Here is a 142,583-nt window from a genome sequence, read left to right as displayed (position 1 = left end):
TTACATTGTAACTTTCTGTGGCTCATGCAACGGAATGCCTATACCCTGGACTTCTGCAACAGTTCTGTGTTTGAGTAATGTCCAACTCTTTTATTCTGCCTACAAAAGTGACCAAATTCACATTTTTCCACATTATTCTTCATTTGCAAGATATTTTCTTGCTAACTCAATCCTTCAATATATTTCTGCAACCTCCTTATGCCTTTTTTGCAATATAATTTCCTACCTAACCTCTGCCTGAAAATTTAGCTACAATGCCTTTGTTCCCTTTATTTAAGTGACTATTATAAATGATCAAAGTTGAGACCCATACATAGATCTTGGCAGGACTTCACCCTTCACCCCAAGCCAATCAGACAAAGAAACATTTATGCATGCTGTCTGCTTTCTATCATCCAGACAGGCTGCTATGCACCTACCTACACCAGGAGCTTTTATTTTCTACAATATTCTTTAATGCATCATCTTATCAAATGCGTTCCAAAATCTAAATATAGTATGTCTACTGCATTACCTTCATCTGCAGAATAGAGGTTGAGGCAGAAAAACTAATAACATTTAAAAAGTATTCAGATGTGCACATGAAAATGGGCCATGTGTTGAAAATGGAATGGCTTAGAAGGGGTGGACACTGGGAAGTTGTTTCCGTTAGGCAGGGAGACTAGGACCCATGGGCACAGCCTTAAAATTAGAGGGGGTAAATTTAAAACTGAAATGAGATGACATTTCTTCAGCCAGAGAGTGGTGGGCTTGTGGAATTCATTGCCACGGAATGCAGTGGAGGCCGAGACGTTGGATGCCTTCAAGGCAGAGATCGACAAATTCTTGATCTCACAAGGAATCAAGGGCTACGGGGAGAGTGCAGGGAAGTGGAGTTGAAGTGCCCATCAGCCATGATTTAAATGGCAGAGTGGACTTGATGGGCCGAATGGCCTTACTCCTATGTCTTATGGTCTTATGGTCTTATGGAATTAGAATAACTATGAGGTTGTTTTGACCAGCAAGGGTGTGATGGGCCAAAGGGCCTTTTTCATGCCAGAGATTTGCAAGGCTCTATGATTCTATATGCTACTGCTTCAAAGAAGCCTAATATGTTAGTTAACATGATTTTGCTTTCATGAAATACTGACTCTTCCTGATTACCTTGGCTTGTTCTATGTGTGCAACTGTAAATGTCACACCAAGTGCCCTATGGTTTCTATTTTCTGCCTCCCTTCCCTCCAGAATAGAGGGTTACATTTCCTGCTGTCCAATCTGATGGAATAATTCTTGAATCTGATGAATTTTGGAAATCTAGCACCAACACATCTGTTGCCTCATTAGCCAGCTCCTTTCAGACATAAGGATGAAGTCCATCTAGACCTGGGGTGTTGTGAGTCTTCAGTTCCAGATACTTTGCCAAGCACAACTTGTGTCATGATTGCAATTTCATTATGTTCCTCCCCACCATCAACTCTTGATTTACAGCTATTACCAGACCTTTTCCATGTACACATGGAAAAGTTCTTCACACAGGCAGTGAATGGATTTACCTCCTTACCTTCCTTACCTCCTCCATCAAGCCCTGTCATGAACTTAAAAATCTTTATCAGTTCTCTTTTTAGCCTCTTCCTTACCAAGCAGATTAGCATACATAAGGTCTAGGAAACTGAAAACAGATGAAGCTTTGGAAGAATATTGGGAAAGTAGGACCAATCTGAAATGAGGAATTAAGAGGATAAAAGGTGTCATGAAATATCTTTAGCAAACAGGGTTAAGGAAAATCCCAAAGTCTTTTATCCGTACATAAGGAGCAAGAGGGTAACTAGAGAAAGAGTTGGCCCACTCAAGGACAAAGGAGGGAAGTTATGCGACGAGTCAGAGAAAATGAGTGAGATTCTTAATGAGTACTTTGTGTTGGTATTCACCGAGGAGAGGGAAAAACAGATGTTGAGGCTAGGGATAGATGTTTGATTACTCTAGGTCAAGTCAACATAAGGAGGGGGGAAGTGTTGGGTATTCTAAAAGGCATTAGGGTGGACAAGTCCCCAGGTCCAGATGGGATCTAAACAAGGAAGAGAGAGAGGAAATAGCTGGGGCCTTAACAGATGTCTTTGCAGCATTCTTGAGCACGGGTGAGGTTCCAGACGACTGGACAATCGCTAATATTGTCCCTTTGTTTAAGAAGGGTAGCAAGGATAATCCAGGTAATTATAGATCAGTGAGCCTGACGTCAGCGGTGGGGAAGCTGCTGGAGAAGACACTAAAGGATAGAATCTATTTACATTTGGAAGAAAATGGGCTTATTCGTGATAGGCAGTGTGGTTTTGTGCAGGGCAGGTCATGTCTTAACTTGATAGAATTCTTTGAGGAAGTGACAAAGTTGATAGATGAGGAAAGGGCTGTAGATGTCATAGGCATGGAGCTCAGACAGGCATTTGATAAGGTTCCCCTTGATAGGCTGATAGAGAAAGTGAAGTCTCATGGGGTCCAGGGTGTACTAGCTAGATGGATAAAAAACTGGCTGGGCAACAGGAGACAGAGAGTTGTAGCAGAAGGGAGTTTCTCAAAATGGAGAACTGTGACCAGTGGTGTTCCACAGGGATCCGTGTTGGGACCACTGTTGTTTGTGATATACATAAATGATCAGGAGGAAGGTATAGATGGTCTGATTAGCAAGTTTGCAGATGACACTAAGATTGGTGGAGTAGCAGATAGTGAAGGGGACCGCCAGAGATTACAGCAGAATATAGATAGATTGGAGAGTTGGGCGGATAAATGGCAGATGGACTTCAATCCAGGCAAATGCGAGGTGATGCATTTTGGAAGATCCAATTCAAGAGTGAATAATGTGGTAAATGGAAAAGCCCTGGGGAAAATTGATGAACAGAGAAATCTGGGTGTTCGGGTCCATTGTTCTCTGAAGGTGGCATTGCAGGTGGATAGAGTGGTGAAGAAGGCATACGGCATGCTTTCATTCATTGGACAGGGTATTGAGTACAAGAGTTGGCAGGTCATGTTGCAGTTGCATAGGACTTTGGTTCGACCACATTTGGAATATTGCATACAGTCCTGTTCGCTACATTATCAAAAGGTGGATGCTTTGGAGAGGGTGCAGAGGAGCTTCACCAGGATATTGCCTGATATGGAGGGTGCTAGCTATGAAGGGAGGTTGAGTAGATTAGGATTATTTTCATTAGAAAGATAGAGGTTGAAGGGGGACCTGGTTGAGGTCTATAAAATCATGAGATGTATAGACAGGGTGGATAGCAAGAAGCTTTTTCCCAGAGTGGGGTCTCAATTACTAGGGGTCACGATTTCAAGGTGAGGGGGGAAACGTTTAAGGGAGATATGCGTGGACAGTTCTTTACGCAGAGGGTGGTGGGTGCCGGGAATGCATTGACGGCGGAGGCGGGCACGATAGCGTCATTCAAAATATATTTAGACCGATACCTGAATGGGCAGGGAGCAGAGGGATACAGATCCTTGGAAAATCGGTGACAGGTTTAGATGGAGGACCTGGATCGGCACAGGCTTGGAGGGCTGAAGAGCCTGTTCCTGTGATGTAATTTTGTTTGTTCTTTGTTCTAGCCCCAAAGTCTACAATCTATCCTTATAATCGTCATTTCTCATTACCAGAAACATCCTCGAAAGGAAAAGTGAGTTCAACGCATGAGGGAGAATAAATAGAAGGAGGTATCGATACAGTTGGAGCAGTCTAAATGGTACATATCTTTACAGAAGCTTGTTTATAATTTTATGTAAGTAATGAAGGGCCAGAAATAGAAATTTCAGGTTATGTAGGGCGGCATGGTGGCTCAGTGGTTAGCACTGCAGCCTCACAGCGCCAAGAACCCGGGTTCAATTCCAGCCTCGGGTGACTGTCTGTGTGGAGTTTGCACATTCTCTCCGTGTCTACGTGGGTTTCCTCCGGGTGCTCCAGTGTCCTCCCACAGTCCAAATATGTGCAGGTTAGGTGGATTGGCCATGTTAAATTGCCCATAGTGTTCAGGGGAGTGTGGGTTATAGGGGAATGGGCCTGGGCAGGATGCTTCAAGGGGCGGTTTGGACTTGTTGGGCTGAAGGGCCTGTTTCCACACTGTAGAAAATCTAATCTAAAATCTAATCTATGTACAGATTGATTGGTAAAATATCAGTTTTGAAAATAGTTCATAATATTCAGGGCAAAGTGAAGAAGGAGACATTGACACATGATACAGGAGATGTAACACTAGGATCCAAAGCTAAAGCTGCTGGAATCTGCTCAGACCAACAGGAGAAACCCAATGGACCAGACAATGGCAGAACGCCTTGGAAACCACACAGTGTCATACATCCCTTACAATGTGGAAGTAGGCCATTTGGCCCATCAAGTCTGTGCTAACCTTCCAAAGCGCATTCACCAAGACCCATGAACATATTTGATCCCTGCAATGCTGCATTTCTCATGGCTAATCCAGCTAACCTGCACACCCCTGGATACTGTGGGCAATTTAGCCTGGCCAATTCACCTAACTTGCATATCTTTGGGTTGTGGGAGGAAACCCATGCAGACATGGAGAGAATGTTTAAACTCCACATAGACAGTCACCCAAGGGTGGAATCAAACCCGTATCCCTGGTGCTGTGAGTGCTAACCACTGATCCACCGTGCCAACAGAATACACAGGACATTAATGGGATGAATGGGAAAAATAGTAGAAAAAGGACAATGATGCTAGAGTTTTAATCATGCACTCTCCAAGACAAATAGGAATAATGATCGGAGCAAGAGTTCAGCAATTTGTCCCTCCGTTTGGTGATAGTTATAGTCTATTTTATTGGGATGCATTTGTACATGGGTAAAGCAGCTTTGAGTTTAGCATTTTCAGTGGAAATTATATAGTACTTTCCATATCGAGTACAGATCGATCATGCTAGTTTCACGCAGACAAGCTGTAAACATATTCCACTGTTTTGGTCAGTCCTCCCATTTAATACCACATTCTTATGATAGAATCCCTACAGTGTAGAAACAGGACCTTTGGCCCAATAAGTCCACACTGACCATCAGAGCATCCCATGCAGACCCATCCCCCACCTAATCTATAAATCCTTCAACGCTACGGGCAATTTAGCATGGCCAATCCACCTAACCCAATCACATCTTTGGAATGTGGGGGGAAGCTGGAATACCCAGAGGAAACCCATGCAGACACGTGGAGAATGTATAAACTCCACACAGACATTAGCCTGAGGGTGGAATTGAACCCGATTTCCTCGTGCTGTGATGCTAACCACTGAGCCACCATGTTGCTCCTTCTTAAGTTTTTCTGTCATCAGTTCAGGCACATAGACTTTTCCCTCAAACCTACTGAAGTTTTGAAGTTCTACCCATTCAAACAGATCATCTCCACCATTGCTGACAAACACTTCTAATTCATGCTGCTGCATCATTCATGTCCTTGTTCATACTGGCTCATTCCCTTCCACGCTCCCAATCAAATAATACTGACCTTCTAAGATAACAAAGCGTGCAGCTGGGTGAACACAGCAGGCCAAGCAGCATCTTAGGAGCACAAAAGCTTTTTTTTAACGTTTCAAGCCTAGACCCTTCATAAGAAAAGGGGGAGGGGGAGAGGGTTCTGAAATAAATAGGGAGAGAGGGGGAGGCGGATCGAGGATGGATAGAGGAGGAGATAGGTGGAGAGGAGAGTATAGGTGGGGAGGTAAGGAGGGGATAGGTCAGTCCGGGGAGGACGGACAGGTCAAGGAGGTGGGATGAGGTTGGTAGGTCAGAAATGAAGGTGCAGCTTGAGGTGGGAGGAGGGAACAGGTTAGGGAGGCAGGGACGAGCTGGGCTGGTTTTGGGATGCAGTGGGGGAAGGGGAGATTTTGAAGCTGGTGAGATCCACATTGATACCATTCGGCTGCAGGGTTCCCATGCGGAATATAAGTTGCTGTTCCTGCAACCTTCGGGTGGCATCATTGTGGCACTGCAGGACGCCCAGGATGGGTACGTCGTCTAAGGAATGCGAGGGGTTGTTCAAATGGTTCACGACTGGTAGGTGCAGTTGTTTATTGCGAAGCGAGCGGAGGCGTTCTGCAAAGCGGTCCCCAAACCTCCGCTTGGTTTCCCCAATGTAGAGGAAGCCACACCAGGTACAATGATACAGTATACTGTTTTTTAACGTTTTGGGCTGCTTTGGCCTGCTGTGTTCATCCAGCTCCACACTTTGTTATCTTGGATTCTTCAGCATCTGCACTACCCATTATCTCTAATACTGACCTTCTACCCTCCTTACTCTGGATCAGATAATTTTGACCCTTTCCCATTCTCATTACATATCTGTTAGTGCAAATCTCAACTCACTGCATTCTCCGTTCAAACTGGCACACTATCCTCCAAATTTTCTGTAAGTTAACAATTAAAGCAATTGTGTCATATATATATTGCTTCACATACACCATGCTGGATTCAATACTATACAAGTCAACACAGCACAGGAACAGGCTCTTCAGCCCAACAAGCCTGTGCTGATTCTAATCCTTATTTAGATTTGTTACTTATTACCCATGTGTGGTTTCTAACCCTTTGTTTGCCTCCCATTCACGTGTCTATCAAGATACGCCTTAAGCATTGCTAACATACCTGTTTCCACCACCTCCTTTGGCTGTACATTTCAGGCACCCACCACTCTGTGAATGAAAAGTTTTCCCTGCAGTTCTCCTCCAAACCTTCCCTCTCACCTTGAAGCTGTGCCCCATGTGGTTGACGTTTCCATCCTGGGGAAAAAGCCTCTGACTATCCATGCTATATGTGCCTCGCATAATTTTTTTTTAGACCTCCATCAGGTCGCCCCCTCAGCCTCTGTCTTTCCAGTGAAATCAATCTGAGTTTATCCAACCCCTCCTCATTACTAAAACCTTCCAGAACAGGTCACACCCTGGTAAACCTTCTCTGCACCTTCTCCAAAACAACCACATTGATCTGGTAGTGTGGCGACCAGAACTGCACGCAATATTCCAAATGTGGCCTAACTAATGGTTTATATATCTGGAAAGTAACTTGCCAACTTTTATATTTCTTGCTCCAGCGAATGAAGGCAAGCACACTGTATGCCCTCTGAGGAAGGGTCGTCAGACCCGAAAAATTAACTCTGTTTTCGCCTTTACAGATGCTGCCAGACCTGCTGAGCTTTTCCGGCAACTTTGTTTTTGTTCTTGATTTACAGCATCTGCAGTTCTTTTGGTTTTTATGTTCTATGCCTTCTTGACCACCTTATCCACCTTGTTGCCACTTTCAGGGAACTGTGGACCTGTTCTTAAAATATTACAGCAGAAGTGAATATTAGGCCTGTCATAGAATAAGTGACAAATATAATTCCTTCTGTTGTGTTGCCTTGCTCATTTCTATTTTCATCCCACCCACTTCCTGACAGTTACAATAACCTGCATTTATTTACCTCCTTTCTTGTATTAAAATGTCTCAAGGTTCCATGCATAGGCATGATAATACAAGCATGGCACCAAACTGCCCTTGGAAAAAAATGACCAAACATTTGTCAAAGGGATAAGTTTAGAAGAGTATTTTAAATGAGGAACATGGGGCAGAGAGCTGGTGAGATTTAGAGATGGAATTCCTGAAATTTTCATCCCACAGGCAACCAAACGCAAAAGGCCAATGCTGGTTTGACAAATATTGGTAAAGAGCAAGGTTTAGAATTGGAGAAATGCTGAAATCTCACAGCCACTTATGGTGTAAAGAAGCACATTGAGAATGTGGACTGAGGCAACAGACATTCTGAAAATGAAAGTAATAATTTTAATTCAGTGTAGCCCAGAAGCCATTGTAGGTCAGCAAGCAACAGGTGGAAATGGGTTGTAGTGAGGATCAATGAATTTCTGAGCTAAAATAATTTCTTAGAAGACTCAAGAGTTCATTTAGAAGAATTCAGGGAAGCAGCAAGTGAACTTGACTTTGCTAATGAGGCAGAGCTTCTGCGGTGAGTCATAAGCAATTGCAAAATGACAATGACTGACATCTACACAGACGAACAAGCTGAGAATAAGAGAGAACTGAAAGTGTTAAAGATAGATCTGAAACCATATTTAGAATGTAAATAAACCACTTTCTCAGAATTGCTAAATTACAACTGGTCTTGGTAGTAACAGGAGTTAAATCTGGTAGTGTGATATACTAATAAGGCACAGTATACACCGTAACAGTGGGCAAAGCAATGTCACTTGATCGTCCTCGCTCTTTCTCTATCTTTGTCTCACTTGCAGCCTGGTGGCAAGATTAAACTAAGATTAATCTTGCTTAACTTAAGTTTAACTTAAATAAAGTTAATGTTTCCTCCTGCTATCTCAGAAGTCACACAACACCAGGTTTTAGCTCACTCAGAGATAGTAAGAACTGCAGATGCTGGAGTCAGAAATAACACAGTGTGGAGCTGGAGGAACATAGCAGGCCAGGCAGGATCAGAGGAGCAGGAAAGTGGACGTTTCAAGTTAGTATCCTTCTTCACTGCTACCAATACTATTCTATGGATAAGTCTCTGCCATTATCAAAAATCTTGACCAGGTTACACATCCCGTTAAAGCAACAGTTATGCCAAGAATTTATAAGAGTTCACATTGCATCTGGCCTCGCTGTGAAGCCAAAGGTGAGTTGCTTACTGTGACATTGCATGCAATATGTGACTTAGTAGATAACATCCTAGTCAGGCAATTGTTAAAAGAAGCAAAGACTATATATGTAGCTAGAAATGTACTTGATGCCAATTTCAACTTGCAAGAAATATACCTTTGCTGAGAAGGATAAATTTATTTTGTGACCATAGGACTTCTTTTTAAACAGTGGCTGATTAATATGTGAGTACGGAAAATGCAGCTTAACAGAAAAGCGGATTAGGAAATTAATTACCTCAGGGCCTTGGATGAAACTTTGTCTAAATACTTAAAGTTGAGGGATGACAACACTAAGAAAGGCAAATCAACTGTGCAGATGAGTTGAGATCAAGAAGCAAAATTGATTGACAATTTAGAGAATTGGGGAGAACCCATATCTCAAAAATGACCAACATTTTTTAAAATCACTGAAGAGATGCGAGTATTGTTGCTTGGCCAGCATTTATGGCCCATCCCCAGTTGGCATTGACAGTGGTAGTGAGTTGCTTTCTGCTGCAGTCCATATACATTAGATAGACCCATGTGCCTGAAGAGAGAATTCCAGAATTTTGACTCAGTGACAATAAAGGATCAACAATATATTTCCAGTTCAGGATGGAGAGTGACTCTGAAGGGGAACTTACTGGTGATGGTGCTCCCATGTATCTGCTGTCCTTGACTTCTATATGAAAGTGGTGTGGGTTTGCAACGTAACAAAATGTGGAGCTGGATGAACACAGCAAGCCAAGCAGCATCTTAGGAGCACAATTTCAGAACCTTCTCCCCATCCCCCTTTTCTGATGAAGGGTCTAGGCCCAAAACGTCAGCTTTTGTGCTCCAAAGATGTTGCTTGGCCTGATGTGTTCATCTAGCTTCACACTTTATTATCTCGGTTTTGACGACCAGCCCTTATTGAACATATGACATTTCTCCCAGACTTCACAAAATAGCTTGGAAGTTTTTATTTCAACAGATTGCCCTCTGCCTCACACCAGCACCGGAAAGATTTCAGAGGACGATGTCAGAATCCTTGAATTGGATGCATTTATCACACGGATCTATTCAGTTCAAACTTGACACTAGAGGGCGAGCTGCACTGCAACTCTGACAGAAAGCAAGACTCAGATTCAACAGCAAATGTGAATTCTCACTGTGGACTGTAAAATCGCATGGACCCGCTGTCAGAGTTGACCAAGAGAAGACATTTGTGACCAAAGAGGTATAGCTTCTCAAAATGTAAATGAGCACAAAAGTTTGGCAAACCAAGGTAGAAAGTATTTGCACAACTTAACTGTATTCAATGAATTACTAAGTCAGCGAAGAAAATGCATGATGTTTGGATGGAGCACAACAGAGTAATTTTTAAGAAAACCCAAGAGGTTTTGATATCATCTGATATTTTTCCTCGTAGTGACCCAGGGCTACCTACCATCATTTCTACAATGTATCTTCTACAGAACTTTGAGTGGGAGTCTTACAGATAGAAATGGATGGAAAGTGAAGATCAGTTTTCTACCAAACCCATTAACTCCCAGAAACCGAACAGAGAAATGCTGCGATCAGGAAAGAAGCATTAGCTACTCTGTGGGCTTGGGAGATGTTTATAGATTATGTTCTTTATCTTCACATCAAGATAAAGACAGGCTGCAAATAGTTAGTGACACATTTAAAATCGAAGAAGTTAGTATTACAGACCAGACCTTCTCAAAAATATTTTAAGAAGGCAGCGTAGACCCGAATTTGATCTTATTCTAGAGACCAATATAAAGTGCTGTGTTCTGGATGCAATTTGACTGGTCAAACTACTTGACGCTAAGAAAAATACAATTTATTTAAAGGCTATACTTAAAATGCAGCAAAAGAAAGAACTTAGAATACTTACCCCCGCAACAGTGGTCGAAAACACCCTCGACCGTGTCTCTCACATTTCCTGCAACTCATTCCTCACACCCCCTCCCCACAACAACAACCAAAACAGAATCCCTCTCATCCTCAAGTATCAGACCACCAACCTCTGGATCCAATGCATCATCCTTCGCCACTTCTGTCATCTGCATTTGACCCCACCACCCAAAACAGTTTTCCATCCCCACTCTTGTCTGCCTTCCAGAGAGACCACTCTCTCTGTGACTCCCTTGTCCGCTCCACACTCCCCTCCAAATCCACCACACCCGGCACCCTCCCCTGCAACCGCAAGAAATGCTACATCTGCCCCTACACCTCCTCCCTCACCCATATCTCAGGCCCCAAGAAGACCTTCAACATCAAGCAGATGTTCATCTGCACATCTGCCCATGTGGTATACTGTATCCACTGTATCCGGTGTGGCCTCCTCTACATCGGGGAAACCAAGCGGAGGCATGGGGACCGCTTTGTGGAACACCTACGCTCGGTTCACGACAAACGACCGCATCTCCCAGGCATGAACCATTTCAACTCCCCCTCCCACTTCTTGGATGACATGTCCATCCTGGGCCTCCTGCAGTGCCACAACGATGCCACCCACAGGTTGCAGGAACAGCAACTCATATTCCGCTTGGGAGCTCTGCAGCCCAATGGTATCAATGTGCACTTCACAAGCTTCAAAATCTCCCCTCCCCCGACCGCAACCCAAAACCAGTCCAGCTTGTACCTGCCTCCCTAACCAGTCTCTCCTTCCTCCCACCTATCCCCTCCTCCTACTTCAAGCCCCACCCCCATCTCCTACCGACCAGCCTCTTCCCGTCTCCTTGACCTGTCCATCCTCTCTGGACTGACCTATCTCCTCCCTACCTCCCCACCTACACTCACCTTTACTGGTTCCATCCCCACCTCTTTGATCTGCCTTCTCTCCACCTATCTTCTCCTTTATCCATCTTCTAGCTGCCTCCCCCTCTCTCCGTATTTATTTCAGAAACCCCTTCCACTTCCCCATTTCTGAAGAAGAGTGCAGATCCAAAACGTTAGCCTTCCTGCTCCTCTGATGCTACTTCGTCTGCTGTGTTCATCCAGCTCTACACCTTGTTATCTCAGATTCTCCAGCATTGGCATTTCCCACTAACTCAGAACTTAGAATACCTTAAAATTTATAGAACAGGAGATACAGTAGCTATTACTAATTAACTGTTGTAAGTAACATTCCATAAATATACCCTTTTGAGAAAAGGCAAATTCAAAAATCAGATCTTCAGACATACAATTCCCGCTGTGGGAACAGAGCCACCAGCTTTTAACTAATAAAGGGCAAAAAATTGCCCTACTTCTTTAAAACTCCAGCAGCTTCTGCTGAATCCAAAAGTGAAAAAAAAACTAGAAATCTTGGCCTGTGAGATCTGGCCACACCCAGCCAGGCTGCTTCATTTGTTTCAACATTTTAAAAAATCCCAAGGCCTCACATGCTGTCTACATTATCATAGACTACTCAGCGCCTTTCATTAAATCTCTCACTTAAAATAAACCAAGACAAAATATACCTCTTAAAGTCACAATATCATCACATTAGTAAAAGTGCATTTAGTTTAATATAAAGTGTACGATATTGTATACATTAATGTAATTTATTTTAAGGTTCCAGTTTTGATTAGTGGCATGTGGCTTTCATTCTGTCTGTGTGAAGGGAATTAATGGTTAACAAAACTGTATCAGTGCTGCCTCATGCTCCCATGAGAAGCTTGAACAGTTCATCTACTTTACTAACACCTTCCACCCCAACCTCAAGTTCACCTGGACTGTCTCTGATACCTCTCTCTCCATCCTGGACCTCTCTGTCTCTATCTCTAGTGAACATCTCAAAACTGACATCTATTTCAAGCCCACAACTCCCACAGCTACCTAAACTACACCCTCTCTCACCCACCCTCCTGCAAGAATGCAAACCCCTACTCTTGATTCCTCTGCCTCCACCATGTCTACTCCCAAGTTGGGGCGTTCCACTCCTGCATATCCCAGATTTCCTCCTATTTCAAGGACTGTAACTTTCTCTTCAGTGACTGAAATTGCCCACAACCACATCTCTTAAATTTCTGGCACTTCTGCCCTCACATTCTGTTTCCCCCAACAAAAATAAAGACAGATTCCCCTTGTCCTCAAATACCATCCCACCAAACTTTGCATCCAATGCATCATTCTCCACCACTTCTGCGAACTACAATCCAATCCCAAAATCAAAGGTATGTTTTCCTCCCCACCTCTATCTGCGTTTCATTGTGACCGCTCTCTCCATGACTCCCTTGTCTGCTCCATACTCCTGACTAGACCCACCATCCCGGAACCTTTTCCTGCAACTTCAGGAAGTGCTACTCCTGCCCCTACACCTTGTCCGTCTCCTCCATTCAAGGCACAAAACAAACCTTTCATGTTCAACAGGAGTTCACCTGCTCATCCGTCAACATGGTCTACTGCATCTGCTGCTCCCAATGTGGCCTCCTCGACATCAGTGAGACCAAGTGTAGACTCAGAGACTTATTCATAGAGCATCTGTGCTCTGTATGCGACAAATGACAACACCTTCTGGTTGTGAACAATTTTATCTCCTCCTCCCACTCCCTGGGTGACATGTCCACCCTGAGCTTCTTCCAGTGTCACAATGACACCACCCAAAAATTAGAGGAGCAACACCCCAAATTCCGCCTCGGGACCCAAAGCTCAATAGCCTAAACATGGAATTAACCAGTTTTAAAATTTCCCCACCCCTGCCTCATCCCATGTCCAACCTTCCCTCGAATCCCCACCTCCCTGACTTGACACAACCTGTCCACCTTCTCTATCACCCATCCGCCCCATCCATCTCACTGAACAATTTCCACCACTGCCTACCTGCACTCACCTAACACCAACTCACCTATCTTTCCCAGCCCTACCCCTCCTCTCTGTTTATTTCCCAGCTCCCTTACCCTCCCGATTTCTGCAGAAGAGTCCCAACCCGAAACATCAGCTTTCCTGCTCCTTTGATGCTGCCTGGCCTGCTGTGTTCATTCAGCTCTACACTTTGTTATCTCTGACTCCATGGTCTTCAGTTCTTGCTGCCCCTGAAACATGATGATCCTATTTTTATGCACTCATAGGATGCTCCAACATTTATTGTCAATCCTGAGTTACCCATGTGAAGGTACTGTTGAGCTGCGTTCTTGAACTGCCACTGTCCAGTTGGTGTGCGTAGACTCACAATGCCAATAGAGGAGGAATTCCAGGATTTTCACCCAGCAATAATGAAGGAACGAGGATATATTTTCCAAGCCAGGATGGTGAATGGCTTGGAGGGGAACTTGCAGGCTGGGAGCTCCCGTATACCTGCTGCAATTGTCTTTCTGGGCAAAAATGGTCATGGGGTTAGAAAGTGCTGTCTAAGAATCTTTGGTGAATTTCTGAAGTGCATCTTGCATGTAGTACATTTGGTGCACTGAGCAGGAGCCCTAGCCTCTGTCTTTCTGTTGTAGACAATTTTGTGTTTATGTGGTGAGTCCAGTTAATTTTCAGCTCAATGGTGGCCCCCAAGATTTTGATAGTGTGGGATGTAGTGATGGTAACGCCATTGAATGCAAAGGGTCAATGGTTAGATTATGACTTAATATAGTTGGTCTTTGTCTGACGTTGGTGTAGTGCGAATGTTACCTGTCATTTGCCAGCCTAAGTTGCCTTTCCTGCCTCTTGCTCCAATAACTGCTGTTGGGCTGAAATTCCCCTCAAGCAATGGGGTGCAACTCTGGAAATGATAAAATGTTGGCTTCATCACAACATTATCCCAAACTGGCCCATTACTAATACAAAAGCATTTCCATGAAGTAAGCAGCTGATTTGCTTTCTATCTCAGTCACTGCTTAGCGTTGGGAGACGACAGTGGGCCAGCTATTGCAACACAGTGAGGCCCGCTTTGTCTTGCAGGTCTCTCCATACCTGCTCCCCAGGCAGTTGACAATACGTTGTCTCCATCTCCCATTGTTTCCAAAACACACCAGCCTGTCACACAATGTTCAGCAATGCATAGCAGCATAGAACTGAGAGAGAACTGCAACACAGAGCACCCTGTCATATTGATGCAGGGCAGGAAATGCCTTATGTGCACAGTTTATATGTTGTTTGTGCTTCAGTTGGTCACCTTCCTCATCTAGTTCATTGCAGTGAGGATTTCCCCATTACAGAAATTACCCCATTCACACTCTGTCAGGAGGGCAGGGTAACAGGTGATCGTCATTCAGCTCGGACGCTCATAACAATAACAAGTGTTTATTTTTACATTTGTTCAATACACATGAGCATCCCTGGCAGAATGGTCAATTATTACCTATCTTTAAGTACCCTTAAATGAGCAACGAGCAACTTTATATTGAACTTTTGTGTGAGTTACACACAGTGCTGTTGGAGAGGGACTTCCACGATTTTGACCTAGTGAAACTGAAAGAATGGCAATCTATTTCCAAGCCAGGGCGATGAATGGCTCAGAGGGGAACTCCAGGCTTGTATCTGCTGCCTTTGTCCTTCATGGCGATAAAGGTTGTGGGCTTGGAAACTGCTGGTGATGGAGCCTGAGTCGCTTCATGCATCTTTTGACCCGTGCACACTGCTGTCACCGTGTACTGGTGGTGGAGAGAGGGAATGTTTAAATTGGCCGGAAACAGAAATTGCTGGCAAAAAAAAGAGAAAGCAGAGCCATCTTCTTCAGTGGCCAAGCAACCTTGACCCTGCACGATATTGAGGTTCTTGAGGACATTGTTGGATCTTCACTCAGAAATTTAGGTCCAGTCATCATCAAATTTTCCAAAGTGTAAAAGAACAAATGGACTTTTCACAAAGCACATGGAAACCTAGGGTCCTTTTTGAACCAGCTCCTACAGCACATTATTCTCACCCTGTCTACTTCATGGGAAGTCCTCTGACTTCCAGTACACTGACGAAGAATTAGAATGCCATAATTCCAGAAGAAATAGGAAAAGGTGTTTTAGAACCAACCCCTCAACCCAGCTCTGCCATTCAATGAGATAAAGGCTGATCCAACATTCATCACGCACAATTTCCTGACCTTTCTCCCTGATCCTTGATTCTTCTACTGATCAGAAATCTCTCAATCTCAGTCTTAGATACATAGAGTTGGTCTTCTTCAAAATTTTGTGACAAATGTAATTCTTTCAGCCCAAAATGTGATGTTGGTGTTGAGAGAAAGTGCACAGGTGGAAATATCCTAGTAAACATTAGGGATTATGTCCTGGCGTTTGCTGGAGCTGGTGTGTTCGCAGTCCAAGGAACAGGAAGCATTTGTCGGAGGAATAGCTGTACTGTCAGTGTGAAGTGGAAAGTGTGACTTGGGGAGTTTGAAGTGTATGCTGACAGCCATGATCTGTTTTTAGTACGGGGGCGACAGTGGTGCAGAGAGTACAGCAATGGGCCTCATAACTGTTCAAAGCTTAGGTGACAATGTCGCCTGCAGGAGGAAAGGCAGCTTAGAAATGTGCAATGACAGCTTTGAAGGGACAATTACACAGTGACACCAAATGACGTACTCCAAAGTCACTTTTGCATTCAGATATGACAGAAAGAACGGGAGGTAGTAACTCACTGTGACTTGCTTGAGGTATGCGTTGGATGATTGTTATTACATTGTAACATACGTGAATAACCAGATAAAGGAGTGGGGACCATAAGATATCAGAGCAGAATTAGACCATGCAGCTAATCAAGACTGCTCCACCGTTTGATCATGGCTGATATGTTTCTCAACCTCATTCCTCTGCTTCTCTCTGTAATCCTTGATACCGTTACTAATCACAAACCTATCTATCTCTGTCCATTTTCCGTATTTAAAGCTGTCACCATTAGCCCCTATAACACCCTCAAGCCTCCCGAATAGTTTTCCAGTCATGTGTGTGAGGATCTCGCTTTCTTCAACATATGTAATGTCACAAATCAGAAACGAGAAGTGTGAAAAAAACAGAAAATTATTCTAATAGACAAACTCGCATTTAAAAAAAGGGTACAATTGTTCATACAAAGCATTCCTGTATAAATCAATACTTTGAATCACCTAACATTGCACAATTAGACTGCAACTTGAGAAAACAATTTTACAACATGATTCCTGAGTTGAAGTATGAAATTAAGACAGATGCACACAGTTCATTTTAGATTTGGACAAATTCAAATCTTTCACGCAAAATTACATTCTCCCTGATGATGAACAATTATCTTTATAACATAGGAGTTCTGAGTTTCTCGCAGTTCTCTCTGCTTGCAAGTTGCAAAGCTTTTTTTAAAGAAAAACACCCAAATTGAAAATGGCAATAAGGATGAAGAGGATTGGCTGGGATTGGTAGCTGCTGAGAAACACTTGAGCTTTAACTGAATGTATTGCTGTAGCAGCAATCTGCTCAGCACATTTGCAAATGTCCTTCACACAAAAGCAGCTGCTGCATCAACGATTTTTTAAAATGTGATAAAAGCTGCAAAAGGGAAATCCAAGTCTACTTCAGTGTGCAAGTGCAGAAATTGCTGATTGTATTATTAGCAGGCTAACATTTAAAAGTTTTCATTTAACATTACCTTATTCCGTATTTTAACAACAGTAGCGCACCAACAAAAGTTAACAGCTCAGTTAAAAATAACAGATGAATGTTTATTTTTGGAAGCCCACTCCTAAAATCAGCAGCAGCTCAGTTATAGATGTAAAAATGTGACATGAGGTAACAGCTCTGATATATTTTAGTTGTTCACGGTTGATTCCATATTTCAGTTGCATTTATTAGCAAGATAAAAATTGAAGATTACAGATAACAAGTCTCAATCGCAAAGCTCCAGTGTAGAATGCCATGAAATGACCTCATACACAGAAATACTTGAGATAATTTCTTGGGGTACCCCTCCTGTGCATTATTTCTATCTTAGTATACTCAAGATTATCTCATTTAGGACCTTTACAATTGAAAGGAAATTTATTTTCAACTAAGGAGGCTAGATTTGGTCAAAGTCATCAAAGATTTGAATGTTTTCTTTGTTGCCAATGATACACAGCATTACCAAGTGAAAAATGAAATAGTTAAATGATCATAAATAAAGTTGCTGGAGAAGCTCAGCAGGTCTGGCAACATCCATGAAGGTAAAAATAAGAGTTTTTTTCAGAACTGAGGAAGGGTCACCAGACCCGAAATGTTAACTCTGTTTCTTGTTCCTGATTTCCAGCATCCGCACTTCTTTCTGTTTTTAATATCTAAAGGATATCTGGCTTAATGGGTTGAATAGTCTCCTTCTATGCTATGTCATTCTACGAATGATGACCAAATTGCAATGTGTAACATATGTGTAATTGAGCATTGACAGGGATTATAACCCATAGGTATGGAAAAATGTAGGTCTTATGTCGGTTCCATCATTCAGTGGGATCATGGATGATCTGTGACCCTACTCCATATACCTGATATCTATCCTTTAATTCAGAGGGTTAACAAAATAATTCTCCATCTCAGATTCTAAATAATCTTTTTCCTTCTTCATTCATGGGTTTTGGGCATTTAGAACCTAGAACATAGAACATAGAACATTACAGCACAGTACAGGCCTTTCGGCCCTCGATGTTGTGCCGACCTGTCATACCAATCTGAAGCCCATCTAACCTACACTATTCCATGTACGTCCATATGCTTGTCCAATGACGACTTAAATGTACTTAAAGTTGGTGAATCTACTACCGTTTTGTCATGTGTTTATCTGCTTTCGACTGAGACGTCAACAAAGAGAACTGGTGAGTGAGCTAGAGATAATGGGTACTGCAGATGCTGGAGAATCCGAGATAACAAGGTGTGAAGCTGGACGAACACAGCAGGCCAAGCAGCATCCCGGGAGCACAAAAGCCGACGTTCTGGGCCTAGATCCTTCATCCCCGAAATGTCAGCTTCTGTGCTCCCGAGACGCTGCCCGGCCCGCCGTGTCCACCCAGCCCCACACCCCGTTATCATCCATTGCCAGAGTCACTCTCAGAACAAACTCACTCCCTGTGTCACATGATAATCTCCTTGCTCTCTTTCTCTCTCTGTTATGCTCCTCCTTTCCTTCTCCCAGCGTTTCGTGCCTCTCTCTCTTGTTCCTTTCACTTGTGACCCCTCCGTCTTGAGCACATGCTGATCCCACCATTGTACACCTTCGTTACCTGTGTGTCTTCCTCTTCTGATCTGACAAACACATTCGTGGATACACATCCCACACTGATGTCAGTTTGAAAGCCTCCGAGGATGAAAAATACAATTCCCCCACACTAGAAATCGCTGTCAAACGTTTACCGGGGAACGGAGGCAGCAGCTGCAACAAGTGAGGTTTTACTCAGATGGGGCCAATGACAAGTTTAAATCTCCACCTGATCTGCTACTCAAATTCACCTCCATTTCACTGGTCAGTTTCACAAGCTTCAGGAAACTCATGTTGCTGCAGAAATATTTGCTCACCATTCCAACTTACCCTTGAACTGAATGGCAAATGGTGCATTTAGAAGATAGTTAAGACCCAACAATGTTGTTGCAAATCTGGAATTACAATTGGATGAGACTCAGTTAAAGTAGCAGATTGCCTTCCCCAATGTGAACAAGATGAGTTTTTACAAACATCACATTAGACTGGTTTTATATTACAGATATGTTAATCTGACTTTAATTAATTCCACCAATATGGTAACTGAATCCATGGGCTGCATTTTCAAGGAGCGGGCATTGCATTCAAATTCATACGCTGCTCGGTTTTTAAATTAAAAACAAGCACCACATTTCTTACAGGAGATTCCATCAACTCAACTAATTCCACTTTCTGACTGATTAAATAGACATTTAATCTTGCATATCTCAAGGACAACCCTAGATGCATAATCTATTCTCATGTGGTATTATCACAGGTTATTAATCGAAGGACCCCAGTAATGTCTGGGGACCTGGGCTTGAATCCCACCATGGCAGATGGCAGAATTTGAATTCAATGAAAATTTTGAATTAAGAGTCTAACAATGACGTTACACTGTTGGCCAGTGTTGGAAAAACTCATCTTGTTCATTAATGCCCTCCAGGGAAGAAAACTGTCGTTCTTACTTAAGATAACAAAGTGTGTAGCTGGAAGAACACAGCAGGCAAAGCAGCATCTCAGGAGCACAAAAGCTGATGTTTCGGGCCTAGACCCTCTCTGATGAAGGGTCTAGGCCCAAAGCATCAGCTTTTGTGCTCCTGAGATGCTGCTTGGCCTGCTGTGTTCATCCAGCTACACACTTCGTTATCTTGGATTCTCCAGCATCTGCAGTTCCCATTATATCTGTCGTTCTTACTTAGTCTGGTCTACATGTGACCCAGAGACCATTAGGAGCAGAATCGATTCTGCTGTATCAGTTGTCCATCCGAATAGCCTAATTCTGCCCACAGCAATGTGATTGTCTCTAAACTGCTCTCTGGACAATTAGGAATGAGCAATACTAATGCAAACCTAACTGGCAACACCCACATCCCTGTAATCCAGGTGTCATTTTGGTAAATATGCCTTAGTCTCCCTCCAAGGTCAATGCATCCTTCCTAATGAGTGGTGCTAGAATGGTACACAGTATTCCAGATGTGGTCCAACCATCAATCTTTAGTATCACTTTTAACTCTGTGTATTCTAACTCAGGTCAGCCTTCTGATTGCCTCTCTGATTATTAATTTCACTTATCTCACAGTCTGGGGCAACACAATGCGCTTTAACTGGGGCATATGCTGTTATTTTTCTGCATGCATAATTATTGATGCCTTGTTTCAGTGGGGGCTAGAATCGGACAGAGAAATGGTAGAAAAGAGCAAGTATGAAAATTATCACTGAAGAAGCAAAGCTAAATTTTGAGAAAGGCACACTCATTACATCAAATAGCTTAACATTAAGATCAGGGTGGGGAGGCAATGTAATTGCTATTGAACTATTTGGAATAAAACAGCAAGTCAGGGAAGTAAGTCAGCAAGTCTGGCAACATTTGTGGAGACAGAAATTGAGTTAATGGGCAGAAGTTTCAAGTAGGCATCAGGCCCACAGAGGAGTTATAGGACCACACGAGCTGAGAGTCAGACCAGCTCAGCAATATTCCCAGAAACAGCTTCTGAGCTTGCTGTCTCATTCAGGATTCAGGTCTAGATTGAACTGACGCTCACCCAACTCATGTAATGATACATCTACAATGTTGGCAGCTTCATTCAGCTAGTCACAGAGATGCTAATGATGATCCGCACACAATATGTAGCAATTGATGAGTTGTAATGTAGGAGAAACCCATCTACTGCATCTATCCCAATTCCATTGACGTTTTCCCTGCACATAGCTCCCTGGAAGAAAAAAGCATGAAGGCCTTTATGCTGAAGGCTCCCAGAACATGGGCAGGGGGACCATTTTTGTTCAGTTTCTAGCCTTTACTCCGGGAAGGGTGCTCTACCACAAATGCTGCCCAGGCTCTTGACTGTCCCTAGTGGCTGCCTTATCCATGTGAATTGATTATCTGCCTCCATTACCCCTCGGTGGGAAACCTCTCCACTGGTGAGGCTCTGCCAAGGTACTAACTCCCCCACTATATTCTTGACCCACCTGATTACTAGTCAGTATTGTGAGAGTTCAGCCTGATAGGCAACAGGGCTAATCCTGAGCTGTGAAGAAATCTTGAATGACAATGATGAGCAGTTCACAATGGACAAGCCATGGAGAAAATAAGGCATTCCAAATATCGATTTGTAAGCTCAGGATCATGGCAGGTGCATGGATGGGCGGCAGCGAAAGCTTCTTAATTCTTCACTTTGGGGATTTTCTTCAATGATAACTGAATGGCATTCATCAACTTCTGAGACTGGTATCTGACAGTTTATCCAATTCTGTGAGAAAGGAAAACTGCATTATTCCAAAAGTTTTTGTTGTTATCGCAATTATCATTGGGGCAAACATCTCAATTTTATGGAAACAGGCCATTCATCCCATTAAAGCCATACCCCTGCCAACTTTTTGCCCAAGCTAATCAATTTCTCAGTCTCTCTTTTTCCACCTCATTCAAATATCTAGCCAATGTGTCTTTGAGCAGAATGGTGAATCCGCATTCACCATCCTTTCAGGCTATTCAATGGAGATGCATACAGCCGGCTATACAGAACATTTCCCTCTCATTGTCTCTTGTACATTGGCCAATTCTCTGTGATTACCAGTGCATCTATATGCTTAGGGGTGGGATATAAATTGGACAGGGGTCAAGAACTTGACAATAACCCACTTTGCCAGAATACCACTTGTGTGGCCAAGACAAACATGTTCCCCATTGACCCTGCATCCTCAATTGTGTTCCTTCTTTTTTTGTGTTGAACTTAGCAGCAATAAATGGTTTGAACCCTGAGGCCTCTGGTATTTGGATTATCAGATAGGCTCCTTGTTATTTTCCAACTGGAAGGCTGCAAGTGACAAAGTGATAGTTTGCAGACCCTTCCATTTTCACTTATGCATATGAGCTACTGATTAAGTCACTGTTGAAAATGTGCACTGCATGCTTGGAAAGGAATTATTTAAGAAATTGAAGATTTTCCACTTAAAGGCAAAACATAAAATGCAACATTAGCCAAAAATATTTGGGAGATTTACATTTGAACGCCATGAAAAAAACAACATTTCATTAGCACCTGCCTACCTGGAAATCACCATTGTATTCTTCGAACAATGCGTTGAACTTCTTTTGAGGACTGGGAATTGGTTTGACTACAATTTCCAATAATCTGTACCTAAAAATGTTCAATACATTAATTCAGTCCACATTCACTTTGTGCTATTTTGCAAATAAATACATAAGAGCATTTGGGGTAAATTGTGACTTTGTCCGATAAAAAATAAGTGATATCAGGTCAAAGTGATAATGGGAACTGCAGATGCTAGAGGATCCAAGATAACAAAGTGTGGAGCTGTATGAACACAGCAGGCCCAGCAGCATCTCAGGAGCACAAAAGCTGACGTTTCGGGCCTAGACCCTTCATCAGAGAGGGGGATGGGGTGAGGGTTCAGTTCTGACCTCACTCCATTATTCTCTCCATTGAAGTCAATGGGAAAGCTGTAAAATAAGCTGCCAATTCACTTACATTCATTAAATGCCATGCCGCAAAGTCAAAATGTACCCTCTCGTTTGCTAACGCAAATTTGAAATACAGATTAAGATGACATGATTTATGCACTATGGAATGAGAAAATACTTTAGATTAGTTTAACCATACTGAATTCTGCAGTACGCTTTTGAAAAAGAAAAAGATTTCTGGACACAAGGCATCAGAGGAGAGATCAGAATTATACTGTTGATTTACAGGATTAGCAACGAGCATATTAAATGGTGGGAGATGTTGATGGGCTAAATGCCCTACTCCTCTTCTTACTTCCTATGTTTCTCTAAGGGCAGCATTTTGTGAGCTGGAGACTTTGATCCAGTGTTCATTTTAGAGATCTCAGTGACCCTGGGCTAGGAAATGGAAAACGACCAGGGTTGTTAAAATTAACTGTCAAATTATGAACCCTTGTGTGAACTGAACTCAAGTCAAGGAGTCTTAGGGATCTACAGCATGGAAGAAGGACCTTTGGCCCATCACATCTGTACTGTTCAAAAACAACCACCTAACTTTTCCAACACAAAGCAGAAATTGTTGGAGGAACTCAGCAGGTCTGGCAGCACCCGGGGGAAGAAAGCAGAGTTAGCCTTTTGAGTCTGGTGATTCTCCATCAGAACTCAAAGTCATCGAACTCAAAACATTAACTTTGCTTTCTTTCCACAGATGCTGCCAGAACTGCTCAGTTTCTCCATAAATTTCTATTTGCATTTCAAATCTCCAGCATCTGAAGTTCTTTCAGAACTTGATCCACAGCTTTGCCTACTTTGGCATGGCAAGTTCACATGTAAGTACTCCTTAAATGATATGATGGTCTCTACGTCTACCATTATAACAGGTATTGTGTTCCAGATTCCCACCACTTTTAGGTAATAAGTTCTTCTTCACGCCCCCATTAAACCTTCTGCTCCTTTCCTTAAATCTATGCCTCCCGGTCATTCATCTCTCCATCAAGGGGAACTGTTTCTTCCTGCTATATCTTAGCCCCTCATAAATGTATACATCTCAACCATGCCCCTTCTCACTCTCCTCTGCTCCAAGGAAAACAACCACAGTCTGTCCAAACCCTCTTCATAACTGGAGCTCTCCTGCCCAGGCAACATCCTGGTAAATCTCCTCTGCACCCTCTCTGGTGAAATCACATCGCTCCTATAATGTGGATTCCAGAACTGCACACAAGTATGATTCCTCACAGTCTAGCAATCGGTGAGAACCCACTTCTGATGCATAGTCACTTAATGGATGTGATGACCTCGTGGTAGTATCTCGAGACTGTTGGTCCAGAGACCTGAAAATGTTTTGGGAACCTAGGTTTGAATCGTACCATGGTAGATGGTGGAATTTGAATTCAATTAGATATCCAGAATTAAGAGTGCAATGATGACCATGAAATCATTGCTGATTGTTGGGGGAGGGATTGCATGATTTAAAAAAAACCATCTGATTCACTAATAAGAGTGTGGAGCTGGATGAACACGGCAGGCCAGGTAGCGTCAGGGGAGCAGGAAAACTGATGTTTTGGTTCAGGATCCTTCTTCAGCAGATTTTTCTAAAGAAGTGTCCTGGCCCAAAACACCAGCTTTCCTGCTCTTCTGATGCTTCCTGGCCTGCTGTGTTCCTTCAGCTCCACACTGTGTTATCTCTGAATCCAGTATTGGCAGTTCTTACTATCTTTGGTTCACTGATGTTCTTTAAAGTAGGAATCTGCTGTCCTTACCTGATCTGGCCTACATGTGACTCCAGACTCACAGCAATGTGGTTGACACTCTGGCCAATTAGGGATAGGTCATAAATACTGGCCTGGCCAGTGATGGCCAGATGCCATGAATTAATAAAAGAGAACAGAGGAAGACTGGCATTAGGACAGAGTGAGTATATTCAGAACAGGAGGGTAGGGGCGATTTTTGCCAAGGACATAAGAACTAGGAGCAGTAGCAGGCCATTTGGCCCCTCGAGCCTGCCTCACCATTTAATAAGATCATGGCTGATCTTTTTGCAACTCAGCTCCACTTACCCGCCCACTCACCATAACCCTTAATTCCTTTACTGTTCAAAAATTTATCTAGCCTTGCCTTAAAAACATTCAGCGAGGTAGCTTCAACTGCTTCGCTGGGCAGGGAATTCCACAGACTCACAACCCTTTGAGTGAAGAAGTTCCTCCTGACCTCAGTCCAACATCTGCTTCCCTTTATTTTGAGGCAATGCCTTCAAGCCCTAGTTTCACCTGCTAGCGGAAACAACCTCCCTGCCTCCACTTTACCTAATCCCTTCATAATCTTATATGTTTCTATAAGATCTCCCATCATTCTTCTGAATTCCAATGTGTATAATCCCAGTCTACTCAGTCTCTCCTCATATTTCAACCCTCTCAACTCTGGAATCAACCGAGTGAATCTGCTCTGCACCCCCTCCAGGGCTAATATATCTCTTCTCAAGTAAGGAGACCAAAACTGCACACAAGGACAATCTACTGGGATCAAATATGTGTATCGGCCATTCATTTGCCTCTTAAGCTTGTTTCGCCACCCAATAATTTCATCATGATGACATGAATTGTCTTAACTGCTAGATATGAGTTTTGTCAGTAAAGATCATTTGGATTACGTGTGAGATCACAGATCACTTAACTTTGAAAAGCAACATGCCAAATTCTAATAACAAGCATTCATTCTTTCAAACAATTAAAAATAAATTGGAAAATTTATATTCATTCAGGTCTGATTATTTCCCACTTCTTCAACCACTGTCAGCACTAATTCCTTCCAAATCAAGCCAAAAAATGCATTTATAATGCAAAATTGCTTCTACATTGGACAAACTTAGACAAGTACCCAATGTTTCACCGAAATGGTTTTCTTTTTCCAATTATACTTTGAAACAAAAGAAGAAACAGATGGATTTCTAGACACTTACTGTGTCAAAGGAGAGTGCAGAATGACAATGTTGTTGACAGAGGATTAGCATTGAACGTATTAAATGGCAAGAGGAATAAGTTTGTGCCAACGAGGGACAAAGAAATGGGCAGTTCTGCTCTGTGGAACTGTTTCAGGAGAACTAGATTGTACCTGATCAATCCCATCTCATTTTACTAGCCTTACAGATGGCAAACCTGAAGAGACTTTCATCCCAGCAGTCACCAACACCTTCTGAAAAAGAGCCATACTGGACTCAAAACCTTAATTCTGTTTCACTCCCCAACAAAGCTGCCAGGCTTGCTGAGTTTCTCCTGCATTCCCTGTGTTTGCTTCTACTCTCAATTTTGACCATCCTTATAAGGAAGTGGAGAGCTGATGGAGAGAGCAAGTTAGCATACAAAAAGGTAACTGAAAGAGAGAGAAAATCAGAATAAGAAAGGCCTGCATTTATAAATTACCATCCATCATCTCATAAACTTCTTCACAACCAATAAGATGTTTCTTAAACTATAGTGATAGGAGGCTACAGGGAATCACAATACAGTAAGCTTTTAGTGACTTTAATGTCCCAGATCCAATGTAGAGGACTGGAGCCCATAAAAAGTGCACTGCAAGCTGAGCTCTTTCATAACTTTGTGTCAGTAGATAACCTACCACCCTTGCATATTCCCTTCCCAATCCCTTTGACTGCAGCAGATTTCAAGCTTTGAAGAATAATGGTTATGAGAATTGACAGAGATCGTCAAATACTTCACAGATAGCAGGGTTACACACTTGCAATGGACGAGACCAATTATTTGTGGATCACAGCTGATTGGAGTTGTCAAGTTGGTTTGGAATCTGGATTGATATTCTCAAATTCTGTTCAGTTACCCATGGGAGAAAGGGAACTACACGCTAAAGTTTTTCTTAATTGCCTTCCTCAAAAAAAATGGGCAAACACAAGATGAAACACATTGTGCATGACCAGCGGCAGGAGAGAGCAGAATGGAACAAATTGTTCTCATCATATCAAATTCAACATTCTTAGCTCACAGCCAAATAAACTGTAAACTGCCTAAAGTTTGTTGAATGAAAACAGTTAGCCTTGAACGCAGAGTAAAGATCTGAAGAAAGTGCACTTGAAGGGATTGATAATGGTGCTGAAAGTAAACAAAAGGAATAGAATGTGGATTGAGAGTTAAGTCTCCAAGGCAATGTGGCGTTCTGATACAAAGAACAAAAAAGGGAAAACACATGGGGTATCACAGGGCTCAGTGGTTAGCACAGCTGCCTCACAACACCTGGGCCCAAGTTTGATTTCACTCTCAGGCAACTGTCTGTGTGGAGTTTGTACATTTTCCCTGTGCCTGTGTGGGTTTCCTCCAGGTGCTCTGCTTTTCCTCCCACAGTCCAAAGATGTGCAGGTTAGGCAGACTGGCCCTTCTAGATTGCCCAAGTCGCCCACTGATGAGCAGGTTAGGTGGATTGACCACAGGAATTGCAGTTACTGGGAAAGGATAGGGTAGAGCGGTGAGTCCGTGTGGAATGCTCTTCAGAGAGTTGGTGTGGACCTTTTGAACTGAATGGCTCATTACTATACTGTAGGGATTCTCAAGCAAGTTTGGCTCATGATGCTCACTGCAAGTTGCCCACTCACTGTGATGCTGGGCAGAGAGAATACAGCAATTCTATTCAAGTTTCTCCAAGTTAATGAGGGGCATCAGCAGATTCCAAGGAAAGCTGAGAAGTTTACCAGGAGATTGATGGCACTGTCTCCCCATCCCAGATGAACAGTTTGTGCGACACGCTAAGATGCGTCTCTTGGGGTTTTTCTGGTCTCACACCAAAGCTCCAGTATAATCCCGGTGATTCTCAGGAACCCTGAGCATTAGTGAGGCACAGGACAGTTGAAGCAGATTTGGAGCTAACCCCTATGCCAGTCAATGCTATCAGGATGAGAACTGGAACAACTAGCTACAACCCAATCGAACATTTGGATGGATAGTTACCTTTTGAAAGCAAACATTAGGATCAATCCTAGCACCGTGACCAATATGGCCAATGTAATCAGCATCCAATAAATGTTCAGCACCTGGACAGGTTCTGTAAATAAACAGGGCAGATTTTATTGATCACAAATAATAGTAATTGATTCAAAAGATTTTTTTTCAAAAAGTTGCATTGCAATGGCGCCTTTCGTAAAAATTGTCAAAGGTGAATACATTCAAATATGGCCTGAGAATGTAATCATGCTCTGCAGCATTGCAGAAGTAAAACAGGTGAAGGCTCCAATATGGCAGGGAGAGAGCACTTAGTAATTCCACACAAGAAATTTCTAATTGGATTTAGTGCTTTGGAAATCTGTGTGCCTGCACATTGCTATGCCTGCCCAAACCTTAATAAAATGTGACTGCGTTGGATTAAAACACAGTACATGCACCTTTGCCCTGAGCGTCAGCAAACTTGAGAGGGAACAGTAGAGGCTGCTGCCTGAATGGGAAGTTTTGAGTTGCGTTACTCCACTTTGTTGGAGTCAGGAGGAGCATGACTGCATCTTATAAATCATTTTTGCATCCTTGGTATGCTCCACCTCTCTTGATGCACTCCAACATCCTGATGAAGGGACTAGGCCCGAAACGTCAGCTTTTGTGCTCCTAAGATGCTGCTTGGCCTGCTGTGTTCATCCAGCTCCACACTTTGTTATTCCAGAGTTCTTGCTCCCTGGTTTCCCTGGAGGTTCTCAACCAGTGTCCAAGCCAATCAATCTTATTGATGCCCACTAGGCTAGCTACGTGGGAATGTTGATGGTAGCATGCCAGCATTACATTAACGTGTCCTACAGGTCAATTTGATGTGTTCTCCTGTAAGCCACATCAAGTGTCGGCAGTGTGCACAACAATAAGATCACAGCCTCACTTCAGACCTCCAGGGCAGACTCGGCCTCTCCAAATATGCAACCCCCAAAATTGTGGCTCCTGACCCCACTGGGGAAGTCTGTGTTGGAGAAGCAAAAGAAAAATAGAAATGAGCCCACAATCTCACGGCATCAGTGATTAAAAAAAAACTTTCATGTTTCAAAACCCTACAATCCATGCTACAAAACAGAATGGGATTACACATGACAATTAACAAAGGTTCATGAGAAATAGGAAGATTGGGGTCTTACCGATAAAATCTTCATTACTCCAGGGGCTCCAGAACTTTGTTTCTTTGCAATGCTTCAGTTTCATTCTTACTTTCACTGAGTAACGTGTTGTGGGCTTGATGTGTACAAGGGCATACTTTGTTTCATGTCGGCAAGTGAAGAGCTGGAACAAAACAGTTAGTGACTTTGTGTTTTATGTGTGTGTGTGTGTTTATGTATGTGTGTGTGTGAGAGAGAGAGAGAGAGTGCACGTATGTGGGTGTGGATTTATGTGCGTGTTTGTGTCTATGTATGCATGTATGTGTGTGTGTGTGTGTGTGTGTGTGTATGTGTGTGTGTGTGTATGCCTGCGTATATGTGTGAGTGTATGTGGCTCTGTGTGTGTGTGTGTGTGTGTGTGTGTGTGTGTGTGTGTGTTTATGCCTGCGTATATGTGTGTGTGTATGTGGCTCTGTGTGTGTATGTGTTTATGTGTGTGTGTGTGTGTGTGTGTGTGTGTGTGTGTGTGTGTGTGTGTGTGTGTGTGTGTGTGTGTGTGTGTGTGTGAAGCTAGAGAAGAAGCAGTTCTTGTTTTCTTTCACTCAAAGAGGCACCATGATCAGGAATGGGCTGTCTTAAAAATATGGAAGTTTCACGATAAGTTCGAACAGTTTTCTGGGTGCATACTTTGCTTTATCTTGTGCTCTGTCAAAGAGCCAGTACTAGCATACTGGGCTGAATGGCTTCTGTCTGTGCTGTCTGATTTTATAGTGGGTTCGATGTCGTGCATGCCTTCCCTCATTCACGAGTGCAGAGAGAGAGCGAGCCATTGGCTCTGAAATCCTGTAGGCATTCAGTCAATCAGTCAGGTTCCTGCCGGCTGAGGGATAGGAGAATTTGTTTGGGAATTAGCAGATATGGAAGGTTTTGCCAGAGTTCTGACTTGGAGAACAGCACAAATATATTTAAGGTGAAGTTAGATAGGAACATGAGGGAAACAGGTAAACGTTAAAATGCTGCTAGAGTGAAATGAAGAATGATAGTTGAAGGTTTGTGTGGAGTTTAAAGATCAATATGGATCTAAAGGGCCTAATGGCTTGACCTTGTGCTATAAAAGATAATGTGATTTGAGTTTAACAGATTCTATGGATCATTGCTCTGTGGCAACACAGATTGGGTGAAATACAGAGACATATGTGCACCTGATCCCCCAAGATCAATGGCCACAATATTGGGAGCAGCACAAAACATTCAGAGGCCTTTGTTCTCTTTAAGATCAATTTCCTGTTAATTGTGGCTTCTATTTTCTCAGGATCTTATTTTACAAATTTATTCACTCATGGGATGTGGGTGTTGCCGGCTGGGCCAGCATTCATTGCTCATCCCGAGCTTCCCTTGAAAAGGTGGTGGTGAGCTGCCTTTTTGAACCACTGCAGTCCATGTGCTGTAGGTTGACCCATAATGCCTTTAGGGAGGCAGTTCCATAATTTTGACCCAGTGACGGTAAAGGAACAATGATCTATTTCCAAGTCAGAATGGTGAGTGGCCTGGAGATGAACTCGCAAATGATGGCGTTCCCATATACCTTCTGCCTTTGCCCTCGATGGAAGTGACCATGTGTTTGGAAGGTGCTGACTAAGGATCTTTGGTGAATTTCTGCAGTGCATCATGTATCAGAAGAGATTTACCATGATGTTGCCAGGTATAGATAGTTCAAGTTATAAAGAAAGGGTGGGTAGGCAGAGACTTTTCCCACTGTAGCATAAGAGTTTGAGAGTTACCCTGTTAGAAGTTTATAAAAAATGAGAGGTATAGACAGAATTAATGCTAGTTTTCTTTTCCCTAGGTTGGGGGATTTCAAGACCAGGAGGCACATTTGTAAGGTGAGAGGAGAGAGATTAAAAAAAACACGAGAGGCAGATTTTTTACACAGAGGGTGATTCACAGGTAGAATGAGCTTCCTGAGGAAGTTGTGGATGTGGGTACAATTACAGTGTTTAAAAGGCATTTGGATAAGTACATGGATAGGAGAGGTTTGGAGATGCATGGACCAACAGCAGGTTGGTGGGGCTAGTTTGGTTTGGGATTATGTTCAGCATGGACTGGTTGGACTAAAGAGACTGTTTTCGTGCTGTATGACTCTATGACTCCATGTAGATTGATACTACTGAGTATCAGTGGTGGAGAGTTTGTGAATGTGGTGCCAATCAAGAGGGCTGTCTTGACCTGGATGGTGTCAAGCTTCTTGAGTTTGTTGGAGCTGTGCCCATTCAGACAAGTAGCGGGGTACCCTACCACAATCCTAGCTTGTGCCTTGTAATTGGTGGACAAGTTTATGTTGTGAAATCAGACTTGTCTTTATACAATCAGGGTATTAGACCTGTAATGGCTACTTAAATCACCTGTAAACAATGATGGATTTAAGAATATTTCAACGGTTAGCAATTCAGAGAGTGACGGAGGCACTTTACCTCAGTTCTACCCTTGTCCAGATCAGTGACGTTCAGTTCAAATGCAAAGCAATCTATATTAATGGCATAGCCGGGAGGTATGTCCCATTTCACTGTCAGGTTTGGCAAAACCTCAAGATTTACTGGTGGGTTGTACACCTCTGAAAGTTAAGGACACAAAACTATTGACAATCAATTGAAACTTTTAATGCAAAGAGCAAAACAGCAATTGACAAATCTTAAAACACTGCGTATAGAAAAATGCTGTTTAGTACCATATACTTGTGGGTCAAATTCTGTATAATATTGTTGAATCATTCGAGAATTACTAGATCCATTGACACATATCAGAACGTTCTCCTCAACATCAACTGTGCCTTGATCAATATGGCATTCCTGCCTTCCACCGACATCCGTATAATGTGTACACTGCAGAGTTGCATCATTCTGTCTTAAGAGAAAACATTTGTAATTAATGTAAATAGCTTAACAATGGAAACTGAAAGAACTGTGGAAGCTGTAAATCAGCGCCAAAAACAGAAGTTGCTGGAAAAGCTCTGGCAGTGTCTGTGAAGAAAAAATCAGAGTTAACATTTCGGGTCCAGAGAACCGTCTCAGAAATTAACTGAGGATTTGGATATGTTTTAACTCACTGTGCACTCACATTTGATGCTTAAATCATAACACCAGAAGGTATATATTTTGGTTAAGTATATGGATGATGATGGGATAGTGTAGGGGGATGGGCTTAAATTAGTTCATAGGTCGGCGCAACATCGAGGGCCGAAGGGCCTGTTCTACGCTATATTGTTCTATGTTCTAGAAGCAGAATTGGGCTACTGGTGCCCATTGAGTCTACTCAGGCATTCAATCATGGCTGATATGTTTTTCAACCCCATTCCATTGCCTTATCCCCATAAACCTTGATGCTCTTAATATCAATCAGTATCTTAAATACATTCAATGGCCTTCACAGCAATCTGCGGTAAAGCATTCCACAGATTCACCACGCTCTGGCGAATGGAATTCCTCCCCAAATTACTTCTAAAGTGTTGTCGTTTTACTCCGAGGCTGTGCCTTAGGGTCCTGGTCTCTCCTACAAATAAATATCTTCTCCATGCCCATTCTGTGCTGGCCTATTTGCATCCCATAAGCTTCAATGAAATTCCCCTTCATCCTTCTAAACTCCATTGAGAACAGACCCAGAGTCCCAGTTTGACCTTTATTCACTCTAATTTAAATAAACAAATCATTGAAACACATAAGGTTCTGAGGGGAAGATGCCAAGATGTTTACACTGGGGGGTGAATTTTGATCCAGAGGATGATAGTAAAATGTAGGGAATGTGGGTAGTTTGATCTTAGAGTAGGATAATAGGTTGGCACAACATCATGGGTTGACGGGCCTGTTACTGTGCTGTACTTTTTTATGTTTTATGTTCAGAGAACATAGTTACAGAAGAAAAGGGATGCTCACTTAAAATTGAGATAAAACCTAACTGAGCTTACCTGTAGTACATTTTATATTGCGTGTCATTTGGTGCTTTCCTGCCACAATACCATGTACAATTCATGGCAGAATGATTATAGAGAACACATGAGAAATTGGAAGCCAATGTTTCTCGATCACCTATATAATACAAACATGATGTTGAACCATTTAAAATATCCAAGGTGCACTAAAAATATTTTTAGCTGACAAATTTTTTAAAGAGATTATTAACAGAAATATTTTCTTGCTGAATTAAATCTAGTACATTTAGCTGCAATTTAGAGTGAAAATGCACTACTGTAAACTTTAAAGTACAAAAACAAAGTTGCTGGAAAAGCTCAGCAGGTCTGGTAGCATCTGTGGAGGAAGAAAAAAGAATTAACATTTTGGGTCTGGTGACCCTTCCTCAGAAGTGATGGTGGCTGGGAAAATGTCAGTTTAAATGCAGAAAATAGGGAGGTGGGTGGGGTAGGGAGTAAACAATAGGGTAGAGCCCAAAGAGAGAGAAATACAGTTGGACAGACAAAGGAGTTGCTAACGATCAGGCTGGGAGGGTGAGTAGTTGTTAATGGGGACTGTTAGTGACTAACAACAGGGGATGTGTAATGGCAGGCTATGTGGTAACAAGGCCTGGTGTGTGGGATGGGGTGCTGGGACATGGGAAGAGTTTAGGCCCTAAAATTATTGAACTCAATATTGAGTCCAGAGGGCTGTAGCGTACCTAAGCGGAAAATGAGGTGTTGTTCCTCCAGCTTACGCTGGGCTTCACTGGAACACTGCAGGAAGCCAAGACAGAGATATTGACCAGGGAGCAAGGTGGTACATTGAAGTGGCAGGCAACAGGTAGTTCAGGTGTATTTTGCAAGCAGAACATAGATGTTCTGCAAAGCGGTCACCAAGTCTATGCTTAATTTCCCCAATGTACTGGAGACCACATTGTGAGCAGTGAATGCAGTAGACTAGATTCTTGGAAGTACAGGTGAAGCGTTGCTTCACCTGGAAGGTATGTTTGGGCCCTTGGATACTGGGGAGGGAGCAGGTAAATGCACAGGTGTTGCACCTTCGCCAGTTACATGGGAAGGTGCCGTAGGGCTGTGGAGTGGTGTTGAGGGTGAAGGAAGTGTGGACCAGGGTGTTCCAGAGGGAACGGTCCCTGCAGAAGGTAGACAATGGAGGAGTGCAGAATATGTGTCTGGCGGTGGCATCTTGCTGGAGGTGCTGGAGATAGCGTCTTTTGGATGTGGTTGCTGGTGGGATGGTAGGTGAGGATAAGGGAACCCTATCATTGTTGCGGGAGGGAAGAGAAGGGATGAGGCAGAAGTGCGGAAGATGGATCGGACCTGGTTGAGGGCCCTGTCGACAATGGAGCTGGGGAATCCTTGGTTGAGGAAAAATGTGGACTTTTCGGATGCTCCCTTGACAAAGTTGGCCTCATCTGAACATCTGCGATGGAGACGGAGGAACTGAGAGAATGGGATGGAGTCTTTACAGGAAGTGAGGTATGAGGATGTATAGTCCAGGTCGCTGTGGGAGTCAAGAATGGAAACAGAAATGTCGATGAGGTGAAGGGAAGAGTCAGATAGACCAGGCGAAAGTGAGGGCGGAGAACACTAAGACCCCCCTGTTGGGGAATGGATGTGTAAAGGGATTGCACATCCATGGTCAAGAGGAGGTGGCTGGAGCTGGTAAACTGGAAGCTTTGAAACTGGTGTAAGGCTTCAGATAAATCATGAATGTATGTGGGTAGGGCTTGGACAAAGGGGAGAAGACTGAGTCAAGGTAGGAAGAGATGAATTCTGCGGGGCATGAGCAGGCTGAAACAATGGGTCTACCTGGACAGTCCTGTTTGTGGATTTTTGGCAGGAGGTAGAAACGAGCTGTGCAGGGGTGGTGGGTCTATTAGCTTGGAAGTGGAATAGGGGAGATCACCAGATGAAATGAGATCCATAACCCTAGTAGATACAATGGCCTGATGTGTCATGGTGGGGTCACGGTTCATGGGAAGGTCGGAGGGGGTATCTGAGAGCTGGCGCTCAGCCTCTGCAAGGTAGAGGTCAGTAAGCTAGAGAACAGCAACACCACCCTTATTGGCAAGCTTGACGACAAAATTAGGGTTAGATCTGAGTGCACAGAGTGCTGTCAGTTCGGAGGGAAATACGTTGGATTTGTTGAGAGGGGCAGTGAAAGGAGGCAACTGATGTCTTAGGGATCTCTGTTTCTTCCTGGAGCAAAGACCAGAACCATCCCCACCACCACCACCACCATCCTCCACTTGGCCAAACTTGTCCTCACCCTCAATAACTTCTCTTTCAACTCCGCTCATTTTCTTCAGGTAAGAGGGGTTGCCATGAGTGCCTGCATGGGCCCTAGTTATGCCTGTCTCCTCATGGGGTACGTGGAACATTCCTTGTTCCAGCCCTATTCCGGCCCCCACCCACAACTCTTTCTCCGATACATCGATGGTATCATCGGTGCTGCTTCCCTCTATCGTGAAGAATTGGAAAACCTCATCAATTTCGCCTTCAGTTTCCACCCTGCCCTTGCCTGGCCTATCTCTGACCCCTCCCTTCCCTTCCTTGACATTTCTGTTTCCATTTCTGGGGGTTGACTGTTCACTAATATCCATTATAAACCCACTGACTTCCACTTCCTACAATGACTCCATCCCATTCTCTCAGTTCCTCCGTCTCCGTCGCATATGTTCAGATGAGGCCAGCTTCGACAAGGAAGCCTCCAAAATGTCCACATTCTTCCTCAACTGAGGATTTCCCAACTCCGTTGTCGACAGGGCCCTCAATCAGGTCGGACCCATTTCCCGCACTTCCGCCCTCACCCCTTCTCTTCCCTCCCACAACAGCGATAGGGTTGCCCTTATCCTCACCTACCATCCCACCAGCATCCACATCCAGAAGATCATCAGATGCAATTTCCGGCACCTCCAGCAAGATGCCACCGCCAGACACATATACCCCTCCCCTCCCTTGTCCACCTTCTGCAGGGACCGTTCCTTCTGGAACACCCTGGTCCACACTTCCTTCACCCCCAACACCGCCCCACAGCCCGACAACACCTTCCCTCATAACTGGCGAAGGTGCAACGCCTGCCCATTTACCTCCTCCCTCCTCAGTATCCAAGGGCCCAAGCATACCTTCCAAGAATCTAGTCTACTGCATTCACTGCTCACAATGTGGTCTCCTCTACATAAGGGAAAAGAAGCTTGGACTTGGTGATCGCTTGGCACAACATCTACATTCTGCTGCAAAAAAGACCCTGAACTACCTGTTGCCTGCCACTTCAATGCACCACCTTGCTCCCTGGCTAACATCTCTGTCTCTGGCTTGCTACAGTGTTCCAGTGAAGCCCAGCGTAAGCTGGAGAACAACGCCTCATTTTCCACCTGGGGACCCTACAGCCCTATGGACTCAATATTGAGTTCAATCATTTTAGGGCCTAAATTCTCCCATGAGCCAGCCCCCCCCATCCCACACAACGGGCCTTGTTATCACATAGCCTGCCACTACACACGCCCTGTTGTTAATCACTAACAGTCCCTATTAACAACTATTCACCCATCCCAGCCTGATTGTTAGCAACCCCTTTGGCTGTCCAACTGGCTTTCTCTCTCTCTTTGGGTTCTATCCTGTCATTTACTCCTTACCCCACCCACCTCCCTATTTTCTGCATATAAACTGATGTTCTGTCAGCCACCATCAGTTCTGAGGATGTGTCACTGGGCTGGAAACATTAACTTTCCCCTCCCCCCCCCCCTCCTCCCCCCCCCCCCCCTCCCCTCCCCGCCCCACTCCCCCCTCCCCCCCCCCCTCCCCCTCCCCCCCCTCCCCTCCCCCACCCCCTCCCCCGCCCCCTCCCCCTCCTCCCCTCCCCCCCCCTCCCCCCCCCCACCCCCTCCCCCCCCCCTCCCCTCCCCCCCCTCCCCCTCCCCCCCCCTCCACCCCTCCCCCCCCTCTCCCCCCCTCCCCCCTCACCCCCCCCCCCCCCCACTCCCCCCCCCCTCCCCCCCCCCCCCCTCCCCCCCCTCCCCCTCCCCCCCCCCCTCCCCCCCCTCTCCCCCCCCCCCCCCACCCTCCCCCCCACCCCCTCCCCCCCCTCCCCCCCCTCCCCACCCTCCCCCTCTCCCCCCCCTCTCCCCCCTCTCCCCCCCCCCTCCCCCCCTCCCCCCCCTCTCCCCTCTCCCCCCTCCCCCCCCTCCCCCCCTCCCCCTCCCTCCCCCCCCTCCCCCCCTCCCTCCCACCCCCCCCTCCCCCCTCCCCCCCTCCCCCCCCTCTCCCCTCCCCCCCTCCCCCCCACCCCCCCCCCTCCCCCCCCTCCCCCCCTCCCCCTCCCTCCCCCCCCTCCCCCCCTCTCCCCTCCACCCCTCCCCCCCCTCTCCCCTCCCTCCCCCCCTCCCTCCCCCCCCATTCCCCCCCCCTTTCCCCCCCCCTTTCCCCCCCCCTTTCCCCCCCCCTTCTCCCCCCCCCCTTCCCCCCCCTTCTCCCCCCCCTTTCTCCCCCCCCCTTTCTCCCCCCCTTTCTCCCCCCTTTCCTCCCCCCCCCTTTCTCCCCCCCTCTTCCCCCCCTCTTCCCCCCCTCTTCCCCCCCCCTCTTTCCCCCCCCTCTTTCCCCCCCCCCCTCTTTCCCCCCCCCCCTCTTCCCCCCCCCCCTCTTTCCCCCCCCCCCTCTTTCCCCCCCCCTCTTTTCCCCCCCCCCCCCCCCTCTTTTCCCCCCCCCCTCTTTTCCCCCCCCCCCCTCTTTTCCCCCCCCCCTCTTTCCCCCCCCCCCTCTTTTCCCCCCCCCCCCCTCTTTCCCCCCCCCCCTCTTTCCCCCCCCCCTCCTTTCCCCCCCCCTCCTCTTCCCCCCCCCCCTCCTTCCCCCCCCCCCCCTCCTTCCCCCCCCCCCCCCCTCCTTTCCCCCCCCCCTCCTTTCCCCCCCCCCTCCTTTCCCCCCCCCCTCCTTTCCCCCCCCCCCCCTCCTTTCCCCCCCCCCCTCCTTTCCCCCCCCCCCTTTCCCCCCCCCCTCCTTTCTCCCCCCCCCCCTCCTTTCCCCCCCCCCTCCTTTCCCCCCCCCCTCCTTTCCCCCCCCCCTCCTTTCCCCCCCCCCCCTCCTTTCCCCCCCCCCCTCCTTTCCCCCCCCCCCCCTCCTTTCCCCCCCCCCTCCTTTCCCCCCCCCCCCCTCCTTTCCCCCCCCCCCCTCCTTTCCCCCCCCTCCTCCTTTTCCCCCCCCTCCTTTTCCCCCCCCCCTCCTTCCCCCACCCCCTCCTTTTCCCCCCCCTTCCTCCTCCCTCCTCCCCCCTCCTTCCTCCCTCCTTCCCCCCCCCCCCCCCCCCGCCGCCGCCACCGCCGCGCTTTTCCAAGCAGCTTTGTTTTTTGTTCCTGATTTACAGCATCTGTAGTTCTTTTGGTTTTTATTTAAACTTTAAAGTAGTTCAGGTTAATTAATGTGAATTTCCCTCCAATCCCTGCTTTTACAAGGTATGTATTTTTTTTAAAAATGGATCTTGGCTTGATGGTTCTACAACCATGGATAACATTTAGTACCTTTGAAAAGGCTGTGATGAGCTTTTGGAATGCAATGGACTTCCAGCAATAGATGGCAATAGTGAGGGAAGGCACTGAGCAAGTCTGCTGACAAAACAAGGCACAGAACTGGATGAAGACAGCAGGCCAAGCAGCATCAGAGGAGCAGGAAGGCTGATGTTTCAGTCCTAGAAGGGTGTAGGCCAGCAATGTCAGCTTTCCTGCTCCTCCGATGCTGCTTGGCCTGCTGTGTTCATCCAGCTCTACACCTCGTTAACTCAGATTCTCCAGCATCTGCAGTTCTGACTGTGTCTGAAGGCTGCTGAGTAGTTCACCAGGACAATTCCAGCAGGTGGCGATGGTGAAGGAGAGGAGCTGAGACAATTAAATGGATTCTCGGGAGGGAATGCAGCATGTGTTGGTGGAAACGTAGCTGACAGACAGGGGAAAGAAGGTAACAGTCAAAGCATTTCCTCAGGCTAATGCATCCCACACGCTCAATCCATGTGAATCATTCTTCATTTAGTCTTAGTTTAATGTTTGTAATGACCAAATGCTCATGGAATAAAGAATCTCTACTACATGATCAAGAGATAGTAGGAACTGCTGATGCTGAAGAATCTGTGACACCAAGGTGTAGAGCTGGATGAACACAGCAGGCCGAGCAGGAAGGCTGACATTTTGGGTCTGGACCCTTCTTCAGAACGTTTCTGAAGGAGGGTCCAGACCTGAAGTGTCAGCTTTCCTGCTCCTCTGATGCTGCTTGGCCTGCTGTGTTCATCCAGCTTTACACCTTGTTATCTCTACTTCATGATCCATGTGTTCCAGTCTCATGTTACATTCCACAGGTACAGTTCCATGTGGTCCACATACTTCAATCTTTGATGGTGGCAGGGTTCATTAAGAGAGTGGTTGGAAAAGCACATAGGATCTTGGGCTTTGTAAATAAAGGTGTTGTGTACAAAAGCAAAGGTAAACACTTAGAAAGCTTAGGTTCAGCCATGGACAATATAAGACATAGGAGTGGAAGTAAGGCCATTCAGCCCATCAAGTCCACTCCACCATTTAATCATGGCTGATGGGCGATTCAACTCCACTTCCCTGCACTCTCCCCGTAGCCCTTGTGAGATCAAGAATTTATCAATCTTCGCTTTGAAGACATTTAATGTCCTGGCCTTCAATGCGCTCCGTGGCAATGAATTCCACAGGCCCACCACTCTCTGGCGGAAGAAATGTCTCCTCATTTCAGTTTTAAATTTACCCCCTCTAATTCTAAGGCTGTGCCCACTGGTGCTAGTCTCTCCGCCTAACGGAAACAACTTCCCAGCATCCACCCTTTCTAAGCCATACATTATCTTGTGAGTTTCTATAAAATCTCCCCTCAACCTTATAAATTCTAATGAATACAATCCCAGGATCTTCAGCTGTTCATCGTACGTTAAACCTACCATTCCAGGGATCATTCGTGTGAATCTCCACTGGACATGCTCCAGTGCCAGTATGTCCTTCCTGAGGTGTGGGGCCCAAAATTGGACACAGTATTCTAAATGGGGCCCAACTGGAGCTTTATATAATCTCAGAAGCACATCACTGCTTTTATATTCCAACCCTCTTGAGATAAACGACAACAATTACATTCGCTTTCTTAATCACAGACTCTACCTGCAAGTTAACCTTTAGAGAATCCTGGACCAACACTCCCAGATCCCTTTGTACTTCTGCTTTATGACTTTTCTCTCTGTTTAGAAAATAGTCCATGCCTGTATTCTTTTTTCCAAAGTGCAAAACCTCGCACTTACTCACATTGAATTTCATCAGCCATTTCCTGGACCACTCTCCTAAACTGTCTAAATCTTTCTGCAGCCTCCCCACCTCCTCAGTACGACCTGCCTGTCCACCTATCTTCATATTATCGGCAAACTTCGCCAAAATACCCCCAGTCCCTTCATCCAGATCATTAATACATAAAGTGAACAGCTACGGCCCCAACACGGAACCCTGCGGGACACCACTCATCACCAGTTGCCATTCCAAAAAAGAGCCTTTTATCCCACCTCTCTGCCTTCTGTCAGACAGCCAATCCTCAATCCAAGCCAGTAGCTCACCTTGAACACCATGGGCCCTCACCTTACTCAGCAGCCTCCCGTGAGGCACCTTATCAAAGGCCTTTTGGAAGTCTAGATAAATAACATCCACTGGGTTTCCTTGGTCTAACCTACTTGTTACCTCTTCAAATAATTCTAACAGGTTTGTCAGGCATGACCTCCCCTTACTAAATCCATGCTGACTTGTTCTAATCTGACCCTGCGCTTCCAAGAATTTAGAAATCTCATCCTTGACAATGCATTCTAGAATTTTACCAACAACCGATGTTAGGCTAATCGGCCTATAAATTTCCACCGTTTGTCTTGATCCTTTCTTAAAAAAGGGGGTTACAACAGCAATTTTCCAATCATCTGGGACTTTCGCTGGTTTAATCTTTCAATGCTCCACTCATAGGTTGGCAACATTACTGGCTGAGGCCACAGATTGGAAGTGCAAAGGGCAGAATTTATTGCTTAAATATTTGAAAGAAATCATAGATATTGTTTGACTGAATTCCCAATATTATGCTTGGCGGCCAAGGCACTGGGAACAGTCAGAAGGCTAGCTTTTGTGCTGTGTCGAAATGTACACGTAGTTCATATTGTTCAACATATCTGAAATCTTTGAACCTCCACCAACACCATTTCTTCTTCATTGTCTAACGTTAGCCCTCATTTGTTTCCACGCTTTCCTACATTTATACCAGCCTCACCTCCAGCTTAGGCTTGCCTTCATGCTTTACCTATCTCAACTGCTTGTCCCCATTGCTTGTCTCATCAGACTGGTTGTCCAACAGCCAGTCTCAGATGAATCACTTCTCTCAGTTGAATACTAGGGAAGATGGAACTCATTGTCCTTGGCCCCCACCACAAAACTCTGTACCAATGCCCCTAATTTCTGTTCTGTACTAAATACCACACGCTAGTCATGTTGTCATTGATACATAGAATCTAGGTGTAGGAGCAGGCTATTTGTCTCTCTGAGCCTGCATCACTATTCAATATAATCGTGGCTGATCATGAAATTTCAGTATCCCATTTCTACTTTCTCTCCATACCCTTGATCCCTTTAGCTGCAAGAGCCATGTCCAGCTCCCTCTTGAATATATCTAATAAGTGGTCCTAATAGTTTTCTGTGGGAGAGAATTCCACAGGTACTTCTCGCATTTAGCCTGTACAGTCTCATCAGGATTGTATATGTTTCTATGAGAGTCCTCCCTCATTCTTCTGAATTCCAGTCAGTACAAGCCCAGTCAATCCAGTCTTTCTGTCTTGGCGGATCTACGTTGTGTCCTGGTCTCCCAGTAAGTCTCAAATTTAGAAATGTATTCATGTTGAAATCCATTGATGGCCTTCCTGATCTTACCACTAATCTCTGCAAACTCTCCTATGACCTTACACATAGGCTCTTTTGGATCCTCTCTTTGCTTTGTCCTTGCTGCCTGTTTTTAGGGCAGGCCTCAACCTCATCTTGAAATTTCCTCAAATCCCTAGACCTCTTTGTTCCTTTCAAGGCCTTCCTTAAACTTCACCTTTTCAATCATGCTTTTGATCTCTATAACTAACATCTCTTTTGGCTCAACAAAATTTTTGATTGAACTTCAGAAGCAGTAAGGGATTTTTTTCTTTATTAAAGATGCACCGTAAACCCACTGTTGCTTTAAACAGGCCTTGGTTTAAACATAGTCTTAACCAGTTCACCACAACTTAGGAGGATCTATAAGAAGGTGTAAAGGAGATTTACCAGAATAATTCCATGGAAGACAGAAAGTCACGTTGAAGAGGTTGGGTTTATTCTCCTTGGAGCAAAGCAGATTGAGAGGAGATTTGAGAGTGGTAGGTAATCTTTTCGCAGTGTCAGGTAAAACATATGAAGTACAGTTGTTCCCATGAACTAATGATAGCAGGATTATGGGATATTATTAAAGTTTTAGAGAAGGGAAAAGTGGTGTGAGAATGTAAGGATGTAATCATCTGGTATGCAATGCTTTCAAAGGTGCTGAAAATGGAGATGATGAATAACTGTAAAATTCTTATTGAAATATTAAATACTAAAATAAGTAAAATTTTTAAACAAGCATTGAAAGGACACAAACTCGGAGGATTATGGGAATGGAGTGAAAAGGGAACAAAAAATCATGAATTGTTGTCCAGAGAGCTGGCACAGATTCAAACGACCTCTGTTTGCTAAGTAATGACTATGACTCTAGTTTTCTGAGAGTTCATAGGGTTCCAGAACTGCAGGCAGGACCCATCGCCAACATTCTAGTGATAATGGGAACTGCAGATGCTGGAGAATCCAAGATAATAAAATGTGAGGCTTGATGAACACAGCAGGCCCAGCAGCATCTCAGGAGCACAAAAGCTGACATTTCGGGCCTAGACCCTTCATCAGAGAGGGGGATGGGGTGAGGGTTCTGGAATAAGTAGGGAGAGAGGGGGAGGCGGACCGAAGATGGAGAGAAAAGAAGATAGGTGGAGAGGAGAGTATAGGTAGGGAGTAGGGAGGGGATAGGTCAGTCCAGGGAAGATGGACAGATCAAGGAGGTGGGATGAGGTTAGTAGGTAGGAGATGGAGGTTCGGCTTGGGGAGGGAGGAAGGGATGGGTGAGAGGAAGAACAGGTTAGGGAAGCGGAGACAGGCTGGGCTAGTTTTGGGATGCAGTGGGGGGAGGGGACGAGCTGGGCTGGTTTTGTGATGCAGTGGGGGGAGGGGAAGAACTGGGCTGGTTTTGGGATGCAGTGTGGGAAGGGGAGATTTTGAAACTTGTGAAGTCCACATTGATACCATTGGGCTGCAGCGTTCCCAAGCGGAATATGAGTTGCTGTTCCTGCAACCTTTGGGTGGCATCATTGTGGCACTGCAGGAGGCCCATGATGGACATGTCATCTAAAGAATGGGAGGGGGAGTGGAAATGGTTTGCGACTGGGAGGTGCAGTTGTTTATTGCGAACCGAGCGGAGGTGTTCTGCAAAGCGACCCTAAGCCTCCGCTTGGTTTCCCCAATGTAGAGGAAGCCGCACCGGGTACAATGGATACAATATACCACATTGGCAGATGTGCAGGTGAACCTTTGCTTGATATGGAAAGTCATCTTGGGGCCTGAGTTAGGGGTGAGCGGGGAGGTGTGGGGGCAAGTGTAGCATTTCCTGCAGTTGCAGGGGAAGGTGCCGGGTGTGGTGGGGTTAGAGGACAGTGTGGAGCGAACAAGGGAGTCACAGAGAGAGTGGTCTCTCCGGAAAGCAGACAGAGGTGGGGATGGAAAAATATCTTGGGTGGTGGGGTCGGTTTGTAGATGGCGGAAGTGACGGAGGATGATGCGTTGTATCCAGAGGTTGGTGGGGTGGTGTGTGAGAACGAGGGGAATCCTATTTGGGCTGTGCGTCTTCCCTGGACTGACCTATTCCCTCCCTCCCTCCCCACCTATACTCTCCTCTCCACCTATCCTCTTTTCTCTCCATCTTCCGTCCGCCTCCCCCCTCTCCCTATTTATTCCAGAACTCTCACCCCATCCCCCTCTCTGATGAAGGGCCTAGGCCCGAAACGTCAGCTTTTGTCCTCCTGAGATACTGCTGGGCCTTCTGTGTTCATCCAGCCTCACATTTTATTATCCAAAATTCTAGGTTGTATTTCTGGTGCAATGTATCTTTCACTGGCACCATTCCAACTGACAGGATAATGAAGCCATGTTAAAAATAAAGGTATCAGACCAGTAGGTAGCACACTATGCATGTGATAAAGATACCTGGAATGCATGACACAGAAAAAGGCCACTCAGCCCAACTAATCCATGTTAATGTTTTTGTTTTAAATGAGCTTCCTCTCAAAGATAGCAGATAGCATCCTATAAATGTCCATATTTTATTTTTCCAGCTCCACATTCTGCGTTTTGGTTTATTTTGTGCTATTTAAGATGGCGCTGGAGAGTGGTGACAGCAAACAACACTTTTCATTGTGTTTGTAATAAACACGTGCGACAATAAATCAATCAATGCACTTACTGAATATACACACGCACACAAACACACATAGAGTTGCCGTACCTGTTGACGATTGAATGCCCATTACAGTCCAGTTACTTTCTTTTACTGTTTTTTGGTGTTTATCTAGAAGCACATTTTTAACTCGAATGTAAACACCCCGGTGTAATTCAAACCTTTTCATATATTCTGGCTCCAGAAGCCTAGAATCCTGTGGTAAAAGTTAAAATAACAATATACTTGCTGTTGTCTGTGATCATCAATTCAGTCACATTTTTATTCTGTGTTTTATGTGACCTTACACTTTGCTAACTAGTTTAAGGCTGTGGGTTGCATTTTGAAGCAGGGACACAGTCCCATCAGGAATGGGGAGCCTGTGTACCTCTATGACTGGCAGTCCTGGCTTTACAGGAATGCAAGTTATGATTTTAACTTAAGCTGGACCTCAGGCATTATATGGCTGGAGGGTAAAATGATTATGGCACTTTGACCAATGTCATGCCAATTCTCTGTGATAGCAACTCCCCCACCCTCATGCCCCATCTTTTTTCAGGATCTTTGTGATTTTCTTTTCTGTTCAGGTAATGATCAAATTCTCCTTTGAAGGCATGAAAAAGCTTCCCACCACTACAGCCTCAGCATTATACACGCTCATTGCACTCACAAAGCTCTCATAGTTTTAAACCAATCACCTTGAAACTCAATTATTGACAACAGTTTGTCCCTCCCCGCCCTGTCCAGGTTTTGCAATGGCAATCACTCATACTGAAGGATGCTCTTTTTTTCCTTTGTTCATTCACAAGATGAGGGTGTTGCTGGCTGGGCCGCATTTATTGTCCATCCCTAATTGCCTGGACGGCAGTTCAGAGTCAACCACATTGCTGTGGGTGTGGAGTCACGTGTAGGCCACACAACATAAGGATGGCAGAGATAATGGGAACTGCAGATGCTGGAGAATCCGAGATAACAAAGTGTGAAGCTGGATGTACACAGCAGGCCAAGCAGCATCTCAGGAGCACAAAAGATGATGTTTTGGGCCTACCGAAACGTCAGCTTTTGTGCTCCTTAGATGCTGCTTGGCCTGCTGTGTTCATCCAACCCCACACTTTGTTAACATAAGGATGGCAGTTCCCTTCCCTAAATGATGTTGTTGCACCAGATGGGTTTCTCCCCCAACAACCAATTCCAGATATTTTATTGAATTCAAATTCCACCACCTTCTGTGGCTAGATTTGAACCTGGGCCCCCAGAATATTATGTGGGTCTGTGGATTAACAGCCCAGCAATAATACCACTAGGCGATTGCCTCCCCAAGGAGAGTAGACCTTGTCACACCCTTTGTGCAGTGTGCTGCCCAGAACTGAACAACATATTCCTCGCTGTGAATGAACCGTTGTTTTACTTTCAAATTACTATTGGCCATTTCTGTGCACAGCAAAATTAGCCACTAAAAAAATCAGAAAATATAAAATCACTGAACAGGAAGCAAAACAAACCTCAGAAACAGGTCTTAATGCGATAAAGAAAACATGTTTAGAAGTTCATAATATGAAATTTATTTATGCAGCCTTTTTCTCACCCTCCTTCTCAAATTCACCTTCATCTCCGATTGCCACCCAGGTTGCTAGTGCTGTTAAAAAAGCTTACGGTGTGTTAGGTTTTATTGGTAGAGGGATTGAGTTCCAGGGCCATGATGTCATGCTGCAACTGTACAAAACGCTAGTGCGGCCTCACTTGGAATATTGCGTGCAGTTCTGGTCGCCCCATTACAGGAAGGATGTGGAAGCATTGGAAAAGGTGCAGAGGAGATTTACCAGGATGTTGCCTGGCCTGGAACCTTATGAAGAAAGGCTGAGGGACTTGGGTCTGTTCTCATTGGAGAGAAGAAGGCTAAGAGAGGATTTAATAGAGACATTCAAGATGATCAGAGGATTAGATAGGGTGGACAGTGAGAGTCTTTTTCCAAGGATGATGACTTCAGCTTGTACAAGGGGGCATAGCTACAAATTGATGGGTGATAGATTTAAGACAGATGTCAGAGGCAGGCTCTTTACTCAGAGAGCGGTAAGGGCGTGGAATGCCCTACCTGCCAATGTAGTGAGCTCATCCACATTAGGGGCATTTAAACAGTCCTTGGATAAGCATGTAGATAATGATGGGATAGTGTAGGGGGATGGGCTTAGATTAGTTCACAGGCTGGCGCAACATCAAGGGCCTGTTCTGCGCCGTATTGTTCTATGTTCTATGTAGTATCCTGATCTTGCTGGTACTTAGAAGCTAGGCCATTCATGTTACTCTTAGCCTTAGTAAACTTCATCTTATCCAGAGTACCAGTACACGAAGGCTTTGTGCCAGAACATAGAACAGAGAACATTACAGCACAGTACAGGCCCCTCGGCCCTCGATGTTGTGCCGACCTGTCACATGGCAGAACATGGCAGTAAACCACTCACAGATGTGATTAAACAGGCCCTGGATAGCTGTACTGTTGCAAATAAAAGCTGCAGACATCTTGAGGTGAAATGTCATAAACAACTGTCTTAAAGTTATTGGGAATGCACTCAACAAACCAGGTACTGTTTTTGTTCTGGATGTACAGAGGTTTATCGAAAGAGAGAAAAGAGAAGTACAGCACAGGAACAGGTCCTTTGGCCCTCCGAGCCTGAGCTGGTTATGATGCCGTAACTAAACTATAAACAAATCAGTTCTGAGAAAGGGTCACCGGACCGGAAACGTTAACTCTGATTTTTTTCTTCCCAGTTGCTGCCAGACCTGCTGAGCTTTTCCAGCAACTTTTGATTTTGTTCCTGATTTACAGCATCTGCAGTTCTTTTGGGTTTCTTTTTTAAGCAAACTTTCTGCCTTTATTCGATCTGTATCGCTCCATTCCTTCCCTATTCATGGAACCATCCAGATGCCTCTTAAATATTTTTAATGTTCCTGATTCCAACACCCCTTCTGGCAGTGTATTCCAGGCTCTTACCACTCTCTGCATGAAAAAAGTATTCCTTGTACATATCCCTTGAACATTCCCCCTTTCACCTTGAACCTGTGCTCCCCTTGTAATTGAAACTTCAACCCTGGATAAAAGCCTCTGACTATCCACCTTATCTATGCCTCTCATAATTTTGTAGATCTCTATCAAGCCTCCTCTCAGCCGCTGTCTTTCCAGTAAAAACAACCTGGGTCTTTTTAACCTTTCTTCATAGCTAATGCCCTCCAGACCAAGAAAACTCCTGGTGAAATTTCTCTGGTTTCTCTCCAAAACTTCCAAGGCGTTCCGAGTTTCCAAGTGTAGTGACCAAAACTGCACATAATACTCCAACTATGGCCAAACAAGGGTTTTATATAGCTGCAATATTGTTTGCCAACTCTTGTACTCCATGCCCTGGCCGATGAAGGCAAGCTTGCTATGTGCCTTCTTAATCAGTTTGGCCACCTGTGTTCAGAGAAAATGGGAACTGCAGATGCTGGAGAATCCAAGATAACAAAGTGTGAAACTGGATGAACACAGCAGGCCAAGCAGCATCTCAGGAACACAAATGCTGACATTTCGAGCAAAGACCTAGGCTCTCTGATGAAGGTTCTTGGCCCGAAACGTCAGCTTTTGTGCTCCTGAGATGCTGCTTGGCCTGCTGTGTTCATCCAGCTCCACACTTTGTTATCTTGGCCACCTGTGTTGCCACTTTTAAGGAACTGTGGACCTGCACACTCAGATCCATCTGTACATTAATGTTCCTAAGGGTTCTGCCATTTACCGTATAATTCACACCTAAATTTGATCCTCTAAAATGCATCACCTCGCATTTGTCTGGATTTAACTCCATCTACCATTTCTGTGCCCAAATCGCTGATCTATCCATATCCTGTTGCATTCTTTCATAATCGTTGGCACTATCAGCAACTCCAACAATCTTCGTGTCACCTGCAAACTTACTAATCAGGCCACCCACATTTTCTTCCAGATCATTTATATATACTACAGACAACACAGGACCTAAGACTGATCCCTGTGGAACACCACTAGTTACCAGTCTCCATTCTGAAAAAAACACCCTCTCACCTCTACCCTCTGTCTACTGTGACCAAGCCAGTTTTGTACCCATCTAGCCAGCCCACCTAGCATCCCACGGGATTTTAGTTTTTGTATCAAATTATAATGTCTTTGTTTTTGCAAACCACAGCTGAAACCCTGTGTTCAAATAGGTTTTATTAACTGCTGTCTCAACATGCCCTGTCATCTTCAAACATTTGATCATGAATAATCCCATGGTCCTCTGTTCATCAGAACTCTATCCATTATCTCACTTCATTTCCCCTCGTCCTTCATTTCATGCATTCTCTGCATTCCATTTCATGCTTTTGTACCTGCTCCTGCAATCTGTTTGCCATAATCAAATGTCCATCTATACCACATCATCAACATTACCCTCATCTGCCCTGGCTGTGACCTCCTCAAATAAATCAAACAGGTTTGTTAAACACGATCTGTCCTTATCCAATTTGCACTTGGTTTTCTTCAGTAATCTGAGTTTGCCAAAATAACATCTAATTTTGTGCCAAATATTAATGTGAAAATGTTTCTCCATCACTGAGGTTAGAGGGACTTGAATTATCCTTGTAACTTTATTTCTGACCAGTGGGATATGTTGTGTAACTATGTAACATGTTACTATGATTGACCCTTTGGTCATAGTGACATTGTGCCTGCATCATTCCTGTGGTGCTAATAGCTGGAGTGTAGATTACCCAGACAGCAGGGAATCTTTCATGCTTCTGAATTTCCAAACTCAATTGTTGTGTTGGGCTGCTAGAAATGGCAAGAAACATTAAAGACTGTGATAATGGGAACTGCAGATGCTGGAGAATCCAAGATAACAAAGTGTGAAACTGGATGAACACAGCAGGCCAAGCAGCATCTCAGGAGCACAAAAGCTGACATTTCGGGCCTAGACCCCTCATCAGAGAGGGGGATGGGGAGAGGGAGCTGGAATAAATAGGGAGAGAGTGGGAGGCGGACCGAAGATGGAGAGAAAAGAAGATAGGTGGAGAGGAGAGTATAGGTGGGGAGGTAGGGAGGGGATATGTCAGTCCAGAGAAGACAGACAGGTCAAGGAGGTGGGATGAGGTTAGTTGGTAGGAAATGGAGGTGCGGCTTGAGGTGGGATGAAGGGATGGGTGAGAGGAAGAACAGGTTAGGGAAGCGGAGACAGGCTGGGCTAGTTTTGGGATGCAGTGGGGGGAGGGGACGAGCTGGGCTGGTTTTGTGATGCAGTGGGGGGAGGGGAAGAACTGGGCTGGTTTAGGGATGCAGTGTGGGAAGGGGAGATTTTGAAACTTGTGAAGTCCACATTGATACCATTGGGCTGCAGAGTTCCCAAGCGGAATATGAGTTGCTGTTCTTGCAACCTTCGGTTGGCATCATTGTGGCACTGCAGGAGGCCCATGATGGACATGTTGTCTGATGAATGGGAGGGGATTTAAAATGGTTCACGACTGGGAGGTGCAGTTGTTTATTGCGAACCGAGCGGAGATGCTCTGCAAAGCGGTCTCCAAGCCTCTGCTTGGTTTCCCCAATGTAGAGGAAGCGACACTGGGTACAATGGATACAGTAAACCACATTGGCAGATGTGCAGGTGAACATCTGCTTAATAAGGAAGGTCATCTTGGGGCCTGGGATGTGGGTGAGGGAGGAGGTGTGGGGGCAAGTGTAACATTTCCTGCAGTTGCAGGGGAAGGTGCCGGGTGTGGTGGGGTTGGAGGGGAGTGTGGAACGGATAAGGGAGTCGTGGAGAGAGTGGTCTCTCCGGAAGGCAGACAAGGGTGGGCATGGAAAAATGTCTTGGGTGGTAGGTTCGGATTGTAGATGCTGGTGGGGTGGTATGTGAGAACAAGGGGGATCCTCTTGGGGCGGTTGTGGTGGGGGCGTGGTGTGAGGGATGTGTTGCGGGAAATGCGGGAGACGCGGTCAAGGGCGTACTCGACCACTGCGGGGGGAAAGTTGCGGTCCTCAAAGAACTTGGACATCTGGGATGTGCGGGAATGGAATGCCTCATCCTGTGAGCAGATGCGGCGGAGGCGGAGGAATTGGGAATAGGGGATGGAATTTTTGCAGGAGAGTGGGTGGGAGGAGGTGTATTCTAGGTAGCTGTGGGAGTCAGTGGGCTTGAAATGGACATCAGTTTCTAGCTGGTTACCTGAGATGGAGTCTGAGAGGTCCAGGAAGGTGAGGGATGTATTGGAGATGGCCCAGGTGAACTTGAGGTTGGGGTGGAAGGTGTTGGTGAAGTGGATGAACTGTTTGAGCTCCTCTGGGGAGCAAGAGGTGTTGCCGATACAGTCATCAATGTAATGGAGGAAGGGGTGGGGTTTGGGGCCTGTGTAGGTGCAGAAAAGGGACTGTTCCACATAACCTACAAAGAGGCAGGCATAGCCTGGTCCCTTGCGGGTACCCATGGCCACCCTCTTTGTCTGTAGGAAGTGGGAAGAATTGAAAGAGAAGTTGATAAGGGTGAGGACGAGTTCGGCTAGGCGGATGAGGGTGTCGGTGGGGTGGGATTGGTCGGGCCTGCGGGACAGGAAGAAGCGGAGGGCCTTGAGGCCATCTGCATGAGGAATACAGGTGTGTAGGGACTGGACGTCCTAAAATGTTTTATCTTTTTTCCATGCCATTTGAGTGTAACATCTATAGAGGCTTCACAATTGTTGACCATTAAACTCTTAGAGGGAAAATGGAGCATTTTTGGGATGTACAGAAAGCTAATTATCCATAATCATATTTGTTCTTTTTTCCTGAATAAAAGTTCATATTAAATTGCAGCAGTTAGAATTAGATTTCAACATAGACAGAAAATAACTGTGTCTTACTTCTTGCCAACTTTGAGAATCAAAGTACTTGTACTCAAAGAGATATCTAACGCGGCTCTGAGCCTTTATGAATTCACTGAGGCCATCATTCCAAGAAAATGTCACTTCCCCAAGCTGTCTATCCACAACTGTGAGGTTGGTCGGTGGATTAAGGTCAGCTGTTTAATGATAAATAAACAAAAATAAACGGTTAGCGGAGAAAGTTATCAACGTGTTCAATTTCATTCACATTCTAATTGCAATTCAACATTAACAGCCACGGATAAAAACACATGCGCTCCTAGCAACTTAGCACAATTCTCAGTTCCAATGTAAGGTAGGCAAGTCCACCTAAACTCCCCTGCAAAACTATTCATCAGATTCTTTAATGGGATTCTACAAATAAGATCTCCTCTTTACTAAGATGGATCCACTTATTGTTTGACCACAATTGCATCTCTTGAAATCACAGAATTGTTACATTGCAAAATGATATCATTCAGACCATTATGCCTGTGCCATGGTGGCTCAGCGGTTAGCACTGCTGCCTCACAGCGTCAGCAACCTTTGTCTGATTCCAGGCGACTGGCTCTGAGGAGTTTGTTAATTCTCCCTGTGTCTGCATGGTTTTCCTTCGGATGCTCCGGTTTCCTCCCACCGTCCAAAGATGTGCAGGTTAGTTGCTTTCACCATGCTAAATTGCCCATAGTGCCCAGGGATGGTCAGGCCAGGTGGGCTAGCCATGGGAAAATGTAGGGTTACAGGGATAGGTTAGGGGTTAGGTCTGGATGGGATGTTCTTCGGAGGGTCATCACGGACTCAATGGGCTGAATGACCTGCTTCCGCACTGTAAGGATTCAATAGATTCTAAGGTTCTCTGAACAAGCATTCTGACTGAGTGCCATTCTCCTACCTTTTCCCCCAATCCTGAATATTTTTTCCATTCAAATAATCAGCTATAACATCCTCTTGAATACCTCAGTTGAATCTGTCAACTACAGCTCCAGGCATTGCATTCCAGTCCCAAACCACGATTCGTAGGAAAATATTTGTCTCATGTACATTTGCTTCTTTTGTAAATGACCTGATATGAATGCCCTCTCATTCACAAGCTGTTTATCAGCAGGAACAATTTCTCCCAATCTGCTCTGCCTCGGCCCCTGTGTTATAATATTCCAGCAGAGGCCTAAATAATGTTTTATAAAGTTTCAACATAACCATCCTGCTCTACACTCTATCCTCTATAAATAAAGCTGACGCTGCACCATACTTTATTAACTGGTCTCTCCGCCCGTCCAGCTACCCTTGGGTGTTATGCATGTATCTTTCAGTTCCTGCACATCCATTCAGGTTGTGACCTTTATTTTGTTCTGCCTCTCCACTTCCTTTCTCCCAAAGTGTATCACCTCACATTTTTCTGCTTTGAACATGAAAACATCAATAACAGAAGCTGTAGAGTCATAGAGATCTACAGCAGAGAAAAAGGCCTTTCAGCCCATTGCGTCCACAGCTGTCAATCCATTGACTCCGTCTACACTGCCCCTGCCTCAGGAAAGCAACCAACTGAATAAAAGACTCCTACCACCCTGATTATACTATCTTCCATTTGCCACCTATGTGCCCACTCCACTAATATCTTGGTGGTATATGTTCTGGACTCAGATATCTTGGAGTTTACTCACAATACTATTCAAAAGGCCATGCTATCACAGGATCAGACTTTGGTGTGGACTCTGAGCTTACTGATGTTATTATAGGTGACACATATGTACCGATCTGATTAACAACATAACACTGACTTCATTACTCAGAAAATTAGTCAGTACCTGTATACTGGAATATCATTTATTATAATGTCACGTGACTGCCTTCAAAATACATTGTGCTCTTAACTGTGTGTTATAATACAATATACCTGGCATAAGTTTAATACTTACTAATGTCTGCTAGGAATTCCAGGCGTCCATCACTTAATGCTAGCAGTAAAACAAAGGAAATTGTAAGGCATGTGTACAATAGGACCATAGTGGAGATCTTCAACAGAAATCTGAAGGAAAGTTAGACGCAGATCATAAAACACCCTAAAAAGTAGCAAAAAGAAAGAACATCAAATTATAAAAAAAGAGGAAGAAAAATTGTAAATATAGTTTTGAATAAAAATTATTTTTATCAAAATTTAGATCATGGTTAGCAAGGGAAGCAAGTACAGTAAACCCTTAGCTGAAAGACAACAGTTTAAACTGTGCAACTTCGGTTTTATACGGGAGTATTAGCCTCTTTAATCCAGAGGTATAAATGCCATTTATTTGAACCACAATGAACAAGTGTTTTAGCAGACAAGAGAGTAAGAGGAAACTTCAAACTAATATAAAAATAGAAACTACCAGGTTTATTTTACACAGTAGAAAATAGAAATCAAGATGTGACCATCTTTTGCTGTGCAAAAACCAGGTTGGGATTTTTGTGACAAAGGTGGTAAGCTTGAGTGATTAAATTGGTTCAGGTGTAGGATGGACTCAGGCCTATTATGTTTGGAAGCAGGTCAGAGCTAGTAACTCACGCTGGTTAAAATGCTCACATTGGTTCATGGGGAACTTTACCAGTAGTCTTTTTCACATTTATAGATCCTCTAGTTCTCACCTCTCATGCACCATCACCCTGCCTCCCAATCCCATTGGAGCTCCTTATTCTCCACGCAACCTCATGCCTCCCATCCTGCTCCACTGCTCCTCACAATAACCATGCCAACTCGAGCCACTTCCGTGTCTATCTATTCAGAATAAATTCCGTAAAGAACCGATGAGCCGTACGGTGACAATGACATGTGTATAAAGCACACTTAAAACACTTTATGCTTTAAAAGTATGCTTTAGAAAACATCCATTTATCATAGCCTCAAAGAATATCAATTGCTACAATTCTAAAGAGGTGTCAATAAAACAAATCTTCAAAGTATCAATGCCAGAAGCTGGAGAGTCAGAGAGATTTACGGCAGCGAAAAATGCCCTTCAGCCTATTGCATCCACAACTGTCAACCATTGACTCTGTCTACATTGTCCCCTACCTCAGGAAAGCAGCCAACATAATCAAAGACTCCTACTACTCTGGTTATACTCTCTTCCATCTTCTTCTGTCAGGAAAAGGATATAAAAGTTTGAATACTCACATGAATAGATTCAAGAACAGTTTCTTCTCCAGTATTATCAAAATTTTGAACAGACGTCTTAAATGTTAATTCTGATTGCTCTTTCTGCATTTCCTGTATGGCTGTAACACTGGTATTCTGCACTCTGTTCTGCTCTGTGGAGCTTCACCTCCATTTCCTACCTAATAACCTCATCCCGCCTGCTTGACCTGTCCGTTCTCCCCGGACTGACCTATCCCCTCCCTACCTGCCCACCTATACCCTCTTCTCCATCGATCTTCTCCTCTATCCATCTTCGGTCTGCCTCCCCCTCCCTCCCTATTTATTTCAGAACCATCATCCCATCCTCCTCTCTGATGAAGGGCCTAGGCCCGAAACATCAGCTTTTGTGCTGTTGAGATGCTGCTTGTCCTGCTATGTTCATCCAGCTTCACACTTTGTTATCAAGGATACAAATATCATTCCCTAAAGGGCATTAGTGTACCAGGTGGGTTTTTCCTGGCAATCAACAGCAGTTTCATGCACATGATTAGACTCAAAGTTCCAGATTTTATTTTTATTGATATCAATTTCCTCTTTTTGCCAAAGCAGGATTTGAACCTGGGTCGCTGGTACACTAGCTGAATCAATAGCTGCGTGATAATATCACTAGGCCATCGCCTTCCTTTTGCCTAGAAAGGTGATGGCTAGGGACCATAAAATTCTGCCTCTAGGCTGACAATCTTGTCCAGTATTGAGGGTGTGCTGCTGAATGGGAGGTGAAGTCTCTTAGTTGAGATGCTAGAGGGGTCCCATCTGGATACTTGGCCAGACGTAAAAATAAAGAGGGCCTCATAGAACATAGAACGTTACAGCACAGTACAGGCCCTTTGGCCTTCGATGTTGTGCCGACCTGTCATACCGATCTCAAGCCCATCTAACCTACACTATTCCATGTACGTCCATTTGCTTGTCCAATGAGGACTTAAATGTACCTAAAGTTGGCGAATCTACTACTGTTGCAGGCAAGCGTTCCATTCCCTTACTACTCTCTGAGTAAAGAAACTACCTCTGACATCTGTCCTATATCTTTCACCCCTCAATTTAAAGCTATGCCCCCTCGTGCTCGCCATCACCATCCTAGGAAAAAGGCTCTCCCTATCCACCATATCTAACCCTCTGATTATTTTATATGTTTCAATTAAGTCACCTCTCAACCTTCTTCTCTCTAATGAAAACAGCCTCAAGTCCCTCAGCCTTTCCTCGTAAGACCTTCCCTCCATACCAGGCAACATCCTAGTAAATCTCCTCTGCACCCTTTCCAAAGCTTCCACATCCTTCTTATAATGCGGTGACCAGAACTGTACGCAATACTCCAAATGCGGCCGCACCAGAGTTTTGTACATCTTCACCATAACCTCTTGGTTCCGGAACTCGATCCCTCTATGAATAAAAGCTAAAACACTGTACACCTTCTCAACAGCCCTGTCAACCTGGGTGGCAACTTTCAAGGATCTGTGTACATGGACACCGAGATCTCTCTGCTCATCTACGCTACCAAGAATCTTACCGTTAGCCCTGTACTTTGCCTTCCGGTTACTCCTACAAAAGTGCATCACCTCACACTTGTCTGCATTAAACTCCATTTGCCACCTCTCAGCCCAGCTCTGCAGCTTATCTATGTCTCTCTGCAACCTACAGCATCCTTCGTCGCTATTGCCATGGCAAACTGTAGATTCCGTAGGTTTCAAATATCCTTAGGCAGAGCCTTCCAAGTCAAGGACCACTTCTATCTAGAAGGACATGAGCAGCAGGAACATGGGAACACAAGTACCTGCAAATCCAGCACGAAGCCATTCACCAGGGGTGGCATGGTGCTTAGTGGTTAGCACTGTTGCCTCACAGCGCCAGTGATTCAATTCTGTGTTTGATTCTCATCTCGGGCAATTATCTGTTTGGAGTTTGTGCACTCTCCCTGTGTATGTGTGGATTTCTGTTGGGTGCTCCAGTTTGTTCCCACAGTCCAAAGATGTGTAGGTTTGGTGGATTAGCCGTGGGAAATGCAGGGATACAGAAATGCAGAGGGTCTGGGTAGAATGCGCTTCAGAGGGTCGGTGTGGGTTTGGTGTGCCGAATGGTTTGTTTCCACGCTGCAGAGATTCTATCAACCTGATTTGGAAATAAATCATCATTCTTTCATTGTCACTGGGTCAAAATCCTGGAATCTCTTCTCTTATAGTATTGTGGGTCTGCCTACAGCATATGGGCTGCTCTAGTTCAAGAAAGTATCACACCATCAACTACTCAAGGGCAACTGCACACATGTAATAAATGCTTGCCCACCCAGCGATGCCCACATCCCATGAATGATTTTTTTAAAAGTGCATTTTTTTTACGTACCTCAAGCTCGACAGGTAAAAATTCTTCCCTGGCAATGGGGTGAGTTATGCAAAGAAAACAACAGGATTGGAGCAACTTTCTTATTCTGTTTTACAACTTGGTATTGCAAATAAAGTCACATACACATCTCCAAATGTAGGGAAATCATCTTGTGCTGGGGGATGAGTAGGTCTCAGTAATTTGTACTGCTGCCTTACCACAGCAGGAATCCAGGTTCGATTTCAGCCTCGGACAACTGTTACTGTGGAGTTTACACATTCTCCCCATGTCCATGTGTGTATTCTCCAAGTGCTCCGGTTTCCTCAGACAGTCCTAAGATCTGTTATGCTAAATTGCCCAGAGTGTCCAGGAACATGATAGGTGGGTTAGCTGTGGGAAATGCAGGGTTACAGAGATAGGATAGATGGGTGAGTCTGGACAGAATGCTCTTCAAAAGGTCACTGTGGATTCAAATGGCCTGCTTCCACACTGTATGGATTTTGTGTAAGCGATGAGGGTCAGGCAATTTATAGTCTTATCATGCTATGTAGCTTTCTTCCATTGCGGTGGTACTTAATCTAAAAATGTTAAATGATTTGGAGCTGGGTCGTATCAGTTCAGTAGATGTTGTATGCAATGGGCCAATTGAAACCACAAAGCATAAGCAAGAGAACACTGTATGTAAAGTTTTGGCACTTAACAGGTCACATCCAACAGTCTATGATTGAAAGCAATGACAATATGTTTCCCATGCAGGAAAACACAGGGCAGAGTTGTTAAGTTGGGCAGGAGGGGCAAAATGAGAAAAAGACAAAGCAAGTTGTGAGAAACTCAGTCACCTAACACAGTCTGGAGCTAGTGGCGTAGGAGAGCATTTGTGGCTACAGATGGATTGACACACATTGTGCTGAAGTGGCCTTCAAATGAACCTGAATGAAAAGGAAATAACTCGCAACAGGAAGTTCACCGCAAGAACGAGAAGAAAGGTAATCTCAGAGAAAAGAGGAACCAATGCCAGAACTTTCACAAGCAGCAGGTTAACTCTGCCACAGATCCCATTCTATCTACTAACCTGCAAGAGAGAGTGGAACGGTGACAGATAATTGAAACAAGAAGTGGACATTCCAGGTGAATGGATGATATCGGGATTGAACAGCAAGGATCTCTCAGATGTCAATATTAGGACCATTACTCTCCTTGTGTTGTAAAATGACATGGATTTAAGTTTAGGTGGCTTTCAATTCAGAAAGTTTGTGTTTTAAACTAATCAACAGAAAATAGTAAATTAGTCATGAACAAAACAGAAACAGACATTCAAACGAGGCACTTAGGTACATGTGAAAATGATGATATATTTCCAAATCAGGATAATAGAATCCCTACAGTGAGGAAACAGACCATTTGGGCCATCAAGTCCACACCAACCCTCTGAAGAACATCCCACCCAGACCCACTGCATCTCTGTATCCCTGAATTTCCCATGTCTAATCCAACAAACCTACACATCTTCGGACTGTGGAAGCAAACTGGAGCGCCCAACAGAAATCCACACAAAACACAGGGAGAGTGCACAAACCGCACATGCTGGTTAAATGATGCACATAGGTATGCCCTTTATGAAGGACATTGTAAAGAGGGATAATATTCATAGCGGTATCATTGTGAGTGGCATGAAGGAAACAGGGTTTGTTTTCAAATCCATGAAGGTGACACTACAGGTCGGACAATTTTACTACAGGTCATAAAATTGAAGAATTTTACACATCACTGGCTCAGGCTCAGGGGGATTTTAATGATGGTGATAATGGTGGTGACAATATCATTGTGAGTGTTTCTGCCTCCAAGGGACAACATCTTGATAAAGTCCATGGCTTCCTGCCTGCCACTGGGGCTCCCTGTTCTTTGGCAGCAAAGGTCACACTTCCAATAACATCCAGACATTTGGATGGTCGGCAGCTCTCCACACTTGGCACTGCCGATAGCAATGTCCACTGCTGTGGCATCATGGATGGTAAAGTATCCCTGGGAGAGAGGTGCATCCTTCAGCCTTGGCCAGCCAGGATCGCTTTGGTGACAGCAGTGCCATTGAGTAGAGGGAGCAGGGGGATGGTGTTGGCATGAAGAGGTCAATCCCTGCCTCCACAGGCGTCTTGGTAGTGGCACAGCATAAAGCAAAAACCCGTCTCTCTCTCTTTTCCATCTTCCCCCCACAATCACCACCAATTCCTATTTGAATCCTATAGGCAGCTGGAATTCCAATGTTCATCTTCAGATATTCCAGGGCGTTCATGTTCGTACCCCTGGGAGGGCAAAAGGAGCCTCAGGAAATGTCACGTCTGAATAAACAGGTAAGCAGTCTCTCAGCGCTGCATTGCAATGCCATGTCTCCATGGCGTAGCCCAGCCTGAAGGGGGCTTCAATCCATGTCATTCAGACTGGGGCAGCAAAAACAGCCATTCACTGTGATGTCTGACACCCAATTGGATCCAGCTTCCTTTTATCAAACTCCCCCATACCCCAGGCTACAGGTTAAAGATCTTATATCTGATTCACCCTGGCTGAAAAAAAAATGATATAGAATCCCTACAGCACGGAAACAGGCCTTTCGGCCCAACAAGTCCACATCAACACTCAGAGCACCCACCCAAACCATCCCCCTATAACCCACACATCCCTAAACACGACACACAATTTAACATGGCCATTCCAACAAGCCTGCACATCTTTGGACTGTGGGAGGAAATGGGAGCACCCGGAGGAAACCCACGAAGACACTGGGAAGAATGTGCAAACTCCGCACAGACAGTCATCCGAGGGTGGAATCAAACCTAGGTGCCTGGAGCTAAGGGGTAGCAGTGCTAACCACTGTGCCAACATGCCAGCCCAAGTAGTCAGTCTCACTATCTCTCCTGCCCAAACGCACAAAGATAAATTTTGCTGGGTCAGGAGATAAGGCAGCAAAAACTAGAAGCCTGAAAGGAGGGTGCAGGGTAAAAAATTTCTGCCTAAATCAGAATTTTATCCTGTTGCAGCAAGGTGATTAAAATACATTGTATAATTTGGTTCTTTATTGCACTGAGGCATGCAAGATTTTGGAGAAAGATGCAGTTTAATTAAGAAAAGAAATATTAGAGATAGGGACCAAAGGCAAATAGAATCCATAGTATCCCTACAGTTGGAAACAGGTCATTCAGCCCCACATTGATCTTCCAAAGAGCATCCCCACCATTCTGCCCTTCCCATGGCTAACACAACTAATCTGCACATCCCTGAACACTATGAGCAATTTAGCATGGCCAACCCACCTAACCTGCACATCTCTGGACTGTGGGAAGGAAACCAGAGCACCCAGAGGAAACCCACACAAACACAGGGAGAATTTGCAAACTCCACACAGACAGTTGCCTGAGGCTGGAATTGTACCTGGTACTGTGAAGCAGCAATGCTAACACTATAATTAAAATACAACAGAAGAAAGAAGAATTTAGAATAGCATCTCCATTCAAAAACTTAACATAATAATAGATACATTACTTATTACTAATTAACTTCTCCAATACAGTAACATCTCATAACCACACCCCTGGGCGAAAGGGCAAATTCAGAAAACAGATTTTCTCACATGCAATTCCTGCAGTGGGAAGAGAAACCCTGAGCTTCTAGTTGTAATTGAGAGAGGGGGAGAAATGGCTATACTTCTTTAAAACTCCAGCCACTTCTGCTGAATCCAAAAGCTAAATAAAAAATTGAAAATCCTGGTCTGTGAGAGCTGGCCGCATCCATCCAGGCTCTTTCTGTTGTTCCAAATTTTAAAAAAAGCCTCACAATCTTTTTTTACATTTCTACAAACTGCTTGGCACCGCTCGTTCAATCTCTCTCTTAAAATAAAAGGGCAAAATACATCTCTCAAAGCTACAGCATTGTCACACGATCAATGTCTTATTCAAGGTTAAAACAAAGGTCACTGTACAATCATGAATGACAAAGCTTCAAGCAAGTTATAATTAGCTGCAGAAGTGAAAATATTCGTCAACCTTCGCATTCTCGTGAATAACCACAGACACAGTCCCTTAATGTGTTTGTTTGTCAAGGTAGTGAGAATTTGGGTCAGAAAGAGGAAAGTACAATCAGGGTCAAAAGGACAGAACAGTGTGGAGCTGGAGGAATGCAGCAGGCCAGGCAGCAGCAGATGAGCAGAAAAGTTGACGTTTCGGGTCGGGACCCTTCTCCGAAATTCCATGTTGAGCTAGGAGATTGAATTCAAAGCAATTCTTTGCAGAAAGAACAAGGTAGAGTTGCAAAGAAGTGGTGAAGGCAACTCTGAAACCCTCTTTACGGTTACTAACAGCAACTTGCATGTAATATAGCACCTTCAATGCTGTAAAACTTCTCAAAGCTGAAGCTTGGTCAAACAAGGCCAGGCAAAACCAAAACTGGTCAGACCAAACTTAGAATATTGGGCTCAGTTTTGGTCACCTCATTATAGAAAGGATTTGGAAGCTTTAGAGAGGGTGCAGAGAAGAATTACCAGGATGAGGCCTAGATTTGAGGGCAGGTCTTATGAGGAAAGGTTGGGGGAGCTAAGGTTTTTCTCATTGGAGCAAAGAAAGATGAGAAGGGACTTGATCGAGGTGTACAATTTGACAGACACCTTTTCTCAGGGCGGAAATGAATAGTACATAGAACATAGAACAGTACAGCACAGTACAGGCCCTTCAGCCCACAATGTTGTGCTGAACGGTTACCCTAAACCTAAGGTCTATCTGACCTCCACAGCTGTCTTATACTATCGCCCATATGCCTATCTAATAGCCACTTAAAGCTGCTAATAAGGCTGACTCCACTACCCTCTCTGGTGATGAATTCCATGCCCCGACCACCCTCTGAGTAAAGAACCTACCTCTGATGTCTTCCCAAAATCTACCTCCACTCACTTTAAAACTGTGCCCCCTCATAAAAGCTACCTCCAGCCTAAGAAAAAGTCTCTGGTTGTCCACTCTACCTATATCTCCGATCATTTTGTACACATCTATCAAGCCACCTCTCATCTTTTGTCGTTCTAAAGAGAAAAGCCCTAACTCTCTCAACCTTTCCTCGTAAGACCCTCCCTCCATTCCAGGCAACATCCTGGTAAATCTCCACTGCACCTTTTCCAATGCTCCCACATCTTTCCTGTAATGAGGTGACCAGAAGTGGACACAATACTCCAGATGTGGCCAAACCAGGCTTTTGTATAGCTGCAGCATAACTTCACGGCTCTTGAACTTAATCCCTCTATTAATGGAAGCTAACACACCATACACCTTCTTAACAACTCTATCCACCTGGGTGACAGCTTTCAGGAAATTGTAGACATGAACCACAAGATCCCTCTGCTCCTCCACACTGCCAAGAATCTTTCTGTTAACCCTGTATTCAGCTTTTTAGTTTGTCCTTCCAAAATGAACCACCTCACACTTTTAAGAGTTAAACTCCATCTGCCACTTCTCAGCCCAGCTCTGCATCCTATCAATGTTCCTTTGCAACCTAGAACAGCCCTCCACACTGTCCACAACTCGACACTTTTGTATCGTCTGTGGAAGTATTCAGAGGGGTCATAATTATAAAGTGATTGGAGGAAGGTATGGGGGGATGTCAGAGGTAGGCTCTTTACAGAGAGTGGTGGCTGTGTGGAAATGCACTGATGGTGGTGGTACTGGAATCAGATACGTTAGGAACATTGAAGTGACTATTGGCTAGGCACATAGGTGATAGTAAAATGTAGGGGATGCAGGGTAGTTTGATGTTAGAGTAGGATAATAGGTCAGCACGACATCATGGGCCGAAGGGCCTGTACTGTGCTGAACTGTTCTGTGTTCTGTTCCATTGTAGGCTGTGGCTGTCAATGGCTGTGCCAGAATTTATTGGCCATCCTAATTGCTGAGAAGGCATTGATGCGTTAATTATATTACAAGCTTTAGAATGTATTACAGTCAAGTTTGCAGGTGACATAAGATTAGGTGGGAAAGCTCGTAGTGACGATGACTTGGAATCTGTACAGGCATATAGACAGGTAAGGCAAGTGGGTAAACATTTGGTGGGTGTATTACAATCTGGGAGAAATGTGAGATTGTGTACTTTGGCAGGAAGAAAAGAGGAATTGGGTATTGTGTAAATGGAGAAAAAAATGGAGAAGGATTTGGGAGACACAAAAAGCTGGCATCCAGGTTCAACAGGTATTAGGAAGGCAAACTGACTCGTGGCCTTTATTTCAATGTGGGGGAATGGAATATAAAAATAGATTTAGTGAGTTGATTCCAGCGCTAAATTTCAGAGCAGCTAAAGCCCTAGCTAATAATGTTGGTGCGGGTTAATGTTTGGAATACACTCAAGGTCTTAAATTACAGGGGAGCTGATACCTCACAGCTTTATAAGACTGGAGGAGGTCACAACAATGGTGAAGCCACAGAGAGTGCGTAATCAGGATCAGTATGTTAGAAGTGCGATGCTGCTTAACTCAGAGTGAATGTGAGCAGGTTGACAGATGAATCAGGCATGGTGTGAGTTAAAATACAAATGGCCTACTCCTGCTCCTATTTTCCATTTTATGAGATCACATCATTCTTTGGCTTCTTGCCCATTTCGCCTTAAGACCTCCCAAGCTCATCTCATCTGTGAGATTTTACAATGTAATAATCAGAGGAAGGAAACAGCAGTTCGCAGAAAGTTCCACTTTAGGGATGTTTGCAAGTGCAACATTAAGTCTCTTGACATCAATTTACCATACTTGGCTTCACTAGCTGATGACAAACAAAAATAGCAACCTGGGGACTGTCACGCACCATCATGGTGACCGATAATTCCATTGTCTTGGTAAGAGATGTCGACATCAAAAACAAGAACCCACAATAAGACCTGATAGTTTCATGTGCAGTGTTTGTGGTAGAACCCATCTCTCAAAGTTTGGTCTCTATAACTATCACCAAAGGTGCACCAAATGAAGACAGCCTGTCTAAAATAGATTGAGGTGGAGCAACATTTCCATCTTTCATCGATGGGTGGAAACAATAAATCGATTGTTTAATTTTGGAATGGGATTGACTGGGAGTTAAAGAAGAATAAACAGCACAGCTACTTGGTTATAAAGCCCACTTGAATCACGTTGTCATGCAGATAGACTTTGAGAGAGGGCATGTGCATTGGAAGCAATTGTGGAATCACACTGCAAATTTGCAAATATCTCACAAATGTTTTGAGCATCTTGAGGAAGTCACAAAAAGGGTTGAAGAAGGCCGAACAATAGATTTTGCTTATTTGAACTTTAACAAAAACTTTGATAAGGTTCCTCATGGTGGACTAAAATTAGGTCACATGGGATTCAGGTTGCCAATTGGATACAAAATTGATTTTACAGTAGGAGATAGAGGGTGATGGTAGAGGGTTTCTTTTTGAATTGGGTGCCTGTGACCAGCAGTGTTCCACGGGGATTGGCATTGTTATTTACAGAAATGACTTGGATGAAAATAGAGGAGAAATGGTTAGTAAATTTGCAGATTAAACCAGAATTGATGATATAGTGGAAAGTGAAGAAGGTTATCTAAGGCTATAAAAAGATCTTGATAAATTGGATCAATGGGCTAAGGATGGCAGATGGAGGTTAATTTGGAGAAATGCAAGATATTGCATTTTGGTAAATCAAACAAACTTAGGGCTGATACAATTAATGGTACAGCCCTGGGTGGTATTGTTAAACGGAGACTGAGGGGTTTGGATAAGTAATTCTTTGAAATTTGCATCACACATCAACAGGGTGGTTTAGAGGGTGTTTAGCACACTTGCCTTCATTCCTCATACCTTTAAGTATAGCAGCTGGTACATATTGGTGAGACTGTACAGGAAGTTGCTGAGGCCTCTTCCGGAATGCCATGTGCAGTTCTGGTTGCCCTGTTGTAGGAAGGAAATTATTTAACAGGAGAGGGTTCAGAAAAGATTTACCAGGATGTTGCCAAGAATGGAAGGTTTGAGTGAAAAGGATCAGCTGGATAGGCTGGGGCTATTTTCACTGGAGATTCAAAAATGGCGGGCTGACCTTATAGAGGTTTATAAAATCATGAGTGGCATAGATAAGGTGAATAGCCACAGTCTTTTCCCTAAGATGGGGGACCTCAAAACTAGAGGGCATATTTTTAAGGGGAGAGGAGAAAAAATTGAAAGGAACATAGGAACAACGTTTTAACACAGAGAGTGGTTAGTGTGTGGAATAAACTGCCAGAGGAAATGAAGGGTGCAGGTACAGTTACAACATTTAAGATACATTTGGATAAGAACATGAATAGGAAAGGTTTGGACAGATACGGCCAAATGCAGGCAAGTGAGACTAGTTTAGTTTGGGAACATGGTTAGCATGGACTGGTTGAACCGTAGGGTCTGTTTTCATGCTGTCTGACCCTATGACTAGAACTCTACAGCCAAAAGATGTGGTTGAATGTCACAGGCAAGGTCCAGACTTGAGAGACAGAGACAAAAGTCCTTATAGTTTCCCATGAAGTGGATGGTCATGCTTGCATTAAAAATAAATAAAAACTCAAAGGTTTAAAATTATGTTTATAGATACGCCGACCGTGAGCTAGATGGTAAACTGCCAGAGGGTCTAGGCCTGAAACGTCAGCTTTTGTGCTCCTGAGATGCTGCTTGGCCTGCTGTGTTCATCCAGCTTCACACTTTATTATCTTGGATTCTCCAGCATCTGCAGTTCCCATTATCTCTGAGGTAACTTCACTGTGGAATACCATTCTGAGCTTAAAAGTTATCAAGAAAGGAAAGGGATGGAAGAAAACCTTACAGGGGCAAGAATAAAGAACTGAATGTCTACTTAATGGACTTAAGGTATAATGGAGAGTCGGATTTGCATTTGCTTCAAAAGTTGGTGGTCAGTTTAGCTCAGCTGTGTGGGCAGCTGAACACCAGCAGTGTGGGTTCAATTCTCTACTGCCTGGAGTTACCATGAAGGATTTTCCTAATCAACCCCTCCATTTACTTGAAAAGTATTGACCCTCAAGCTAAATCGCTACCAGTCATCTGCATCTCGTGAGAGAGCAGCTCTCTGGTCTGGTAGCTTATGGCAACTTTATTTTGTTTCAGAAGGGGAATAATCTAAAAGCCTAAACGTATAAGTTGGCTAACAGAATAGTGTTTGGTGAATGCTGCTTTTAGATTGCTGCGGTAAAAGCTGTTAAACGTGTAATCTTGAGAGATTCTTTCAGTTGGTCACTGAAAATTAACTTTTGAGAAAGAAATTTGATTAGTCTCCAAGGAGATGGCAAAAATATAAGAAAGGGTCCTTTGGTCTAAAGAAAGCAGGAATAAACTCTGCTCTGGGGAAATCAGATTAGAGAAAGAGAGATTAACAGTTTTAATGAGAACTTGGATTTCAAAAGTGAGATTGACATTGTGTTCAAGTAGATTGTTCACTGCTGATATTTTCTATGGTAAAACTTGCTTATTAGAACTTTGAAAATGTGGCTACATATGAATGGGAAAAGAGCTGTGATTTTCCCAGGTAAAGCATGGAATGAAATGGATATTGTGCCATATATATTATGTTATATATTATGGCATACATCAAATGGATGAAATCAGGTCACCACTGCCTTCTCAAAGGCAACTAGGGGTGGACAATAAAATGAATAGAATAGAATAGAAATTTATTATCATGGGTACTTTTACATACAGTGAAAAGTTTTACAAATTGCCACACCATTGTACCTATATTATCAGAAGTCCTACATAATATTTTTTTTAAAATGTAAAATTAAGATAAACTTCATCACAGTTCAATAAATGGCTCCCAGGCTCTAGGAAAGGAATTAAGCTAATAATGGTGGCCTCGCCAGTGACATCCACATCTCGTGAATGAATAATGAAAGGGTAATGATGATAGGAGAGAGAGGGGGCCAACACTGAAGAGTATCACAAGAAGAAATTGAGAAATGTCCTCATCTGTAATTGATACAATGGGAGTAAAAAGATCACATGAGATGACAAGACAAAATGAGAGGCTATGAATTTGGATTGAGGAGTTATACAAAGTGAGAGATTATGAATGAGATGCAGCGGTGAACTCCCAGGACACTATCCATTGTTGGAGATTTGTTATGAATAGAAAGCAGACAGGAGCAAGATGTGTTACATCATGGATGAAGATTATCATAAACAGCTAGCTAACACTTATACATCCTAATCATTTGGCTGAGACACCCATGTGGAGGTGAGGACTCTGGAGCCTTACTCTAAATCCTGGATACTCAGTAGAGTAGGGATTGTTGGAAAGTAGAAGTGAATTTAAAACAAAATTTTGAAATTTTTGAAGGTGTTGGTATTGGACTGGGTTGGACAAGGTCAAAAATCAGACGGCTTCAGTGTGTAATCCGACACTGGCTTTTGGAGCGTTGTTCCTTCAGAATGCTTAGAAAATTTTGGAATTTTGAAGAAGTTGAAATATCCCCCTTCCCTTACATCTTAAGTTCACAAAATTTCTAACACCAAAAACTGAAGTAGGGCCAAATAATTGATTAATTCTTTGTTTTAGGTCTATGGGTGCACAGGAAGATCCCTGATCAGCATCAGGACTGGAATAGATATGAAGCTTTTGAATAGAGAGAAATTTTTGACTTAAATATGTTGATCTTGTGATGTAGAGGCAGTGATTCCACCCTGGGTGAGAAATTATGGGATCAAGTCCCACCTGCCTGAGACATGTGTCATAACATATCTGAATCTGTTGATTGGAAATATCTAAAGAGAGAAAAATTAAGTTTAAAAACAGAAATGTTCATTCTTCTTATGGCCTGTTTGCAAATAAATGGTTTTGAAGTACACAAAGAAGACAGTAAAAACCATGATTGCTGAAATATATTTTGAACTAAAGCCGGAAGTTACTACAAATGCAATACAAGTCAAGTAGCAAGGGATGGGTTAATATTTTGGGGAGGAATTCAGACCAGCAGTACCTTCCCACAAACTCCTTCCCCACTAAAAAAAAAATTGTGACCCTCAATAATTCCTGATTTTCAGTAGAATGTATTTGGAATTTGACTTCCATTCCACGGAGGCTGACTCCCTTGTGGTGAATGCGTTTGCCCCAATATATTGTGAGGTGTAATTTCCTCCGAGGTGAACACATTATAAGTGGCCATTTGGTCCATTGAGTCCACAATGACCCTCTGAAGAGCACTCCATCCAGACACATCATGCCACGACCCCCCTCCCCACTGTATCCCATAAACCCACATTTACCATGGCTCGTCCACTTCACTCACACATCCCTGAACACTGAGGACAATTTTGTCATGATCAATCCATCTAGCCTGCACATTGTTGGGATGTGAGAGGAAACCCAGACAAGACACAGAGAGAACATGCAAACTCCACAAAGTCATCTGAGGCTAGAATCAAACCTGGGTCCCATGGGGCAGCAGTGCTACCCATTGAGGCACTATGCTACCCTTATGCAGCACTGATTGTTATAACAGGAACCCATTGTCCCCAGTGAGACCCAAGCATTTTAAGGAAACATGTTACAACAGATGAAAAACAGAACTGCTTGCAATATAAGCCAAATGTCATTCAAAGAATTGTCTCGTATTTCCCTCACTGTGACTATTCGCTCAGACTCTGAGATTTTATTTCATGTCATTTCATTCCATTCACTACGCCTTCTGTGTGAAGGATACATGAATTTGGAAAGGAACATTTCCCTCACACCACTACACCAAATGTTTTATCACCGCAGATTTTTCACAACCCTGATCCTTCAATTCCTCTTGCCACCATCTCACTTTCCCAGATCCCCTCTATCATCTTCAGCCCAGTCCATATTTTGGAAATGCTTCAGCAAGGTTGGAAAGTGTCTAGTATCTCCTTCTGCAAGGTGCAGGTGTAAAAATAGGGCAAGACTGCTTTGCGATCAACCAAACATTTGCAGATGCTGGAAGTCTGAAATGAAAACAGAAACTACTGGAGAACAGTTCTGAAGAAAGGTCACTGGATTTGTTTCAGACTTGACTGTGATTTCTTTCGCTATTACAATCTATGATCACAGATAGAGAATGACAGCTTTATAAGAAATAGCCAGTCTACTGGTGTAACACAACAGCTCTAGTGTCATATATGGAAACAGGAAGCAGAGTTGATGTTTTGAGCCTGATATTGGGCAGCATGGTGGCTCAGTGGTTAGCATGTGTTCCTTATGGCACTCAGGAACCCAGGTTCGATCCCAGCCTTGGTGACTGCCTCCAGTGTCTGCGTGGCTTTCATTTGAGTGCTCTGGTGTCCTCCCACAGTCTAAAGCAGTGCAAATTGGGTGAATTTCTCATGCTACACTTGCCCATATGTACAGGCTAGGGGGATTAACCAAGGGAAATGTAGAGTGGAAGGGGTTGGGATGCTCTTCAGAGGGCTGGTGTAGGTCATCATGGATTGCTTCCGTGCTATGGGGATGCTATGCCTCAGGAGAATCATAACTATCAATAGGGATAGACTGAACAAGGAGGGACAAAATAGAGTAAAGGCAGGAAGAAATAAATTCAGCGGGGAAGGGAGAGGCTGAAATGATGGGTCTGCCAGAGCTGTGTAGATAATGGGAAGGAGACACAAGTGGGTGGTGCAGGATTATAGGGATAGGAAAGCTGTAGAGGGCAGATTTCCAGAGGACATTTCATCAGCACTAATCCTGCAAACAACTACGCAGAAGATTCTTGCTGGACTCAGATGTTAACTCTGTTTCTCTCTCCACAGACGCTGCCAGACATGCTGAGTTTCTCCAGCACATTCTGTGTCATACAGACGTCCAGCCAGTTTCATATTTCCAGCGTCGACAATATTTTGATTTTAACTCGACAGAATGCTTGGGCCATGTCAAATAGTAGCCCCACAGGACTCAATGCTTTCAGAACACGAGGGGAGAAATTTTCAAAAGAAGTCCAGAATGTAACAATAAAAGAAAATTTGTAAAATTTTGCATTTTTCAGTTTCTGTTGTGCCTGATAGAAGCTGACAGAAAGAGAAAGAAAAAAGGAGTAATTCAAATGATTTCCGTTTCTTCTATGAATTCAAAGCAGACTGAAAATTCCCCTCGCTCCACTTCATGATACAAGAATGTTCCAGCTTAAACCATACAACAATCCTCACGACATGTAAAAATTTTAAATGTCTTTCAGAACTTCTGGTTACAGTATCAGTCCATGTGGAGTTTCCAAAGACTGCAGATTAGAAATCAAATATATTTTTAATGAAAGTTACATTTTGCAAGCACTTTTAGGAAAGTGTCTCAGTGGCTATGTTCCACAGATGCCTTTGTTTGCAAATATGACTAAAATAAGTTGCTTTGAAATCAATACTGAGTCAACATTTAAGACCACGGATCAAAACAGCATTTGATCGACAAGATGTCACTGTATCGCATTGCATCAGAGATAAAAGGAACTGCAGATGCTGGAGAATCTGAGGTAACAAAGTGTGGAGCTGGATGAACACAGCAGGCCAAGCAGCTTCCAAAACATTAGCTTTTGCGCTCATAAGATGCTGCTTGTCCTGCTGTGTTCATCCAGCTCCACACTTTGTTGTCTGGGATAACATTGCACCCTTGTTTTCGAACTTTTAGGGAACTTGTCTTCCACAAGCATCTTCTAAATTCCTTGCTTGATTCAGTTTGTTTAATATTCTTTCACAAAGTGTGGCATTGCTGTCTAGGCAAACATTTATTGCTGGTTCTGAACTATGCCAGAAAAATAGCTGTTGTTGTGTTATGTCAACAAGTCAGTATACAAGTATACGTGGAAAAAGTATGCTTGTGACATCGCAACTACACAATATTACGTGCCCTGAGGACATAAAGGCTTCAGATTCCATCTTAACTGGGGCCACTTGAAGCATGGCATGCCTAGGGAAATGTGCTCATTTTTGTTAATACTAGCTAAAACACTGAAGTGCCTGTGCATGTAAATATATGTGAAATTCAGGAGCTGCATTAAACATGAATCTTTCGAGATCACATAAGTCGTATCTGGTTCTTATCTTGTGGTAACCAATATAAGCATTGCTGCATCAAGAACAAATACCCTGCTAGTGGCAGCTCAGTTTGGACCCATCTTTTTGAACCACCACATTTCACCAACTGTCACACTGGAAATTGAACTTCATCACAAGTCATTAGCATCGGACTCTGGATTACCAGCCCGGGGACTTTCCCATCTGATTATCACACCGCAAGAGAATCACTCAAAGCTAAGTGAGCATGTGTGTTGTGAGGAAGATATAAGCCAGTTTTAAAGAGGATTTGGACAGGCTTAGTGAATAGGCAAGAACGTAGCAGATTGAATATAATGTTGAGAAATGTGAGGTCATCCACTTTGTTAGGAGGAAAAAATGTGCAGAATGTTCCTAAATGGGAAGAGGTTGGAAAGTGGAAATGCACAAATTGATCTAGGTGTCCTTGTTGGTAAGTTATCTAAGGCCAATGTATAGGTGTGGCATGCTATTAGGTGGGCTAATGGAGTGCCAGGCTTTACTATAAAAGGTTTTGAGTACAGTATTAGTGAAGTCTTGCTCCAACTGTTTAAGAGCTTGCTTCGACCACACCTGGAGGATCGTATTGTGTGCCATTTTAGCCGCTGAGGAGCTACAATTGCCATAGAAGGCGTGCAACAGAATTTCACTAGATTTATTCTTATGATGACTTGGCATGTCTTATGTGAAAGATTGGGCAAACAGCTTGTACTCTCTAATTTATTAAAGAATAAGAGGTGATCTCATTGAAGACAAGAACATACTTAAGGGGAGAGACAGCATAAATGCATGTAAGATGTTTCCCCAAGTTGGGGAGTTTCAAACTAGAGGCTCAATTTGAAAATAAGGATGATGCCAATTAGGTCCAAGATGAGTAGGAGTTGCTATAGAATCATAGAAGCTGTACAGTGTGGAACCAGGCCATTTGGCCTAATACGTCCACACTGACCCTCTAAACAGTATCCTACCCAATCCCTGTAATCCTGATTTCCCATTGCTAATCCACCTAGCCTGCTCATCTTTTGTAATGGGAACTGCAGACGCTGGAGAATCTTAGATAACAATGTGTGGATTTGGATGAACACAGCAGGCCAAGCAGCATCTTAGGAGCACAAAAGCAGATGTTTCGGACCTAGACCCTTCATCAGAAAAGGGGGATGGGGAGAGAATTCTGAAATAAATAGGGAGAGAGCAGGAGGCGGACCAAAGATGGATAGAGGAGAAGATAGGTGGAGAGGAGAGTACGGGTCAGGAGGTAGGGAGGGGATAGTACAGGCCAAGGGAGCAGGATGAGGTTAGTAGGTAGGAAATGGAGGCACGGCTTGAGGTGGGAGGAGGGGATAGGTGAGAGGAAGAACAGGTTAATGAGGTGGGGATGGGCTGGGCTGGTTTTGGGATGCAGTGGGGGGAACGGGAGATTTTGAAGTTGGTGAAATCCACATTGATACCATTGGGCTGCAGGGTTCCCAGGCAGAATATGAGTTGCTGTTCCTGCAACCTATGGGTGGCAGTGCAGGAGGCCCAGGATGGACATGTGCAGTAACATCATTGAACGGATTGATCAGGAAAATACCAAGAGTTCTTGCCTTTAGAAAGACAGATAGGTACCATGGATGATAACAAAGTGTGAAGCTGGATGAACACAGCAGGCCAAGCAGCATCTCAGGAGCACAAAAGCTGACGTTTTGGGCCTAGACCCTTCGCCCGAAATGTCAGCTTTTGTGCTCCTGAGATGCTGCTTGGCCTGCTGTGTTCATCCAGCTTGACACTTTGTTATCTTGGATTCTCCAACATCTGCAGTTCCCATTATCTCAGGTACCGTGGATGATTGGATTGTTCTAATTCCAAACCCCTCCTTCTTTTCCTACTTCCCTTTATTTTTAGTTACAGCACAGCTTCCGCTTCCAGTAACCAATATTTGCTATCCCATTACTTTATGTTATCAGTCAACAAGACAAGATATGATGCAGACCATTTTTGCTGTTGTATGACAATGTAAATCCCTTACCTCGGTATCAGCTCGGTTACTAATTCCCTTTTGATTCTGTCCTGTGCCATGTGCAGGCAAACATTTTGAATCAGAACAACAAACTGGACATCAGTGTAGAACCCTTACTTTGCCATCAATTATAAACCCTAGTTTTAAGATGAATACACCTCAAACTAAACCAGCTCACTCTGAAACCCCAGTTTCCTAGACATAGTTTAGATATAACTCATTTTCACTCATTCTAGAAACCCCAACTCAAAAAGCTCAGCATTCATGAGGACAGCAAGATAAGTTAATGAGTAAAAGTACAAATCTGTGTCATTGATTTACTAACAAACATTACATGCATCAAGCTAAAGCAAATTGAAATTGATGAACCATTTCTCCCTGTACCATATCCAATTAAAAATACTCACCATTAGAGTGGGAATTCGTGCAAGAACAATGGGGCAAATTGTTTTGTTGACTTTCTGAGACTGATCCTCGATATGTAGTCACTTCTTGGTCAGAAGCAGCTTTTCCTTCAAGTGTATACGTGGTGCCTTGCCAAGTGAAAGCAGCTCTTCAACTCTCTGCCTATCAATGTCTCTCTGAGGTTGCTGCTTGAAAGAACTTCCTGTTCATCTGATTTACAGTGATATCTGAAGCTGGGATCTAGCAATCACACAAACTGGTTATCATCAAAGCTGCATAATGTTGCTTTGCAACTTTGTGTCACAGAAACACTATGAAGTGATTAGCGTCAGGGAGTGCATAGGCAAACCATTTTTCCAAGGCACACATGCATCAACTCAATTTTGGAACTATATCCTTTCATTGTTACTGGGGTAAATTCCTGGAACTCCCTCCTTAACAGCACTGTGCGTGTACCTGTAACACCTGGACCGCGCAGAAGGGGTTCACCATCACTTTCTCAAGGACAACGTCCTTGGCAAGTAACATTAAGGAGAATGCCAAGGCACTTTAAATATGTATTAGGAATAGGGAGTAATTAGGGAAAGGGTAGGTCCACTTGAGGACAAAGGAGGAAATTTACACATAGAGCTGGAGGAATGTGTGTGAGGTCCATAATGAGTCCTTTGTGTTGGTGTTCAGCGGGGGATAAAGACATGAATGATAGCAAGGTTAAAGAGGCGTTTGTTGGGACATGATGATTTTCCGAAGAAAGCGGTTTGGTTTGGCTGAGGGAGCAGTGTACACAAAGATAAGGCAATTCCATGCAAAGTAGGGGTGTTGTGAGCATCGAGATAGGCTCAAAGGGAGAGAGAGAGAGAAAGTGCTATGACAGCAAATGAGGAGCCTGGTGATGTAGCCTAGTCCAGTCTGAGAGCTGGCTGATATTACAGAGACTCCTTGTGCAACATTGCAATGAGAGCTGGTGGTACTGCCTGAGGATGAACCATCCTTTAGGCTGAGTTGGAGATGTGCCATGAGGGTTCTCATTGGCTGCCATGTGTCAGATGCCAGTATCCATGGACATGTGTGGCATGTGGCTGATGCCCAAGCCTTGATGCACACTGTGAGGTGTTGCTGCCCCGTGTGCAGCCTAGTGGTCCTTTGGAGCTAGCAGCGAGCTGAAGTTGCCAGGTACTCACTCTAATTTTCATGTTGCAAACTCTCGATGGCCAATTCAGATAGGCAGATAGTCAGCTGAGCATTAATGAGGTGAGCTGGGCCATTAACTGGGTGCTGAACAAGCAGTAATCCATCTTAACTGGCATCACACCACTGTCTAGCTAGAAATCCACCTGAACAATTGACAAAATATAAATGATGCAGCAAAATGCTACCAATGTCGAGATAGGCTGTAGTGAGACTCATATGGGATTGGAACAAAATCCAAAGGTGTTGTGAGGAATAGCATTAATGTAGTGAGAGGTGAAGCTATTAAATGAACTGAGGAAGTAGTGGAGAGAGATAATGGGAACTGCAGATGCTGGAGAATTCCAAGATAATAAAATGTGAGGCTGGATGAACACAGCAGACCAAGCAGCATCTCAGGAGCACAAAAGCTGACGTTTCGGGCCTAGACTCTTCATCAGAGATGGGGATGGGGAGAGGGAACTGGAATAAATAGGGGGTATCTTCTTTTCTCTCCATCTTCGGTCCGCCTCCCCCTCTCTCCCTATTTATTCCAGTTCCCTCTCCCCATCCCCCTCTCTGATGAAGGGTCTAGGCCCGAAACGTCAGCTTTTGTGCTCCTGAGATGCTGCTTGGCCTGCTGTGTTCATCCAGCCTCACATTTTACTGAGGAAGTAGTGGAAGCAGGACTCATTGTACTGTCACAGCTCTTGTCTAGCCTATTTCCTCAGACCCCTTAACAATCCAGCATATTTCTCAGAACTATCATGTTTATTACACTCTGTAGCGAACTGTGTGGCAATCTTACTCAGCTGCCTCATTCTCTTATTACTGTAAATTATCTCTGGCCTTGCTTCGATTGCAAACGGAGGTGCAGAATATATAAGAGAAAATGAAAGACATTCAGAAAATGATCTGAAACCTCTTCTGCTGTGAGACTGAGCTTACATCTTGTGATTTGCGATATTCTCCTCAGTGCAAGTGAGAAACAGTGGAGTAAAGTTGACAAATTCAGCTGAGAGGAAAACTTAAACTGTGACCTAAATTCTAGCCTTTTGAAGAACTGCTGGTTGTGACTTGAAATATTTTCAAAACAGTAAGAAATGGTACAGGAAAGTTCCAGGAGGAGACAAGATCCATGAGACAGAGAAACAAAGATAAAGTTTCACGATGGGCCAGAACTGAGAAATAATTTGGACATAAATAAATTTCGTTAAAATTCATGGGTAGCATTGCAAATGGTGGTGGGGTAATGTTAATACCACTGAGTAATAATGCAGAACTCCAGGCTTATGTCCTGAATAGGTTCCTGTCCCACCAGGGTTGACCAGCCAGTGATGCCCACAACCCATGAAAGAATTTTTAAAGAAGAAAAAAATTAATTCTTGAGCCAGAACTGTTGGATAGCATAATAGAACACAGTTGCTTATCATTTCACCTTGCATTGAAAGACATGCATTGAGTCATAAATTGGAGTTGTTTTATGAATCCAACAAATCTATCTTAAGAAATAAACTTTTTTAACAAGAGTAATTATGTGACTAACCTGATCTCAGTTCAGAGAAGGTGTTTTAAAAAATTGTGCTGAACCATTTTCTGGATTTGTTGATGTACACGAGTCAGTTTCTTATTAAGTTAGATATTTGCAATGCCTCTCGATGTTTAAATCCATGCTTACCTCAGCTGCAATTTAAACACACTTCAATATACACAAACAGATGTAAATAATGGAATCATGCCATTCAGGATTCAATGAAGAGTTAGAGAACTGAAAGGATAAGTCTGTTTGTTTTTGTCTGATAGCCATCGGGTATTTCCAGCATTTGCTAGTTATATTTAAGATTTCCTGCAAAGCACAATACTTTGCAAGCAAAATACATTTCACAAGGTAAGAAATTCATCAATGTGCATGTCTACATATCAGTGTTAGCTGATATCATTCAGAGATAGTAAGAACTGCCAATGCCGGAGTCAGAGATGACACAGTGTGGAGCTGGAGGAACACAGCAGGCCAGGCAGCATCAGAGGAGCAGGAAAGCTGACGTCTTGGGTCTGACCTGAATTTGAGTGGGTGCAGAAGTGATTTACAAGTATTTTGCCAGGGCTGAAAGTTTTGAGCTATAGTTCGAGGCCGAGTAGTCTGCGGCTGTTTTCCTTGGCGTGTAGGAAGCTGAGGGAAAATCATTAGGGGCATAGATGGAGTGAATAGCCTAAATCTTTTTCCTAGGGTAAATACATCCAAAACGGAATGGTATAGGTTTAACGTGAGAGGGGAAAGATTTAAAAAGGACCCAATGGGTAATATTTTCATGCAGATGGTGGTACATGTATGGAATGAGCTGCCAAGGGAAGTGGTAGAGATGGGTACAATCACAACATTTAAAGTGTATCTGGATATACGAATAGGAAGGATCTAGAGGGATATGGGCCAAATGCTGGCAAGTGGGACTAGGTCAGGTTGGGTTGTCTGGTTCGCACGGATGTATTGGACTGAAAGGTCTGTTTCCGTGCTAGATGATTCTATGACTCGATGACTCTAGATCAATATGACACAAATCAGGGAAGGTAATGTCGCCTCGTGTCTCTCATTAGAGAGAGACAACTGACGATGGTTTAACCTCAGGGTCACTGCACACTGACAAGGGACAGGGTTGAGTCATAGCACAGGCTTTGGTCCATCACATCACATTGGTCAAAAACAATCACCTAACTATTTTAATCCCATCTTCCAGCACTTGTCCAATAGACTTGTAGGCCTTGATGTCAGAAATGCACATCTAAATATTTCGTAAATGATATGAGAGTTTCTACTTCTAATACCCTTACAGCCAGATTCCCAACACCCCTTGAGTGAAAAAGTCTTTCCTCACATCTCCGCTGAACTCTACCCTTTAATTTAAATCTATGCCCCCGGTCATTCATCCCTCCATTAAGGGGAGAAGTGAATCATGAACTAGGACTCCAAAGTCATAAAATCATTGACCCCCTACAGTGTGAAAACTGGTCGTTCAGCCCAACAAGTCCACAATGCCCCTCCAAACAGCATCCCATCCAGAGCCATTCTCCTAATCTTTTCCTATAACCCTGCTTTCCCGCAACTAATCTACCCAATTCACATACCCGCCACCCCTGTACACTTCGAGCAATTTAGCATGGCCAATCCAACTAAACTTCACGTCTTTGAACTGTGAGAGGAAACCGGAGCAACCAAAGGAAACCCATTTAGATGCAGGGAGAATATACAAACTCTGCATAGACAGTCACCCAAAGTTGGAACCAAACCCAGTCCCTGGTGCTGTGAGGTAGCAGTGCTAACCACCAAGCCACCAAGCCGCACATCTCCCTTTGTCCTTCAGATTTCTGAAACCTTTCCCCATTTAGAAAATATTCCAAGCCTCTATTCTTCCTGCTAAACGGTATTACTTCACAATTTCCCGTATTGTATTTCATCTGTCACTTCGTTGCCTGCTCTCCTCGCCTTCTGCAGCTCTCTGCTCGCTCAACACTACCTATCCTTCTCCTTATTTTTGTATCTCAGGCACAGCATCACATTGACGGAGCTACACTGAGTCAGCCCGATTTTACCATGCACTTCCAAGTACTCCATAATCTCATCTGTCTTAATCAGAGCCATTTTCCAGTCTTCTGGGACTCTCCCTGATTCCAGTAATTCCTGAAAGGTCACCTCTACAGTCTCCTCAGATCTGGTCAGGGTGGCTTATCCAGTTTCAGACCTTTCAGCTTCCGCAGCACCTTCTCCTTAGTGATGGCCATTGCATTCACCTCCGCCTGCTGACCCAAGAGATACTGTTGTACCACAGTCTGAGGAGAGGGTCCTCTGTGTGCCATCAAGATAAGGAAAGTGAGCCGGCTGTCTCTGTCAGTTTTGAGGGAACAAGGGTAGCAGGTGTCCAAGAGCAGATGGTACCTTCTTGGGCAGACAACTTAATTGGCCTTTGGGTTGTAATTTCGATGTTACCCGCTTGACTGCCAAGTCACTTCTTGTTGCCTTGCAATGAATAATTATGTTAATTTTCTGCAAAACGGTCACAACAGTGTGTGAATACAATGGTTGATCCTCATGCAGAAACAGTGAAGACACCAAGCAGGAGCACAGATCTCCAAAAGGTTTGACTCTAGTCCTCAGGTCTTTGTTAGCTTTTAGTCCCATTAATTTATCCAGCAATTTCCTCCAGTTATTGCACTCACCATGGGTTCCACACTCCCCTTTGCCTATTTATTTTCTATCATTCATCGGGTGCTTTTTGTGTTTTCTATTTTGAAGGCACATACAGAAATAAAACGCTTATCATGATAAAGTCCATGCCATCTCATTGTTTCATATTATTATTCTCCAACCTCATCCCCTAACTGATCAACACTTCAGCTGTTCCTTTATTTTATATCCTTTACTGTCTGTTTTTGTATTTCATTCTACCTATCTCTCTCATTGCAATATATGCCTTTTTTTATGTCATACTTTCCTGGTTTCTACAAAAATTCCTAACCTCCTTCCCACCATTAATCTTCACAGCATATTTTTAAAATTAGATAAAGTTCTTAGTTTCCTTCGGTAGCCATGGATAATACATTCCTCTTGCAAAGTTTTTCTTTCTCAATTGCTGAGAGTTATGAAATGTCTCCTTAGTTGTCTGCCACTACTAATCTACTACCTTAAATTTTAATCTATTTTCCCAAACCATTTTGGTGAACTCTTTCTTCACACCCTGTGTTAAATTTGTGTATCTAGATTTAGACCCATATTTCTCATAGTAAATTGAATGTGGGGTTTTACTATGTTAAAGTCACTGTTGCCCAGCGGATCCTTTGATGTAAGGCCATTAATTAATCCTGTATATTCTCATATTAATATAACTTGTTCTCTGATGCTTCCAAAATGCATCACTGAAAGAAACAGTCCCAAATACTCTCTTTGAACTCAATCTACTGACTTTCTTTGCAAAATTAACATGGCCAATCCATATGAAGATCAAAATCTCCATTTCTTAAAATCCATCTTTCTTACAGCTTCCAATTATTTCTTGATTCTTACTCAGCTCTGTAATGTTGCTATTGCTTGGGAGGTGCATAGTGACTTCATTCCTTTACCATGGCTTATCTTCTTTCAAAATGGTTCCTTCAGTCACCAAAACAGGGCAATGTTTCTCTCCTGTCTGGGTCCTGTCTCTAATAACACCTCCCGTTCCAATCAAGGGTCTAGGCCCAAAAAGTCAGCCTTCCTGCTCCTCAGATGCTGCTTGGCCTGCTATGTTCATCCAGCTCTACACCTTGTTATCTCCTGATCCAATCATTCTGTTTTTCTGAAATTTTGAGTATTTAGACTCCAGCCTAAGTCAGCTTTGAAAAACATCTTGGTTTATCATTTATTTGTGCTATCCATTGGCATATCTTGTTTTGGATGTAGTGAATATCAAGATAAAGAACATTTTACTCTGTTGTTTTACAGTTTTTGACTACTCTGACCTTATTTGTTGGTAATTTCTTACATTTGTACACTTTGTGCCTTCCTGTTACGTTGTGGTCTGCATTGCCGATGTAACTAACCTAGATTATAACCGTGATCTGACTTTTTAATAGACCAATCTCAGCTCAGATGAAACCCTCTCCCCCACCCACTAATTGGTTTATAGCCCCCTCTATAGTCCCAGTTAAATTGTTCATGAGGACACTACTCCAGCACAGTTAAGATGAAAACTGTCCTAGTGGTATAGCTGTCACTTGCCATACTCTGTATGCCAGTACCTCAGGAATTAAAATGTATTCCCACATTAATCTTTGAGCCAAGCATCCATGATTATGTGATGCAAATACAATTATGGCTCAGGCAGAAATTCACAAATTAATACCTTTGTGGCTTCCAAGTTAAGTCATAGTTACCAGGACCCCCTTAGCAACAGCTTATTCCTGTACCTTTCTGTTCCCTTGCCATATATAGCATAACAATCTGATCTACCCCTTTCCACTCCACGTTCGTCTCCAGGCCCCAGCTGATGTTTGTAAACATTGCACTGGGCAGGCTGTACAACCTGCAAGATTGTCCTCAGTTGCAGAAATCATCGTCTAACCATCTAATTATATTGGCCCTTCCTAATACTACTAAGTCTGCTGACTGAATAGCTTTCATTGTTTTCACTCCTGATTTTGGTTAAAATAGAGATTAAATATAATTCTCTTTCTCAACTCAGTATGATCCTGATCGTTTAAAACACTGAAGATGCAAACCAGCCAACTTTTGATGTAGCAATTGAAGAGTTTTTTTTTACGATTAAATTTCACCCAGTTAAATGTGTAAATATTATTAAGGCATAAACCCCAGCACCGCACACCCACCCCCCCGCCCCCCATCACTTGACAGACACAAACACACATTGGCTTGCAAAGTTATAGAGAGGGGGAGAATTCTCTTTCTCAACTCAGTATGATCCTGATCGTTTAAAACACTGAAGATGCAAACCAGCCAACTTTTGATGTAGCAATTGAAGAGTTTTTTTTTACGATTAAATTTCACCCAGTTAAATGTGTAAATATTATTAAGGCATAAACCCCAGCACCGCACACCCACCCCCCCGCCCCCCATCACTTGACAGACACAAACACACATTGGCTTGCAAAGTTATAGAGAGGGGGAGGCAGGATTTTAAAGCAAAAGCCCAAAGAAATAAACTTTCTTCTCGTCTAGTCCTGAAACATTAGCTTTGCTGCTCCTATGACACTGCTTGGCCTGCTGTGTTTATCCAGCTCTACACATTGTTATCTCAACTTTCTTGCTGGTGATCATGTAATCCCAATGTTGTGGCAAATGTAAGCAAAATGTTAGTGAAAAGACTCTGTTTTAAACTGCAATCTGTCCTGGTTCAAAGTGCAAGTGATTGCACTTGGAGTTTATTCTGAGTAAAATTATTTTGTGATAACGAAATTGAGAGAGGGTCCAAAATTGGACTAAAGGCTATTCAAAGAGAGTGATAATGGGAACTGCAGATGCTGGAGAATCCAAGACCACAAAGTGTGGAGCTGGATGAACACAGCAGGCCAAGCAGCATCTCAGGAGCACAAAAGTTGACGTTTCGGGCCTAGACCCTTCATCAGAAAAGGGGGATGGGGAGAGGGTTCTGGAATAAATAGGGAGAGAGGGGGAGGTGGACCGAAGATGGAGAGAAAACAAGCTAGGTAGAGACAAGAGTATAGGTGAGGAGGTAGGGAGGGGATAGGTCAGTCCAGGAATGATGGACAGGTCAAGGAGGTGGGATGAGGTGGTAGGTGGGAAATGGAGGTACGGCTTGAGGTGGGAGGAGGGGATGGGTGAGAGGAAGAACAGGTTAGGGAAGCAGAGACAGGCTGGGCTGGTTTTGGGATGTAGTGGGGGGAGGGGAAGAACTGGGCTGGTTTTGGGATGCAGTAGGGGAGGGGGAGATTTTGAAGCTTGTGAAGTCCACATTGATACCATTGGGCTGCAGGGTTCCCAAGCAGAATATGAGTTGCTGTTGCTGAAACCTTCGGGTGGCATCATTGTGGCACTGCAGGAGGCCCATGATGGACATGTCGTCTGAGGAATGGGAGGGGGAGTTGAAATGGTTCGCGACTGGGAGGTGCAGTTGTTTATTGCGAACCGAGCGGAGGTGTTCTGCAAAGCGGTCCCCAAGCCTCCGCTTGGTTTCCCCAATGTAGAGGAAGCCACACCAGGAGCAATGGATACAATATACCACATTGGCAGATGTGCAGGTAAACATCTGCTTGATATTCCGCTTGGAAACCCTGCAGCCCAATGGTATCAATGTGGACTTCACCAGCTTCAAAATCTCCCCTTCCCCTACTGCATCCCAAAACCAGCCCAGCTCGTCCCCTCCCCCAACTGCACCACACAACCAGCCCAGCTCGTCCCCTCCCCCCACTGCATCCCAAAACCAGTCCAGCCTGTCTCTGCCTCCCTAACCTGTTCTTCCTCTCACCCATCCCTTCCTCCCACCTCAAGCCAACCCTCCATTTCCTACCTACTACCTCATCCCGCCTCCTTGACCCGTCCATCTTCCCTGGACTGACCTATCCCCTCCCTACCTCCCCACCTATACTCTCCTCTCCACCTATCTTCTTTTCTCTCCATCTTCGGTCCGCGTCCCCCTCTCTCCCTATTTATTCCAGAACCCTCTCCCCATCCCCCTCTCTGATGAAGGGTCTAGGCCCGAAACGTCAGCTTTTGTGCTCCTGAGATGCGGCTTGGCCTGCTGTGTTCATCTAGCTCCACACATTGTTATCAAAGAGAGTGAAATTACTTTTCAATATTCTATCATAAATAAAAACCGAAAGAACTGCGGATGCTGTAAATCAGGAACAAAAACAAAGTTTCTGGAAAAGTCCAGCAGGTCTGGTAGCATCTGTGAACTGAGGAAGGGTCACCGGACCCGAAATGTTAACTCTGTTTTTATCTTCACAGATGCTGCCAGACCTGCTGAGCTTTTCCGGCAACTTCTGTTTTTGTATCTCATCTTGGTGTCGCTGACTTCTATAGCAACTAATCAAGCTTCTAATTACAGCCTTTGTTAAGATGGGGTGTCATTCAGTCATGTGAGTGTGAACATGAGATCCTCAATCCATCAAGCGCGAATAACAATCTTCAATCTACCATTGTCAAAGCTAACCAGGTATCAGTGAAACACAGAGGTGGGTTCCCAACCCTTTCTATAAAATGATTTCCAGTAATTCTCCTTTGTCCTTGGCAGTTTCTTCAGTCAAAATATCTAGTGCTTTGTTGTCCTTAAGTTTTTCACATAATTCCAATACCAGTAAGTATGACAGTCAGCAGGAGACATTGGAAATGTGTGTTGGCATTAGATACGCATCAGCAGACACTTGAATGTGCTTTTCCAGATCAGAATAGGTCATTCAACCCTTGAAAACAGTACCCAGTGTGGCATTGTGATCCTTCTGCTCACCTCTTCAGGCAATTTCCTCATTCTCACTTACGCCTCCCATTCCCTTCTGCATCCTTAGACTACATAGCATTGTGAAGGGAAAACTCCAAATTAACCCAGCATAGAACCCTAGAATTGCTTTATAGTACGGAAACAGACCATTTGAACCATCAAGTCCACACCAACCTTCAGAAGACCATCCCATCCAGATGAACGCCCCTACCCTTTCCCTGTAACCCTGCATTTCTGATAGCTATTCCATCTAGCTTGCACATCCCTGGACACTATGGGCAATTTAGCATGGCCAATCCCTGTAACGTGAGCATATTTGGACTGTGCAAGGGAATCACAGAAATTGGAAGAAACCCATGCAGACAACCCATGCAAACTCCACACAGCCACCCAAGGCTGGAATCAAACCTGGATCACTGGCTTTGTGAGGCAGCAGTGCAAACCACTGAGCCATTGGGTCACAACAATTAAATGTTTATTTTAAACCAGGACCCCAGCAGTGTGAGAATTACAAAATTTGCCTGGAACAAGGTCTCACATGGTAGTGCAAGGAATGGGAGCTATGGATTTGCCTTTCTAACCATGTGAAAAAGTTGGCTATTGTGATCCATGAAGATCTCTTTCTCCATAAGATTTAACATGAGCACTAATAACACCAACATACTTAAAGCTAGAATAATATAATAATCATGACAGACACACAGACTGGAGCAGCTTTTCTTTAGTTCACAGCAGAGGGCTAAGGCTCTCACCTTGAGACTTCCTCTTACATGCTGATACAAAGGCCCTCCACCCTATTATACAATTAGAACAGACTATAATCTTCATATATTTCTTTGAAAATTCAATTGCTTCTTATGGTGGATTTAAAAATTGTGCACAAATTTAAAATAGGATTATCATGCAATAAAATATTTTTAAGTAGCATTTGCTCTGTGATAACATACTCATGATTATACTTCAGGCCAAAATAGGTTATTATAATATATAATTATAAGAAATTATTAAACAACTGTACTCTCATACTTAATTCTTCATGAGCCCACAAATAACTAACAGTATACTGGAATTCTTAAATTAAGATTCTATTGGTTCACATCGACATGCCATTTCGGCTATAATGTACCTCAGTTTATATTCTATAGTGAGATAATTTTGCTCGTATGGAAGCTGTAAAGTGTGAAAGCTGCATTAAATTGATAATAAAGTGTGGAGCTGGATGAACACAGCATCTCTGCTTGGCCTGCTGTGTTCATCCAGCTTCACACTTTGTTATCTTGGATTCTCCAGCATCTGCAGTTCCCATTATCTCTGAATGAATTGATAATGGTTGTCTACCCAAGTGCTGCCCCAACTGGCCAGGAAGTACATGAGTTAAAACTAAATGCAATGGTTGCATTAAAAAGACATCAACACACAAAGGTAACTCCTGGCCTCTGGACACACTGCTGAGTACCTACTGTGCCAATACCTCAGACAGTTAAAATCCAGACCTACACCTTTGGTTGGTGACCTTTCCTCAGAACTGAGTTGGGGCCCTGAGAACTCAGAACTCATTTCTGATGTGAGGCCACTGAGCTGATGTCTCCTTGATTTTTTCTTTGGAATTCTTCTTTCATTATCACCAGCTTGGCTGGATTTAATTCGCCATTGACTTATAATTCCCTTCTAATTATTATATGTCATACATTGATGGCAGATGAAAGCCTCACTACAATAGTGATCTGCACTGCTATGAATTTACTGGCCTAAGTATTGTACACCCCTTGAGTTCTGTCCTCTCCTGTAGGAAGGGAAGCAGTGATTTAACTTACCAACTGTTCAATAATGACTTATCAAAGGCATTGCTGTATATAACTCAGTTTGTTGTCTAGGTACCCTAAAATGTGTAAAAATCCCTTAAAACAGGGAATATGAAACGTTGTCAGTGCACTGCTGAATGTTATGTTAGCTGATCCTCTTGTGACATGAGATAAGGGTGTGTTCTCCCTGCCAATTTGCCGCAAAGTAAAACGTACCTTTATTTGCATGATACCACATCACTTCACTTCAAATTACTTGGTGCAGTGACTGAGGCCAGATTAGGATGTCTATCAGTGTTAAAAATGATTTTGCTTCTTCTGTTCTGGGCAGATGAGACGCCGAAATAAAAAGTCATGTTCCAGCTGTAAGGAAGAGCCTGGGAACTGTCAACCGGTGAGTCTGATCTCAATGGTGGGTAAAGTGTTGGACGGGATTCTAAGAGATAAGATTTATACGTATTTGGAGAGGCAAGGATTGATTGGGGATAGTCAACATGGTTTTGTGCAGGGATATCATGCCTCAAAAACTTGATAGAGTTTTTTTTTAAGGATATGACCAAGACGTTAGATAGGGGCAGAGTGGTATACATTGTCTACACGGACTTTAGTAAATCCTTTGACAAGGTGCCACATGGTAGACTAGTTAGTAAAATTTGATCGCATGGTGTTCAGGAAGACGTTGCCAGTTGGACACAGAATTGGCTTGATGGTAGGAGATAGAGGGTGGTGTCGGAGGGCTGCTTTCCAGGCAGGAGGCCTTTAACCAGTGGCGTTTTGCAGGAACAGGTGCTGGTCCACTATTGCTGGTCATTTATATAAACAATTTGGATGAAGATTGAGGAAGCATGGTAAATAAGTTTGCAGATGATGCCAAAATTGGTGATATAGTGGATAATGAACAAGTTTGTCTAACATTACAAGGGATCTTGATCAATTGAATCAATGGATTGGGAAGTGGCAGATGGAGTTTAATGTGGATAAATGTGATGCATTGCCTTCTGGTAAAACGAACAAGGGCAAGACTTACACAGCTAATGGTAGGTCTCTGGAAATGTTGTTGAACAGTGAGAGACCTAGGGGTTCAAGTACATAGTTCTTTGAAAATTGTGTCACAGGTAGACAGGAGTGGTGAAGAGGGTCCTATCGTGCTTGCCTTCATTGGCCAGACCATTAAGTACAAGAGTTGGAACATTATATTTCAGTTGCACAGGACATTGGTGTGGTCACTTTTGGAGTACAGTCTACAGTTCTGTTTGCCCTGCTATAAGAAGGATATTTCAAATAGGAGAGTGTTCAGAAAAGGTTTACCAGAATATTTCCGGGACTGGAGGGTTTCAGTTACAAGGACAGGCTGGATGGGTTGGGAGTTTTTTTCACTGGGATAACACATTGAGGGGCATCCATAAGGTTAATAAGGCCTTCTCCCCAAGGCAGGGGAGTTCAAAACCTGAGGGCATATTTTTTGAAAGTGAGAAGAGAAAGAGAACGAGACCTTAGGAGTTACATTTTCACACAGATTGTGGTTAGTATGTGAAATGAACTGCCAGAGGAAGTGGTAGATGCAGGTACAGTTACAGCATTTAAAAGGCATTTTGACAGATACATGAACAGGAAAGACTTAGAGAAATATGGGCCAAATGCAAGCAGATGAGGCTAGTCTGAGTTGGCAAACGTGTCGACATGGATGAGTTGGACCGAAGAGCCCATTTCAGTGCTATATGACTCTTTTGCTCTCTACTTCTATGACTCTTTGTCCTTTTGGGATGCTTTTGAAAGGATGACAGATGGTCAAACAGTGCTTTCGAGAAATTTAGAGGGGAGAATTTGGAGGATTGATTCTGAAAAGTCACTAGTTATGGGATAGAGAAAGATGCATAAATTCTCCATCTCCTAAGAACTATTTTTAAAAAAATCATGAGTGGCCATTGCGCTTAAAATATGTTCAGTAGAAACAATAAAGTACAATTGACACACAACACATTTCTGACTGCTTTTATTTATAAACTTCCATCCTTCCCCTTTTCTCAGCTGCTGAGGCTAATTTCCTCAAAGCTGTCACTCTCTGCTGCATTCAACTGAACTCTTCAGAGTGAGTCCTTTCTGAGTAACTGAGGCAGAGAGACTGGGAGTTGTGTTGGACTCTAAAAGACAATGGTTTCACCCCTTGGATTGACCACCTCCAGAGCGATGCTGGCTATAAACACATCTTCCCTGACTCTAACCTTTCAGCATCCTGAAGGAGCCTTCACTGCACCTTGATCCACTCCTTCGTCACCCTTAAAGCTCTTGGTGTAGTGTAAAAAGTTTCATTTAAATCACAGTGGTATAACGGAGAACATTACTCTAACATCAGTAAGAAAGTGGACTCTAGTCGAGGACGAGCATGTGAAAATAGGGGCCTTGCACATTAGAGAGCTGCATTTGATTTTCTGACGAAGAGTCTAGGCCCGAAACATCAGTCTTCCTGCTCCTCTGATGCTGTTTGGCCTACTTTGCTCATCCAGCTCTATACCTTGCTCTCTTTGATGACCTACTCTGTGCAGATGTAAATAATTGGAGTGTTACAGAGCATATGGAGTAAATTAGGAGCAAGATCCTTAAAGGTAAGGAGCAAGCAGCCTCAGGGACAGAGTATGTGCAGACACCCACATCCTAAGAGACTCCAAAACGCTATCTTGATGCGCAGGTGAGATAATAGGAACTGCAGATGCTGGAGAATCGGAGATAACAAGTTGTGGAGCTGGATGAACACAGCAGGCCAAGCAGCATCTTAGGAGCAGGAAAGCTGATGTTTCAGGCCTTGACCCTTCTTTGGCTGGAGTGTGATGAAATATTTTACTGTTTAATTTCTCCTGCACTTCATCTAATCACAAACTTTTCCTTTCAATCTTCCAGCCTCCCTTTCTACTTCCAGTGGTTGAAAATCTCAGACATTTTCTACCCTTCTTCAGTGCTGATGAAACATCATTTGACTTTGATGAAGGGTCTAGATGCGAAACGTCAGCTTTCCTGCTCCTGAGATGCTGCTTGCCCTGCTGTGTTCATCCAGCTCCACACCTTGTTATCTCTTGATGTGCCCATAGCAGGATTGGCTTAGAGCACAAGATAAAACTTACAGTCTTTCTGTCCAAACGCAAAAGGTGCAGCTCTTTCATCACCCCCCACCTCAACATCTATGGTGTCAGATAATCCTCCGAAGTGAGACAGCAATTTTCTCGTAATTATATCAATTAGCATAACACATTCGCTTTTCATTGTGTGGTCTATTTAACATTCAAAGGCACAAGTGTAGACTGGGGGTGATCACTTTTCTAATCATCACTATTCAATCTTCAAGCATAAGTTTGAGATTTCAGTTGTTTGTCATTTCAATTCTCTACCTTACTCTCATGCTGACTTTTCCATCTGTGCACTCCTACAATGTTCCAGTTATTGGGCAGACCATTGAGTACAGGAGTTGCATCTTATGTTACAGCTGAACAAGACTCTGGTAAGGTCACATTTAGAGCATGAATTCAGGTCACCCTGCAATAGGAAGAATGTTAGTAACTGGGAAAGGGCGGAACAAAAATTTACAAGTCTTTGGCTGGAGTCTGATTAAATATTTTACAGTTTAATTTCTCCTGCCCTTGACCTAATCACAAACTTTTCCTTTCAATCTTCCAGCCTCCCTTTCCTCTTCCACTGATTGAAAAACCCGGACATTTTCTACCCTTTGTTCGTGCTGATGAAAAATCATTTGACTTTGAATGAGACTTGCATATAGGAGAGTTGATCTGTAAATTCTCAGATAATACAAAAAATAGTGAGGTGGCAAATGGTGATAAAAGCATGTGATTACAGGGGATTTGGACAGTGGCAAGTGGAATTCATTCCAGATAAATGTGAAGTGATGCACTTAGGTGCAAGGTGGGGGAAAATGCGATGAGCGGTAGGACCCTGGGCAGATTTAGGGGGACGTTAGTGTGACATAATGACATCATCCACTTTAGGTAGTAGGACAGGTGGATGAAGTGATTAAGAAGGTATATGGGACACTTGCCTTTAATAACTGAGGCATAGAGTTTAAGATCAGGGGTGCCACAGCTAGAGTATTGTGTTCAGTTCTTGAATTACATTATATAAGGGATGTGATTGCACTGGAGAGGGTGCAGAGACGATTTATCAGGATATTGTCTGGAATGGAGGATTTTACTTCTGAAGAGAGATGGGAGAAAAGACGATTGAGAAAGGACATGACTGAGATATATAAAACCAAAGATAGAGTAGACAAAAAGAAACTGTTCCCCTTGATGGAGGCATTGATGATCAGCAATATAGATTTAAGTTAAAGGCAACAGCTTTATGGGAGATGTGAAGAAAAGCTTTCTTACCCAGCAGTTAGTGGGAAACTGGAACTCACTGCCTATAAGAGTGGTAGAGCTGGAAACCCTCAGCACATTTAAAAACTATTTAGATGCACATTTGTGATGCCAAGGCATACGAGGCTATGGGCCAAGAGCTAGAAAATGGGATTAGAATACTAAAGTGGTTGCTTTTGACTGGCACGGATGTAATGGGCCGAAGGACTTTTAACGTGCTGTAAATGTCTACAACTTGAAATGTTATCTCTGTTTCTCTGCTTCCTGAGTAATTTCAACATTTTCTTGATTTTCTTCCACACACATGATCTCTACCCTGATCCCTAGATAGACAAGGCCAGCAGAGACATGGCAACTCCATCACCTGTGAGTGCCTCTTCACCCACGCTGCATCCTAGCATGGAAATATATCGCTGTTCCATCACTGTCACTGGGTCAAAATCTTGGAATTCCATTCCTAACAACATTGTAGGTGTCCCTACATTCCAATGGGTACAACAAATCAAAGGACTCAGGCTCACCACCACATTCTCGGAAGAAATTATCAACGAGCAACAAATACTGGATTAGCCAGTGATGCCCACCTCCGATATAAGAGCAAAACTAAACCTCTTCTGACTCACACTGTCCAGAAGGTGATAATATGCACCTAATTTTATCTTTTTCCTCACTACAATTTTATCCTTGTGCCTTTTTTCCTTTCATGTCCCCAAGATGTACAACGTTTGCAGACAATGTAGGAGAATCAAGAAAACATTAATGGTGAAGACACATAGAGTCATAGAGACGTACAGCACGGAAACAGACGCTTTAGTCGAACTCGTCCATGCCAACATAATATCCCAAATTAATCCAGCCCCATTTGCCAGCATTTGGGCAATATCCCACTAAACCTTTCCCATACATAAACCCATCCAGATGTCTTTTGAATATTGACATTGTAGCTGCCTCCGCAATCTCCTCTGGCAGCTCGACCCATACACACACCATTCTTTGTGTGAGAAAGCTACCCCTTTGATCCCTTTTAAATCTTTCCCCTCTCAGCTTAAACCGATGGCCTCTAGTTTTGGACTCCCCTAACCCCAGGGAAAAGGCCTTGGCTAATCACCCTATCCCTCTCCCTCATTATTTTATAAACCCCCATAAAGTTACCTCTCCACTTGATTTCACACTCACAGCTATAAATCCAGATACTGATTGTGCATATATCTGATCTTACTGGGTACTATACTGGCCGGGGAGACACTGGATACAAGTGTGTTGCAGCCAGACATGAGGCAGGAGCAGTTTTACTTCATGTTTGCAGAGCTTTGCTGTTCAGGTCTGAGATGAGGACTTTTAGGGGTCAGGTTACTGAAGGAGATGCTTGATGTATGCAATAAAACGTTGGGAAGTGCATTGAGAAACTTGTTGTAAAAGTGGAGATCGATGTCAAGAAATATGAAGACGTCTGACAGCAACTTGATATAGCTTTCAAAGCACATCATCCTTTGGTCCTAATTCCACCATGGAACTAAATGCCTGCAACCTCATTACACTAGTCAAGACTTATCGGCATTTGCCTTGATGAGTCAAAGCATTGGATACAAGAGCAAGTATTTTATGACAGAGCTGTATGTGACTTTAGTTCAATGCTTGCTGGAGTACTGCATGCAGTTCTGTTCATTTCACTATGGGAAGGATGTAATTGTACTCTAGAAGGTGTAGAGGAGATTCACCAGGTTATGCTTAGGCTAGAGTAGTTCAGCTAAGAAGAGAAACTAAACAGACAGGCTGTTTAGCATTGTGCAGGGAAGGCTGAAGGGAATCTGATTGAGATGTTAAAGTTTAGAGGGGCACAGATGGGATAGATAGAGAGAAACTTTACCCCTTAGTAATGGAGTCAACAACTGGGAACACATTTTGTTTGTGAGCAACATGATATTTAGAGAGGATTTGAAGAATAAGCTTTTCAGAGAGACAGTAAAGGTAAAGCCTTACCAGATCATAGAGACTGTCCTCCAATTAGAGAGAGAGATGACTGATGGTGGTTAAACTTGAGGGTCATTACATTTCTGGAAAGGGGAAATGCTGAGAAGGGCAGTCCATCATCGTAACCTCTGCTTGTGTGGGAAATAAATCCATCCTGTTGGCATCAATTTGCATCACAAATCAGCTATCCAGCCAACTGAACTAAGCAATATCTTACCCAGAGAGTAGTATCTGGGACTCGTTGCCTAGAAGTATGTAACAGGCAGGAATCCTCAAAAGATATTTCAGAACTAATTGGCCAAGCACTTCAAATGCCATGGTTTACAAGTCTACAGGTCAACTGCTGGAAGATGTGACTAGAATATGTAGATGTTATTCTGTGGGACACGATGGGCTGAAAGGCCTCTTTCCATGCTGAAAAAGTTCTCTAACCCCATGAACCCAACAATGATGTAGTTTCTGATAGCCAATGTCTCATCTTCCATTGCAGAACAAACATTTCCTAGCAAATTCTGGGTTTTACTCAGCAGAAATTCAGACTGATGTTATACGAGGTCAGCATGTCTTGAGGAAAATTCATACTAACTACAGTCAGCATGCACTGGGACATGCAGACATCAATGCATCCATCAGCTGATTCACTGGATTGTCAGAGCATTGTCCTATGGAAATGGCAATGTCTACATCAAATACAAACCAGAATGACACCATTCATGTTCCCACCATTATCACTCCTTGACAATCATTGTTGTGGCATAGCAGACCACCAGCCAAGACCTCTGCTACCCATGGTATAATGGTGCAGCCACAAACCCAAACGTTTAGACTCTGTGTTGCTTGAGGTTATCTGGCATGGTCACCTATAGTCGCCTCCACCGACAGTCAGAAACCTTCCACCGCCATTCTCTTAAGTTCATTCTTGGACTGTGGACATCGTTGGCTGGGCCAACATTTATTGACCATGGCTAAGTTTGCTTAGGAAGGTGGAGAACAGTCCACTTTGTTGAACCACAACAGTTCATATGGTGGGAAGTGCACCCACAATGCTGTCTGTACTTTTCTTAAACTCTTTTAAACAGTTACTCTGGGAATATGTTGGCAACTGCAACAGAGTTGTAGATAATGCCTTTGATTCGAGGAAAAGTGTTTATGAATTTGAAATAAATGAGCTGATAAAGAATTCACAATGTGCTTTTCATAACCATGAGAATTATAGTTCTCATGAAACATTTACATACATCCATGAAATAGTTGTCTTAATTCCACGAATCTTTAGTTACATTCTGCACTAAAAGTGATGCTAGTGAAAAATGTGGTAGTAAAAGAAAGGTAATTCAGTAAATAAGTAAAATAAAGTATTAACAAAATGTAATTAGTACTTTAGTTTTTTTTATCTCAAACATGAATAAATGTATTCATTTTATTTTCTTTTACAAATGCAGGTTGAGTTTTCTACTGGAGACACATGGACATTTGTATTTAGTTACAAATCAGTTGTTTGTCCGAGAATCGACAAAAGTTTAGGTTTTAGGATGTTTTTATATCTAAAAGACTCTTAAGACTCTTAGCCTGAGTCACCACCATGAGTACTTTCTTTCTTTCTTCAGACATCGCAGAATTCCTTCAAAATCATCCAGGCTGTAGAATCAGCAGCACACCAAATTGCCTTGCTCTCTCATTTTTCCCGTGGGGAATGCGACTCCCATTGGATTTGTGCGTTGTGCATGTTCGCAGGTTCCAAACTGAAATCATGAACAATTTCAACAATAGGTATCATTTATTACCTGATATATAATGATGGTCTGCCACAAAATGTAGCTGACACAGCGGACTACTTCAGAATGAAAGCGCCATTCCAGCTGTCAGAATGGCAGGCTTTGAACTGTCTACTCTAGTGCCTACAGCATCGTGGCCACAAACCAATATCACACAGCACTTCCTGACATATTGAACTTAAATGCAACGTGTGTGTGTGTGACTTTTTTCAACAGGAAATATAGCCAGAAGTTAACTGTCTGCAGAGGAATTCTGGAATGTCACATGCATACAGTGTCAAGGGAACCTCAAAAGGGAAAACTGAAAATTCAAAGATAAGTAAAGACTCTCAACTCAAAATACCTCTGAGGAGGACATCTCCTGCAGACAGATGTGTGTGTGTGTGTTCTCTTTCAGTGATACATAAAACTGGGTGCAGTGATTGCAACCAGGTGGATCTTATTGACTGTGAGACCCTTGATTGGGGTTGTTAACTGCAGCCATTCACAGAGCCTGGATTGACAGATATAAACAGGAGATTCAGAATCTCCAGGCTTTAGGGCTGACTCTGAGCTGGCTGGTCACAGCCAGTGTATTGAAGGTATATAAATGAGGGTTTACTTGGTAATGGGATAGCAGCCTCTGTGCAGTTCTCTCAGTGGAGTTCTAGGAGAACTTCAGCCTGATCAGTGCATTAAATGGCTTGTTGTTTTAATGTGTGAACTAGTGTATGCTGTGAAGGTCACCATTTGAGAACAGTCATTAAACACCCCTGGAGTGCAAGTAAAGAATGGAGGAAGGGACTCATTCTGTGGGTAGCACATGGTAACACAGCAGCTAGTACTGCTGCCTCACAGTACCAGGATCCAGGGTTCAATTCCACCCTTGGGTCAATGCCTGTCTGGACTTTGCATTTTCTGCTGAGTTTGCTTGAGTTTTGGCTGGGTACTCCAGTTTCCTCCTGCAGTCCAAAGATGTGCAAGTTAGAGTAGATTGGCCATGCTAAACTTCTCCAATGTACCCAGGGACATGCAGGCATGTGGGTTAGCCATGGGGAATGCAAGGTTATAGGGATAGGGAAGGGGTTTGGGCTGGATGCTCTTCTGAGTGTTGGTGCAGACTTAAAAGGGCCAATAGGCCTCATAGTACGTATAGGACCCCTGTAATGCACAATCAGCCATCCATTATTGAAAGGTGCCAGGACTCAGGATTTTAATCAACCTAACCAGTTGAGTAAGAAAACAAACAAAGAAAAACAAGATGTGGCTAGAGTATGCATGCTACTAAAAGACAACAAAAAGTCAAAAACTGAAACATGCAAAGGAAACAAAATGGAAGTCAGAGTCAGTGATCAGAAGGCTGTAAAGTGCTAATTGAAAGATGAGGTGTGGTTTCCCCAAGGATACTTTGAGAATCACTGGAGGGAGGCAACAGGTGGAGGACACAGATCAACAAGACAATGGGGTGGAGAATTGAACTACTAAGCCACAGAAAGCTTGGGAACATACTTATGCACTGAAGAGAGGTGAGAGGCCATCTGATGAGCAAGCCTGCATTTGGTTCCTGTCATGTATATAGGAGGCAGCAAATGGGGGATAAATTCAAAAGCTTATACATTGCTTTACTTGGATACAGTGTTTGGGGTCTTGAACAGTGAGGAGTGAAAAGCTAAAATAGCAGTTGTTACGCCTCCTGTGCTTGAACAAACAGTGCCATGGGTAGCTGACATAGCATTGGTGAGTGTAAATGCTGTGAGAATGTCTCTCCTCTTGGGAGAGACTAGGACCATAGGGCATAGTCTCAGAGTTAACAGTTGCCAATGTAAGACTGGGATGAGGATGAATTTCTTCTCTCGGAGGATTGAGGGAGAGCTGCGGGGGCAAAGTCTAAAATGTACACTTAAGAATGAAACAGATTCATGAGTAGTAAGGGAATCAACAGGGACAGGGCAGGAAAGTGGGTGTGAGGAATGTTGACCCACCATGGTCTTACTGAATGGCAGAGCACATTTGAAAGGCTGATGGCCTACACCTATTGCTATTTGTTATTATCTTATTGCACAGTTGCAGCAGGTTCCAAGGCAATGATCCCTTTGCAATGTTCAAAGGGATTGAGGGGGGAAGATGCACTTGACAGTGGCGATGGAGGAAATAATGGAAAATAATTATTACAGCACATCCTGTCAACAGTAATGGAGATAGAGAAATTCATCCTCACTCCAGTCTTACATTGGCACTGTTAACTGAGACTATGAAATATAGACATCAAGGAAGAGGGGGGCTGATTGAGAGAAGGAAGGAAATTAGAAGAAAAGTTGATGAAATTTCCCAATGCAGTATGAGAACAGGGCAGGACATCATTATAGCCACCAAAGCATCGGACAGAGTTTAGTGGAGGTTTCTGAGTAGGACTGGAACTAGGAATGTTCCCCACGTTCCTTAAAAGGGCAGGCAGAGGTAGGAGCCATACAGATAGCCATAGACACGCCTTTCCTTTGGAGGCAATGAGTTGAATTAAAGAGAAGTTAATCAAAGAGAGAACACGATTTAATGAATTTTCATCATAGGTTGATCACTGTTATGCCAAACCTATACAATTAATGAATAATAACGCAATTGCCTTTTATTTTCTTCTGACATTCGAATCAAGAGCTCTGGAACACAACTTGTGGATTTGAAAAGCTGACTTTAACAAATTCCCTGTCACAGCCAAACAGATTGTGTGTAATCAGAGGTAATGTTGGTTCCTCATTAGTATAGAGATTGTAAGTAATGGTGTCTTCTGGTAATTGCATAGCTCTGATATTGTAATAGTTTTAAAGAAAACACTGTTAATGGAGCATTTCTAGTTTAACATCTGTAACTTGAAAAATAAACCTTTTGAGTCAAGTTTTAAAAATGCCCTTTCAAGATAGTAGTCATAACAAACACCCAGTTGTTGCATTCGGCAAATTATCCCAGCATCCCTTAGAGCAAAGAGCAGCACAACACAGGTGCAGGCCCTTCATCCCTCCAAGGCTCTGTCAACATATGATGCCTTTCTAAACTTAAAAACCTCTTGCCTACATGGTCCATATCCCTTTATTCACTGCCTCTTCCATACATCTGTCAAGATGCCTCTTAAACATTGCTATTGTGTCCATCCACTCATGTCTTCTTTGTAAACATCTATCAGGTCATCTCCTAACCTTCAACATTCAATTGAAAACAAACCAAGTTTGTCCAATCTCTCCTCACAGCTAATACCTTCCAAACTAGGCAACACCCTGGGGGTAAGTCATTTCTCCACCCTCTCCAAAGCCTCCACATCTTTCTGGTAGTGTGGTGACCAGAACTGTATTCCAAAATGAATACAGTTGCAACATCTTGCCAATTTTAATACGCTATGCCTTGACCATTTGAAGGGAAGCTTGGAATATGCCGCCTTGGCCACCATATCCGCTTGTATTGCCATTTTCAGGGAACTGTGGACTCATGTACCTAGATCTCTTTGTATGTTGATGTCACTGAGGGTTCTGCCATTTATTATATATTTCTCACCTACATTAGATCTTCCAAAATGCATCACCACACATTGGTCTGGATTAAACACCATCTACCGTTTCTCCGCCCAAGCCTCCAGCCTATCTATATCTTGCATGTGTCTTGTGGCAATCCTCCTCACTATCTGCAGTTCCCCCAATCTTTGCGTCATCTGTAAACTTCCAATCAGGCCACATACGTTCTCCTCTAAATCATTTATATATACTACAAGTAATAGGTGTCCCAGCATGGATCCCTGTAGAACACCCCTGGTCACAGATCTCCAGGCAATAAAAGAAGCCTTCCCACCCTTACTTTCTGTCTTCCATGACACAGCCATTTCTTCCCAGGCCACCGTGGATCCCGTGTGACATCACCTTTTGTATCAATCCTGCCGTGAGGGATCTTGTCAATGGCATTGCTAAAGTCCAAATAGACAATATTGACCACCCGGCCCTCATCAATCGTCTTTGCCAGTTCCTCAAAAAAACTCAAGTTTGTGAGACACAACCTGCCTTGCACAAAGCCACGCTGTCTATTGCTAATGAGTGAATAATTTTCTAAATTTGAATAAATCCTATCCCTAAGAAACTTCTCCAATAATTTCCCTACCACTGATGTAAGGCTCACTGGCTGTAATTTCCCTGATTACCCATATTGCCCTTCTTAAACAAAGAAAAAATGTTGGCTATTAACCAGTCCTCTGGGCCTCTCCTGTGATTAAAGGGGACACAAAGATTTTCTTCAAGGTTCCAACAATTTCCTCACCTGCCTCCCTCAGCATTCCAGGATAGATCCCACCAGGTCCTAGAAACTTGTCAACCTTAATGCTTTACAAAAGACCCAAAACATCTCCCTTTTTATACTGATATTTGGTAGAATACACCAATGTACTACAAAGCAATACTTTTAGAATTTGGTTACCCCGGTGGAAAACACAATGACTTCAAAGCATCTGGAAGTACATGCAACACAGATAGCCCTTATTTGCCTGGTAGAACAACAGCTCATTTAAAATCAACATTGTAGTGATTTTGCTTTGGTTCTGATAAAAGACGATCTGTAAGCAAGCATTTTGTGCAGACCCGCTAAGAAGAAATCTGAGAGACATAATCAGAGAGAGGATTCCCAGCCTATGCGTGCAGAAAGAAAACATTCAGAAAGAAAACATTCAGAAATTAACTGCTGATCTATCAATAAATGTCCAGGCAATTTGGAAGTTTCATGACCACAGAATAGAGAAGATCAAGATATCTCTCCCTTGTAAATCTCACTAAATCTGTTAATGCAGGAAAACAGTGATTATTTGAAGCTATCAGAGCTGCTGAAACTTCAAGTTTCAGCCCCTTCACTTTGTAAAGAAAAACATCATGAAGTACTAGTACTTCAATAATCTTAAAGACTAATATTATATTTGTTTTTATAAGTATCTTATCCTTACAACTTGTAATCTTTGCATATATATTTTGGATCAAAGTTATCACTTTTACAGCAACAATTTTGTAATATATTGAACTTAATATTGTTTAAATTTAAAGCTATGCCATTCTAATTTTATGAATTGAAATGCTCAGAAACTAAGAAGGGATTTTGTTCAAAGTCTTAGCTATTGTACCCTAAGGACAGGCCTGGTGCAGTTGTGTGTTGTGATGCTGTTAAATTCAAAACCTGCCAATTGGATCTGGATGGGAATGAATCATAAACAGTCAAAGCAGCCTACTGCAGATGCTGGCAACCTGAAATAGAGAAATCAAATACTGGAGAACCTCAGCAGGTTGAGCGTGTTTCTTTCTGCCCAGATTTCTCTGATCTTCACATCATAAATTTTTGAACAGCAAAGGAATTAAGGGTTATGGTGAGTGAACGGGTAAGTGGAGCTGAGTCTCAAAACGATCAGCCATGATCTTATGAAATGGCTGGCCAGGCTCGAGGGGCCGGATGGCCTACTCCTACTCCTGCTCCTAGTTCTTCTGTTCTTATGTTATGAAGTGTGTTTGTATTTGAATTGAATTGCTTGATTCCACTCCCAGAGAATTGCCTGGTCACTGATCAGATTACCATGCTGTATATCAACCTGCCCATCATGTGAATTTGCTCATGATTTCAGTGCGTAAAAATCATTGAGCAATGTGATTTTTAAAAAGTAACATGGCCTTATCAGGTTAAATCGTCGACTGCAATACTTCATTTATCAATTACTTTTATCGGCATAAAATATAGGAAAAGGATCTGATACACTTAATGGCAAGACGGATGAGTTAGTTCAGTTGGCTGGATAGCAGGTTTGTGATGCACAGGTTCGATTACCATTCTGTTTGAATAATCACCAAGATCCTGTTACACTAAAGCTTGTGGCAGCCGCTGCCAAGGTGCAGTAGGGAAAGACCACTATCTGAGGTCTTTCTGATAAAGTTAAATTGGGGCCAGAGCTTCCCAATGCCTCAAATATATATAATCTTGCATAAGTAAGAAATGTCTTTGGTATATTTGTTGGAAAGAGTCGAACCCCAATGTTTGGTGGTTCTTATGCTACTGTACAGAACTGAACTGCTTTAATGCCTGTGTATGTATACAAAGATGCTTCAATGAATAAAATATATTGTTTGGAAAAAAAAACAAAATGAAGGTCCCACCTACTCAGTCTTTGGCCTCATCTGCAGCTTGGTGACCCTCAAGTTGAACCCCACCACCCAGTATCTCTCTTTTATGAGACAGCAGACATATGGTTTTCTTGGAGCAAGGCAACTTTGCGTTGTGATGCAGACTGCTGGCCACAGCATGAGGTCAGTTCTTGCTCTGGCTATTCTGAATGTCCTACTTCCTCAACCTTGATCAGTGGCTGAGATGGTGACCCTCAAGTTAAACATGTTGCCTCTGTCTAATGAGAGTGTGGGACTATGGTGACAACTTCCTGACACAAATACTGATATTGAATTATCCAGTCTCCAAGTGCTTGTTTTATTAAGCCTGTATTCATAAAAAGTATATCACTTTAAAAAAATGTTTTTATAAAGTGCATTTAAAAACTTTGTCACTACTTCTCCTTTCTGTTTACAATGCTGCAGAACGAGGATCTATCCTGGGCTCTTGCTGATCTGATTGGCTCAACTCTGCCTTACCAACTGAACAAAAACTATTTCATCATTTCTTGAGTTGAGCAGAACTTTTTGTTTAAAAAAAAAAATGAAAACCCATCTAAAGTATTTTTTTTGCTCAATTAAAAAGTATTCCATGAATTTTATCCAGAGGGAAAAGGATGCAAAAATACAGGAGGTAGACCTGAGGAGTAAACAGAGATTGAAGAGCTGCAGCAACTTACTTTCATTGTGAATGGTTTAGAGTAATAGATATCAACTTTGCTACTGCCATGCTAATCTCAGAGGTTTAATATCCATCTGAGCACTTGAAAACATATGGAAAGACAGTAAGTGATAATGAAATGTTGCAGGAATGTTATGGAGACCTGTATTTATTGGACGCCCTACTGAATCTTCCAACCATCTCATTTAACAGACTAGTCATTAAGATCCAACTGTAATTGTCTGTATGAGATTTGGGTGGGGAATGGGAGGCTAATTATTACCTTATCAGCCAGGGGTAATGAAATAATGAGGGTATCAAACATATGTATTACAGGCAGTAGCTAGGCACTGTGCGTCTTTGGCTATCAACTCCTTTCTTCCCTCTTTGATTAATACTTCAGACAGAATATTTGATAGGACCTGATACTGAGCTACTTCGTAAAGGTGCTTCTTTCGTTAGTGACCTGGGCCTAAAAGAGAAACAACTGGATTTCGGCTGTGAGGCTTAGTTAGCAGCTGAAAGCAGCAAGAAGCAGAAATAATTTGTCCCTTCTGTGACATCAGGACTCCTCAAAGCGCTTAAAAGTCAATTAATTGCTTCCATTGCATTACAATGCAACAATGATTTCTGAGCAGCAAGATCCCACAAACAGCAGGTGGAAAATGACCACAATACCTGTCGTCTTATGTTGGCTGTTGCTGCTGTGGTACGGCAGTACTACTGGACCAAGAGGCCCAGATTCAAATCCCAGCTGCTGCAGAACTGCCTTGTGATGTCTCTGGACAGGTTGATTAAAAAACTTTCCAACATTTTCTGAGTGACAAGTGTTGTCTAGGAGACCATGGGGAGCTCCTCTGCTGATTTTTGAGAAGCATCATGGGATTTCTGCTTAATGTCTCAGTGAAGGACAACACTCCTTATGGAAACCTCTTTCACAAACTATTCTAGACTGGTCACCACCATTTCTCGTTGACAAATATTTTAAGGAGGAAACGAACTGGGTATCAGGCCAAAACTCAAAATTTTTCACTATTCCTCCTTATCTCCAGCCTGCCACCACATTGGATCAGGTCAAGAAACCAGTGTCAGCTTACATAAAATGTGAAAATGGACAAAGAATGCAGCGAGTTAGAAGCAGGAATAAACCATTTGACTATTCGGCTTGCTTTGTCATTTGGGAAGATTGTGGCGAATCTGACTGTGGTCTTGACTCCATTTTCCTGCCTTCCCCACGTAACCCTTGACTCCATCGTTGCTCAAAATCTTATCAAACTCAATCTTGAATATATTCAATGTTGCAGCTACTACTGCCCTCTTAGAAGATAATTCAACAGACTAACAACCCTCAGGGGAAAAAAAAATCTCTCCTCCACTCAATTTTAGAACATGGAACATGGAACATGGAACATGGAACATGGAACATGGAACATGGAACATGGAACAGTACAGCACAGAACAGGCCCTTCAGCCCACAATGTTGTGCCGACCATTGATCCTCATGTATGCACCCTCAAATTTCTGTGACCATATGCATGTCCAGCAGTCTCTTAAATGACCCCAATGACCTTGCTTCCACAACTACTGCTGGCAACGCATTCCACGCTCTCAACTCTCTGTGTAAAGAACCCGCCTCTGACATCCCCTCTATACTTTCCTCCAACCAGCTTAAAACTATGACCCCTCGTGCTAGCCATTTCTACCCTGGGAAATAGTCTCTGGCTATCAACTCTATCTATGCCTCTCATTATCTTGTATACCGCAATTAGGTCCCCTCTCCTCCTTTTCTCCAATGAAAAAAATCCGAGCTCAGTCAACCTCTCTTCATAAGATAAGCCCTCCAGTCCAGGCAGCATCCTGGTAAACCTCCTCTGAACCCTCTCCAAAGCATCCACATCTTTCCTATAATAGGGCGCCCAGAACTGGACGCAGTATTCCAAGTGCGGTCTAACCAAAGTTTTATAGAGCTGCAACAAGATCTCACGACTCTTAAACTCAATCCCCCTGTTAATGAAAGCCAAAACACCATATGCTTTCTTAACAACCCTGTCCACTTGGGTGGCCATTTTAAGGGATCTATGTATCTGCACACCAAAATCACTCTGTTCCTCCACACTGCCAAGGATCCTATCCTTAATCCTGTACTCAGCTTTCAAATTCGACCTTCCAAAATGCATCACTTCGCATTTATCCAGGTTGAACTCCATCTGCCACCTCTCAGCCCATCTCTGCAACCTGTCAATGTCCCGCTGCAGCCTACAACAGCCATCTATACTGTCAACGACACCTCCGACCTTTGTGTCATCTGCAAACTTGCTGACCCAACCTTCAATCCCCTCATCCACGTCATTAATAAAAACTACAAACAGTAGAGGCCCAAGGACAGAGCCCTGTGGAACACCACTCACCACTGACTTCCAGGCAGAATATTTTCCTTCTACTACCACTCGCTGTCTTCTGTTGGCCAGCCAATTCTGTATCCAAGCAGCTAAGTTCCCCTGTATCCCATTCCTCCTGACCTTCTGAATGAGCCTTATCAAATGCCTTACTGAAGTCCATATACACCACATCCACAGCTCGACCCTCATCAACTTTTCTAGTGACATCCTCAAAAAACTCTAAGGTTTGTGAGGCATGACCTACCCCTCACAAAACCGTGTTGACTATTTGATCAAGCCATGCTCTTCCAGATGGTCATAAATCCTATCCCTCAGAATCCTTTCTAACACCTTGCAGACAACAGACGTGAGACTTACTGGTCTGTAATTGCCGGGGATTTCCCTATTTCCTTTCTTGAAGAGAGGAATTACATTTGCCTCTCTCCAGTCCTCAGGTACGACTCCAGTGGACAGCGAGGATGCAAAGATCTTCGCAAGTGGCGAAGCAATTGCATTTCTTGCTTCCCAAAGCAGCCGAGGACAAATCTGGTCCGGGCCTGGCGACTTGTCAATCTTAATGTTTGACAAAATTTTCAGCACATCAGCTTCCTCTATCTCTATCCATTCCAGCATGCACACCTGCTCTTCAAAGGTTTCATTCACTACAAAGTTTGTTTCTTTCGTAAAGACAGAAGCAAAAAACTCATTTAGGGCTTCCCCTACCTCCTCAGACTCCACACACAAGTTTCCTATGCTATCCCTGATCGGCCCTACTCTTTCTTTGACCATTCTCTTATTCCTCACATAAGTGTAAAATGCCTTTGTGTTTTCCCTAATTCGTTCTGCCAAGCCTTTCTCGTGCCCCCTCTTGGCTCTCCTCAGACCATCTTTGAGCTCCTTCCCTGCCTGCGTGTAATCCTCTCTAGCTGAACTTGACCCTAGCTTCCTCCACCTTATGTAAGCTACCTTCTTCCTTTTCACAAGAAGCTCCACCGCTCTCGTCATCCAAGGTTCCTTTATCTTACCCCTTCTTGCCTGTCTCAGAGGGACATATTTACTCATCACTCCCAACAACTGTTCCTTAAACAGTCTCCACATGTCTATAGTTCCCTTACCATGGAACAATTGCTCCCAGTGCATGCTTCCTAACTCATGTCTAATCGCGTCATAGTTTCCTCTTCCCCAATTAAATATCCACCCATTTTGCCTAATCCTCTCCTCCTCCATAGCTATGTAGAATGTGAGGCAGTTATGGTCACTATCACCAAAATGCTCTCCCACCACAAGATCTGATACCTGCCCCGGCTTGTTTCCGAGCACCAAGTCTAGAATGGCCTCTCCCCTCGTCGGCCTGTCAACGTACTGCGTTAGGAAACCCTCCTGAACACACCCTACAAAAACAGCTCCATTCAAATCTTCTGCTCGAAGGAGGTTCCAATCAATATTAGGAAAGTTAAAGTCACCCGTTACAACAACCCTACTACGTCCGCACTTTTCCAAAATCTGCCGACCTATGCTTTCTTCAATCTCCCTGCTGCTATTGGGGGGGCCTGTAGTAAACCCCTAACGAGGTGACTACTCCCTTGCTGTTCCTAATTTCCACCCATACTGACTCAGTAGGCAGATCTTCCTCGACAATGGAAGCTTCTGTAGCTGTGATACCCTCTCTGATTAGTAGTGCTACACTCCCTCCTCTTTTTTCCCCCCTCCCTATTCTTTTTAAATGTTCTAAACCCTGGAACATCCAGCAACCATTCCTGCCCCTGAGAAACCCATGTGTCTCTTATGGCCACAACATCATAGAGCGTGGATCAGTACCTGGTGCTAAGTTCATCACTTTTATTCCTGATACTCCTTGCGTTAAAGCAAACAAACACACTTGAACCGATCCCTTGGTTCCTTCCCAGGAAAATCCTTCCCACTAGCTGGTCTACCTCTTGCTACTGCCTCACCTGCATCAACTCTCGCCTCCGGTATACAGCTCAGGTTCCCACCCCCCTGCCATACTAGTTTAAACCCTCTCGAACTACTCAAGCAAACCTTCCACCCAGGACATTGGTGCCCTTCCAGTTCAGATGCAAGCCGTCCTTCTTGTACAGGTCTCACCTTCCCCAGAAGGCATCCCAATTGTCTACATATCTGAAGCCCTCCCTCCTACACCAGCTGCGCAGCCACGTGTTAAGCTGCGCCCGCTCCCTGTTCCTCGCCTCGTTATCTCGTGGCACCGGTAGTAAACCAGAGAACACTACTCTGTTCGTCCTGCTCTGCAGCTTCCATCCTAACTCCCTGAAATCACTTTTTATATCCCAAGCTTTAATTGGAAGACTTGATTTTTAAACTGAACCCTAATCCTAAACACTCCCACATTCGCTCATCGCTCACCCCAGTCAGATCCTGCCTATGAGGACAACAGTCATCTAGCCTGGAGTTAAATGGAGAGGGGGTTTAGGCAGGTGATTAACACTGCATTGATTGTCAACCCCCAAAATAAAGTATATCTACAGATGTAGATGGGGAGACAGTGTGAGAGAGAGAGAGAATCCAAGGGAATAAACTGTCATCTTTTTGGGAGAAAACTTGAGTGAAGAACAAAACTTGTTTCTAACAAAGACTGCAAGGCATCAGGAACAACACTCAGCCACTGGAAAACCATCCTTCCTACTCTTCCATTCTGCGCCATGACTACAGGATCAGTACCGTGTTCCATTCTGAATCAGCCATATATTTCCCTTCTTTGTCTGATTGACTTGAGCATTGTATCTAACCTGCAGCTTCTGAACAAATTCAATAAACTCTCTGAAGATTGTTCACAAATAGTTCAGAGATAATGGGAACTGCAGATGCTGGAGAATCCAAGATAACAAAGTGTGAAGCTGGATGAACACAGCAGGCCAAGCAGCATCTCAGGAGCACAAAGGCTGACGTTTCGGGCCTAGGCCCTTCATCAGAGAGGGGGATAGGGAGAGGGTTCTGAAATAAATAGGGAGAGAGGGGGAGGCGGATCGAAGATGGAGAGAAAAGATGATAGGTGGAGACGAGTATAGGTGGGGAGGGGATATGTCAGTCCGGGGAGGACGGCCAGGTCAAGGGGGTGGGATGAGGTTAGTAAGTGGGAAATGGATGTGCGGCTTGAGGTGGGAGGAGGGGATAGGTGAGAGGAAGAACAAATTAAGGAGGTGGGGACGGGCTGGGCTGGTTTTGGGATGCAGTGGGGGGAGGGGTATCTCCCCTCCCCCCCCCCCCCCCCCCCCACTGCGTCCCATAACCAGCCCAGCTCGTCCCCTCCCCCCACTGCATCTGGGCCTCTTGTTCACAAATAATTGACTGGCTACATTAGGTAACCTGCAAGATCTAACATGCATCAGACAACTGCCAGGCAAAGCCTATTTACTACGTCCCTCCTTTGAAATCCAGCCTCACCATCGCTGTGCAATTCAATACCAACAATCTGGAGGTAAGCCTAAGTCATGGAATACGTTGCAGGAATTTGAGTTCTCCACCAGGTGGGGCTATGTACTACACCCAGGGACACCATGAGTCAAACAATAAGCCTAGATAATGGTGACTCAGAAAACTCCTACTCATTAAAGCTGCGTCACTGATTTTAGTAAAAGGCCAGAAGGAGCATCTTTGCTTCTTGTGCACTACATGTACGTTCCTCCCTGACATTCCTCTCACATCTTGACTCCAGAGAGGAGAATTTAGACTTCCTGACTAAGCTGCAGATTTCAGGGTAGCAAGCTGTTATTGAAGGGAGACTGTAAAGATCAATGCTGGATCCATCTCTGTTCGTCATCATTATAAATGATTTACTAGTGGGAACCAAACCTGATATTTTCAAATATTTTAGACCAGGCAGGAAGGTGATTTGTGGCAAGGATACAAAGATGCCTTAAGGGAGCTTGGACAGGGTTAGCAGCTGGGCTATGGCGTAGATAGACTATCATGTAAGTAAGTGGACAGAAAAGATGGAAGGGCTGAATATTCCTTAAATGGTGAGAGGTTGGGATGTGCAGGTGCCCAAAAGGATCTGGATGCTCTTGTTCAGGAGCAACTTAAAGTTATTCTGCAGATACAGCGAGTAATTATAAAGGTAAATGCTATGATGGCCTTCAATACAAGTGGATTTAATTACAGACATGACCCTGGTGATTCAGATTTTGATTTAGTTTTAGACTTCATTGTCACGTGTACTAAAGTACAGGAGTGCAGTGAAAAGTCTTCAATGTTGCACACCTGCGCACCATCCCGGGTACAAGTTCCAAAGTACCAAAACCCAAGGACAAAGCAGAAAAAAATAAGGAACAACATTAAAAGTTAAACATTATACACTTCTGCTTGGTGTTAAGTCAAAAAATAAAGAAATGAAGCTGAATATTCAACCACCGCAGTTTTTCTTAAGTGCTTAGCAATTCTGAGACCGCAGTTCCTACAAGGACTTGATCTCTTCTCACTTGGCACACTTGCCCTGCGTTGGCTTGATCTCCCCTGCTATCGTCTTCACTGCAGATGTCGGGACAGCTTCCATCGTTGTGTTGGGCTCGCTTCTGGGATCTCGGACGGTCAAAGCAGTCTGACCTTCGGTCCGCGCAGCAGGCACCAGGAACTTACCGAGAGTCCCAGGTCAGGAAATGTGGCCCACCACCAAATTCAACAAGCCTGATACTGCTTCCACCGCTGCTGCTGCCACTCACTAGTAGCTAAGTCATCAGGAAAAAAGAACTGAAAAAAAAGTAGAACTTTTAAAAAAAGAGAAAAGATGAAAAAAGAAAGGGAACAAGAAGAGGAAATGCAGTGGGCGAGCCTACTCTACTGCCATCTTGCAGAGATGGCAACTGACTCAAGTCAACATTGGTCCCAACTGCCATATCCTCGCCCAGAGTTTTGTATCGTTTTAGCCTTCTTATCTAAGAAGCATATTCTTGCCATTTCAACAGAAGGTCAGTAGAGTTTCTTCGATTATTAATCTCTCCTGATAGATGACACATTTTATATCTAGACCACAGACTACAATAATGACAGGGTTGTCTTACTAGAAGAGATTTAATAAGCTGGATCTACGCTGCCCTGATTCCTCATGATTTTAAGCACCTCTATGAAATCTCCTCTCAGCCTACTTTTCTCCAAGGAATACAGTTGCATGACCCCAATCCCTGGGAACACTCTTTGAAGCTATGATCTAGAAAATATTAGTCAGGGATGTTACTTTAAATTAATCCATGTCAAAGGAAAAGAGATTATCTATTAGACATAAATTGAAGATTTACAACTGGGCATTTTTCATCGCAGGAATGCTAATAAACACGTTACACAAATCCTGGAATCATTTGAATAACACATGAACGCTGCAATGAAGAGAAATCCACGCTGGTTTTGTCTGGATGAATAAGGATGATGTCTCTTACTCTTCAAGGTCTTACAGCTCTACTTAAAACTCTGAAAGTTAGAACATAGAACAACACAGCGCAGAACAGGGCCTTCAGCCCTCGATGTTGCACTGACCTGTGAACTAATCTAAGCCCATCCCCCTACACTATCCCATCATCATCCATATGCTTATCCAAGGACTGTTTAAATGCCCCTAATGTGGCTGCATTAACTAAGCTCTTTGAGAAAACGAGAACGGGGACAAGTTACAAAGTGACTGACGTCAATTCTGTCTCACTTGAGACTGGGGTTTGAAGGTTGACATTTTATGATTAAAAATTACCACTTCTTTAATATCAAATGATATCTGACATCGCAGATCTAGACTCCGGCGATATGCATGACCTATTAATGGAGAATTTTTTGGTTTTTAATCTCTACTGGGTAACAGAGACACTTTGCATTTAGACCACAAACTACCATAATTAAAAATATGAAAAACACCGCAACACACATTTCTGAATTTCAGATGCTAGACTTGTGGCAAAAAATTACCCCAATAGCAAAATAGCCACAGTTCACTGAAATGTGTGCAATCAAAATGTTTCCACTTAATTAATTTTCTTCACCATCATGTACTTACGTGAGTCCGGAACAAGGAGCCATTGATGGAAATGGCTGTAGCCCTGGATATGTAAACCATGGACCCCAGGGAAAATCAGATCTGAAAACACTGATATAAAGTAGTTTTTATAACATGTTACTGAACAAAAATACAAGGCTGGAAATGTACGCTTGTGTCTGCAAAGACATGTGACAACATGAAACAAAAACATGAAATTCCTGGAAAGTCTCAGCAGGGTCAGACAGCATCTATGGAGAGAAATCAGAGTTGACGTTTTAGATCAGGTGACCCTTCCTCAGAGCAGATGATAGCTAGGAAAATGTTGGTTTAAATACAGAAGGTAGGGTGGGGGGAGGGGTCATAACATGAAGTGGGTTTGACATCTTGTCTAAAAGACAGTTCTCTGACAATTCAGCATTCCCTCGGCATTGTACTGGAGTGTTTTGTGTCTTGACTCATGTCTCTGAAGTCATGTTTTGCAGTCTGACATCTAATTTCTGACTGAGAGACAGGCATGTTATCAGTCAGCTACTGCTGGGAGAATAGTAGAGTGTTAGTTCAGAGCTCTTGCTTTGGAGCAGGTGGGACTTGAATCCACGTCTCCTTGTCCAGACACAGGGACACTATCTCTGCACCCCTAAAGGTCTCCTTCAATTCTGGGTTTAAATAGTTGGATTTGAATTACGTTAGCTGCTGTGGTGGGGTTTGAACTCATGTCTACTGAGCAGTAAACTAATATTGGAACGTCATGGTGGCTCAGTGGTTAATATTGCTGCCTCACAGCACCAGAAATTGGAATTCAATTCCACCCCTAAGCTACTGTCTGTGTGGAGTTTGCACATTCTCCCTGCGTCTGTGTGGGTTTCCTCTGGGTGCTCCGGTTTCCTCCCACAGTCCAAAGGTGTGCAGGCTAGGTCGAATGGCCATGCTAAATTGCATGTAGCTTCCGGGGATGTGTAGATGAGGTGGTTATGTGGGATGGGTCTGGGTGGGATGTTCTGAGGGTCAGTGTGGACTTGTTGGGTGGAAGAGCCTGTTTCCACACTGTAGGGATTCTATGATCTATGATTATCATGACACCATCAGCCTTCCTGAAATGGTTGCAGGAATTCAAATGAAAGTAACAACTTGATCATTACTGTTAAGTACAAATTAAAATGTGTTCTTATTTGCCCACAAACAGTTTCTAAAATGCTGCCAAAAGCCATGGAGTGTTGAATGACAAAGAAAGGACATGGTTGTCTGATTTTGAGGCAGTTTTTGTTTCATAAATATCCTTTCACAGGGTGTGACAATGCTGAAAGTTGAGCATTTAGTGCCACCATTCACAATTGCCCTTCAACTAAGATGGCTGGCTCAGTCATTTCAGAGGGCAGCTATGAGTCAACCACTTTGCAGTGGGCCTGGTGCCATGTGTAGACCAAACTAGATATGGATATTAAGTTTCCTTCCTGTATGGATCAGAAGACCTGGGTTCAAGACTAGAGCTGTGCTGTAAGATCTCTCAACTAACACTTCACTATTCTCCGAGGTGTGGCTGCCTGATAACACACCTGTCTCTCAGTCAGAGGCTGGGTGTAGGACTGTAAAACGTGACTCCAGAGACACTAGTCTAAATTCAAAACATTCCAGTATAATGCTGAGGGCATGTCATATTGTCGAAGATGCTGTCCTTTGGAAAAGATGTCAAATTCCCCTCATGTTGTTACTTGTCTTTGCAAATGCTGGCATGCTTTTCTGGCCTTGTATTTTTGTTTAGTAACATCTTGCAAAAAAAAAGTACTCTTCATCAGTGTTTTCAGAAGCGACTTTCCCAGGAGAACAGTCAGCCAGATAGGTTTGATGACCAGTTCATGGTCACCATTGCTGACACTTGCTTTTGATGTGAGTGTCAGTCTTTGTTTCTGGGTATGTAGTGACTGGAACCAGGTTGACCTCATTGACTATGAGATCATTGATTGAGATTGTCAACCAGGGCCAGTCAGGAAAGCTCTGGCTGACCAATATAGCCAGGAGATTAGTATCTCGTCAGTTCAGGCTACTGACTCCAAGCTGGATGGCCACAGCCAATGTATTATGCACATGTAAATAAAGGCTCACTTGATGACATAATACTGGTCTCTGTGTAATTATTTCAGTATAATTCTAATCAGCTGGTTCAGAGATATTTTAATTTACCTCTGGAGCAAGTAGGGTTTAAACGTCTGTTTTCTGGCTGTAAGGCAGGGACATGACGCTGTCATGCAAGACCCCTACCGGATAGCTAAGTCTCTTATTGATCAACTTTGTCAGAGATCTTGCAACACACGTCTGGAGCAGGTGGGACTTGAACCCAGGTCTCCCAGCCCAGGCATAGAGACATTACCACTGCACCACAAAAAATCTCCCTCAAAGCTTGTCTTTGCAGATGCTGGTGGCTCAGGGGTTAGCACTACTCGTTCGCAGCGCCAGGGACCTGGGTCCAATTCCCCCCTCAGGTGACTGTGTGCAGAGGCTTCCTCTGGGTGTTCTAGTTTCTGCCCACAGTCCAAAGATGCGCAGTCTAGGTGGATTGGCCATGCTAAATTGTCCATACTGCACAGGAAAGTGTAGTTTAGATATGCGGAATGAGTCTGGGCAGGATACTTTTTGGAGGGCAGTTGTTAGGACAAATGGCCTGTTTCCACACTGTGGGGGTTCTAGGAATAAATGAAAAACAAATTTAAATTAAATTAGCTGGAGTGGTAGGGTTTGAACACATGTCCACTGAGCATAGATTAATATCATCAAGACATCATTAGCCTTCCTGAAATGGTTGCAGGAATTCAAATGAAAGTAACAACTTGGTCATTAGAGTTAATTCTGAATTTAAATACGAACATGTTTAAATGTACTTAAAATATGTGAATTTTGGAAATGGAGTTATTATTCCATGGAACAGTATTGACTCTGACACTGTCGTTATCTTTATTTTCTTTTCTTTGCATGTTTCAGTAGTTTCCCCTTGTTCTTGCCTTTTAGCTAGCATGGTGGTTCAGTCATTATTACTGCTGCCTCACAGTGCCAGAGACGCAGGTTCAATTCCAGCTTCAGGTGACTGTCAATGTTGCGCTTACACATTCTCCCTGTATCTCTGTAGGCTTGTCCCCATTTCCTCCCACAGTCCAAGGATGTACAGATTTGGTAGGGTGGTCATACTAAGTTACCTATAGTGTCCAGGGATGTGTTGGCTAGGTGGGTTAGCCATGGGCAATCTAGTGTTATGGGGATAGGATGGGGGGTGGGATGCTCTTCAGAGGGTTGGTGTCAACTTGATGGGCCAAATGGCCTGTTTCTGCACTGTAGAGATTCTTTAAATTCCAGGTAGCTCTTATCATTTGCTTCTTTCCTGTTCTATCTCCATTCCCTTTGAATCTTTGAGACTCTCACATCATTCAACTGCTCCTGCTTTCACAAGCCTTCTTTTGTTCTTTGCCAAACTGTACTCCAACCTTATTCCATCTCTAACGTTTTACACTTCTGATGAAATTTTGCCGACCTGCTATGAATTTATTTCAGGTTTCCATAATTCCAAGTATTCGGCTTTTCAATCAGAGTAAAAGAGAGTGGATTAAGAGCAAAAGATTCAAAGTAAGAGAATCTGAACGAATGAGACTCCACACTTGTAAAACATTAATCTGATTGCCGGTCAGTGATTAATACATAACAAGAGTAATTGCATTGGAATTGACAGAATGAGCTGCCAGAGAAGGTGGCGGAGGCTGGTACAATTGCAACATTTAAAAGGCATCTGGATGGGTACGTGAATTGGAAGGGTTTAGAGGGATATCGGCCAAATGCTGGCAAATGGGACTAGATTAAAGTGTAGGGAGTATCCAGTTGGCATGGGTGAGTGGACCAAAGGGTTCGCTTCCACTCTGTACGTCTCAATGACTCTGTGACTAAGTCCTGTGCTAATTTTGTTTTTATGGAACTTACTTATGATCTGACTACAGAAACTGCACTTCATTCGCACCACACAAATGCAACACAATGACCATCTCCAATAAGAGACAATATAACTAACACCACTTTAATGTTTTTACCATCATCACTGAAACCTCCACCAACAACTACCAGGTGGTTAGCATTGATCAGGAACTCAACTGGATTTGCCGTATAAATAAAGCAACTGCAAGAGCAGGTCAAGAATAATGGAGCAAGTAACCCACCTCCTGACTCCCCAGATTCTGTCCACCAGCTACAAGGCACAAGTCAGGAGTGTGATGGAATACTCCCCACTTGTTTGGATAAATGCAGATCCCACAACAATCAGGAAGCTTTACACCATCCAGGGCAAAGCAGCCTGCTTGACTGGCATCACATCCTCAAACACCCACTACCATCACCACTGCAGAAATTCACCAAAGATCCTCAGACAGCACGTTCTAAACCCATGACAATTTCTAGCTAGAAGGACAAAGACAGCAGGTTCATGGGAACACCACCACCTGCAAGTTCCCCTTCAAGGCACTCACCATCCTGACTTGGAAATATACCACTGTTCCTTCACTGTCAGTGGGCTAAAGCCCTGGAATTCCCTGCCATAAGGCAGTAATGGTCAACCCCAGTATATAGACTACAGCGGATGAAAAAGGGAACTCACTGCCGTATTCTCAAGGGCAACAAAGCATGGGCAATAAATAATGGCCAGACAGCAAGAACCAAGCCCCACAAATTAATTTTACAAAATACATTTGAGTCAGGAAAGTGGTGAGACGACCTTTGCATTGAGATTATAAAAAAGGTTGTAGGTTAAACAGTGATTTCTGAATTTCCAAATTTTAACTGTTAGACATAGATGAAAACAACGAGTGTTGTTAGTTTCAATCTTACTGATTACAATGAACATAAGAACTAGGAGCAGGATTAGGGCATCTGGCCCCTCAGGACTTCCCCACCATTTAATAAGATCATGGCAGATCTTTTTGAGACTCAGCTCCACTTACCCACCCACTCACAATAACCCTTAATTCCTTTACTGTTCAAAAATTTACCCAGCCTTGCCTTTAAAACATTCAGTGAGGTAGCTTCAACCACTTCACTGGGCAGGGAATTCCACAAATTCACAACCTTTTGGGTGAAGAAGTTTCTCCTGATCTCAGTCCTGCATCTGCTTCCTTTTATTTTCAGGTGATGCCCTCTAGTTCTAGTTTCACCTGCTAGCGGAAACAATCTCCCTGCCTCCACCTTATCTATTCCCTTCATAATCTTATATGTTCCTATAAGGTCTCCCCTCATTCTTCTGAATTCCAATGAGTGTGATCCCAATTTATTCGGTCTCTCCTGATAATCCAACTGTCTCAACTCTGGAATCAACCGAGTGAATCTCCTCTGCACCCCCTCCAGTGCTAGTATATCTCTTCTCAAGTAAGGAGACCAAAACTGCACACACTACTCCAGGTGTGGCCTCACCAGGACCCTATACAGCTGCAGCACAGCCTCCCTGCTTTTAAACTCCATCCCTCTAGCAATGGCAGACAAAATTTCATTTACCTTTTTAATTACCTACTGTACCTGCAATCCTACTTTTAGCGATTCATGCACAAGGACACCCAAGTCCCTCTGCACAGCAGCGTGCTGCAATTTTTCACCATTTAAAACATAGTCCATTTTGCTATTATTTTTGACCAAACAGGATGACATCACATATATCAACATTGTACTCTATCTGCCAGACCTTTGCCCACTCACTTTGACTGTCTATATCCCTCTGCAGCCTTTCAGTGTCTTCTGCACACTTTGTCCTACCACTCATCTTAGTGTTTGTTATTCTAACGAAAGCATTGATTCACAACAGAGACAAATATCTTAAGGTACTTCAGATATAACCAAAGAAAAAAGGAAGTCAAACCGAAGATGGAGATGTCAGGAACAGTGGCTTAATGTTTAAATATAAAAGTATTTTTTGAAGAGGAGGAACATATACTTACAAAAAAGACTCATACAGCCTGAGACAACTGTCGAGAAGTAGTCATGGAATCAAAGATGTACAGCACAGAAACAGCCCAACTTGTCCATGTCGATCAGGTGCCCTAAATTAACCTAGTCCCATTTGGCCGATATCCCTCGAAATCCTTCCTATTCATGTACCCATCCAGTTGCCTTTTAAATGTTGTAATTGTACCAGCCTCCACCACTTCCTCTGGCAGCTCATTCCATACATGCACCACCCTCTGCATGAAACATTTGCACATAAGATCACTTTTAAATCTTTTCCCTCTCACCTTAAACCCATGCCCGCTAGTTTCCCCCACTCCAATGAAAAGACTGTGTGTGTGTGAGTGTGTGTGAGAGAGAAGAGAGAGAGAGAAATAATAAGCCCAGAGAACCGTGGATGGCCACAGATATTCTGGATATGATGAGAAGGAAAAGAGAGGCTTTTAGCAAGAACAAGGGAGACAAGGTAGCAGAGGCATTAGTGAAGTACAGAAAGGGACTCTCTGGCTCTGTATAATTGTATGATTCTATGTTTATTCATTCAGCAGCTACCCTCTAAATCCATCAAGAATGTCTTGGCTTTGCATTTCAAATTAAATCACAATTTATTGCTCCTAACGTAAGAACACATGGGCTTAATGTACTCTAAGTGATCTTTATCATTATCTGGACAGCATGGGATCGAGCATTTTCAGAGCTGCCTTGCATCTGTTTGTTGTTTTAAACTCTGGTCACCAGATGGAGCACTACATTTGCCTTTACAGTTCTGATATGCTACAAAATTTGTCTTCCTCTGTTTCTAAGTAAATTCTTCAAAATTTACACCTTATGTTTCAATTTAATCAGATAAATACCCTATTTGTTTGGTGTTTTTCCTTATCTGAATGGGTACGATTTCATCGTAAAGTCATATCTCACAGAATCTTACACTTCACTGTGACAATGGAAAATCATCAATCTGAGCACAAGATAATATAAAGGCACCTAACGACAAATAAAAATTTCTTGGCTTATGGTACCTAAAGAAATCAAATTTCTTTTTGTTACACTTGGGGTCATTTTTTAACCGTTGTTTTGATGTTACATTTTCTTGCAATACTTCCTCTGCCTTGCTTTGATTTTCGATTGAAAGTTCAAGGTAGAATGTGATCTATTTCATCATTCAATGATGTTGCTTAGAAATCTAACTTTTAATGTAGAGATTTTACATTTTGTCAAGGCCTGTTCTGGTCATCACACTATGGGAATGATGTGAAGGCTTTGAAGAGGGTGCTTAAGATGTTTACCAGAGCATTATCTGGATTGGAGTGTATTAACTATATGGAGAGGTTGTGCAAACTTGGATTGTTTTCACGAAAAGTTGAAGGCTGATCTAAGTGTATAAAATTCTAAGAGGCTCAGATAGGGTGGATAGTTTGTGCTTTTTGGCCCGTGTGGGAATGTCAAATAGTAGGAGCAAAGCCTTGAGGTGACAGGAGAAATATTTATAGGAGTTGTAAGGGATAAGTTTTTTACACAGAAAATGGTAGGTACCAGGAACATGCTGCCGAGGAATATGATAGGAACAGAAATGAAAGCAAAGTTTAAGAGGTATTTAGAGAGGCACAGGCAAGAAATAGAGGGATATAGGCCATGTGCAGGCGAATTAGTTTAAAATGGCATCATGTTTGGCACAGACATGATGGGCCAAAGGGCCTATTCCTGTGTGATAATGTTCTATGCTCTTCGTAAGTTCCCAAATTGGTTTCCTTCATCTGAATTGGCTCAACTCTTCCCATTCCCACTATCATTCCCAGCCTCCACAAAAGAACCTGGCTCTCTGTTAGTCACCCAGACCTTCCTCTAAGTACATTTACATGTGCAATATTCACCAAACACTGGAGTCCATAGTCTCTCCCTATTTATTTCAGATCCCTCTCCCCATCCCCCTTTTCTGATGAAGGGCCTAGGCCCGAAACGTCAGCCTTCCTGCTCCTAAGATGCTGCTTGGCCTGCTGTGTTCATCCAGCTCCACACTTTGTTATCAGAGTCCAGTAAATCCCTTTAATAAATATAATTCCAAATTTCATTGAATCTGCCCATTCAAGGCTCAAAACAAAGGTAGCTAACAATGGTTTCAGCCACTTTTTTTTTGATTCGCTTATGGAATGTGGGTATCATTGACTGGGCTAACATTTATCACCCATCCCTAATTGCCCTTGAGAAGGTGCTGTTGAGCTGCCTTCTTGAACCACGACACGCCATGTGCCACAATGGGATTAGCGAGAGAGTTGCAGGATTTTGACCCAGCAACATGGCAGCAACAGGAAGTTAAATTGAGCCAATTGAGTGAATCCAACCGTCTACTTGTTTCCTCTGTTATTCTTTCATAGATTTAGACAGCACTGGTAAAACCGATATTTGTTTCACATCCCTATTTGTCGTAGCTCAGCCATTTCTGAGGGCAGTCAAGATTTCAACCACATTTCCAGTGGGCCTGGAGTTATGACATAAATTCCATCAACAACCAGGGTGGGAAGTGAACCCACGCACCACAGAATTACCCTGCATTGCTAATCCAGTGTCGTTACAAACATGCCATCTTCTCCCCTAGAGTGAGAATGAGTCTCGATGACATTATGCTCACAATGGGTTACTGTCACAGTAGCTCCTTCACTTTAATTTAGTTCTTCTACCTCAGACATGAGACCAAAACCTGTGCTTTATCACTTCATTGCTTATCCATTTGAAATGCAGTCCCACTTCCAGCAGTAAAGGATTTTCTGACACAAACACTGGGTTTTCTTGCTGCCTATCAAGGCTCCCCAGTGTTTTAACCTGGAACAGTGGCCAAGGCCAATCTTTTCTATGACACTTTGTAATGTTTGTTCATGTTTCAAAATGACTACACATTATAAAAAAATGCTAGAAGATGCTTGGGGGTTCCCTCAAAGATGTCGACGGCACAATATCAATGCGTGCTTTCCTCTTATACCTTTTGTTCATCGAGAGTCATAGAAATCTACAACACTGAAAAATGTCCTTCAGCCTATTAAGTCTGTGCCAGTCAAGAACAACCACCAAACTATTCTAATCTCTTTTTCCAGCATTTTGCCCACAACCTTGTATACCTGGGCGTCACGTCTAAATATCTCTTACAGGTTGTAAGAGTTTTAACTCAACCACCCTCATAGGCAGTGACTTCCAAATTCCCACCACTCTCTGGGTGATTTTCCTCCCCCTCTAAATTTCCTGCCCCATACCTTACGTTTATGCCCCTGGTCATTGAGCCCTCCAATAAAGGGCACAATTTCTTCCTGTCTCTCCTATGTATACCCTTTTTCATCTTACACATCTCAATCATGTCCCCTCCAGTCCTCTCTGCTCCAAGGAAAACAACCCTGGTCCATCTAATCTCTCTACATAACTAAAACTCTCCAGTTCAGGCAACATCCTGGTAAATCTCCTCTGCACCCTCTCCATTCTGATCACATCTCTCCTATAATGAGAAATTGTGCATAACCAGTGCATCACTCAGATCCAGCATAACCTCCCTGCACTTAGTCATTCGCTCGGCTAATCAAGGGCAAGTAAAACTGTCTTTAATAATTAAAAAAACCAAAAGAACTGCAGGTCCTGCAAATCAGAAACAAATATTGCTGGAAAAGCTCAGCAGGTTTGGCAGCATCTGTGAGGAGAAATCAGAGTTAAAATTTTGGATCCGGACCCTTTAATAATTCTAAATAAGTCCAAAGATTGGCCATGCAAAATTGCCCATAATGCCCAGGGATGTTTGGGTTAGTTGGGTTGAACATGGGAAATGTAGGGGTAGGGGAATGGGTCTGGGTGGGATGCTCTTCAGAGGAGCACTGTGGACTTGGTGGGCTGAATGGCCTGTTTCCCTAGTGTAGGGATTCTATGATGATTCTTCTACAATTATTTCACTAGACAGGAGTGCACCAAATGTTCTGGATTGTGAAAGTTCAAGTTTATGTTTATTAGCAGGTACCATAATGGTTGGCAATAAAGTAAAATAGTCAGCTTTGATTTAATCGTCGATTGCATTTTCTGTCCTGATTCTACACTTCTGTCAGGACAAATGTGCAATGAGTGGCCAATTGATCTACACTATTACCCAGACATAAAATGCTCCCAGATAATAAAGTGTGGAGCCGGATGAACACTGCAGGCCAAGCAACATCTTAGGAGCACAAAAGCTGACATTTTGGGCCTAGACCCTTCATCAGAAAAATATTTTTCTGATGAAGTGTTTAGGCCCAAAACTTCAGCTTTCCTGCTCCTAAGATGCTGCTTGACCTGCAGTGTTTATCCAGCTCCACAATTTGTTATCTCGGATTCTCCAACATCCTATTACCCCTTTAAAATAATCCCATCCTGCTTTTCAAACAGTAGGACTGTGAGACATCTCCTGCTGGAATGTGGCTATGCAAAGGAAGTCTAGAGAGAGATGCTTGGTTCTTGTCAAGGTTCTTCCTGAGGAGATCCATGACACAGGACTCTGCGCTGTATTGTCTTTTCTGCAGGACACACACTGAGACAGACATCTACTGCACCTGGAAGACCATCAACTCAGTGAAAGGCCCTCTTCAGACTGCCCAAAGCTTGTCAGTCTTCCAGAGCAAGGAGTTGACTTTGACTGAGTGTGGCAGACTGGGACAATCTAAGGTTCAGGACTATGTGCTGAGGAACAGACTATGGGTTGGAGCAGCTACTACTAAGGTGCAATGGGGAAAGACCAATAAATAAGCTCCTTCTGCTGAAGTTAAATGGGGGTCGGTTCAGTTGCCAGAGCCTCCTGATGCCTCAAATGTATGCAAATATAATCCCACACAAGTAAAAAATGCCTTGGGTCTCTTTGCTGGATTCACACTCTAATGTTTGTTTTTACATTTTTACTGTACAGAACAGAACTGCTTCATTGACTATGTATGTACATAAAAATATATTTTTGAATAAAGTATATTTTTGAAAGAAAAATATTTTGCAGAATGCAAATATAACCCTCCATAAAATTCTCAGAGATAGTAAGAACTGCGGATGCTGGAGTCAGAGGCAATACAGTGTGTAGCTGGAGGAGCAAAGTAGATCAGGCAGCATCGGAGGAGCAGGAAAATTGTGTCTGCAATATTTGTGCTCCAGAGATGGTTGTGATTGTCGATTGCCTGCATGGAACCACAGAAAGATGGTATCGAAGTGAGACTTGCTATGTCATGAACTTCTGCAACACGTCAAGCAGCAGAAGAGACAGAGAAAAAAGACAAGTGTGCAATGTCAGTGAAATTAGCCAGTGGAATAACAGAACTGAAAGCACTGGAGAGGCAGCAAAGAGTAAAATAAAACAAATGAGGGGAGAGAAAGAGCAGGTCAAGCAATGATACATCTGGCTATGAATTAAATTGGAGACTGAGTCCAGAAGGGCCAAAGCCGAGGCAAAAATAAGCACTTTGAGGTGGCAAAATGAACAAAAGGATAATGGACAAAATAAATGGGATTTAGTTTACTAACAGCTTTGTGTTTACCCAGGAACTAGCATATCCTTAACAGCCTCCTGCCTGTCCCAATGCCATTGAGGACACAAGCTGAGGTTAGAATTAGCATATAGTCTATTTACAGTAATTAGTTAGTAGTGAACAGAATATCATGGAGGTCCAAGATGAATGTAAATTGCAAACAGGAAATGTTGAAAATACTTAGCCAGTTGGATAGCCAAGGGTTTAGGAAACGTGCATTTGTGGTCGGTGTCACAGTAAAACAGTCTGGGCAGGGTCCTTGCAGTCCCTGTCACCGTGACGCATTCTTGGAAGGGCATGCTGGCAACTGATGTCAGGGTGAAGCATTCTGGGAAGGGCGTCCTCGCCCTCAGTGTCAGGCTGAAGCATTCTGGCAAGGGCGTCCTCGCCCTCAGCGTCAGGGACCTCGCAATCAGTGTCACTGTGAAGCATTCTGGGAAGGGTGTAACATCACAGGAAAGCCGGAATGATTTTTTTTCCTTAAAAAGGAAAAACAATTCATTTGAAACAATAATCACGTGCCCCGTTGTGACAGGTGTATGTTCTGAAAGACTGAGGCGCTGCACTCACATGCCACTTCAACAAGTGTATGTTGGTGAGGTGGGGATTTGTTCACTATTTACCCTGTGCAGTGTATCAACGTGGGTTAGCCCACCCCCAGGCTGCAAGGGAGAGAGCTGATTGGCAAATAGAAGACAGGGTCGGGTAAATGTTTACAACCTTTATTGCTCATAGTTAGCAAACTTTTTCCGTGGTCTATCATTTCCCAGAGTTGTATTCTGGAGTACTATGGAAGTGGAGAAATTAAAATGATTTGATACTAAGCATATTTCAAAAGGTTTATTCTAAAGAAGTAAGTCATGGTAGGGGAGCTCGGAGCCCTAGTGTGCTCCTCCAGCTCTATCTGGGAATGAGGCACGCTTTCAGTGTGTGCATGATGGGTCTCCAGTTTCAGCTCCTGGAAGTTTGGGATTTGGAGCTAGAGTGGCGGCTGGGGATACTGGAGTATGTGTGAAGCTGAGAGCATTGTGGATGGTAGATGCAGAGAGGTGATCACAGCCCAGGCCAAAACTCCACAAACCTAAAGGGAATGGGGTAATCACTAGGCAGAGTAAGGGGCCTGGACAGGCAGTGCTGGGATTCCCCCATGCCAACTTACCTGCAAAACAGATTTACCACTTTATATACTGCTGGAGGGAATGTCCTCTCAAGGGAGACCAGTATGGGATTGGGGAGTAATGTACTGATGTTGATTTGATTTGCTTTGATTTATTGTCGCAGCGAAAATCTTTGTTTGCGAGCAGTGCAGACAAATTGTAGTAAGCAAGGACATACAGGTTAAAGGGTGACAGCGGAAACCATACTGATTAGATTAGATTGCCTACAGTGTGGAAACAGGCCCTTTGGCCCAACAAGTCCACAGTGCCCCATGATGCATCCCACCCAAACCCATCCCCCCTATAACCCACACGCTCCTGAACACTATGGGCAATTTAACATGGCCAATCCACCTAGCCTGTACACCTTTGGACTCTGGGAGGAGACCGGAGCAGCCGGAGGAAACCACGCAGACATCGGGAGGACAGGCCCTTCGGCCCTTGATGTTGCGGCGACCTGTGAACTAATTTAAGCCCATCCCCCTACGCTATCCCATCATCATCCACATGTTTATCCAAGGACTGTTTAAATGCCCCTAATGTGGCTGAGTTAACTACATTGGCAGGCAGGGCATTCCACACCCTTACCACTGTCTGAGTAAAGAACCTGCCTCTGACATCTGTCTTAAATCTATCACTAATATTGAGCGACAAGACTGAGATTCTCTCAAGTTACCAACAAGATGTCTATGAACTCGCATTAATGACCCATTTTGCAAGCTGTTGGATAGAATCGATACAGAGACAATTCCTGACACAAGCTTAAAGCCTGCAGCTTATCGAATGCTCCTTCTGAGCTCCATCTTAGACACCAAGCAGCAACACCCCCTGGACATGCTCCATGGACACTGACAGCATGCACCTTCCCCTGTGCATGGGCTGGGACATCCGACATATACCAGCCTCACCGCATCATTGCTGCACACCCCCAATCCACTTGCTGCACTTCAATGATGCGCTTTGGAGCTCTGGCACCTTTCTTTGTAATGCCACTGCCAAGAAACTTTACAAACAGAGACATGTACCCAACTCCTGGATGTGACTGGGATGCACCTCAAGGCAGCTTGCTTGCTGACTCCCTCACTTTGTGACTACTTTGAAGCTTCTTGCCTCACTTTGTCTTTTTGCTCTTGATTCCCTCAGCCTGAACTGAAAGGCAATAAGCGGCTGTACCTTTCCTTTTAGTAAAGACTCAAAGCCAGGCGGCTTGTCCCGGTTATCAGCAGTGATCGGGCAAGGTGTAGACATGTCATTGCATGTGCTACATCAATTTCCATGTGCTCATGGCCTGTGCAGCAAACACACTGAAAGTGTTTCAAGCAATTAGGTATGTCTCAAAGTCTAAGGGGAGTTATCTTCAGTCAAGTCAAAATGCATGTCATCAGTCAAGGGGTGCCCATAAGGTAAGAATGTTTATCATCCAGTCTCAGTCACATTCTGTGGTGTTGAGAACTACACATAGTGCTCAAACTATGGCTGAACTAAAGTCCTTTACAGCTCCATTATAACCTCCCTGCTCTTATAATCAGAGCAGGATTTGGAGCTAGGACTACCTGCACCCTAAGCAAGAATCAAACCCCTACGGCAAAAAAACCCAGCTTTCATCAGGATAAGGTCCACTTCCTGCAGATTTTCTCCACTTCAATAATTCGAAAAAGAACTACTTGACATTTTCCTATATTATACAGCAATTTTTTGCCCACTTACTTATCTACAGCTGTTTGTGAACTGTTTGTGTCCCTCACAACCTATCTTTCCACATATTTTGGTGTCACTTGTAAATTTGGCTACATTGCATTTGCTTCCTTCCTTCAAGTAATTAATATCTTAGAATCCCTTATTGAATGTCAACAGTGTGGTGATAGGCAAATTGGCCCATCATGTTCCTTCAAAAAGTATCCCACCCAGACCCTACCCTATCCCTGAACCCTTGCATTTCCTGTCGTTAATCCCCCTAGCCTGCACATCCCTGGACACCATGTGGCAACTTAGCATGGCCAATCCACCCAACTTGCCCACCTTACATATTGTAAATAGTGTGGTCCCAGCAGGAATCCCTGTGGATCCCCACTGGTAGCAGATCACCAACCTGAAAAAAGAAACTTATCTCCATTCATTGTTTCCTGCCCACTAGTCAATTCTCTATCCATGCCACCTCCAACACCATGGGCTCTTATAATATGTCACTAAGTGGGGGAGGAGGGGGGGAGAGGGGAGGGGGCAGAGTAGTGCCTGCTGCTTCATTCCTGTGGTTACAGTTACAATAATAGTTAATCAGCTGATATAGAATGGCAATGCTTTTGTAAATGTGATCTTTGATATCCAATGAAATGTCACCCATGCCATCTGTTTCTCCTCGGAAGCTTCTATTTCTAATTGTGCTCACACAAGGCATATGGTGACAGGCTATTCCTGGCTGGCGATGTTTGATCTGGCATGGAGCTCGGATTTTAGTGTGGCACCGGTAATACAACTGGGTCCCAGCAGCGCAGGCACTGCCACCAGAGATGAACATGGTGCCATAGAGGGGAGGCACAATCATCACAGAGAGAAATTCCCCCAAATCAACACTGAACCAAGACTTTGGTAAAATTCAACTCTCTATTTCTCTCTCTGCCTCTTTTTCTTTTCTTACCCTATCACATTTTCCTGCTAAATGCTTTTTACATCTCCAACTCCTCCCCATCCTCATGAAAGATCCCAGAGATGAAATGTTCACACCAGTTCTCTCACCACTGACAGTGCCCATAGTTAAAAGAGGAAGAATACAGCAGAACTTCTGGCCCTGACTACAATCGAATAATCCCTGCGTGAGGTGGCCATCTGAGAACATCAGATACAAACAAAGGGCAGGGAAGATGTGGGCAGACAAGTGAGTAGCCAGGTCTGGCCAATAATCAGGGACTGACTGGAGTTGTCTGGAGAAGTTATCACTTTAGACAGGTTTTGAGATTCTACCTGACCACATCTATGGGCATAGATTATCCTGTGAAGAGCTCCTCCTTTATAATGTTGGTCTGACAACTGTGGCTATTTTATGATGCAACTTTTTAAAAGGGTGTCCAAAGATAGAAGTCTGTATATCTTACCCACAATGGCCATCTGCAGCTTTGAGAGCCAGTCCAGAACCATGAGTCGGATTTTAAGGGTACTTTCTGCCCACTAATTGTCAAATTCAGGAAAAGCTCTGCCTTTTAACGGAGTGAAAGTTTGGTGATTCCCTTTTAATCATAACGCCAGAGTCTCAAACTTAAACCAAGGTTTTTGTCTGATGTCAGATCGGATGTAAAACCGCGTATAGTCAAATAGACGTCATTTCTGAGACAACATTGACAGATCATCATACTTTCAAATAATTTCCAGATGACAATCAAAAACCAAGACCCCAAGTGATGCAGAGGATTGGAGCCAGGAGAAACAGGTGTAGGGAGATAATGAAATAGTCTGAACAATGTGGTTTTTTTAAAGATTAAAGAGCGCACAAAGGAGATCTCAGAGTAAGTAGATGTTATGATGTAGGTTAATAATTTATTTGCAAAGGCTATTCTAACGTATAGGTTTAAGTTTGATTTACATTTAATATTGTGTGTCAAGACGAATAAATGTTTTAGGTTAGATTAGATTCCCTACAGTGTGAAACAGACTGTTCGGCCTAACAAGACCACACCGCCCCTTGGAGCATCCCACCCAGACCCATCCCCCATAGCCCACACACCCCTGAACACTATGGGCAATTTAGCATGGCTGATCCACCTAACCTGCACATCTTTTAACTGTGGGAGCTCCCAGAGAAAATCCACGCAGACACGGGGAGAATGTGCAAACTCCATACAGACAGTCACCCGAGGCTGGAATCGAACCCGGGTCCCTGGCGCTGTGAGGCTGCAGTGCTAACCACTGAGCCACTGTGCCGCCTGGGTTAGATTTGAATGGTCCCAGGATGTCGGAAATTCTTTGATACCTGCATCTTTAAAAAAGGTTTACAGAGTTTCAGGTGAAGAGTTCAATGCCTTAAGAACAAAAATGTCGGCAATTGGAAAGAGCCATCCAGAAGGTCACACACTGAGTTCAAACCCAGTCAGAACAGAACATTCATGCTAGTTTAACATGTTGTGGAGCTGGATGAACATAGCAGGCCAGGCAGTATCAGAGGAGCAGGAAGGCTGACGTTTTGGGTAGAGGCCCTTCTTCAGAAATTTCTGTGTTCCAGCTCCACACCTTGTTATCTCATATTCCAGCATTGGCAGTTCCTACTGTCTCATTCACATTAGTTTAGCAGTCTCAATAATGTCAGGGCTGGGAAATAGGACATGTAAAGCGGATTATTTGTAATCGTTGATTCAGGCTAAACTGAGAGAGTTAGTGGATAATTTTGAAGTACAAATTAAAGCAAGTTCCCATAAGGATCAGATGCTTAAAGAGATTTGTCAGCATTTAGAATTGAAAGGCAGGAAATCCGAAACTGATGTGTTGTCACTAGAATTAGTTAATACTCAATTAGGGGTGAAAGAAAAACTTGAATGAGAAAGATAAATGAGGAGAGAGTAGAAAGAAACCCAATGGAAAGGGAGAGTAAATAAAAATCACATGTTGCGTATGGGCTTTATTGTCTGTGCCAGCATTTATTGTCTGTCCCTAGTTGCCCTCGAGAAGGTTGGGGTGAGTTGCCTTCTTGAGCATTTGCAGTCGGTTTGCTTGGGCAGAATCCACAATGCCCTCAAGGTCTGGGCTCCAGGATTTTGAGGCAGTGACAGTGAAGGAACTGTGATCATTTTCAAGTCAGGATGGAGTGCAGCTTAGAGGAAAATTTACAGGCAATGTTGTTCCCTTGGATCTGCTTCCCTTGTCTTTCTCTTTTCTACAGGGTGGTATGATGAGTGTTTGCACTATTTTGTTATTAGCATTTGGAATCTAATTATTAATATTTGAAATCTGAATGGGTTTAAAATACACAGAAATATGGGTGGCTTGAAGTTTGAATTTGTCGCATGGTTCTAAGTTGCATGTGGTAGGAAAAGCCTGGTTTATTGTCTGGGACAAAAACAAAGTTGCTGGATAAGCTCAGCAGGTCTGGCAGCATCTGTAAAGGAGAAACAGTGTTTATGTTTGGGGTCTAGTGACCCTTCCTCAGAGCAGGTTTACTGCCTGGCTGCGTTTGCTGACACCGACACATGCACGCTATTGCAGATTACAGGGCAGTGCAGCCAGAGTTGGGGGTCTCTTAGATCAAAATTATGGGGGTGAGATTAGGAAGACACAGGAAGGGGTGATGGAGTGGAGGTGGGGCGGGGATCTGGGACTGAACCAGGGAGGGCTAGAAGATAGGCCTGGGAGCTGGGTGGGGGAGCTGGGGGCAGGTGGTGGGGGGGGCGCAGAGTCGGAGGGGGCTGTGGGAGGCAGTGGCAGTGTGAAAGGAAATTATTGGGAGAGAGGGTCTCACAGCTCCTGGGCCCCCCTCCTTGTCCTGGTTCTGAAATCACAACTGAAAATGCTGGAAATTCACAACTGTTCACACAGCATCTGTGGACACCAAAACAAAGTTGACATTTTACTTTGCAAATCTGTTGTCAAAATTCATCTCAACTGGATGGTTTTTGCCATTTGTTTTCAGTGTCTTAAAATTAAGAACGTTCAACAAGTGGGAAAGAATTTGTTTTTATGGCTTAATCCAGTTTTTTTTTGCTCAATTTCCTTTATAGCACTGGGAAATGCATGAGGACCACAGCAGAAATACAGGGAGAAGGCACAGAAATGGGACTATGTGGTTTCCGAACCCGAACACAATGAGCTGAATGGGATCTTACTGCACTTGAACAACTCTGTGATTCCATACAGACTTCATATACCTATCTTCCACCAGATGTTACAGCTTAATTTCACCTCAATGGTCATTAATAGGATGTAGCACTTGCTAGCATTATCCCATTATCCCTATCTCTAAAGCATCCTTTTAAGGAGTTGTTAAATCTATAGACAGTGGATGTGTAGTATACTTGATCTGAGTTGATTTATTACTGTCACATGTACTGACATACAGTGAAAAGTATTGTCTTACGTGCTTTACAGGCAGATCGCACTGGGCAAGTGTATCAGGGTAACAGAACAGAATACAGGATACACTGTTACAGCTGCTGAGAAGGTGCAGAGAGAGATAAACATTAACATTGAAAAGGTCCATTCAAAAATCTGCTAACAGCATGGAAGAAGTTGTTCTTGAAAGTGTTTGTGCAAGTAAACAAACCTTTGTCTTCTCCCCGACAGAGGAGGGTGGAACACAATATAAACAAGGTGGGAAAGATTTTTATTTATGTTGGTTGCTTTCTCAAGGCCGTGGGAAGGAAAGATAATGTCAATGGATGGAAGGCTGATTTATGTGATGTACTGGGCTGTGCTCATGGCTCTCATAGAATCCCTACATTGTGGAAACAGGCCTTCGGTCCAACAAGTCCACACCAAACCTCGGAGCATCCCACCCAGACCCATCCATCTACAAACCCAGCTAATTTACACATCCCTGAACACCATGGGTAATTTAACATGACCAATCTATCTAGCCTGCACATATTTGAACTGTGGGAGGAGACCAGAGCAAACCCACGCAGACACAAGCAGAATGTGCAAACTCCACACAGACAGTCACCCGAGGTTGGAATCAAGCCCAGGTCACTGGCACTGTAAGGCAGAAGAGCTAACCATTGTGTCACCATGCTGCCTGGACAGTAAAGTTGCCATACCATGCTGCGATGCACCCAGATAGGATGCTTTCTATGATGCATCAATCATCTTCGATCGAACAGGTCATGGGTTCATGCTAGAAAACTGAATACAAAATTTCAACTAACACCCCGATGCAGAAATGAAGGAGTGTTGCATGGCTGGAGTTGCCATGCTTTCATTAAGCCTTTGACTGCCCTTTCAGGCTGTTGTAAAAGATTGTGAACTTAAAGAAGGGCAGGGAATCCTGCCTGGTGCCCTGGCCAGCACATGAACTTCAGTCAACACCTACAAACATCCGATCACATGGCTGTGTGTGTGGTATCTTGCCATGCACACATTAGTTGCTGTTCATGTGGCATTTCAAGATAAAGTTGCAGGCTTCGGAATATTCTGATGACATGACTGCATCAAGCAATAGCCCGTACACTTTTTCTTGCTTATGACTTAGAACTCAGCGGTTCTAAAAAACCCTGCCTGGAAAAGTGGGCAGATTCTTGCTCGTATGTTAATGGTTAGATAGGACTTAAATGAAAGTATATTCCTGTGTTAGTAGTAAGTTCAAACTCGCTGGAAACAGCGACAGAACACATAAATGAAACATGAAATCCGTGGATGAAATTCATTGCTTTGTTACATTGGAAAGGATTCTCAGAATGGCCCAGAATTATTTCAGAAAGGACCAACTTATTATATGAAAGGAACATAAGATTTTGAGGCTCCAAAGAGTTCTTATTAAGTTGCTGAAGTGAAGGTTATTTTGTATTGTGTTTGCAGAAATTTATTGAAAGGAATCAACGCCAGCAAGACTTTGTTATTGCAATAAAGCTTTAAAATATATATCTAATCTCTTGCTCGGCTGAATACAATTTTAAGTATGTTTGCTATTTTTAAAGAAGGTGAGAGCTTGCCAAGTCTTTGTGCTTTGAAGTGTGTGATGGTTAGTGAGATATCACTGAGACATATTTAAACAATATGTAGGTCAGAATGTGTAGCAGGCAAGAGCTAAAGTCAACAAAGGTGTTTTTTAATTTCAAAAATACACTTTATTCATAAAAATATTTTTATAGACATACATAGTCATGAAAGTACAGTAGCATATGAAACAAGCAAGCATTGGAGTTTGATTGTATCCAGCATTTCTTAATTGTACAGGACTGTGTTTACATATACAGACCCCTATCTGATATTGGTAAAAAGACCTGAGATGGTGTTCATTCCCCACTGTACCTTGGCAGTAGCTGCCCCCAAGCTTTAGTACATCTCTCAGCATGTAGTCCTAGACCTTGAAATGTGCCAGTCTGCAACAAAGAATAGGGGTCAACTCCTTGTTCCAGAAGATCCACAAGTTTCGGGAAAGACTGAAGCATTTCTTTCACTGAGTTGATGGTCCTCCAACACAGTTTTGCTTGTCTCAGTGTGCGTCCCAGGGCACAGAGTCCTGCCACATGGAGCTGCTTGGGATGAACATTGACAAAAACCACTGCACCTTTCCTCCAGGCTTCCTTTGCAAAGGCACGTTCCAGCGAGAGATGTTATTGTCTCGAATACCCCGTAGCCACTTCAAGGGCAGCGTGCAGTGGCTCACAGAGTCTGGGCATACATGTAAGATCTCAGAGGTAGTGTCCTTCTCACCACCAGCCAAGCAAGTATCTTGGTGCTTGCTGGAAAGTTCTGGCAATGAGGCCTTCTGTCAAATGAAGATATAGAACGCGGAGAGATAAATTTCAACACCTTGAAAAATGTCCATATTAAAAAAGGAGGGCGTGTTGGATGGCTTAAAATGCATAAAGGTGAATAACTCCCCAGGACCTGATCAGGTATACCCTAGAACTCTGTGGGAAGCTAGGGAAGTGATCGCTGGGCTCCTTGCTGAGATATTTATATCATCGATAGCCGCAGCTGAGGTGTGAGAAGACTGGAGCTTGGCTTAAGTGGCGCCACTATTTGAGAAAGGTGGTAAGGAAAAGCCAGGGAACTATAGACTAATGAACTTGATATCAGTGGTGAGCAGATTGTAGGAGGGAATCCTGAGGGACAGGACTTACATGTATTTGGAAAGGCAAGGACTGATTAGGGATAGTCAACATGGTTTTGTGCATGGGAAATTGTGTCTCACTAACTTGATTAAGATTTTTGAAGAAATACAAAGAGGATTGATGAGGGCAGAGCAGTGGGTATGATCTATATGGCCTTCAGTGAGGAGTTCAATAAGGCTCTGCATGGTAGACTGGTTAGCAAGGTCAGATCGTATGGAATACAGGGAGCACTAGCCATTTGGATACAGAACTGACTCGAAGGTAGAAGACAGAAGGTGGTGGTGGAGTGTTGCTTTTCAGACTGAAGACCTGTGACCAGCTGTGTGTCACAAGGATCAGTGCTGGCTACACTGCTTTTTGTTTTTTATATGAATGATTTGGATGTGAACATAGAAGGTACGTATAGTAAATTAGTAAGTTTGCTTATGACACCACAAAAGGAGGTGTAGTGGACAGTGAAGAAGGTTACCTCAGACTACAATATGATCTTGATCAGATGGGTCAATGGGCTGAGGAGTGGAAGATGGAGTTTAATTTTGATAAATATGAGGTGCTGCGTCGGAAAAGCAAATCGCGGTAAGAATTATACACTTAATGGTAAGGCCCTGGTGAGTGTTGTGAACAAAATGACCCTGGAGTCTAAGTTCAATATTCCTTGAAATTGGATTTGCAGGTGGACAGGATAGTGTAGAAGGAGTTTGGAATGTTTGCCTTTATTAGTCAGTGCATTGAGTGTAGCAGTTGGGGAGATCATGTTGCAACGTTACAGGACATTGGTTAGGCCACTTTTGTAATACTGCATGCAATTCTAGCAAAAGATTTTGTGAAACTTGAAAGGTTTCAGAAAAAGTCTACAAGAATTTTGCCAGGTATGGAGGGTTTGAACTATAGCGAGAGGCTAAACAGGCTGGGGCTATTTTCCCTTGAGCATCAGAGGCTGAAGGGTGACCTTATCGAGGTTTATAAAATCATGAGGGAAATGGGTAAGGTAAATAGACGAAGTCTTTCACCTTAGCTGGAGGAGTCCAAACCTGGAGGGCATATGCTTTAAATGAGAGGGGGAAGATTTAAAAAGGACCTAAGGAACAATATTTTCAGGCAGAGTGCCGTGCCTGAAATGAGCTGCCAGAAGAAGTTGTGGAAGCTGTACAATTGCAACATTGAAAAGGCATCTGGGTGGGTGTATGATCTGGAAGGGTTTAGAGGGATATGGGCCAAAATCTGGAGAAGAGGACTAAACTTAGTTAAGGTATATGGTCGACATGGACGAATTGGACCGAAGGGTCTGTTCCTGTGCTGAATATCTCAATGACTCTATTTTGACAGTCTGCTCAGGGAACCCACCTGACAGCCTCCATCTTCTCTTTTCCTGAAAGGTGTCAATGATACTACATACTGACCGCTTCCTGGTAGACTTGTGGTCAAAGGTGTTTTTCTTTGCGAACATCTCCACAAAGGAAAGATGATATGGGACAGTCCAACTATTTAGTGCATTCTGCGGCAACGAGGCCAGTCTCAAACTTCGCAACACTGGGCCAGGTAGAACCTCAGTGCATAGTAATATTCGATGGTTGCATCACGAGTGTCTATGCACAACTTGATGCAGTCACAAACAAAGGGTGACCATGAAAATGAGGGTAGCATTAAGTTTGTCCTTCCCACCTCCTTATCCAGAGTTTTGTACGTGCTGTCCCTGCAGACACCATCCATCATAGACCATCAGATGAAGTGGAAGATGGCTCGGGTGACTGCAACGACGCAGTTCCTTGGAATGGGCCAGGCTTGTGCTGCATACAACAACAGAGAGAGTGAGTCACACCTGATAACCAGGTTTCTACCCATAATGTAGAAGGAGCGGTTCTCCCAAAAAGCCCTGTCTCCACCTCACTTTGGTGATGCATTCTTCCCAAGATTTTGACCCCTCAGAACCATATTGAAAGGACCTTCATGTCTCAATGGTTAACACTGCTGCCTCACAGAGCCAGGGACCCAGATTCAATTCCACCTCAGGTGACTGTCTGTGTGGAGTTTGCACATTCTCCCTGTGCTTGTGTGAGTTTCCCCCAGACGTTCTGGTTTCCTCCCACACTCCAAAGATGCGCAGGTTGGGTGGATTAGCCATGCTAAATTACCCATCATGTTCAGGGATGTGTAGGTTGGGTGGGTTGGCTGGGGGAGGGGTGTTATCTGGAAGGGATGCTCTTCGGAGAGTTGGTGTGGACTTGTTGGGCAGAATGGCCTGTTCCCACACTGTTGCCATTCTATGGATATGCATTCTAGGTAATTTGCCCTGAAGAAGAAGAAGATAATGGTGAAGAAGATAATGGATCAGTTACCAAGGAACATGGCCACAATCTTTCCTTGATTTGTCTCCAAGGCCAGTTTGAACTGGTTGCAATAAAAACCGAAAGAACTGCGGATGCTGTAAATCAGGAATCCTTCTGAGGAAGGGTCACTGGATCCAAAAAGTTAATTCTGTTTTTTTTTGCTTCACGGATGTTAGCAGGCCTGCTGTGTTTTTTCAGCAACTTTGTTTTTGAACTGGTTGCAGGTGGTCATGAGTCTGAGCACTGGCATTGGATCTGAGCAGAAAATGGTGATGTCATCCATGTGGAGGGATGCTTTGACCTGCTGGCCTCCACTGCCTGGAATAGTCATCCCTCTCAGGCTTGCATCCTTCCTGATGGACTCAGCAAAAAGCTCTACACTACACACAGACAAAGCAGGTGAGATTGGGCAGCCCTGCCTGACTTCCGATCTGATCGGGAAGCTTTCTGAATTCTACCCATTGATTAAGAGTGTGGTAATGATGTTGGTGTGGAGTAGTCAAATCCAGTTGAAGATTCCATCCCAAAGCCCATTTTGGGGAGCACATCCCATATGTAGGTGCATGATTTCCTGCCAAAGGCCTTCTCCTGGTCAAGATTGATGAGGTAGGCATCCCCCGCCATGTCCCGCACGTAGGTGGTCATATCACTGAGGAGCACGAGGCTATCAGAGATGGTCCCCCAGGTGCAGCACAGGTTTGTTTGGGGTGAATTACCTATCACAGAGCAGACCTGACCCAGTTGATGAGGACCATAGACAGGATTTTATAGTCTGCATCCAGCAGTGAAAATTGGTCGCTGGTTTCTAATTTCCTCCCTTTCCCCCTCTGCTTGTAGATGAGGATGACGATGCCTTTCCCCACGGATTTGCAAATTCTACCTCCCAGAAGGGCAATGTCATACACCTCCAGCAGGTCCTGGCCAATCAAATCCCCCTCGGAACTGAACTCAACATAGGCAGTAAGTCTTTGCTTCCCAGAGTTTTATTTTTTCTAAAAACTCAAGGCCCCTGGACAGCTCATCCAGAGATCATGGCTGTTCCAGCCTGTCCTGTGTGCTGTGGCCTAAGGCCTCCATTACAGAGGACAGGAGCGACTGAGAAGCTGGACTCCATGTGGGCTTTGTGTCATAAAATGATTTGCTGATCAGGATGTCAGACTGAAATGATGTTACCGAGCCATCTTCTTTCTTCAGGCTGCTGAGCACAGAGCCCTGCCTGTATACCTTCTGGAAGAAGAAACATGAGCATGTCACATCCTGCAAACACTCCTCTGAAAGATTACCTTGGGGGTCTCTGAGGCAAAGCGTGAGACTTGCTGCCTCCTCTCTTCCTGGAGCTCCCAGGTGGCATCAACTCCCATCACAGGAGCAGGTTCTCCAGGCTTTTCTGGAGTTTGGACAGTTTTCCCTGTCTCTCCCCTGCCTCCTGAACACCTTGGAGGATAACCTCTTGATATTCCCGTTGACTGTTTTCCACTCTTCCGAGGGAGAGCCAAAGGGGAGCTTCATGGTTCTCTAGCCTTCGTAATTTCTTTTGAGCTTCTCAATATTTTCTGAGATCAACAGCTTTCATGTTCCCTCTCCAGCCCTGTGGTCATCCTATAGGTGACAGTCAGCCAGCAAGAGATAGCAGTCAGAGATGAACACTGGCTAGGCATCACTGGGTCTGACCGAGAACATGCAGGATACAAACCAGAAATCTGCCTTTGAGCAGATAGACTGCAAACAGGTGTATCTACGCTGTGCTCCATCAGCAGGGACGCTGATGACATGATGCAGCTTGACAACTTTTACCGTTTTCATCAGGAATCTGGGCGTGGAATCCAGTTCGCTTTGATTCTCTCCAGATCATCCATCTGCGTCGATGATGTGGTTCAAGCCTCCAGCCAGAATGACCAGCCTGGACGTTGCCAGCAGCGGGATGGCCAGCCTCTCACTCTGTACCACCGGGGCCCACATGTTAATGAGTCTCGGGAGTACGGTTCTGTACATAACGTCAGTTACGAGGAGGTGCCCACCCACCACCTCCTGAAAATCGGAAATGCTGAAGTTGCCTCCTCACAGCAGAATACCCAGGGCAGAGGAATGTCAATCGTTAACCCTTTTCAAATCAAAGGCCCGTGGGCCCATAAACCCGACCATTTCCTATAGCTTTTCGGGTTGGAACCTTTCTTCAGAAACTTCTTCAGTCCCAAAGCGTCAGCTTTCCTGCTCGTCTGAGGCAGCCTGGCCTGCTGTGTTCCTCCAGCTTCACACTGTGTTCTCTCTGACTCCAGCAACTGCAGTTCATATTATCCCCAATAGGAGGTCTACTTTGACTTCGGCTTGGTAAGCCAATGTGGAAACACGTGGGGTGGTAGATTTAATGCCACACACTTTTTAATACTGACAATTTAAAGCACATAGAGTTACCTGTAGACTCAATGTCCATTCACATGAGGCCTTGTCATGGGAGAGTCCCAGCACCCCTGTGTGGGTGAACTGTTGGACACTCACGGTACTGAAGTAGTCGTCCTGACGCTCCCTGGGGTGCATTACCCTGCTCTAGTATCATCTGGCCAAGAACGAAGCCAGGAAGGTCCAGTTCAGAGACCGACAGAGGGAGACTGTTGTGCTCAGCTCCTGTTTCAAAGAATGATTGCTCCTGGTTGCCCGAAGCAGTGGTGTAGTGGGTACCTCTCGGGTCCATTGGCTGGAGGTTGGGTTTCATTGGGACCCTTTCCATGGCCGGTGTTTCTGGGTTGGGGGTGGGTGGTCACGGTGTTGTTCCTCTCCTTCTCTCCCATGGTTCTGTACCTCTCCTTTTGTTGGTGGCCATTCCTCCAAACATCTTCGTAGTGTTATGGACCAGACCAGACCCCCTTAAAATTCTTTAAGAAAGTAACTACACCCAATTTTTTTCTTATTTTAAAGGCAAATATAAAGTGCCTGTTAAAATGCAATGCAGCTGGTCGAACCTCTCAATGTTAAGCAAAATACAATTTGTTTAAACACAGTAGTTAAAATAAAACCAAAGAGAAAGGAATTTAGAAAAATTTAACTATTGGAAGACTTAACTGAATAATGGATATCATGCATGATACTAATTAACTGTTCCAATAGAGTAACATCCCATAAGCAGACCCCTTGGCAAAAAGGCAAGATTAGACACAGATTCTCACATGCCGTTCTCCAATCCAGGATGAAAAAAAAATTAGGAAAGCTCAGAAGGAGTAACAGTGAGAGACATTCAATGAAACTTCCAACTCTTTTGAGACCCAGTTAGCTTCTGATGTTAGAGATAATGGGAACTGCAGATGCTGGAGAATCCAAGACAACAAAATGTGAGGCTGGACGAACACAGCAGGCCAAGCAGCATCTCAGGAGCACAAAAGCTGACGTTTCGGGCCTATTCCCTTCATCAGAGAGCCTCTCTGATGAAGGGTCTAGGCCCGAAACGTCAGCTTTTGTGCTCCTGAGATGCTGCTTGGCCTGCTGTGTTCGTCCAGCCTCACATTTTGTTGTCTTAGCTTCTGATGTTACTTAGGAATCGTATTCTGTGAGAGATGGTCACACCCATCCACAAAAAAACCTCAGGCCTCCCAAGCTAATAAAATGTGAGGCTGGATGAACACAGCAGGCCAAGGAGCATCTCAGGAGCACAAAAGTTGACTTCCTGAGATGTGTTATATGGTTTCGTTTGCCATCTCACACCTTCGGCATAATTTGTTTCAGTTAGGCCTACCTCTAGATAATGTGGTTCTTGTCGGGTATAGATTACACTGCAAGAGCACGCTGTTAATAAATCTAGAGGATTTTTGCTGTACTCCGGCTTCGTCCAAGAATTAGAGATCTTGTCGTCTCTAAAGTACTGGATGCCTGCCCCTTGACATTCCAGCTTTTGCCATTTTTTGAACTCCCACTCCCTCCAGCCTGCATACCTATTGGGTGGTTTTGGTCATCCTGCGTTTGCCTTCTGGGCTGCCGGCATCATGTCTTGGATGGTGGTCATCAGGTCGATTTTCCTCTCGCTGCTGTTGTGGCTACTGGGTTGGAAATTTTCAATTTCCTTGAGGACCTTGAGCTCGCGCAGTCCCACAACGGTCTCTGTGTTGCTCTCTCCTTTATATTGAAAGGAGGCCCGAATGACCACATCACTGGACATGTCTAGTGCCTCGCATTTGCGAACAATCGTGGATGGGATTTGCACTTCCAGTTTTGGGACCCCTAGACCGCCGTTCTTGTTGCTAGCGTATAGCATTCCATCTGCGGTATGAAGTGGTAGGTGTAGGAATTCTTTGGTGGCGTTGCGGATTATTTGGTCCAGCTTTATGAGAATAGCCTGTGATGCTTCTGTCAGGATCAGATGGAAGTACAATCGGGGGATGACATGTACTTTTAGGATCTCCAGCCGTGGTCGGAGAGGTGCTGCCTGTATTCCATTAACCCAGGACTTAAGCTTCTCCTCCCACTCCCCTTCTGCCACACCTGCCCATGGATCGATGCGGGCACCCAGGTGTTTCTCTGTGTCACCTGGGGGTATGTAGGCTATGGATTCGTCCCTCAGCTTCCAGTTTGCGAAGTGATTGTACAAGAAGGTTTTCCTTTTAAAAGTGAAGTGGAATCCCTTCATCTTCGCTGTGTTTATACTGAGGCCTGTATGGTCACAGTATGCCTGGAGTAGCTTCAGGTTCCTAGCCATACCAATGTGTGAGTCACTTAGAAGGGCGATGTCATCCGCGAATGCCAAAGTCGAGCAGTTGACTCTTCTGCCGCCCAGGGGCATGGAGACCCCTGAGTTGGCCCTCTCCAGAGACCACACCAACGGATCCAAAGCAATGTTAAATAGTATTGGTGAGAGTGGGTCGCCCGGCTTTACGCCCCTCTCAATGGTTATTGGGGTGGTAGAGTTACCGTTCCCTTCCATCACTGTTGTGTTGCCAGTGTATAGGTCTTCAATGAGACTTACAAAGGCTTTGGATAGTTTCATCCTTTGCAGAGATTTGATCAATAGTTTGTGCCCAACCGAGTCGAACGCTTTCGCTAGATCGACAAAGACAACTGTGAGGTCCTTATGATTGTATTTTGCTCCCTTGATATTTTCGAGGATGACAATGTTTTCATTGCATCCGGGAGTGGCTGCTAGAAACCCTTTTTGCCTGGGGTTTATTTCGACTGTTTCACTCAGGTGTTTTGCCATTATTTTCGTGAACAGCCGGAGCAGCATTGGACCGATGGTTATTGGTCGCCAGTTATCAATGTTTTTCAAGCGTTCCTTATCCTCGCACTTAGGAATCAGGACCGTTCGACACTTTTTTAGTGAACCAGGGATCGTGCTTGACTTTAGCCATAAGGAGAAGAGGCGGGGTAGACGAGTTTCCTCCTGCTCATGGAGTGTTCTTATGTCCTGTAGTTTCAGGCCGTCTGGTCCAGCGGCACTGTTCTCATCTATCCCCTTGATGGCCGCTTCAACCTCCTCTACCTCAATGGGTTTCATCAAGGACCCGTCAGCGACTTTGCCAGTGTATGGGGCATACTTATTTATGTTCGATTTCTTGTTTGGTGCAGACAGTTTCTCACGGAAACATGTCTCCAATTCCTCTTTTGAGAGAGGACAAGCGGATGAGGTCGGCGCCTCCATGATCTCGCGAGCTAGTTGACGCCGGTTGGTTTTGTAAAGCCACTGTGTTGCTCTAAACAGCGCTTTACGTGCTGCCCACCGTTTTTTGGCTCCGGTATTGCTACCGGGCTTTTTGTCTTTTTTGGCCCAATCTTTTTGAGGCCTCTTGTTTTTGTCCTGTCTTTTCCTACTATTCATTAGTAGGTCGGTAATACTTTCCACTAGTCTGATTCCGAGGGCAAGCGTGTCCGGGTCCTTCCTTGCGCTCAAGAGCTCCTCAGCTTGTGTAAGCTGGTCATCTGTGTCCCGATGTTTAGGGATCGAAGCCAGTGTTTTTCGGCTGGCTCTTTGGCGTTGGGCTTGATCATCGGAATTCTCCTGGACACTCTCTGCCTCAGAATCTTGCGAGTCTATCGTTGGCTCACAGATGGTCTGGACCTCCGTCGGGGTGTTTGCCAGGAGCCTGCGCTTGTCTGAGATTTGCTTTGGTGTTTTGGTTTTCAGGATGCTTGCGATGGATTTGTTTATAAATTTGCATCCTGCAAATCTCGCTTCCAATTCCCTCAGGAGTGCCACCACCTCCTGTGACCATACGCGGTTGCTTCTCCGAGGTTTGCCTTTGACTTTGGGTGCTGGTTTGAGGCGTTTCTCATTCCGTAGAACCGGGTGCCTGTGCGTCTCGTGTTGACCAAGGCCTGATTGTGTTGAAAACCGTTGATCACACGCGCTGCATGCAAAGCCCCCGGTTGGGGGTTGTTTTGTTCCTTTGCATTTGGGATTTACTCAAGTGGTTTTCAAAAGCCAGCCTTGCACCTCTACCTTACGACCTCTCCTCAAAAAAAAGGACAAAATAAAGTGACAGCATCATCACAATCGTCAGAGGAGCTGCTACTGTGTCCCTGATGAAGCTGCCTCTTTTGTTTTTTTTTGTTGGACTATGGGGAACCAAAGCACGGGCAAAGAACATTTGTGCCACACAAACATTGTGCCACACTATGACTATCTACAAAAGGGAGAATCTCATCAAAGTCCTTTGACATTTCACAGCATGAGCATCATTTTACCATGTTTCTCATGTCCCAGCTTGGCTCTAGAATGTTGTAAGCTATAAGTTCAATAACTGGGGAAATGTGTTTCAGAAATCAATGTTCCGTCTCATCCTTTGCAGCAGATTGTTATTGCCAGGTGTTAGCATAAATCCTGTTGAAAATATAATTTGTGATCTGGCTTATAGGATGGCGTGTTCCCCAGTTTAGTGACGGGCTAACATGTTGTTATGCATTTACAGAACTATCCCTTCTAGTGGGAATATGTAGGCATAATAGCTGCTTATAAAAATGCTGTAGATTCCAAATTGTTTCCACAAAATCAAAGATGAATATATTGTGTATTTATTTGAAGAGTTAATACGTACCAATTTCAATAAGAATTTTAATTGGCTCTTATTTTAGGCGAGACTCCAGCTAATGTTTTAATCTAAAATAAAATGCAGGCATTGAACATTAAAACTGATGTAAACATTAATACAGTATTGCAAGTGTGCCAAAGGATAGTTGAGGGTAAAAAAAGCCAGTTTTTATTCTCCCTGGGCCCAAGGCAGACCTGGACAATGTTACTCATTACCAAATTAAGTACTTATAAATTAGCTATAGAGTTCACTCTAAGGCTGAGTTCATAACGTGATGTTGGATTAATGTAACAGAAAGTGCTTCAGTTTCAATGTAAGCGGCATCAGCTGTGGCTCAGTAGTCATACACCAGAAGGTCCAATGTTCAAACCCTACTTGAGCGATATGAGTACAGAATTGAAGTAGACACTCCAGTGCAGTACTGAGCGAGTGCTGCACTGTCAGAGTTGCCATCCTTTGTAGGCGTCTTTAGGGCAAGGACCCCGTCTATCACTTCATCTGGACGTGAAACATGTCATGGCACCATTGAAATAAGCGCAAGGAACTTATCCTGACGAATAGTTGTTGCTCAGCCAAAACCAGAAGCAGATTATCTGCTCTTTACCACCGTGCCACTTGTGTTCAAATGGATGCTATGGCAGAAAAAGCTCTTCAAAGATGCTGCCAGTGATTGTTCTGAAGAGGAGTCCAGGCCCGAAACACTAGCCTTCCTGCTCCTCTGATGCTGCCTGGCCTGCTGTATTCATCTAACTCTACACCTTGTTATACCATTGATTTTTAGGTGCTTTGGAGGGTCACAAAAGGTACTGTGTACATGCAAGTCATTTCTTAATTAATCAACATTTAAATCAGTACAGATGTCAAAATATTTGCTGTTACAACAAGCAAGAATCTGTACACGGTGGAAATCTGGACATTATATCAGGAAGTGGAGGGGCAACTTAACAGGCCAGGCAGCATCTGGGATGGAGAAATAGAGTTAAAGTTTCAGGTTGGTGACTGTCTTTCACAACTGATGGATGATTTACAACAAATTAAACCCCAGACCTTCAAAGCCAAGGCCAAGGTTGCTTTGGTTATTCAGGTGTTGCACCTCCAGTTTTCCCAGACACTTCCCACTCAACAGGAGAATTGGCTCCAGTAAGTGACATTGTAATCAGCTAAGCAAGTTGTTTAAGGATGGCTGTAAGAACATAAGAAATTTGAGTGGAGTATGCCATTTGGGCCCTCAATCCTATCCCACCATTCAAAAAGATCATAGAACCCCTGTAGTGTGGAAGCAGGCCATTGCGTCTACACTGACCACTGAAGAGTATCCCATCCAGACACATTCCATAGCCTATCCCTGTAATCCTGTATTTCCTCATGGCATATCATCCTAACCTGTACATCCCTGGGCACTATGGTCAATTTAGCACGGCCAGCCACCTAACCTGCACACCTTTGGACTGTGGGAGGGAACCAGAGCACCCGGAGGAAATCCATGCAGGTACAACGGACAGTGCACAAACTCCACACAGACAGTTGCCTGAGGCTCTAGTCGAACTCAAGCCCCTGGCGCTTTGAGGCAGCACAGCCATCCTTGAAGATGATTTGCCCTAGGTCTCATGTCTTTCATGCCAGCTCCTTATAATCTTCACCCTCGAAATTTCAAAATGTAATAACCTCCTCTAAATATTTCCAGTGATCTGGCCTCCACAGCTCTCTGGGGTGGAGAATTCCAGACATTCACAACACTCTGGGATAAGAAATTTCTTCAATGACAGTATTAAGTTAATGTCCCTTTATTCTGTAACCATGTCCCTAGGTCAAGATACCTTTCACTAAAGGAAACATCTTTTCAGCATATTCGATTTGGATTCAGGTTTTATTGTCATTATTGCTCGAGTACATCGGTAGAAGTCGACAGTAAAAAATGTACCAAGTTGCCATTTCTGGCACCATATTAGGTACAAAATCTTAGGTACAAAGTAGAAAAACATGATTTGAAGTTACAAGTTCAACTTGAAAGTCCTTCTTAAGTGCTTAGACATGCTGGCTTTGCAATCCCTGGGAACAAGGGCTCAGTCTCCTCTGCGCTGGGCTACTTTACCACAATCAGCTCCCTCTCCCCATGCTAGCTCAGTCTCCCATTGCTCAATGTCATCATGGATGCTGACAGACTTCTGGTTGCTTGTTCTTGCCATCACCTCAGATCATGGGGGACCTCCCTCGCTGCCGTGCTGGCTCGATCACCTCCACGCTACACTAGTTTGCTCTCCACAGGAAAGTAAGTAGGTTAAAGTAAGAAAATAAAAGACCAGTTAAAGATAGAAAAGAAATGTACAGATGAGCTCTGGCTGGAGCCTGCACACTGCTCTGTTAGCCCACCATCATCTTGGATTAGTAATGAACAAAAGGCCCATGAAGATCTCCTTGACTTAGAAAGAATGCTACCTTTGCTTGCTTGATGCCATTGTGGGGAAAATGTATTCCCTCGTTTACATATTTTGAAGTCCAGTAGCCACCTTCTTTGACTTAGCCAGGCTTTTTGCAATTCAAACTTATGACACAGACCTCAAGAGAAAGAATAAAACAGAAATCGGGGGAGAAACTCAGCAGGTCCAGCAGCATTTGTGGAGAGAAAACAGAGCTAATGTCTTGGTTTGAGTGACTTCTTCAGAACTGTTTTTGGTTTCAGATCTTCAGCATCAGCAGTACTTTTCTGAGAATATTGTTGCCTGCAAAATATTCTATACAGACACTTCGACTAGTTTATTACTGATAAGCACGGCTACCCAGTGCTCTTACTGTATGTAGTAAACAAATGACTGTGGTTCAAGCCTAGTTTTATGAAAATACATACGAATTAAAGAAAATAATTCCTTACTCAAATTAAGTTGACTTTTCTCCAAATGAGGTTGACAGCTTGAAAAACACATATGCTACCTGCTCTGGTGAATGTGATTGGATTGGTGGATCCAATTCACTGAATGAATTGAAACAGTGGAACCAGACTCTTTAGTCCGACTCGTCCATGCCGACCATATTTTCTAAATTAATCTAGTCCCATTTGCCAGCATTTGTCCCATATCCCTTCAAACTCTTCATATTCACGTACCCATTCCAGATGACCTTTAGATGTTGTAATTGTATCAGTTTCCACCTATTCCACTGGCAGCTCATTCCATACACGTGCCACCCTCTGCACAAAAAAATTGGCCCTTGGGTCCCTTTTAAATTTCTCCCCTATCACCGTAAACCTATGCTCTCTAGTTTTGGACTCTCCTACCCAGGGAAAAAGACCTTGACAATTCACCCCGTCTATGCCCCTTACGATTTTATAAACTTCAACCTCCAACAGTCCAGGGGAAAAAGTCCCAGCCTACTGAGCCTCTCCCTATAAGTCAAACCCTCCAAACCTAGCAACTTGCTTGTAAATCTTTTCTGAACCTTTTCAAGTTTCAAAATGTCTTTCCTATAGCAGGGAGACCAGAAATGAATGAACTATTCCAAAAGGGGCCCCATGTCTTTTGACAGTTTTGACTTCAACGTAGTCATTGGGGTGGGAGATGGCACCTTTCATATGATCCACTATGTAGCCAGGTGACATCAACACTTCAACACATGCAACTCAAGAACAATAAGGAATGGATAATAAATGCTGGTTTAG

At 43.8% G+C, this 142,583-nt stretch overlaps 1 protein-coding gene across 1 annotated transcript; it reads right to left on the bottom strand.

Annotated features, from left to right (window-relative positions):
- Positions 1-21,262: 21,262 nt before the first annotated feature.
- Positions 21,263-73,190, bottom strand: LOC125453613 (interleukin-13 receptor subunit alpha-2-like). The gene is made up of 11 exons (XM_059646943.1): positions 73,036-73,190; positions 53,021-53,164; positions 51,105-51,262; positions 44,301-44,448; positions 32,679-32,799; positions 31,446-31,621; positions 31,192-31,331; positions 28,763-28,904; positions 27,606-27,699; positions 22,243-22,333; positions 21,263-21,445 (listed from the first exon to the last, which is right to left on the bottom strand). The coding sequence occupies exons 2-11, from the start codon at positions 53,106-53,108 to the stop codon at positions 21,320-21,322; spliced, it is 1,284 nt and encodes a 427-aa protein (XP_059502926.1). The 5' UTR covers positions 53,109-53,164; positions 73,036-73,190; the 3' UTR covers positions 21,263-21,319.
- Positions 73,191-142,583: the final 69,393 nt, after the last annotated feature.

The sequence above is a fragment of the Stegostoma tigrinum genome, chromosome 6 (genome assembly GCF_030684315.1).
Source record: "Stegostoma tigrinum isolate sSteTig4 chromosome 6, sSteTig4.hap1, whole genome shotgun sequence".
Classification (NCBI taxonomy): Eukaryota; Metazoa; Chordata; class Chondrichthyes; order Orectolobiformes; family Stegostomatidae; genus Stegostoma; species Stegostoma tigrinum.
Note: the sequence above shows the minus strand (reverse complement) of the source record. Positions and strands in the feature narration are given on the sequence as shown.

Bases quoted from the DNA above. Each gene is read 5' to 3' on its own strand.
- LOC125453613 (XM_059646943.1), bottom strand. From the start codon at position 53,108: ATGGTCCTATTGTACACATGCCTTACAATTTCCTTTGTTTTACTGCTA. The intron at 32,800-44,300 runs GTACGGCAACTC...TGTATTATATAG, and splicing joins GGGCATTCAATCGTCAACAG to GTGATCGAGAAACATTGGCT. The intron at 27,700-28,762 runs GTAAGACCCCAA...GTTTATTTACAG, and splicing joins GAGTAATGAAGATTTTATCG to AACCTGTCCAGGTGCTGAAC.